Source organism: Pseudorca crassidens, chromosome 13 (assembly GCF_039906515.1).
Source record: "Pseudorca crassidens isolate mPseCra1 chromosome 13, mPseCra1.hap1, whole genome shotgun sequence".
NCBI lineage: Eukaryota > Metazoa > Chordata > Mammalia > Artiodactyla > Delphinidae > Pseudorca > Pseudorca crassidens.
In genome coordinates this window covers 72,002,727-72,107,971 of record NC_090308.1, presented here as the reverse complement: position 1 = coordinate 72,107,971, position 105,245 = coordinate 72,002,727, and the positions used below count along the sequence as shown (strand labels likewise).

General features: G+C 39.3%; 1 protein-coding gene and 1 long non-coding RNA gene across 4 annotated transcripts; one reads left to right on the top strand and one right to left on the bottom strand.

The window, feature by feature from the left end:
- Window positions 1-46,683: 46,683 nt before the first annotated feature.
- TPBG (trophoblast glycoprotein) lies at window positions 46,684-50,025 on the top strand. Of its 3 annotated transcripts, none has more exons than XM_067702693.1 (2): window positions 46,684-46,946; window positions 47,719-50,025. In XM_067702693.1, the coding sequence occupies exon 2, from the start codon at window positions 48,071-48,073 to the stop codon at window positions 49,328-49,330; it is 1,260 nt and encodes a 419-aa protein (XP_067558794.1). In that variant the 5' UTR covers window positions 46,684-46,946; window positions 47,719-48,070; the 3' UTR covers window positions 49,331-50,025. The 3 variants fall into 3 exon arrangements, with proteins under 3 accessions (XP_067558794.1, XP_067558793.1, XP_067558795.1); XM_067702692.1 differs by having other exon boundaries at window positions 46,684-46,996; XM_067702694.1 differs by lacking the exon at window positions 46,684-46,946 and adding an exon at window positions 47,045-47,069.
- A 3,055-nt stretch (window positions 50,026-53,080) lies between these two features.
- On the bottom strand, window positions 53,081-85,396 carry LOC137205057 (uncharacterized). Its single transcript, XR_010933980.1, has 4 exons — window positions 85,264-85,396; window positions 79,696-79,802; window positions 66,862-66,950; window positions 53,081-53,183 (listed from the first exon to the last, which is right to left on the bottom strand). It is a non-coding gene; the product is annotated as an uncharacterized lncRNA (long non-coding RNA).
- Between the last annotated feature and the right edge of the window lie 19,849 nt (window positions 85,397-105,245).

Here is a 105,245-nt window from a genome sequence, read left to right as displayed (position 1 = left end):
GAATCTGCCTGCCAAAGCAGGAGACATGGGTTTGAGCCCTGGTCTGGGAAGATCACACATGCCGTGGAGCAACTAAGTCTGTGTACCACAACTACTGAGCTTGTGCTCTAGAGCCCGTGAGCCACAACTACTGAGCCCCTGTGACACAACTACTGAAGCCCGTATGCCACAACTACTGAAGCCTGCGCCCCTAGAGCCTGTGCTCTGCAACAAGAGACGCCATCGCAATGAGAAGCTCTCGCACTGCAACGAAGAGTAGTCCCTGCTCGTTGCAACTAGAGAAAGCCCGTGCCCAGCAATGAAGACCCAACGCAGCCAATAAATGAATAAATTAATTAAATAAATCTATAAAAAATAAACTTAAAAGCTTTTGCACAGTAAAGGAAATCACAAACAAAATGAAAAGACAACCTACAGATTGGGAGAAAATATTTACAAACAATGCAACAGACAAGGAATTGATTTCCCAAATATACAAACAGCTCATACAGCTCAATATCAAAAAAACAAACAACCCAATCAAAAAATGGGCAGAAGACCTAAATAGACATTTCTCCAAAGAAGACATACTGCTGGACAATAGGTATAGGAAAAGGTGCTCAACATCACTAATTATTAGAAAAATGCAAAACAAAACTAAAATGAGGTATCACCTCACACTGGTCAGAATGGCCATCATCAAAAAGCCTACAAATAATAAATGCTGGAGAGGGTGTGAAGAAAAGGGGGCCTTCCTACACTGTTGGTGGGAATGTAAATTGGTGTAGCTACTATGGAGAACAGTATGGAGGTTCCTTAAAAAACTAAAAATAGAACTACCATATGACACGTTAATCCCACTCCTGAGCATATATCCAGAAAAGATGAAGACTCTAATTTGAAAAGATACATGCACCCCAATGTTCACTGTAGCACTATTTACAATAGCCAAGACATGGAAACAAGATAAATGTCCATTGACAGATGAATGGATAAAGAAATTGTGGTACATATATACAATGGAACACTACTCAGCCATAAAAAAGAATGAAATAATACCATTTGCAGCAATATAGATGGACCTAGAGATTATCATACCAAGTGAAGTTAAGTCAAAAAGAGAAAGACAAATACCGTATGATATCACTTATATGTGGAATCTTAAAAAAAATTATACAAACGAACTTATTTACAAAACAGAAATAGACTCTCAGACATAGAAAACAAACTTATAGTTACCAAAGGTGAAAGGGGAGGGAGGGATAAATTAGGAATTTGGGATTAACAGATATACCCTACTATATATAAAATAGGTAAACAACAAGGACCTGCTATTTAGCACAGGGAACTATACTCAGTATCTCATAATAAACTATAATGGAAAAGAATCTGAAAAACAATATATATATATGTATAACTGAATCACTTTACTGTATACCTGAAACATTGTAAATCAACCATACTTCAAAAAAAAAGAAATCCCCCTTGTTTTTAGAATGGTGTCTCCTGGTCCAATATCTCTACTCTCTCTAGGATGGATCTAGGTTTTGTGGGGCCTCAAGCTTATACCATTTGGAGGGCCCTCTTCTGGACAAAGAAAACATAAAATTATGAAGCCCAATTAAATACAAGGCCTTGGAAGGGACCTGTGCATGGGGAGCCCGAGGCCTAGGCTTCAGTAGCTTCATGGTTGGGCTGGGTCTTCATCTTGCTTCTTGCAGATGCTGGAGGCGTATGCCTGATGTTATTGGCTGAAGAGGGCATCTGGAGGTCTTATTGTTACTTATCATCTTTCATCGAATTCTCTACTTTTTAGCCGCATCCCACACCCTGGTTCTTTGGGAATAATCAGTATCTTACCATCCTGGAGCTTTATGGCATTTACAGTTCAGTAAGTACACTTCTTGCTCGGGCATCTCTCACTGCAGGCAGCTGGCCTTCCACTTTCTCTGCTGAGCTAAGTCTCATCACTCAGTCATCAACTTTCCACCTTCTAGAACCTTGTGGATATCTCTTAGCTGCTATTATTACCCACCTTGTTCTCTTTGTCATAGTGGATTTATTCCTTTTTTATTCCATTGAGGCCATTTATGTGGGGTTTTAGGAGAGTATAGAAATAAACAGGCTCAATTTGCCATGTTTAATTGGAAGCCTTATTCTGTCCTTAGATAATTTTATATTTGTCATTAACTTTATTGCTTTATTTTATTCATTTAAATAAGTTTATTATAAAACTAAAATTAGTCGTACTACATATCTGAAACTTAACTACCTCAATGTTCTCATAATCTGGTATTTTTTGAGCCAATATATCAACACTTGTTGGCCCAACAAGCTAGTGTGCTCTCATATTAATCAAATTGAATATTCTGTAAAGGAGAATATACCAGAAAATGTCTACATTTTTTTAAAACAAAATTACAAAATGATTCGTATTACCAAAGGAGTCTACCAAAAAATCCCTACGTTTTATGAAAAAATACTTTGTCTAGTTTATTTTTCTAGATGATGTTCAATAAATGTTTGTTAAATAAATAAATGCTCCCAGAAAGTCCTATCTCATCCACTCAGATGACTTCATTTCTATCAGAATATTTCCCTTCCCAAACTACTCTCCAAACTCTTAGCAAATGAGATGTGGAAATATTTATGGTAACGTTTTCCAAACTCTGCTCCTTGGAATCTCAGATTTCCAAGAATACTAATACATAACATCTAAGAAAACAATGCGCAGTCAAGTACATTTTATAAGCTCTGATTTCAGTAAAGTTCAATAAATTTTTTTACATCAAGGACTTCTTAGGGTCTTAACTATGATAATATGTATTTTAAGTGTGGGATAATTACAAGTATTTCTCAGATAGATTTTATTACCAATCCTGTTTAGACAGCGTATTATTTATTCCTCCCAGAGCAAATTGCATCAAAATACAGTTTAGAACATTTTTTGCCAACAGTATATTTCCTAATTCTGGACTTGTAGAAGACAGGTCCTGAGAAGGAGTTTTTTTTTCCTCCCATTAAAAGTTCTATTCTACATCTTGATTTCTCAGGATTACCCTGTCTTGAAACTCTCTGGAATATCAGGCCAACTGTCTTCTCACATGATCTAAATGATGCAGAGTCCAATAAAGCCTGTGTCAGAGAACTTTCGATGTTACAGTTGCTGGGGGAAAAGCAGAAATGAATAGCAGATAATATTGGGGTGGTACAGCCCAAGACAGGCCATCCAAGGAGTCCTGAACTGAATATCTTGCTCATACCTTAGGATCAGGGTTAATTTTAAGGAGAGTCAGGTAGAGAAAGAGAACACACCAAGGGTGATCATTAAGCACTCTCCTTTCTCTCTCTGCCCGTTAGCGTTTCCCAAACTTTCTCTCTGTATGTGTTAAACATCCACATTTCACGGCCAGAGCCTCCAATTCACTGAATCAGAGTCTCTGGAGAAGGGGGTGAAGAATCTGTATGCAGAAAAATTGATTCCCAGGACTGGCAGGTGTAGGAAATATCGCACTTAGAACCACAATGATAGGGCTTGCTGGCCACTCCTGAGCATGACCTCACTCTGCTCTCAGATCCATGATAATCCTGTCGGAGAATGGGAACTCACTCTCTGCCTCATGTATCTGCTTTGCTTGAGATGCTGATCGCAGATTTCTGAGCCCAGTCTCTCACCCTGGTTCTGTTTTCTGGCTCTCTGTTTAACATTTTGGATTGGCCTTCAACTGAAAGAATTCTCTCCTGGATTAATCTTCCCAGGGCAGCCCAGAAGAAAAGATCTGAATACCTTCTCCTAATATTTGAGGGACTGAATGTTAAATAGATTCACGGTAACTAAAGAACAGCTGTGGAAGGGGATTTAAAAAATTGGTTAACACAGGATTCAAAAGTACAAAGTAATAACTAAAAACTATGATTCTTCTATATTGTTTCTACCAGCTCTACTGTTCTTGTGCTTGGAAACTACTAGTATCTTATGAACCCTTCTGGAGATAGTCTAATGCATTTATAAACATTTATGTATATGTGTGTACACATTTCTTTTACACAACGGTGTTATATACTCTGCTCTGCACCTTGCTTTGAGAAAATTAGGGGAAAATCCAATTTGTCTTGGAGATTTTTATGGATTGAATTGGGTCCCCAAAAAGATATGTTGAATTCCTAACCCCCAGCATCTTAGAAAGTGACCTTATTTGGAAATAAAGTCATTGTGGATGTAAAGAAAGTTAAGATGAGGTCATACTGGAGTGGGTTGCGCCCTTAACCCTACGTGACTGGGGTCCTTATAAAAGGAGGACTCAGACGCACAGTGAGAATGTGATGTGATGACCGACATTGGAGGCAGATACTGGAGCGATGCAGCTGTAGGCCAAGAACGCCAGGGCTTGCTACAAGTCATCAGAAGCTAAGAACAGACAAGGAACGATCCTCTCCTATAAGTTTCAGAGGGAGCAGGGCCATGCCGACACCTTGATTTTGGACTTCTAGCATCCAGAACTGTGATGTAATACATTTCCATCGTTTCAAGTCACACAGTTTGTAGCACTATTTTCAGCAGTCCTATATCTTTCCAAATCAATAGAGAGCTGCTTCATTCTGTTTGGTGGCTGCATTAGTACTCCATTGTATGGCTGGACCATAATTTATTTTTCTTTTTAATTAATTAATTAATTTGGCCGCACCACATGGTTTGCGAGATCTTAGTTCCCAGACCAGGGGTGGAACCCGGGCCACGGCAGTGAAAGCGCCAAGTCCTAACCACTGGATCACCAGGGAATTCCCGGGACCATAATTTACTCAGTTCTCTACTGATGACCATTTTCAAACAACTTTGCCATTAAAAACAATGCAAACTGAATAACTACATATATATATGTCATTTCACACAAACGTGAGACGACCCTGAGCTAAATCCACAGGAGCAATGGATGCTTAAATTGAAATAAGATGTTTTGTACATGAACAAGTAAGAAATTATTATGACTTGAATAACCTTAAGTTTCCACAAACAGAGTATAATAAAATTGTGCTTAAGCCAGTAATGATGCTAAAGGGCAGGGCTCTGACCTCACGTCTCCCCCATCCCTCTCCCTAACTGTCCACCTGCTGTGTGACCTTTTAGACAAGCCTCCCTTCTCTCCTCTGGATCTCTGCTGCACTTGAGATTTTAGTATGTTTTTCTTTTTTTTTTTTATTCAAGTATAGTTGATTTACAATGTTGTATTAATTTCTGCTGTACAGCAAAGTGATTCAGTTATATATATGTGTATGTATACATACATATTCAGTTATATATATACGTATGTACACATGCATTTTTAAAAATATTTTATTGGAGTATATTTGCTTTACAATGTTGTGTTAGTTTCTACTGTACCGCAAACTGAATCAGCTATATGTATACATGTATCCCCGATATTTTGGATTTCCTTCCCATTTAGGTCACCACAGAGCACTGAGTAGAGTTCCCTGTGCTATCTAGTAGGTTCTCATTAGTTATCTATTTTATACATAGTATCAATAGTGTATAAATGTCAATCCCAATCTCCCAATTCATCCCACCCCTTATATACATTCTTTTTTATATTCTTTTCCACTATGGTTTATCACAGGCTATTGATACAGTTCCCTGTCCTATACAGTAGGATCTTGTTGTTTGAGTTTTTAGCATTTTAACACTAAGTTCTTAGGGTAGATATGAGAATCAAATTTTAAAAAAAACTTTGTGAAAGCAATCGCCCTACATAAAGACAGGAATTGCTATTGTTTTTGCCTGTTGCAATAACTTTATATTCCCTTCATCCATACTCTGTCCTCAATAACACACACACACACACACACACACAAACACAGTTGCACTGGGTAATATCTGTTTCTCACGTTTGTTGTCATGTATTTAGTAGTTTCTTACTGTCTCCTCCCTTATATTCGCCCACAACAGTTAGCATACTGTCTTTTCCACAAACATTACTACCTGACTAATAACTATTTACTCGGTGCTTTTATTGCTAAATTTTTCATCAATGAAAATTCTTTATTTCCTGAAGGCAGTCTGAGGATTTACTTTTACAGAGTAGGGTCTCTATGAACCTGGTTCTTCCTCTTTCTGCTTTTCTCAGATTAGAATAATGGTTGGGGATATTATCTTTCTTTTTTTCCTTTGGCTGTGTTGGGTTTTTGTTGCTGCGCGCGGGCTTTCTCTAGTTGCGGCGAGCGGGGGCTACTCTTCCTTGCGGCGTGCGGGCTTCTCATTGCAGTGGTTTCTCTTGTTGCGGAGCACAGGCTCTAGGTGCACGGGCTTCAGTAGTTGCAGCATGCAGGCTCAGTAGTTGTGGCTTGCGGGCCCTAGAGTGCGTGGGCTTCAGGAGTTGTGGTACGTGGGCTTAGCTGCTCCACGGCATGTGGGATCTTCCCGGACCAGGGATCGAACTCGTGTTCCCTGCATTGGCAGGCGGATCCTTAGCCACTGCACCACCAGGGAAGTCTGGGGATACTTTTTTTTTTTTTGCGGTACGTGGGCCTCTCACTGTTGTGGCCTCTCCCCCTGCGGAGCACAGGCTCTGGACACGCAGGCTCAGGAGCCATGGCTCACGGGCCTAGCCGCTCCGCGGCATGTGGGATCCTCCCAGACCAGGTCATGAACCCGTGTCCCCTGCATCGGCAGGCGGACTCTCAACCACTGCGCCACCAGGGAAGCCACTGGGGATACATTTTTTAACCAACGCATTTAAAAAAATCAGTACAAGAGGACTCCCCTGGTGGCTCAGTGGTTAAGAATTCGCCTGCCAATGCAGGGGACACGGGTTCGAGCCCTGGTCTGGGAAGATCCCACTTGCTGCGGAGCAACTAAACCCGTGTGCCACAACTACCGAGCCTGTGCTCTACAGCCCGCAAGCCACGACTACTGAGCCCACGTGCCACAACTGCAGAAGTCCGCACACCTAGAGCCTGTGCTCCGCAACAAGAGAAGCCACCACAATGAGAAGCCTGCGCACCGCAAGGAAGAGTAGCCCCCGCTCACTGCAACTAGAGAAAGCCCGCGCGCAGCAACGAAGACCCAATGCAGCCAAAAGAAAAAAAAAAAATCAGTACAAGATACATTTAGTTGTCACAGATAATCCATGATGAGAGCCACACAAAGGAAGGAGGTAATTTCACCTTGATTTCCTAGATCATGAAGACTTTTCTTTCTAGAAAGGGTTTCAGATCAGGACTCTGGTCACATGGTTGTTATTCTTAGTATCCTCAGCCTTGTTGCCTGCCAAGAATTGTCAGAGCTAAGAGGAGGCTGTGGTTTATAGGATATAATTGGTAAAGCGCTAGGAAGAGTCCTAAGTCTTCACATGTCTCCCCTACAGCATTCCAAAGTACTTAAAATTCCTACCTTCAGAGTTAATGCTCTCTTGCTCAAATGTAAACAGCCTGAAGGGATATCATAACAAACCAATATCAGTCATCAGCAACTCAGCCCGAATTGGTCTATTAGATTCTTTTCCTGATGACTCTACATGGCCAAGAAGAAAGTGAAAATTCAACCAAGAAGCTTTCACTGAAGCCAGCCTTGTGCTCTTGCTGTCGTCGTGAGAGAGAAAAGTCAGGCCAGATACACATCCCCCATCACTCTTTCCACTGACCAGGAGACCAGAGCTCTTTTGCAAAGAGGAACTACTGGGATTGGAGAGGTCTAGTGAATTGGTCTACAAGGATCTTCTTCACTTGCTTGCAGTCAACTGTCACGAAGAGGTAGCTGTTAAGTTTTTCTAAACTTTCAGCATGACAAGTTGATGACTCTGGCAGTCAAAATGGTCCATCACATTCTTTAACACATAATGTTGGAAGTGCCTATTTTTTGAACCAAGCTATGTAATGCGATGAACGTATTCTGTACTGTCCTCTGTTTTCCCTTTTCGCCGTTTCTTTGATCACTGTGGGTCCACTGATCTCCATCTATTGCCAGAGGCTATTTGACTTCTTTGATGAATATTTATGGCTAAAGAAGTAGTCACTACTTTCCAATGGGTCTTACCAGCGGATGCTAGTTCCCAAGCCTGAGATCTGCTTGGGGATTGACTGCCTGGTTTGTTGAGATAGTTGGTGTCTTTCTCTCTCTCTCTCATCTTTTCAAGTCTCACAAGACTAGAAAAACTGTTGGAAGGAGGTGATCTAGGTAGACCTGCCCAGATTCTTAGCCACGACTTTCAAGAATTCACATTCATTTCAAGAGCAGTAAAGGATTGCAAATTGAAAAAACTGAAAGCGCTCCATGGAAGAAATACTTACTTTGCTTGAGAACCGCCAACAAATTGCAGGTGGTTTCATAAATTAGGTTCACGCACAGATGTTTCAACTCCAATATTGCTTTCTGTTTTTGATTTATTGAACTTATCATATTATCTCTTTGTGAAATTGATCCATTATGAGAAAATTTTATCTAAATAAAGAACTCTCCACTTCTCATAACAGTATTTTTACTCAGTTACTGGCTTGTTCTCCTCTGCCTAAAAACATGAGCAAGCCTCTCTCCATCCTAAAATGTTTAAACATCCCTTCGTGGGCACTATTTCCTACTCAAGTGAATGCTTCACGTCTCTCCTTCTCTTTCCGGTAGACTTCTTGAGAAGCCTCCATGTTCTAACTTCCCATTTTCTCCTTAACTGATTGTAATAATATCATTAATAATAATAATAGTTAATATTCATTGAATGAATGATGTGTGTGTGCCAGGTACTGTGCACCTTACACGTATTATCTCATTTAAATCTTCCAAGCATCTGATGAGGTGGTATCATCAGCAGCCCTATTTACACAGATGAGAACACTGAGGCTTAGAGAGTATTTGTATGTTGCTCAGGAAATCAGACAGTGAGTGAGTGGCAACACAAAAAACTCTAGTTTCCTCCTGGAGATGCTGTCTAAATCATTGCTACGATGCACAATGTGCACTGTCTCTACCAACTCACTGCAGCCAATTATAGCCTAATCATCATATCCATGGGTTTATTTTCAATCTTCACTCTACTTAGTCTTCCCACAGCAGTTACCACTGTTGGACCTTTGGACCTTCCTACATCCTTCATTTCCACGGTAGTACACTCTGTCGTTGCTTCCACATTTCTAAATATCCTTTCTGACTTCCTGATTTGTCCTCCCATTCTCTCTTAAATGTTGGGCTTATCTGACTTTCCGTTTTCCTTTAAATGTCTCCCCTGGGTGATCGCAATGACTCCTATGTCCTCAACAATCACCTCAACTCAAATTCCACTGTCCCTTTCCCCTGAGCTCCAGGTTCATCTCTACATATGGGCACTAGAAACATACAAATCAATTTTATTATCTTTCATTTAAAGCCTGTTCCTCCCTCTGCATTTCCTCTGTCATTTAAAACATAGGTTATCTAAACATACAAACTGAAGTATGGGGGTGGGGGGAAGGTTTCTTTTTTAAAAACATTTTTTTCTTTCATGCCCACATTTAATTGGTTATTATATCTAGTGTATTCTAACTTTTTAATTTAAAAATGCATCCACTCATTTCCGTTACCATTCCTGCTGCTTTAACTCAGACTCTCACCCCAAGTATTGTGTACTGTACTTTATTGTAGTCCCTACAACAGTTAGCCCAATTTTGTATACAGATATAGACCATCAGGCATTTGTTCAGTGATAGATGAATATCTATTCAACACTTAACACTTCATGAAGATTATGCTACTGTCTAGTACTTATACAGAACTTGCTCTCGTCAGACATAATTCTAAATTAATCCTCACAAATTTTTTTGAAGTAGGTACAATTATTATTCCCATTTTATAGATGGAGAAACAGAGAAAGGAACTGACCTGCCCAAGTTTATACAGCTAATAAATGGCAGAGCTGGAATTAGATCACAGTTTGGCTTCAAATTCATGCTCATGACCATTGTATTTCCTTATGTTTCCTTTTGCTCTGCTTCTTTGTATTACACTGAGGTCCCAAATATTTTTCCATTATAGCTATGACAGACAATACTTACTAAATTCCCAAACTTAGAGATATAGATCTGGAACTAAATTCACATTCTCAGCTTCCTCCAACCTCTCATGTAATCCTAGAGCAATTCAGGACCAAAATTAGTTCAGAGTTTTGAAGGAAAACTGGATTTTAAAGTAGGGCCACTGGCCCAACAACATGCAAGATGCAAACAATCAGCATGGTTCCTGTAACTCAAAGCAAAACTAGACCTCGGGAGTAGGACCTGGACCTCTTGGTGGGTGTCAGGGCTGCCACGTTGGACCATGGGTAGCACTGAGTTGAAAAACCAAGGCTATAAGGCAGGACAAAATATAGTATGGAGCTGCCATTGGGACAAGCTGAGGAGATGGTCTAGAAGACCCAGTGAGTGAAGGTAAAAGAAAAGTCCACGTGGAGGAATGGGTTAATGTCAATAAACATAAAGGGGTCAAGAATACAAAGAAACTGAGAACCAAGTTGGGTCATGGAACTATGGGGTTGAGCCCGGAGCAGCAACGTGCTCTTTATCACACTGTGTATCTCACTACGCTACTCCTCCCTGTGCTTCCGAGAGTCAACAACGTGTAGAGGACAAGTGTGCCTTTGGAACCAGGGTAAAGTCACTTCAGATTTCTTACTCTCTGTGGTAGAGTGGAAAGGTTTTTGAACTGAGGATCAGAAGACCTGCATTATAACTTGATTCTACAATCAGCTGGAAACGTGACGCTGGAAAAGCACCTTAAACTCTCTGGAGCTCACTTTTCTCCTTTGTAAAATCAGGCTTCAACACGGTGGCCTCTGATAGTGATGCAGTTACAAAGTTTAGGATCCTTTACACAGTGGTCTTGACACTTTTTTGAACATGGACTCTCTTCAGTAAAGAAAGGTGAGCAAGTACCTCCATTTAGGAATGTGCTGCCTGGACAGATTTACTGTACGTTATTTAGAAATATATAAATTTGTACATGTACCCCTTTACTAAGATATTAAGTATGTTATGAAACACAAAAATAGAAACATAAATGCCCTAGCTGCCTACTGTTTGTTTATTGATTAAACAAACAAAATAGTTAAATGCCAAGTGCGATGTATCATATTATCATTTAGAATCTCAGGGCACAGTATACAGGTAGGGTGAGGTTTATCATTACCATGGATGCAAATGCCTATCTAAAATAGTTCTAGACAATTTTGATTTTTTTTTGTCCACTTCTTGTTAGATCTGATTAGATTGCCATTACTTTTATATTGCAATTCGGCTGACAAAGAGCTCTTCCTTGGGTTCAGAAAAGTGTCAGGAATATTAGTTTCTTGTTCACTGGCTCTTACAGGTTAGCGTTATCTTCATTATGAAGTTTCTTTGCAGCAATCTTTTCAAAACATGTATCCATTAAATAAGCATTAGTTAACTAGATCACATAGCACATACATTCACTTCACCGGATTTCTTGGGTTCCCTCAATAGCAGCCCCTGAGGGAAGGACTGAGTGCAACTCATTTTCTTGGGAGCTGACTCTTGGAAGCACAGGGAGACAGTAGCATAGTGAGATACACAGTGTGATAAAGAGCACGTTGCTGCTCTGGGCTCAACCCCAATAGTGACCTATAGGTAAAATATAAGTCCTAATATTTTCTTTCCACATTTAGAAGGTCATCTTGTATTCCTCTTGGGAGCCTGCCAGGTGTGGTAGGCCCCAGCAACCTTTATGCATCCAATGCAAAATTGTGGGTTTCTGCATGTTCTCCAAGGACAAGTGTCAGAATATCCTGGAGACCTCTGGAGGGCGCTGAAACATCAAGGAGCCCTCTTACAGGAAGTACTTCAGCGAGCTGCTGACTATTCAAGAAAATGGACTAGAGGAAGACAATGATATCCACATATAAGTTGATCTATAGGACATGTTTCATTATTATGTTATTGATGTTTATAATCATGGTGAAGCTAAAATTTTCTCTAAACACATTTTTGGCATTGTCACAGTTCTATACTTGAAGTTAGAGAAATTAATTGAACAATTTCATTCGAATGACATCTATTAGTTAACTCCTATAGGCTAAATCTCTGTAAAAAAGTGGTATGGGTTATAAAAAGATGAGTAAAGTCAGTTTCTTACTTACAATATAATAGGGGGAGTAAATATTGCAGATAAGTAACCATAAAGCAAGGTGGAAAGTGATAAGATCCATAAGAAAAATACCAAGGGCTGTGAAAATTCTAAGATAGAAAAATTATTTCTGCACCAAGAAATTTATTTTTGCTTGTGGTAATAGCTAAGCCCAGCCCAAATTCCATGCCCTGGAAATTTCATTAAACATGGCCCACTTCCTAGCCCACTAGGTGAAGTTTAATAACAAGCAGAGTTGGGCTTAGAAAAGACAGACAGGTCCCAGATGGGCTTTTAACTCAGTGATAACTGCACTGGGCTCTAAAAATGCTTTCACGAGACAAAGCAAAATACTTCTCTAATTCTTAATTATAAAAAATCTAGCATCATGTGGTCTGTCTTTAAGCCACAAACTTTTAGGAATACGAAAGGAACACTGGAAACAAAAACTGTGCAATATTTGCACTGACAATATATTGTTGCAGTTTTCTTGAGCATGAAAACATTTTTCTCAATAAAGATTTTATCATAAAATGGAACCATTATGTGTCTTTTCTTCTTAACCAAAAGTCAATTTATAATGAGATTATACACATGAAAGAATTTATAACATGTTTTAATAGGAAATCAAGTTCAGCAAAGTTACTGACAATTATAATAAATAATATTTCATGCTCAAATAACTAGAAACTCTGTACTTTTCATATTAGGTACAACTTGTGATCCAATAAGTACATTTTTTGATTCTGTCCAAAGACTAAAAAAAAAAAGTTATGATGAATTGCCTGTGATAACATCTATTTGTCACACTGGCCATACAGAACATATATTAGACAACTCTTTGAAAACATATTTCAGTCACAACTTCCAAACTAGTATTTACATGTAATTATACATAATTATATTTTAATTAAAAAATATTTTTATTTAATTAATTTTAATATAATTATGTATAATTATAATTATATATATTTTTATTTATGTGAATCTGATAAGCTTTGTTTCAATTTCAAAATTTCTCAAAAAAAAAATTTTCTCATAACACCAACTTACTAAAGTACCAAGCTAAATTCCACTGTTTGAGGCAATGAATATCCCAATATTGAATCTATATCATGAAAAGTCTATTATTATTTTTTAACTTCTTTTTCCACATAGAGTAACTAATTTTTTTCTTTAGGAAAGAGTAAGAGAAACATCAGTTTGCATTAAAAGTGCTGTGATATAATGTCTAAACCTTTTTTTTCTGAAAACTTAAAAACTTATTCTAAAATTCCTATTAGCTAGGAAGGCGTCAGATTATTTAGGTATTTCAACCTACACCAAGCTTGAAGTAGATGATTGAGAGCTTTTAATTAGTTTGTAATTTATCCATCCAACCATCCATGTAGTCCTTCAATAGGTGCTTTCCTTGACACTGAAGATACAAAGAAGAAAGGACTACAGTCTGATGTGGAAGTCAACCATGTAAACAATTATCATACATGGGGTGTCATAACTCACATGGGTAGTGAAGAGGATGGAGCAGTACATGCTATCTGAGGCCAACACGTCTCAAGAAAAAGGTGATATTAAGCCAAGTATAAGAGAATGAATCAGTTTACCAGGCAGGCAAAGAAAATGTGTGTGGAAAGTCCTCTGAGCAGAGTGTTGAATATTCAGAAAATAGAAATAAAGAAAAAATATGACAGGTTTAGGGAACCATAACCTGATTGCTATTGCAGGAGAATGGGATACAAAGAGTGAGTGCTTTGAGGCAAGTGGTAGGACGGGCTGTCAATATTACACTAACGGGTAATAACCTTATTCTGGAGGTAATGAGGTACCTTCAGGGCATTGAGCAGAGAATGAACTGTTCAGAAGTTTGCCTTTAGAAAGACCTCTCCAGTGATAGTACGAAGGATGAGTTAGGAAAAGGAGGGACTGGAAGTACCAGGTTTTGAACATGTATTTCTATTCTCCATATGGAATGTCTTCTGTCCTTCCAGATCCACCTATGTTCATATCAAGTTCTTTAATCTGTGAGATTGAAAGTTTAACACTTCAACAAAGCTCTCCCAGGACTCTCTAATTTATGGTCATTATTATGTTTGAAACTTAACAGTTTTAACTGTTAACTTTCTTAACAGTTAAATAATAACTTACTATCTCACTGTGGTTTTGTTTTTCATTTTCCTAAGAGCTAATGATATTGAGCATCTTTTCAAAGTCTTATTGATTATCCGTATTGATATATCTTCTTTGGAGAAATGTCAATTCGGATACTTTGCCCATTTAAAAAGTAGGTTTGTCTTCTTGTTATAGGGTTGTAAGAGTTCCTTGCATATTCTAGATATAAATCTGTTATCAGATATATGATTTATATATGTTTTCTTCCATTCTGGGAGTTATCTTTTCATTTTCTTGATAGTGTTCTTTGAAGCATAAAAGTTTTTAGTTTTCGTGAAATTCAATTAATATACATTTTTGTTATTGTTTGTACTTCTGGTGTCACATCTAAAAGACTTTCCCTGAGAGGGCAGACAGCAGAAGCAAGAAGAACTACAATCCTGCAGCCTGTGGAACAAAAACCACACGAAAAGGCAGAGGGCTACGTACCAGATGAAGGAACAAGATAAAACCACAGAAAAACAACTAAATGAAGTGGAGATAGGCAACCTTCCAGAAAAAGAATTCAGAATAATGATAGTGAAAATGATCCAGAACCGCAGAAAAAGAATGGAGGCAAAGATCGAGAAGATGCAAGAAATGTTTAACAAAGACCTAGAAGAATTAAAGAACAAACAAACAGAGATGAACAATACAATAACTGAAATGAAAACGACACTAGAAGGAATCAATAGCAGAATACCTGAGGCAGAAGAACGGATAAGTGACCTGGAAGACAGAATGGTGGAATTCACTGCTGCAGAACAGAATAAAGAAAATAGAATGAAAAGAAATGAAGACAGCATAAGAGACCTCTGGGACAACAATAAACGCAACAACATTCGCATTATAGGGGTCCCAGAAGGAGAAGAGAGACAGAAAGGACCCGAGAAAATATTTGAAGAGATTATAGTCAAAAACTTACCTAACATGGGAAAGAAAAGAGCCACCCAAGTCCAGGAAGTACAGAGAGTCCCTTACAGGATAAACAGAAGGAGAAACATGTGAAGACACATAGTAATCAAACTGGCAAAAATTAAAGACAAAGAAAAATTATTGAAAGCAGCAAGGGAAAAATGACAAATAACATACAAGAAAAATCCCGTAAGGTTAAGAGCTGATTTCTCAGCAGAAACTCCACAAGCCAGAAGGGAGTGGCATGATATACTTAAAGTGATGAAAGGGAAGAACCTACAACCAAGATTACTCTACCCAGCAAGGATCTCATTCAGATTCGATGGAGAAATCAAAATCTTTACAGACAAGCAAAGGCTAAGAGAATTCAGCACCACCAAACCAGCTCTACAACAAATGCTAAAGGAACTTCTCTAAGTGGGAAACCCAAGAAAAGAAAAGGACCTACAAAAACAAACCCATAAAAATTAAGAAAATGGTCATAGGAATACATATATCGATAATTACCTTAAACATGAATGGATTAAATGCTCCAACCAAAAGACACAGGCTTGCTGAATGGATACAAATACAAGACCCATATATATGCTGTCTACAAGAGACCCACACTTCAGACCTAGGGACACATACAAACTGAAAGTAAGGGGATGGAAAAAGATATTCCATGCAAAGGGAAATCAAAAGAAAGCTGGAGTAGCAATATTCATATCAGATAAAATAGACTTTAAAATAAAGAATGCTACAAAAGACAAGGAAGGACTCTACATGACGATCAAGGGATCAATCCAAGAAGAAGATATAACAATTATAAATATATATGCACCCATCACAGGAGCACATCAATACATAAGGCAACTGCTAACAGCTATAAAAGAGGAAGTTGACAGTAACACAAAAATAGTGGAGGACTTTAACACCTCACTTACACCAATGGACAGATCATCCAAAATGAAAATAAATACGGAAACAGAAGCTTTAAATGACACAATAGATCATAGATTTAATTGATATTTATAGGACATTCAATCCAAAAATAGCAGATTACACTTTCTTCTCAAGTGCCCACGGAACATTCTCCAGGATAGATTACATCTTGGGTCACAAATCAAGCCTCAGTAAATTTAAGAAAATTGAAATCATATCAAGCATCTTTTCTGACCACAACGCTATGAGATTAGAAATGAATTACAGGGAAAAAAATGTAAAAAACACTACCACATGGAGGCTAAACAACACGTTACTAAATAACTTAGAGATCACTGAAGAAATCAAAGAGGAAATCAAAAAATACCTAGAGACAAATGACAATGAAAACACGATGATCCAAAACCTATGGGAGGCAGCAAAAGCAGTTCTAAGAGGAAAGTTTATAGCTATACAAGCCTACCTCAAGAAACAAGAAAAATCTCAAATAAACAATTTAACCTTACACCTAAAGGAACTAGAGAAAGAAGAACAAACAAAACCCAAAGTTAGCAGAAGGAAAGAAATCATAAAGATCAGAGCAGAAATAAATGAAATAGAAACAAAGAAAACAGTAGCAAATATCAATAAAACTAAAGGCGGTTCTTTGAGAAGATAAATAAAATTGATAAACCATTAGCCAGACTCATCAAGAAAGAGGGAGAGGACTCAAATCAATAAAATTAGAAATGAAAAAGGAGTAGCTACAACAGAAACTTCAGAAATACAAAGCATCCTAAGAGATTACTACAAGCAGCTCTATGCCACTAAAATGGACAACCTGGAAGAAATGGACACATTCTTAGAAAGGTATAACCTTCCAAGACTAAACCAGGAAGAAAGAGAAAATATGAACAGAACAATCACAAGTAATGAAATTGAAACTGTGATTAAAAATCTGCCAAAAAACAAAAGTCCAGGACCAGATGGCTTCACAGGTGAATTCTATCAAACATTTAGAGAAGAGCTAACACCCATCCTTCTCAAACTCTTCCAAAAAATTGCAGAGGAAGGAACACTCCCAAACTCATTCTATGAGGCCACCATCACCCTGATACCAAAACCAGACAAAGATACTACAAAAAAAGAAAATCACAGACCAATATCACTGATGAATATAGATGCAAAAATCCTCAACAAAATACTAGCAAACAGAATCCAACAACACATTAAAAGGATCATACACCATGAGCCAGTGGGATTTATCCCAGGGATGCAAGGATTCTTCAATATATGCAAATCAATCAATGTGATACACCATATTAAGAAACTGAAGAATAAAACCATATGATCATCCAAATAGATGCAGAAAAAGCTTTTGACAAAATTCAACACCCATTTATGATAAAAACTCTGCAGAAAGTGGGCATAGAGGGAACCTACCTCAACATAATAAAGGCCATATACGACAAACCCACAGCAAACATCATCCTCAATGGTGAAAAACTGAAAGCATTTCCTCTAAGATAAGGAACAAGACAAGGATGTCCACTCTCACCACTATTATTCAACATAGTTTTGGAAGTCCTAACCATGACAATCAGAGAAGAAAAAGAAATAAAAGGAATACAAATTGGAAAAGAAGTAAAACTGTCACTGTTTGCAGATAACATGATACTATACATAGAGAATCCTAAAGATGTCACCAGAAAACTACTAGACCTAATCAATGTATTTGGTAAAGTTGCAGGATACAAAATTAATGCACAGAAATCTCTTGCATTCCTATACACTAATGATGAAAAATCTGAAAGTGAAATTAAGGAAACACTCCCATTTGTCATTGCATCAAAAAGAATAAAATACCTAGGAATAAACCTACCGAAGGAAGCAAAAGACCTGTACTCAGAAAACTATCAGACACTGATGAAAGAAACTACAGATGATACCAACAGATGGAGAGGTATACCATGTTCTTGGATTGGAAGAATCAATATTGTGAAAAGGACTCTACTACCCAAAGCAATCTACAGATTCAATGCAATCCCTATCAAATTACCAATGGCATTTTTTACGGAACTAGAACAAAAAATCTTAAAATTTGTATGGAGACACAAAAGACCCCGAATAGCCAAAACAGTCTTGAGGGAAAAAAAGTTGGAGTGGGAGGAATCAGACTCCCTGACTTTAGACTATACTAGAAAGCTACAGTAATCAAGACAATATGGTACTGGCACAAAAACAGAGATATAGATCAATGGAACAGGATAGAAAGCCCAGAGATAAACCCACGCACATATGGTCAACTAATCTATGACAAAGGAGGCAAGGATATACAATGGAGAAAACACAGTCTCTTCAATAAGTGGTGCTGGGAAAACTGGAGAGCTACATGTAAAAGAATGAAATTAGAACACTCTCTAACACCATACACAAAAATAAACTCAAAATGGATTAGAGACCTAAATATAAGACCGGACACTAAAAAACTGTTAGAGGAAAACATAGGAAGAACACTGACATAAATCACAGCAAGATCTTTTTTATCCACCTCTTAGAGTAATGGAAATAATAACAAAAACAAACAAATGGGACCTAATGAACTTCAAAGCTTTTGCACAGCAAAGGAAACCATAAAGAAGATGAAAAGACAACCCTCAGAATGGGAGAAAATATTTGCAAATGAATCAACAGACAAAGGATTAATCTCCAAAATATATAAATAGCTCATGCAGCTCAATATTAAAAAAACAAACAACCTAATCCAAAAATGGGCAGAAGACCTAAATGGACATCTCTCCGAAGAAGACATACAGATGGGCAAGAAGCACATGAAAAGCTGCTCAATATCACCAATCATTAGAGAAATGCAAATGAAAACTACCATGAGGTATCACCTCACACCCATCAGAATGGGCATCATCAGAATATCTACAAACAACAAATGCTGGAGAGGGTGTGGAGAAAAGGGTACCCTCTTGCACTGTTGGTGGGAATGTAAATTGATACAGCCACTATGGAGACCAGTATGGAGGTTCCTTAAAAAACTAAAAATAGAAATACCATGTGACCCAGCAATCCCACTACTGGGCATATACCCAGAGAAAAATCATAATTCAAAAAGACACATGCACCCCAATGTTCATTGCAGCACTATTTACAATAGCCAGGTCATGGAAGCAAGCTAAATGCCCATCGACAGATGAATGGATAAAGATGTGGTACGTATATACAACAGAATATTACTCACTCATAAAAAGGAACGAAATTGAGTCATTTGTTGAGACGTGGATGCATCTAGAGACTGTCATACAGGGTGAAGTAAGTCAGAAAGAGAAAAAAAAATATCGTATATTAACGCATATGTGTGGAACCTAGAAAAATGGTACAGATGAACCGGTTTGCAGGGAAGAAATTGAGACACAGACGTAGAGAACAAACGTATGGACATCAAGGGGGGAAGCAGCTGGGAGGTTGTGGGTGTGGGGGTGTGATGAACTGGGCGATTGGGATTGACATGTATAAACTGATGTGTATGAAACTGATGACTAATAAGAACCTGGTGTATAAAAAAATAAAAAAATAACAATAAAAGACTTTCCCTAACCCAACGTCATGAAGATATACTCCTATGTTTTTTCTAAGAGTTTTTTAGTTTTAGCTCTTACATTTACTTCTATGATCCACCTGGAGTTAACTTTTTGTACATATGTAAGGAAGGATACCAACTTCATGTTATTTGCATGTGGATATCTAGTTGTCCCAGCACCACTTGTTGAAAGATAATTCTTTCCCTGTTGAATGGTCTTGGTATCCTTGTCAATAACCAACCAAACTTAAAGGTGAGGGTTTATATATGGACTCTCAGTTCTATTTCACTGATCTGTAAGTCTATCCTCATGCCAGCACCACACTTTTTTTTTTTTAATTGGAGTATAGTTGACTTACAATGTTGTGTTAATTTCTCCTGTACAGCAAAGTGATTCAGTTATACATATATATACATTTTTTAATATTCTTTTCCATTATGGTTTATCACAGGATACTGAATATAGTTCCCTGTGCTATACAGTAGGACCCTGCTGTTTATCCATTCTATACATAATAGTTTTCATTTGCTAACCCCAAACTCCCACTCTGTCCCTCCCACACTCCCCTTCCCCGTTGGCAACCACAGGTCTATTCTCTATGTCTGCATCACCATATTCTCTTGATTAAAGCAGCTGTATAATATGATCTGAAGTTGTCAGGCGTGTAAGTCCTCCAACTTTGTTCTTTTTCAAGATTATTTTGGCTATTCTGGGTCCCTCACATTTCTCTAATACTTTTAGGATCAACTTGTCAATTTCTATTAAAAAAATCTCAAATGACAATTTAATAGGATTGTTTTGAATCAGTAGATCAATTTGTGGAATATTGCCATCTTAATATTAAGTCTTGTAATACTTGAACAAGGGATTTCTATTCGTTTATTTAGGTCTCCTTAAGTTCTTTCAGCAATATTTGGTAGATTTTCCCACTAGATTTACTGGGATATAATTGAGGTATAACATTATATATATTTAAAGTATACAATGTGATGATTTGATATATGTATATATTGTGAAATCATTACCACAATCAACACATCCATCACCTCCCATAATTACGTCTTTTTTTATGGTCTGTAAAATCTCCTCACATAGTCACCATGCTATACATTTGAACCTCATAACTTATTCATCTTATAACAGTAAGTCTGTACCCTTTGACCAACCCTATTTCCCCTACCCTCAGCCCCTGGAAAACACCATTCTATTCTGTGTCTATAAATTTAATTTTTTTTGATTCCATATATAAGTGATACCATATAGTATTTGTCTTTTTCTGTATGGCTTATTTCACTTAGCATAATGCCCTCCAGGTTTATCTATGCTGCCACAAATAGCAGGATTTCCTTTTATTTTATGCCTAAATAATATTCCCTTGTGTATATATACCATATTTTATTTACTTATACACTGATAAACAGTTAGGCTGTTTACATCTTGGTTACTGTGAATAAAGGTGCAATGATCATGGGAGTGTAGATATCTCTTCAAGATACTGATTTCATTTTCTTCAACTATATACCAAGAAGTGGGATACTGGGATCATATATTTTCATTTTTAATTATTTGAGGAACCTGCATATTGTTTTGCATAATGGCTGCACCAATTTACATTCCCACCAACAGTGTACAAGGGCTCTCTTTTCTCCACATCCTTACTAGGACTTGTTATCTCTTATCTTTTTGATAAAAGCTAACTAATGTGAATTGATATCTCACTGTGGTTTTGATTCGCATTTTCCTGATGATTAGTGATGCTGAGCACTGTTCACGTACCTGTGGGTCATTTGTATGTCCTCTTTGCAAAAATGTCTACTTAGGTCCTTTGCCAAGTATTTAATCAAAATTGCTATTGTTACTGTTTGATGTGTTTCCATTTTCATTTTAAGAACATATTTTTGCTTTCCCCTTTTGATCTTTTCTTTGACCCACTGATCGTTCAGGAGTGCATAATTTGCACATATTTGTAAAATTTCTAGCTTTCTTCCTGTTATTTTTTTTTTTAAATTTTATTTTTTTAAATTGAAGTATACTTCTTTACAGTGTTGTGTTAATTACTGCTGTAAAGCAAAGTGATTTAGTTATACATACATATGTACATTCTTTTTATTTATTTATTTATTTAATTTTTTGCGGTACGCAGGCCTCTCACTGCTGTGGCCTCTCCCGTTGTGGAGCACAGGCTCCGGACGCGCAGGCTCAGCGGCCATGGCTCACGGGCCCAGCCACTCCGCGGCATGTGGGATCTTCCCGGACCGGGGCACGAACCCGTGTCTCCTGCATCGGCAGGCGGACTCTCAACCACTGCGCCACCAGGGAAGCCCTCTTCCTGTTATTGATTTCTGGTTTCATACCATTGTGCTTGGAAAAAAATACTTGGCATGATTTCAGTCTTCTTAAGTTTGTTATGTCTTATTTGGTCTAACATATGATCTCTCCCAGAGATGTTCCATGTGGGCTTGAAAAGAAACTGTATTCTGTCGCTTTTGGATGGAATATTCTGTATTTATCTTTTATGTCCATTAGGTCAAAAGTGTAGTACAAGTCCAATGTTTCCCTATTACTTTTCTGCCTGGATGATTTCTCCATTGTCGGAAGTGGGGTATTGAAGTCCCTGACTATTATTGCATTGCCATCTATTTCTCCCTTCAGATCTGTTAAAATTTGCTTAATATGATTAGGTGCCCCAATGAGGGTGCATATATATTTACAAATGTTATATTCTATGGATGAATTGACCCCTTTATCATAATATAATGAACTCCTTTGTCTCTTGTTAGAGTTTTTGACTTAAAGTCTATTTTTTCTGATATACGTGTAGCTGCCTCTGCTCTCTTTTGATTTCCATTTACATGGAATGTCTTTTTTCGTCCCTTCACTGTCAGCCTGAAATGAGTCCTTAAACCTGAAATGAGTCTTCTGTAGGCATCATATAGTTGGATCTTGTTCTTATTTTATCCATTCAGTGACTCTATGTCTTTTGATTGGAAAATTTAATTTATTTACATTTAAAGTAATTGTTGATAGCTAAGGACTTACTACTGCCATCTTGTTAATGCTTTTTTGGAATGTTCTGTAGTTCCTTTGTTCCTTTCTTTCTTGCTGTCTTTCTTTGTGATTTGATTATTTTATGTACTGGTATACTTTGATTCCTTTCTCTTTCTCTTTTCTCTATCTACTATAGGTTTTTGCTTTGTGGTTACCATGAGGCTTACATAAAACCTCTTACAGTGATTAAGTGATTTAAGATGATAAGTTAACTTCAGTTGCTTAACTTCAGTTACAAGACTCTACCCTTTTACTTCCTCCTCCCATTTTATATTTTTGATGTCAAAATTTACTATTTCAATGTTGTGTATCCATTAAAATTACTGTAACTATAGTTATTTTTAATATTTTTGTCTTTTAACTTTTATACTAGAGTTAAGGGATTTACATATCATCAGCAAAATGTCAGAGTATTCTGAACTTGACCATATACTTACTTTTACCAGTGTGCTTTGCATTTTCATATGTTGTCATGTTACTAATTAGTGTCCTTTCATTTCAGTGTGAAGAAATCCCTTTAGCATTTCTTGTAAGGCAGGGGTAGTGGTAATGAACTCTCTCAGCTTTAGTTTGTCTGAGAAAGTCTTTAATTTTCCTTCATTTCTGAAGGACAGCTTTACTGTGCAAAGTGTTCCTATTGGTTTTTTTTTTTTCTTTCAGCACTTTGAATATATCATCTCACTCTCCCCTGGCCTGCAAGGTTTCTGCTGCAAGGTTTCTACAACGTTTCTGCTGTGAAATCCACTCATAGTTTGATGGAGGTTCCCTTGTATGAGAGGAGTTTCTTCCCTCTTGATGCTTTCAAATCCTCTATTTGTCTTTGACCTTTGACAGTTTTATGACAGTGTGATTCTTCTTTTTGTTGAATCTCTATGGGGATTTATGTGTCTTAGGTAGGTGGATGCCCATATCTCTGCCCAGATTTGGGAAATTTTCAGGCATTATTTATTTAAAAAGCCTTCTGATCCCTTCTCTCTCTCTTCTCCTTCTGGGACTCCCAGACTGCAAATATTGTTTCTTTGATGGTGCCCCATAACTCACGTAGGCTTTCTCCACCCTTTTTTTCTCATCTGACTGAATAATTTTAAATAAATTTTCTTTCAATTCATAGGTTCTTTCTTCTGCTTGATCAAGTCTGCTGTGATTCTCTGTATTCCATTTTTCATTTTGTTCATTGTATTCTTCAGCTCCAGAATTTATGTTTGGTTCTTTATAATGATTTCTATCTTTCTGCTTACTCTCTCACTTTGTTCATGTATTGCTTTCCTGATTTCACGGAGTTGTCTTTCTGCTCCCTGAGCGTCCTTAAAACATTTTTTTCTCGATTTTTTTTTTTTGTCAGGGAATATGTAGGTCTCCATTTCCACGCGGTCAGTTACTGAAGGATTATTGAGTTCCTTTGGTGCTGTAATGTTTCCTTGATTTTTCATGTTCCTTGAAGTCTTCTTTCTTTATTTATTCATTTTTGGCCATGTTGGGTCTTTGTTGCTGTGCGTGGGCTTTCTCTAGTTGTGGTGAGCGAGGGTTCCTCTTTGTTGCGGTGCGCGGGCTTCTCATTGCGGTGGCTTCTCTTGTTGTGGAGCATGGGCTCTAGGTGCATGGGTTTCAGTAGCTGTGGCACACGGGCTCAGTAGCTGTGGCTCACAGGCTCAGTAGCTGTGGCTCACGGGCTTAGTTGCTCCGCGGCATGTGGCATATTCCTGGATCAGGGCTTGAACCCCTGTCCCCTGCATTGGCAGGCAGATTCTTAAGCACTGCACCATCAGGGAAGTCTCTCCTTGAAGTCTTGCATTGCTATCTTCTTGATTTTCAGATGTTAAACCAACCTGCATTCTTGTGTGTAAATCCCACTTGGTCATGGTGTATGATACTTTTTCTATGTTGCTGAATTTGATTTGGTAGTATTTTTAAAAGAATTTTGAATTTATGTTTATATGAGCTATTGGTCTGTATTTTTTTTGTGTGATGTCTTTGTCTGGTTTTCATATCAAGGCAATATTGGCATCATTGAATGAATTAAGAAGTGTTCCCAAGACCTAAATAGACACTTCTCCAAAGAAGACATACAGATGGTTAACAGGCACATGAAAAGATGTGCCTATTAACATGAAAAGATGCTCAATATCACTAATTCTTAGAGATATGCAAATCAAAACTACCTCACACCAGTCAGAATGGCCATCATCAAAAAGTCTACAAATAAAAAATGATGGAGAGGGTGTGGAGAAAAGGGGACTCTCCTACACTGTTGGTGGGAATGTGAATTGGTGTAGTCACTGTGGAGAATAGTAAGGAGGTTCCTTAAAAATCTAAAAAGAGTTATCATATGATCCTGCAATCCCACTCCTGGGCATATATCTGGAGAAAACTCTAATTCGAAAAGATACATGCACCCCAGTGTTCACTGCAGCACTATTTACAATAGCCAAGACATGGAAACAACCTAAATGTCCATCGACAGATGAATGGATAACGAAGATGTGGTACATATATTCAATGGAGTATTAATCTCCCATAAAAAAGAATGAAATAATGCCATTTGCAGCAACATGGATGGACCTAGAGATTATACCAAGTGAAATAAATCACACAGAGAAAAACAAATATCATATAATATCACTTATATGTGGAATCTAAAAAAAAAGAAAAGATAAAAATGAACTTACTTACAAAACAGTAACAGACTCACAGACATAGAAAACAAACTTACTCTTACTAAAGGGGAAAGGGGAGGGAATAAATTAGGAGTTTGGGGTTAACAGATACACACTACTATATGTAAAATAGATAAACAACAAGGACCTACTGTACAGCACAGGGAACTATATTCAATATCTTGTAATAACATATACATATGTATATATATAAATTACTTTACTGAATACCTGAAACTAACGCAACATTATAAATCAACTGGGGCGAAGGGGAAGATGGCGGAAGACTAAGACACGGAGATCACCTTCCTCCCCACAGATACACCAGAAATACATCTACACGTGGAACAACTCCTACAGAACACCTATTGAATGCTGACGGAAGACCTCAGACCTCCCAAAAGGCAAGAAACTCCCCACGTACCTGGGTAGGGCAAAAGAAAAAACAGAGACAAAAGAATAGGGACGGGACCTGCACCAGTGGGAGGGAGCTGTGAAGGAGGAAAGGTTTCCACACACTAGGAAGCCCCTTCGCGGGCGGAGACTGCGGGTGGCCGAGGGGGGAGCTACGGAACCGCGGAGGAGAGCACAGCAACACGGGTGCGGAGGGCAAAGCGGGCAGATTCCCGCACAGAGGATCAGTGCCGACCTGCACTCACCAGCCCGAGAGGCTTGTCTGCTTACCCACCGGGGCGGGCGGGGCTGGGAGCTGAGGCTCGGGCTTCGGTCTGAGCGCAGGGACAGGACTGGGGTTGGCGGCGTGAACACAGCCTGAAGGGGTTAGTGCACCACGGCTGGCCGGGAGAGAGTCCGAGAAAAGGTTTGGAGCTGCCGAAGAGGCAAGAGACTTTTTCTTCCCTCTTTGTTTCCTGGTGCGCGAGGAGAGAGGATTAAGAGCGCTGCTTAAAGGAGCTCCAGAGACAGGCGCGAGCCGTGGCTAAAAGCGCGAACCCCAGAGACGGGCAAGAGACGCTAAGGCTGCTGCCGCCGCCACAAAGAAGCCTGTGTGCGAGCACAGCTCACTCTCCACACTCCTCTTCCGGGGAGCCTGTGCAGCCCGCCACTGCCAGGGTCCCGGGATCCAGGGACAACTTCCCCTGGAGAACGCACGGCGCGCCTCAGGCTGGTGCAACGTCACGCTGGCCTCTGCTGCCGCAGGCCCGCCCCTCACGCCGTGCCCCCCGGCCTGAGTGAGCCGCAGCCCCCGAATCAGCGGCTCCTTTAACCCTATCCTGTCTGAGCGAAGAACAGACGCCCTCAGGCGACCTACACGCAGAGGCGGGGCCAAATCCAAAGCTGAGCCCCTGGGAGCTGTGAGAACAAAGAAGAGGAAGGGAAATCTCTCCCAGCAGCCTCAAGAGCAGCGGATTAAAGCTCCACAATCAACTTGATGTACCTGCACCTGTGGAATATATGAATAGACAACGAATCATCCCAAATTGAGGAGGTGGGCTTTGAGAGCAAGATTTATGAATTTTTCCCCATTTCCTCTTTTTGTGAGTGTGTATGTGTATGATTCTGTGTGAGATTTTGTCTGTATAGCTTTGCTTCCACCATTTGTCCTAGGGTTCTACCCGTCTGTTTTTTTTCTTAATAATTAATTTTAATAACTTTATTTTATATTACTTTATCTTTCCTTCCTTCCTTCCTTCCCTTCCTTCCTTCCCTCCTTTAGACAACAAATCATCCCCAAAATTGAGGAGGTGGACTTTGAGAGCAAGATTTATGATTTTTCCCCCTTTTCCTCTTTTTGTGAGTGTGTATGTGAATGCTTCTGTGTGAGATTTTGTCTCTATAGCTTTGCTTCCACCATTTGTCCTAGGGTTCTATCCGTCCATTGTATTAAAAAATTTTTTTTCTTAATAATTAATTTTAATAACTATTTTATATTACTTTCTTTTCTTTCTTTCTTTCTTTCTTTCTTTCTTTCTTTCTTTCTTTCTTTCTTTCTTTCTTTTTCTCTTTCTTTCTTTCCTTCCTTCCTTCCTTCCCTCGTTTAGACAACGAATCATCCCAAAATTGAGGAGGTGGACTTTGAGAGCAAGACTTATTATTTTTTCCCCTTTTTCTCTTTTTGTGAGTGTGTATGTGTATGCCTCTGTGTGAGATTTTGTCTGTATAGCTTTGCTTCCACCATTTGTCCTAAGGTTCTATCTGTCCGTTTTTTTGTTTTTTTAATTTTTTTCTTAATAATTATTTTTAATTTAATAACTTTATATTTTATTTTACTTTATCTTCTTTCTTTCTTTCTTTTATCCTTCCTTCCCTCCTTCCCTCCTTCCTTCCCTCCTTCCTCCCTCCCACCGTCCCTCCCTCCCTCCCTCCTTTCTTTCTTTCTTTCCTTCTTTCCTTCTTTCTTTCTTCCTTCCTTCCTCTCTCCCTCCCTTTCTTTCTTTCTTTCTTCTACTAATTCTTTCTCTCTACTTTTTCTCCCTTTTATTCTGAGCCATGTGGATGAAAGGCTCTTGGTGCTGCAGCCAGGAGTCAGTGCTGTGCCTCTGAGGTGGGAGAGCCAACTTCAGGACACTGGTCCACAAGAGACCTCCCAGCTACACATAATATCAAATGGCGAAAATCTCCCAGAGATCTCCATCTCAACACCAGCACCCAGCTTCACTCAACGACCAGCAAGCTACAGTGCTGGACACCCTATGCCAAACAACTAGCAAAACAGGAACACAACCCCACCCATTAGCAGAGAGGCTGCCTAAAATCATAATAAGTCCACAGACACCCCAAAACACACCAACAGGCATGGACCTGCCCACCAGAAACACAAGATCCAGCCTCATCCACCAGAACACAGGCACTAGTCCCCCCCATAAGGAAGCCTACACAACCCAGTGAACCAATCTTCGCCACTGGGGACAGACATTAAAAACAACGGGAACTACGAACCTGCAGCCTGCAAAAAGGAGACCCCAAACACAGTAAGATAAGCAAAATGAGAAGACAGAAAAACACAGCAGATGAAGGAGCAAGGTAAAAACCCACCAGACCTAATGATAGGAAATAGGCAGTCTACCTGAAAAAGAATTCAGAATAATGATAGTAAAGATGATCCAAAATCTTGGAAATAGAATAGACAAAATGCAAGAAACATTTAACAAGGACCTAAAAGAACTAAAAATGAAAGAAACAATGATGAACAACAGAATAAATGAAATGAAAAATACTCTAGATGGGATCAATAGCAGAATAACTGAGGCAGAAGAACGGATAAGTGACCTGGAAGATAAAATAGTGGAAATAACTACTGCAGAGCAGAATAAAGAGAAAAGAATGAAAAGAACTGAGGACAGTCTCAGAGACCTCTGGGACAACATTAAACGCACCAACAATCGAATTATAGGGGTTCCAGAAGAAGAAGAGAAAAAGAAAGGGACTGAGAAAATATTTAAAGAGATTATAGTTGAAAACTTCCCTAATATGGGAAAGGAAATAGTTAATAAAGTCCAGGAGGCACAGAGAGACCGATACAGGATAAATCCAAGGAGAAATACGCCAAGATACACATTAATTAAACTGTCAAAAATTAAATACAAAGAAAGCATATTAAAAGCAGCAAGAGAAAAACAATAAATAACACACAAGGGAATCCCCATAAGGTTAACTGCTGATCTCTCAGCAGAAACTCTGCAAGCCAGAAAGGAGTGGCATGATATACTTAAAGTGATGAAGGAGAAAATCCTGCAACCAGGATTACTCTACCCAGCAAGGATCTCATTCAGATTTGATGGAGAAATTGAAACCTTTACAGACAAGCAAAAGCTGAGAGAGTTCAGCACCACCAAACCAGCTTTACAACAAATGCTAAAGGAACTTCTCTAGGCAAGAAACACAAGAGAAGGAAAAGACCTACAATAACGAACCCAAAACAATTTAGAAAATGGGAATAGGAACATACATATCAATAATTACCTTAAATGTAAATGGACTAAATGCTGCCACCAAAAGACACAGATTGGCTGAATGGGTACAAAAACAAGACCCATATATATGCTGTCTACAAGAGACCCACTTCAGACCTAGAGACATATACCTAGAGACCTAGAGACTGAAAGTAAGGGGATGGAAAAAGATATTCCATGCAAATGGAAACCAAAAGAAAGCTGGAGTAGCAATTCTCATATCAGACAAAATAGACCTTAAAATAAAGACTACTAGAAGAGACAAAGAAGGACACTACATAATGATCAAGGGATCGATCCAAGAAGAAGATGTAACAATTGTAAATATTTATGCACCCAACATAGGAGCACCTCAGTACATAAGACAAATACTAACAGCCATAAAAGGGGAAATCGACAGTAACACATTCATAGTGGGGGATGTTAACACCCCACTTTCACCAATGGACAGATCATCCAAAATGAAAATAAATAACGAAACAGAAGCTTTAAATGATACATTAAATAAGATGGACTTAATTGATATTTATAGGACACTCCATCCAAAAACAACTGAACACACATTTTTATCAAGTGCTCATGGAAAATTCTCCAGGATAGATCATATCTTGGGTCACAAATCAAGCCTTGGTAAATTTAAGAAAATTGAAATTGTATCAAGTATCTTTTCCGACCACAATGCCATGAGACTAGATATCAATTACAGGAAAAGATCTGTAAAAAATACAAACACATGGAGGCTAAACAATACATTACTTAATAATGAAGTGATCACTGAAGAAATCTAAGGGGAAATCAAAAAATACCTAGAAACAAATGACAATGGAGACACGACAATCCAAAACCTATGGGATGCAGCAAAAGCAGTTCTAAGAGGGAAGTTTATAGCAATACAAGCTCACCTTAAGAAACAGGAAACATCTCAAATAAACAACCTAACCTTGCACCTAAAGCAATTAGAGAAAGAAGAACAAAAAAAAAACAAAAACCCAAAGTTAGCAGAAGGAAAGAAATCACAAAAATCAGATCAGAAATAAATGAAAAAGAAATGAAGGAAACAATAGAAAAGATCAATAAAACTAAAAGCTGGTTCTTTGAGAAGATAAACAAAATAGATAAACCATTAGCCAGACTCATCAAAAAAAAAAAAGGGAGAAGACTCAAATCAATAGAATTAGAAATGAAAAAGGAGAAGTAACAACTGACACTGCAGAAATACAAAAGATCATAAGAGATTACTACAAGCAACTCTATGCCAATAAAATGGAAAACCTAGAAGAAATGGACAAATTCTTAGAAATGCACAACCTGCCAAGACTGAATCAGGAAGAGATAGAAAATATGAACAGACCAATCACAAGCACTGAAATTGAAACTGTGATTAAAAATCTTCCAACAAACAAAAGCCCAGGACCAGATGGCTTCACAGGCGAATTCTATCATACATTTAGAGAAGAGCTAACACCTATCCTTCTCAAACTCTTCCAAAATATAGCAGAGGGAGGAACACTCCCAAATTCATTCTACGAGGCCAACATCACCTTGATACCAAAACCAGACAAGGATGTCAAAAAGAAAGAAAACTAGAGGCCAATATCACTGACGAACACAGATGCAAAATTCCCCAACAAAATACTAGCAAACAGAATCCAACAGCACATTAAAAGGATCATACACCATGATCAAGTGGGGTTTATTCCAGGAATGCAAGGATTCTTCAATATACGGAAATTAATCAATGTGATAAACCATACTGACAAATTGAAGGAGAAAAACCATATGATCATCTCAACAGATGCACAGAAAGCTTTTGACAAAATTCAACACCCATTTATGATAAAAACCCTCCAGAAAGTAGGCATAGAGGGAACTTTCCTCAACATAATAAAGGCCATATATGACAAACCCACAGCCAACATCATCCTCAATGGTGAAAAACTGAAAGCATTTCGACTAAGATCAGGAACAAGACAAGGTTGCCCACTCTCACCACTCTTATTCAATATAGTTTTGGAAGTTTTAGCCACAGCAATCAGAGAAGAAAAGGAAATAAAAGGAATCCAAATCGGAAAAGAAGAAGTAAAGCTGTCACTGTTTGCAGATGACATGATACTATACATAGAGAATCCTAAAGATGCTACCAGAAAACTACTAGAGCTAATCAATGAATTTGGTAAAGTTGCAGGATACAAAATTAATGCACAGAAATCTCTTGCATTCCTATACACTAATGATGAAAAATCTGAAAGTGAAATCAAGAAAACACTCCCATTTATCATTGCAACAAAAAGAATAAAATATCTAGGAAAAAACCTACCTAAGGAGACAAAAGACCTGTATGCAGAAAATTATAAGACACTGATGAAAGAAATTAAAGATGATACAAATAGATGGAGAGATATACCATGTTCTTGGATTGGAAGAATCAACATTGTGAAAATGACTCTACTACCCAAAGCAATCTACAGATTCAATGCAATCCCTATCAAACTACCACTGGCATTTTTCACAGAACTAGAACAAAAAATTTCACAATTTGTATGGAAACACAAAAGACCCCGAATAGCCAAAGCAATCTTGAGAACGAAAAATGGAGCTGGAGGAATCAGGCTCCCTGACTTCAGACTATACTACAAAGCTACAGTAATCAAGACAGTATGGTACTGCCACAAAAACAGAAAGGTAGATCAATGGAACAGGATAGAAAACCCAGAGATAAACCCACGCACATATGGTCACCTTATCTTTGATAAAGGAGGCAGGAATGTACAGTGGAGAAAGAACAGCCTCTTCACTAAGTGGTGCTGGGAAAACTGGACAGGTACATGTAAAAGTATGAGATTAGATCACTCCCTAACACCATACACAAAAATAAGCTCAAAATGGATTAAAGACCTAAATGTAAGGCCAGAAACTATCAAACTCTTAGAGGAAAACATAGGCAGAATGCTCTATGACATAAATCACAGCAAGATCCTTTTTGACCCACCTCCTAGAGAAATGGAAATAAAAGCAAAAATAAACAAATGGGACCTAATGAAACTTCAAAGCTTTTGCGCAGCAAAGGAAACCATAAACAAGACGAGAAGGCAACCCTCAGAATGGGAGAAAATATTTGCAAATGAAGCAACTGACAAAGGTTTAATCTCCAAAATTTACAAGCAGCTCATGTAGCTCAATAAGAAAAAAACAAACAACCCAATCCAGAAATGGGCAGAAGATCTAAACAGATATTTCTCCAAAGAAGACATACAGACTGCCAACAAACACATGAAAGAATGCTCAACATCATTAATCATTAGAGAAATGCAAATCAAAACTACAATGAGATATCATCTCACACCAGTCAGAATGGCCATCATCAAAAAATCTAGAAACAATAAATGCTACAGAGGGTGTGGAGAAAAGGGAACACTCCTGCACTGCTGGTGGGAATATGAATTGGTACAGCCACTATGGAGAACAGTATGGAGGTTCCTTAAAAAAGTACAAATAGAACTACCATATGACCCAGCAATCCCACTACTGGGCATATACCCTGAGAAAACCATAATTCAAAAAGAGTCATGTACCAAAATATTCATTGCAGCTCTATTTACGATAGCCCGGAGATGGAGACAACCTAAGTGCCCATCATCGGACGAATGGATAAAGAAGATGTGGCACATATATACAATGGAATATTACTCAGCCATAAAAAGAAATGAAATTGAGCTATTTGTAATGAGGTGGATAGACCTAGAGTCTGTCATACAGAGTGAAGTAAGTCAGAAAGAGGAAGACAAATACCATATGCTAACACATATATATGGATTTTAAGGGAAAAAAATGTCATGAAGAACCTAGGGGTAGGACAGGAATAAATACACAGACCTACTGAAGAGAGGACTTGGGGATATGGGGAGGGGGAGGGGTGAGCTGTGACGAAGCGAGAGAGAGGCATGGACATATATACACTACCAAACATAAGGTGGATAGCTAGTGGGAAGCAGCCGCATAGCACAGGGATATCGGCTCGGTGCTTTGTGACCGTCTGGAGGGGTGGGATAGGGAGGGTGGGAGGGAGGGAGACGCAAGAGGGAAGAGATATGGGAACGTATGTATATGTACAGCTGATTCACTTTGTTGTAAAGCAGAAACTAACACACCATTGTAAAGCAATTATACCCCAATAAAGATGTTTTAAAAAAATCAACTATACTTCAATAAAAAAAGAAATATTACCTTCTTTTGTATTTTTGGAAAAATTTGTAAAATATTATATCTCTTATTTAAGTGTTTGGTAGAAATTACCTGTGATGTTGTCTAGTCATTGGCTTTCCTTTATAGGAAGTTTTTCTGATTACTAAGTCTCTTTACTTGTTAGAAGTCTATTCAGACTTTCTATTTCTTTCTGAGTCAGTTTTAGTAGCCTGTGTCTTTTTAGAAAATGTTCTATTCATCTAAATTATCTAATTTGCTGGTACACGCGTGTTCATAGCATCATTTCATAATTCTTTTTATTTTTGTAAGTTTGATAATGTATCCTCTTCCATTTCTGATTTTAGTAATTTGAGTCTTTTTTTTTAATAGATCTTTATTGTAGTATAATTGCTTCACAATACTGTGTTAGTTTCTGTTGCACAACAAAGCGAATCAGCCATATGCATATATATGTCCCCATATCCCCTCCCTCTTGAGCCTCCTCCCATCCTCCCTCTCCCACCCTCCTAGATCATCGCAAAGCACCGAGCAGATCTCCCTGTGCTATGCTGCTGCTTCCCACCAGCCAGCTACTTTACATTCAGTAGTGCATATATATCGATGCTACTCTCACTTCACCCCAGCTTCGCCCTCCCACTCCATGTCCTCAAGTCCATTTTGTATGTCTACCTCTTTATTCCTGCCCTGCAACTAGGTTCATCAGTACCATTTTTTTTTTCTTTAGATTCCATATATATGCATTAGCATACAGTATTTGTTTTTTTTTGTTTTGGTTTGGTTTTTTTTTGCAGTACGCGGGCCTCTCACTGTTGTGGCCTCTCCCGTTGTGGATCATAGGCTCCAGACATGCAGGTTCAGCAGCCATGGCTCATGGGCCCAGCCGCTCCGTGGCATGTGGGATCTTACCGGACCAGGGCATGATCCTGTGTCCCCTGCATCGGCAGGCAGACTCTCAACTACTGTGCCACCAGGGAAGCCCCGGTATTTGTTTTTCTCTTTCTGACTTACTTCACTCTGTATGACAGTGAGTCTTTTTACTTTAACTAAAGTTTTGTCAATTTTGTTGATCTTCTTGAAGAACCAACTTTAGATTTTGTTGATTTTCTTTATTATTTTTCTTTTATCTATTCCATTTATTTCAGTTCTAATCATTATTATTTCTCCCTTATCCTTGCTTTGGGTTTAATTTGCTCTTCTTTTTCCAGAGTCTTAAATGGAATGTTAAATCATTGTTTGAGATTGTTTCTTTTCTTTTTTTTTCCATGTAGGCATTTATAGCTATAAATTCCCCCCTAAGAACTGCTTTAGTTGCATCTCATAAGTTTTAATAGGTTGTATTTTCATTCATCCTAAAATTTTCTAATTTTTCTTTTGATTTCTTCTTTGACCCATTGGTTATTTAGTAGTGTACTGTTTAATTTTTTCATTATTTGTGAATATCTCAAATTTCTTTTTGCTATTAATTTTTAACCTCTCTCCACTGTGATCAGAGAAATACTTCTAAAATTACAATCCCTTTAAATTTATTGAGGATTGTTTTATAGCCTAGCATATAGTCTGTCCTGAGCATATACTCAGACAAATGTGTATTCTGCTGTTGTTGGGTGGAATATTCTAAATATGTCTGTTAGATCTATTTCGCATATAATGTTCAAGTTTTCCATTTCCTTTTTTGATACTCTACTTAGATGTTCTATCCATTATGGGGGGGTATTGAACTCTTCAACTATTTTTGTCAAATTGTCTATTTTTCCTTTCAATTCTGTTTGCTTTGCTTCATGTATTTCAGAGCTTTGATGCTACGGGCACATATGTTTATAATTATTATAACATTTTGATGGTTTGACACTTTTATTATAAAATGTCCTCTTTATCTCTAGTACCATTGTATTTTCATTTTAAAGTCTATTGTATTTGATACTATTATAGTTATTCCAGCTTTCCTTGGTTGCTGTTTGTATGATATAACTTTTTCCACTCTTTTACCATCAGTCTAATTTGTATCTTTGAATCTAAAGTGTTTCTCCTGTAGATAGTATATAGTTGGATCATGTTTGTTATCCAGTTTGACAATTTCTGCCTTGTGAATGGATTATTTAACCCATTTGCATTTAATATTATTATTGATATAACTGGATTTATGTCTGCCATTTAAATTTTTGTTTTCTATTGTCTAATGTCTTTTCTGTTTCTGTTCCCCCTACTGCTCTATTTTGAATTAAGGGAATATTTTCTAGAGTAATATTTTAATTACTTTTTCACTATTTTTAAACTTATTTTGTTAGTGATTGCTCTAGGGCTTACTATATACATATCATCAAAATCTATTGATACTTCAGATTTATACAAACTTAATTACAATATGATATAGAAACATTAACTTCTATGCAATGATATTCTCTCATTCCCCTTTCCCACTATCATTGTTATACATGATACATGTATATATGTTACTAAACCACCAATAGTACTAGCTTGTATATTTTTATGTGTATTAAACAGGATGAGAAAAGAATGAGAACAAGTTTATATTTACAGAGTTTGTTATAGTAACCTTACTGTTTACTGTTTTTGGTTCTCTAGGTATGTTCCAAGGATTCCAGTTACCATCGGGGTCATTTCCTTAGCTCAACACAGCTTTGCTCCCATCTACCTTTTTGCTGCTGTTATTGACAGATATATTACATTTTTATATGTTCTGGCCCAACAGTACAATTATATATATATAGTATTTTATACAATTGTGTTTTAAATCAGTTAAGAAAAGAAATAAGAACATTCATTTATACTATCTTTTATAGCTAAAACGAATTATTTTATTAATTGAATAAAGTAAGTTTAAAATAAATGAAATGTTATAGACTGAATGACTGTGTGGCTCCCCCACCCACCCCCAATTCCTATGCTGAAGCCCTAAAGCCCAATGTGATAGTATTAGAAGGTGAGGCCTTTGGGAGGTGATTAGGTTTAGATGAAGTCATTAGGGTGAGGCTCCCATGAGGTTAGAGTTCTTATAAGAAGAGGAAGAAACACCAGAGATTCCTCTCTCTGCCACACACAAAGAAGTGGTCATGTGAGTATATAGCAGAGATGGTGGCTGCCTGTAAGCCAGGACAGAGGCCTTAGAATGTAACCTGCCCTGCCAACATCTAGATTGTGGACTTCCCAGACTCCAGAACTGTGAGAAAGAACATTTATATTGTTTAAGTCACCCAGTTTATGGCATTTTGCTATGTCAGCCTGAGGTAAGCCATTAAGTTAACAATTAAATTCAAGTAGGAGTAGTTTCTGAAGCCATCTCTAAGATTTGTTCTGACCTCAGGACGGCTCTTCTTAGCTCTCTCTTTCAATGACTCCCTGGTGAACTGGCTGGTCTATGGTTCTGCTTGTTGTTTTTAATTATAGAAGTTTTTTTTTTTTTGCATGTGCCCTTAATTTAATAAGTGTTAGTTTCTTTAAGATATATAAATCAATTGAGAAAAAATTTTAAAAACCCATTAGAACTAAATGGGCAAAAGATATGAACAGATGGATTTAAAAAGGAAATACGAATGGTTTTTAAACATATGAAAAGATTGTCAACCTCATTTATAATTAAAAAATACAAATTAGAGCTATGCAAAAATTATATTTTCACGTGAAAGACTGGCAAAGATTAAAAAAAAATGATAACATAGTCCCTACGTTGCTGATGGGAATATACATTGTTACAATAATCTCCAAACAGTGCTTCACAATACCTATCAAAATGATAAAAGCCCATTTTTTTAACCATGAAGTTCACTTCTAAGGATTTATCCTAGAGCTATACTGGCATATGTGAAAGATGACATGTGTACTCAGTCATTGCTGCATTGCTTGTAATAGCAAAAAGCTGAAAATCTCTTAATAGGGGTTGTTGAAATAAATCGTGGTATATCAGTTTGTGGTAGATTGCACCAGCAGCTCCATTTCTTCAGCCCATCCTCTATACAAGCCCCTGGCATTTTACTTTGCGGCACTCGCTCACTGTGCACCTGAGGGGTCTAATTCCTTATTCCTTGGCTTTAGCATTTGATTTGCTTTGGCTGACAGAGTGGTGACAGATGTGATGCCAGCTGTATCTTAAAAGGGACTTATATGGATTAAGCTTGCTTGCTCTCATGCTTCTACTGCCTTGGCTATTCCACTGGTCTTGGGAGGAAGGTAATAGCCATTTGGAGCAGAACTGTCTTCGGATAAGGTGTTTCAGTCAAGCCCAACCTAGAATAGAGCCCACCAATCAAATCAATTTGCAGAAGCGTGAGCCAGCCCGGATTAGCAGAGGTTGCCAACCAAGCCCAACCCAAATGACCCAATCCTCAGCCAACCTACAGATGCATAAGCTATGCTTATAAAGAATTGTTTTAAGCCACTGAGTTTGGAGATGGTTATTTACACAGCAATAGGTAGCTAATAAACAAGTCTAGTGAACGCCATCTGCCCATTATTACCCTAAGAATGAAGAATATCTGAGTCTCATTGTTCAATTAAACATAGTGCAGAACAATGTGCAGTGTTCAATTATTTGTGAAAAGGAATTTGCATACACGTGCATAAGATCTAACTGGAAAGATACACACAGAAACCTGAAAAAAGTCGGTTGTCTGTGGAGAGGTTAACTGGATAGCTGAGGGATAGGATTGGAAGGAGATTTCCCCTTGTATTACCTTCCTGCCACTTTTGAATTTTCAACCGTTTAAATGCATTATATATTTCAAGAAAGAAATTAATTTTAAAAACTGAGGCTACTCATAGAGCACCAAATTCTTCTAGCATCTAATAAAGCAGAAAAAATTCTAAAATCAGTTAAATTTTTCTTCCCTTGCCCAGTGCCAATTTTGCTTCGATAATTGTAGGATTCTTTACTATTTCCTTAAATCAGGAGTTTCAATGATGTTGGCCTAGGTGTAGAACTCTCTTATTATTTCTTCATAGCTAGAATATATATGTAAAGAACTCTTAAAACTCAATTGTAAGAAGATAAATGGCTCAATAAAAATGGACAAATGAATTGATCAGACACTTCATGAAAGAAGATACACAGGTAGCAAATATACACATTAAAAGGTGCTCAATATCATTGCAACAACTAAAAGCAAAATTAGATACCACTACACGTTTTAGAATATCTAAAGTTAAAAAAATCTAACGATATCAAGTGTTGGAAGGATGTGGAGCAACTGGAACTCTTCTTCACTGAGGGGAGGATTGTAAAATGGTATAACTACTTTGGAAACTAGTTTGGCATTCCTCAAAAAGTTAAAAATGAATCTACCATATGACCTATCCATTCCACCTCCTGATATTTACCCAAGAGTAATGAAAGCATATGCCCAAAGACTTGAATGTGAATGTTTATCAGAGCTTCATATGTGATAGCCCCAAACTGGGAAAAGTCCAAATGTCCATCAATAGGTAAAGGGATAAACAAATTGTCCTATGTCTGTATCATAGCATATTACTTAGTAAGGAAATGAAAATCAATTATTGATACTCATAACAACATGTATAAATCCCAAATTAATTATGCTGAGTGAAAAGAAGCCAGATAAAAAAGAGCACATACTGTATGACTCCATTTATATATAATTCGAGAAAATTCAAACTAATCTATAGTGACAGAAATCAAATTAATGGTTGCCTGGGCATGGGTTGGGGTGAGGGTGACATGTGGATAGAGAGATTATAAAAGGTCATGAGAAAACTTTTGAGGGTTATATGTCAATTTTCTTGAATGATGGTTTCAAGAAAGTATGTATGTGTCAAAAGTTATCAGTTTGTTCACTTTAATTATATACAAAAGAAAACTGAAAAAGAAACCAAATATTAGGATTTGTAAAGCTGAGTAGTAGACACAAGCTTTTGTTATTACAATCCTCTATTGTTATGTGTTTTCTATATTTAATAACAGAATATTTTAATTCAAATAAAAAAGAAAACTAGGGCTTCCCTGGTGGCGCAGTGGTTGAGAGTCCGCCTGCCGATGCAGGGGATGCGGGTTCGTGCCCCGGTCCAGGAAGATCCCACATGCCGCGGAGCAGCTAGGCCCGTGAGCCATGGCCGCTGAGCCTGCGCGTCCGGAGCCTGTGCTCCGCAACGGGAGAGGCCCGCGTATCGCAAAAAAAAAGAAAACTAGATTTCCCACACTTGAGTTAATTGATTTAATAAACTGATGGAAACAATAAGTTTCCATGAAAACAAGGCTTTTGTCTGTTTAATTCACCATTGCATCCTCAGTTCTCAGGACAGTGCCTAGAAGCACTTATGCCCTCCAAAGTTATTTAATCTAACAAATAATGAATAAACTCAATTTATTCATAACTATTGATTATTTTCTTATTTTAAGGAAGATTTCCAATTCCTTAAAGTTTCGAAGTTATGAAACAATTTTAATGATTGCCTGTACTGTGGGGAGTGCCAAGAGAATAAGAAACCTTCAGTATATATATAATTGCTTGTATTCAGGCAGCTTGCAACACCAAAGCCCTACTACTTGTTGACGGGTGGCACCCTGATTATTGAACACTTACTGGTCAGTGGCTATGCCATACTAGTTGTAAACTATTTTGAATATCACGTCTTTGCAAATGTCATCACACCAATATTTTGTGGGTTCAAGTACCTCCTGACGTCACACATTCCTCCAGCAGGCTTTTGTTCAAATTCAATAGTAGGTATCCTCTGACATGCCCTTTGCACCCAACTCCTTTATTCTACCATTTTAGATGAATTAAAATATTTTGTTATTAAATATAGAAAACACATACTCAACACCCACCCACTGTTCAGGCCATATGATTTGATGCTGGCTTGATTTTGTCTCTCTAGTTAAACTCTTTAACTTCATTCTTTTTTTTCACTGCCAAGGTAATGTGATAAAATTCTCTTCCAAAATACACAATATTTTCAGCCTTCTTTTCCTGGACTTTTATATGGGGAGCTAAACCAAATCTGATAAATATTCACTTATTGGCTTTGAATATTTCAAACAGTGCTAGCAGGCAACTTATTGACCTATGTGCTTTAGCTCACTGGATGAGACTTGTAAGATAGATTAGAGACACCTGGGTCATATATCTGAGCTTTGGCCCAAGTCTATCTGCTGAACCTCTGCCATGGACATGCAATAGATTGCCTGTCAGTGTGCCAGGATTAGAAAATTTTTAAGGAAAATTTCTGGCTTTGGCGGTGGCTCTGTTTGGAAGACAAAGTGAATTCCATACAAAAAAGCCACATTAGTGAACATTTATTGAACTGTATTAAATTTAATTGAAATTAATTAAATTTGGATGGTAGCTACAATTGCAACTGTTCCCATTGCTTGGCTGAATTCCAGTTTTGGTTTAGAACCCAGTTTGGGCAAGGACTAGAGAAATGGAAAATCTTCAATGTCAACTTCAAAGTTGAATTAATTTACATTAGAAAAAGAGTATTAGGTAACACTGCTGATTTAAATATTTATCACAATTTCTTTTGAAAAGACAACAATTTCAACCAAATAAGCCAGGTCTTCTTCAAGCAAATAAATTCACTGTTCCATCCTTTACTCTAGGTATTTTTCAGCTTCCTCACAGTCAAATTTGACTCTTCAATCTAGGGTTATTAGGATTTCTCTTGGGCATCATTTAAAATAGAGAAACTTTTATGTTACATGTTTTAGAATTATAAATGCCTGTATTCTCGCCTCCATATTGAATAAATCACCAAGATTTATAGATTCTACCTCTCAAGTATCTATACAGGTTACTTTCAAACTTTTTAAAACAAGTATTTTATAAAGCCCCTTTATATAAAGCATACCTTCACACAAATTTTAAAATATATATTATACTAACTATAATATAAGAGAGAAATAAGAGGAGCATAATTAAATGTTAACATGTAGTATAACATATAAATAACTATACTAGAAGATCTAATGAAGTGGTAATTTACTTCCATCTACCTATAAACAGGCTAGGATTTAAGAGAAATTAGACTAAGATTCAAATGAATAGTGAAAAGATAATAGTTTGTCTTTACATTCGACATTTTGAAATAAGAATTACTGTAAATGCAATAACTGCAAATGCACACTGATACAGTTGGGTTGTATTAGTGTCTCACATAGCATGAGTGGCATAGCTGTCAGAGATAAAATTTTGGTAGAGTCCCAAACAATATTTTTTCTCCAATGAACATGGTAGCTGCATTCCTGGAAAATTCAGTGTATATTAAAACCATTTTATAACTATTTGCAATTTAAGTGTAGAATGGAGTTGTTTCTAGGCTGAGATGATTATAATCAGGTTTTTCACCTACAAGAATGCCTAGATGGATACTTGAAAGTCACGTGGGAAGAAGCATAATTTTTCATTGTACGATACTGTCTCTCTAATTGCAGGATAGCTAACATTCCTGTCCTCTACACACTAAAGGGCAGTAGCTCTCCCCACTTGATTGTGGCAATCAGAAAATGCCTCCACAAATATCCAAAATGCCCACTAGGGGCAGTGTCACCCTGTTGAGAACCACTGGTCTATATAATCTGTTCCTGCCTTGTCAATCTTTTAACATTGCTTTAGTTTAGTTCTTCAACATGCATCACTTGGATCTCCCAATTTCTCTCCCTGCCCTCAGTCTCCCTGCCTATAACTTACTCTTCAAACAGATTGCAGAGGTGATCTTTGTAAAATACACATCTGATCACGTCGTTCCCCTGCTAAATATCTTCGCAGGTTCCCCAGCTCTATAGGATGAAATCAAACTTCTTCCAATAGAGGGCAGTAATCTGATCCCACCGTGTTTCAAATCTGGCCTTGTACCACTCTCTCCAATGCGTGCTGTGCTCTTCCCCACGTAGTCTCTAGAACTGAACAAGTTCTCTAAGTCTTTTCACCAACTTGTCAACCTTTTGTCTAGCAAGTTCCTACTAATACTTCAAAATGCAATTCAGGCATTACTTCCCCCATGAAGTCTTCTCCAGTCTCCCCACTCCACCACGACCCTTGCAGTCACCATATGTTTTGTAACTGTTAGGTAATCTGCCTTCACCACTAGACTGTGAGTTATCTGAAGGCAGGGATTTTTATCCTATTTACCTCTGTACCCCAAGAACATCAAATAGGTGGAGGGCATACAGTAACGACTTAAAAAGTTAAATACACTTAAAGTTGAATAATCCTGTAATGTTCACTATTTGGAAAGTTCTGCAGATTGCTATATAATTGTTCTATTTACGTTTCAAGGTTTTCTCATCCTTGAAGAATCACAAATTTACATCCAGTTTAATCCTTCCAATTTTACAGCCTTTTAGCTTGTTTTCTTTAGTATTTATTTAATTTCTGATAAATCCTGAAATGTCTTTGCTATATTTTTTCTTTTACTAGCTCCAACCCCCATGGTACTGACTCATGAAACAAATATGTCCTTTCCAACCCATTCCCTAGTTAATATTTTACTTAGTTTATATATCTCAGACAAGAAGCTTGTTTCTTTCACAAATGATTTGAAATCAGCACATGAGAAGAGTTTTCTTTCTAATCATTAACAATTAAAATATATATTTTTCCCCCAGGGCTTCCCTGGTGGCGCAGTGGTTGAGAGTCCGCCTGCCGATGCAGGGGACGTGGGTTCGTGCCCCGGTCCGGGAGGATCCCACATGCCGCGGAGCGGCTGGGCCCGTGAGCCATGGCCACTGAGCCTGCGCGCCCGGAGCCTGTGCTCCGCAACGGGAGAGGCCACAGCAGTGAGAGGCCTGCGTACCTCAAAAAAAAAAAAAAAAAATATATATATATATATATATATATATCCCCCCCCCAAATTGACTGTCAAGTTGATTGTTCTGGTTTTAAGTGTTGGTTCATGGTTTTACGACATGTGGGTTTGACATTCACCAATGTTTGATTTTGTTTTAGAAATTTTTTAGACTTGAGAGTGTTCACCTTTATCAACTCCTTTGCTCATTTAAGGCAGAGACCAAAATTAACTAGTCTTAAATAATCTTGATGTTTGTCCATGCTGCACCACATGGTTTCTCTCTTCCAGTTACTATGAGGGTAGCCATAATCGCCCATCATTTAAGAAACTACATTATTCCTTGCCTTCCCAGGATTTAGCAGCAATATCTCAAAAATTTACTAATGACTTTCCTTTGGGTCATTAGAAGAAAAACGGTTCCTGCAGAAACAATGTGCTAAATAAATAATAGTGCAGAGACATTTTCCTGGAGGCTACAAAATGACCTATGAAATACACTAGATTGGTTCTTCTCCATTAGGACATTCAGATCCTTCTTTTATTTTATTTTGGAATGGAAGAATAAATGGGGGAAAATGTGCTCTGAAATTCTCTGTTCTGCTTTAGAGCATGTAAATAGCATCAGGCACAAAAAAATGTTCAAGCTGTCAGGAGTAAAGCAAGTCTGATAATTCCGGATAATTAGATGCTGAAGACAATCAAAATAGAACTGATCCTAGTAAGCTTTTCTCACTTGAAGGAAACTTCTTTAAAAAGTAGTTACTGATCTTAATGTCTTTCAATAGGGCGGTTAAAAAATGTGGTAAAACAATCCACAGAACAGAACATTTTGCAGTCTATAAAATAAAGAAGAAAGCGTACCTATATGTATGGACACAGAACGATATACGGTTATTTCAAAACTAAAACAATCATGAATAATACATATACTATGATCCCATTCATATAAAAAAAAGCAAAAACAGAAGTAAAATATATACAAAGAGAGAGACTGGAAAGATACACATACTAAACTGCATTCAATGTTCTGCATTGAGAGCTCTTGGTTCTGTGTTTCTTCCACCAGGTTATGAACTCCTTTGTCACCAGACCAAATACAGGATGCCAGGTTAAGTTAGAATTTCAGGTAAAGAACAAAATTGTTTAGTGTAAGTACATCCCAAATACTGCGTGGGACATAGTCATACTAAAAAATCATTCATCGTGTATCTGAAATTCAAGTTTAGCTGAGTGTCCTGTATTTTTATTTGCTAAATCTGGCAATTCTACTTGAAGGAGACCTTACACTATTCATCCTTGGATTCCTATCACTCACACAGTTACAGGGATATGGTGGGTGCACAATAAATGGCGAGAGGGCGAGTAATTAAGAAGAGCACAATAATAACAGGCAATTTTGCCTGTTATCTCAGTTCTCATGGAAATGCCATAACGTTTTATTAGTGGCCCTATTTTACAGATTAAGAAATGGAGGTAAACAGAAACCACACAATGAGTAAGTGGCAGAGCTAAAAATGACCCCAAATTTCTGAGTCCTGATTCAGCAGCCACAACCAACTGCTAGCTGCAGGCAAGTGGAAGAAGATCAGGAGGAAGAGAACCAGGGGAGAGGCTTCGGGTCTGCCTAAGTGATACAGACTAGGACTTTGCACAAACTCCTCAATTTTACCCAGAGGCAGAATGTGAGCTATTTAAGAAAAGCAGACAAATCCGGGCCTGGTCCCTACCTCCACCACACATTAGAACAAGTTATATAACTGATTCCTGCCTCAGTTTTTCTCCTCTTTAAAACTGCAGCGAGAGAACCTACCTGAGTACTGATAGGAAGAACAAAAGAGATAACTTCTATAAAGTGATAAGCACAGGGCTTGGCAAGTAAAAGACACTGTCAATGCTAGCTATCCTCAGTTCAGAGCCGCAATTGTTTCATTTGTGAAACAGAATAATAACACGAATAACAAGACAATAGTACTAATGGTACCTATATTGCCGAGCTGACTCTAAGATCGGATGAGAATGTTATCTTTCTAAATCCTAAAGTGCTTCTCACTCTCCTTAACAGAACAGAACCAGAATTAATATCATGCCAGAGCATTACGACAGTTTTTTCCCCATGAGTAATTAATTTTGTTTAAAAATTATCCTACAGTAAAACTGATTCTTTTCGGTGTACAAAGTTCTATGAATTTTGACACATGTATAGATTTATGTAACCACCACCACCATCGGGATACAGAACATCGCTACAGCTTTTCAGATTCTTTTGTCAAAGTGTTTCACATTCGTGTTAAAAAACACTTTTAAAAACAAGAAAAAGAGATTTAGATAAACGTGCTGAAGATACAAGTGAACAAAACTGGCTTTTTGCACAAATTGTTGCATTCTCCAACTCCTCCAGGTCTTGTCTGGGTCATTTTGGCTATTGGCTCTGCAGACTATCTCTTCCCACAAAAGTAATAAGGAATCAACTTGAGAGTTGGGGCCTTTTTTCACAGTAAAGGCACACGTCACAGGCACAAACTTCGGCATTCTTTATTCGATCCTTTTCATATTACCAGATCTTAATTTCCCCAACTGTTTTCTCTAATTGCCATTTTCTTTCTAAAATGAACAAGCCTTGAATAACCAGCCACCTTCTCATCCTTTCAGGGAAATTATTTGATGGGGAGAAAGGAGATACAGAGTCATTGAGAGAACAAGGATTGAGCCTGCAGAACCCCAAACCTCTCCGATGTAACAAATCCCCCCTATACTCAGTCATTCAGAGTCTCCTTTCCCGACTTCAGCCTCTCGGTTCCCTGCCTACCTGGCGCCTCCTGGGGCGTTAGATATTGGTACCAAACTTCTGCTCTCCCCAGGCGGCCTCCCTCCCACTCCCACCCCGTGAGCTCTCCCATCTTAAGTGACTTGCACTGACACATCGCTGCCACATCTGGTGAGCGGGGCGGGTCCGCTTTCCGGGTGACTCACGTCCTCTCTGTATGCCTTTTGTTTCTAGGACGCTTTGGCGGCCGTTTTCTTCCTTCTGCTTTTAATTTGGGGAAGGGAAAAGCTCATGAATCAAAAGTGAATCTCTTCTCCACCAATCTTTTCCCCCCCTTCTTAAAGTTAGCTCTCTCCCTTCACAAGTTCCGTAACTTATCCGGAGAAGTGCGGGGGCGGGACAGGTAGGGACGTTAATTACACCTAAATCTGAAGTTGGCAGTCTAACGTTATCACTTTGGTGGGAAGACTCGCGAAACTCCCTTGCAGGCTGCTGGGCGTTTTACCGCTGCCGCTGTGCATTTTCAGCTCCCTTCTTTACGCTGCTGCTTCGCGTTGCTCTGTGACGCCTAAATCTACCCGGTTACTGCCATAAGTGCCCGAATCAGGACGAATTCCACGAGATTCACCAGCGGTTTTGTTCCTGTCCAAGGTAAGTCCAGTATGCAAAACGAGGAACCACCATGGAATGTCGGGGAAGGGGGAGAAGAAGGGATTCCCTCACCTTTTCTGGCGCATTCCTCGTCAGTTTCCACCAGGGGGAGGTGCGCGGCGCAGACTCCCCCCTCGCCTCCTTTATTCAATCCCCCCACCGAGGTCCGCCGAGGCTGGCCGCGCGGCCGGAGCAGCCACTCCGGCAGGCCTGCCCTCCCCCGCCCCCCGGATTGGTTTTTCCCAGCTGCGGAGGTTGGGCCTGGGGCTGGGGTGCGAGGAGAGTCGGCGCGCAGCTCGGACCCGAGAAGTCCCCGCGACTCCGGTGGGACTGGGAGTTGTCTCGGGAGGTGGCGGGCGGGCGGGCGCGCGGAGGTGAGCGGTGGGGAGGTGGCGGAGAAGGCAGCTCCGGGGCCCCTCCCCGCCCTCTGGCAGGAGAGGAGTGCAGGTCCGGGTTCCGCCGTCGCTTTGTTCGAGGCCTCTCCCCTCCCTTTCGGAGATGACTGGAATGCCCTCGGATCCGAGGGGCTGGAGGGGGCGCGGGCTTGGGGGCGCCAGCTATACGCTCCTCCACTTAATCCGAGAGGGTTCTGAGAGATGAAAATACTCCTGTAGCATGAAACTTCCCTCTCATCCTCACCTGGGCCGGGAGGAGAAGTCCGGGCGGGGGGCGGAGACCCCGGAAGGCAGGTACTCTGCGGAGACGGTGGGGGGAAGGACCTGGGAGAGTGAGAAGTTTGGCCGGGAGGCGCTGGGGATTAAGCGAGAAGTTCGATGCGGGGGAGCGGGGGAGCGGGGGTGGGGGGTGGGGGACAGGACGAGTGGGATCGGGAAAGGAGGAGGGCGGGAGCTGCAAGGGTATATATAGTAGGGGCCGCAGCAAACGACAGACTTTGCGCTCCGGCATCTCGGGTCGCGCGCCCCTCTCCCGGGGTACGGATCTGCGTGGCGCGCTGGGGGAGGCGAGGCTCGGACGGGCTTAAAGGAGGGAGGTCTCGGGTACCGAGTGGGGACGACTTGGCTGGCAGAGGCCGGTTCCTGCACTCGGGGAGCTGCGGGCGCCGCTGCCCCTCACGCTTCTCTCCCGCTTGTCCCAGGTCGCGCCGCGGATCCTGCGCGAGGCGCCAACAAAAGAGGCGAGGAGGTGCCACCCGGGGGCGGCTGCTGGAAGAGGCGCGGAGGAAGAGCGAGGCGCTGAGCGTCCCGACCCGCCGTGCGTACTTTCTGGAGGGAAGGGGCGGGGGACTCGGCCCCGGGAGGGGGACGCCCGGCGGCGAGGGGGTTAGCCAAGTTCCTGCGGCAGCGGCGGCGGCAGCGGCCCTCCTCAGCTTCCACAAGACGAAAGTTTTCTCCAGACGCTTTCGTCCGGCCCGCGCCCTCCGGGCCCAACCTCCCGAACCTTCGGAGCGGGCAGCGTCCCAGCTCAGCTCCGGGGAGACCCGAGCCGCGATGCCTGGGGGGTGCTCCCGGGGCCCCGCCGCCGGGGACGGGAGGCTGCGGCTGGCACGGCTGGCGCTGGTCCTCCTGGGCTGGGTCTCGTCGTCCTCCCTCCCCTCCTCTGCGTCCTCGTCCACCTCCTCGGCGTTCCCGGTCTCCGCGGCGTCCGCCCAGCCCCAGCTGTCGGGCCGATGCCCCCCGGCGTGCGAGTGCTCCGAGGCGGCGCGCACCGTCAAGTGCGTTAACCGCAACCTGACCGAGGTGCCCGCGGACCTGCCCCCCTACGTGCGCAACCTCTTCCTCACCGGCAATCAGCTGGCAGTGCTCCCCGCCGGGGCCTTCGCCCGCCGGCCGCCGCTGGCCGAGCTGGCCGCGCTCAACCTCAGCGGCAGCCACCTGGAGGAGGTGCGCGCCGGCGCCTTCGCGCATCTGCCCAGCCTGCGCCAGCTCGACCTCAGCCACAACCCGCTGGCCGACCTCAGCCCCTTCGCCTTCTCGGGCGGCAACGCCAGCGTCGCGGCCCCCAGCCCCCTGGTGGAACTGATCCTGAACAGCATCGTGCCCCCTGCCGCCGAGCGGCAGAACCGGAGCTTTGAGGGTGCGGTGGCAGCGGCCCTGCGAGCAGGTCACGCGCTGCGCGGGCTCCGCCGCCTGGAGCTGGTCAGCAACCGCCTCCTCTACCTGCCCCGCGACGTCCTGGCCCAGCTGCCCGGCCTCAGGCACCTGGACCTGCGCAACAACTCGCTGGTGAGCCTGACCTATGTGTCCTTCCGCAACCTGACACACCTCGAAAGCCTCCACCTGGAGAACAACGCCCTCAAGGTCCTGCACAACGGCACCCTGGCAGAGCTGCAAAGCCTGCCTCACGTCAGGGTCTTCCTGGACGACAATCCCTGGGTCTGTGACTGCCACATGGCGGACATGGTGGCCTGGCTCAAGGAGACAGAGGTAGTACAGGGCAAAGCCAGGCTCACCTGTGCATTCCCGGAAAAAATGAGGAATCGGGTCCTCTTGGAACTCAACAGCTCCGACCTGGACTGTGACCCTATCCTTCCTCCATCCCTGCAGACGTCTTATGTCTTCCTGGGTATTGTTTTAGCCCTGATAGGCGCCATTTTCCTACTGGTTTTGTATTTGAACCGCAAAGGGATAAAAAAGTGGATGCATAACATCAGAGATGCCTGCAGGGATCACATGGAAGGGTATCATTACAGATATGAAATCAATGCGGACCCCAGGTTAACAAACCTCAGTTCTAATTCGGATGTCTGAGAACCGCGCGAGGACAGAACAAGGACAGCTATGCATGAGATGTAGACTTCAGCTTTTGTCCTGTCCTAGGCTTGCTGCACCACCACCCTCCACTGTAGCTGCCACTGACCTTGACTGAAAGCAGTGAAGGGAGTTTGCTCCCTTATGTAAAGTTTCTTGGTGTGTTCTGCTACTGTAAGACAATGGACAACTGTGCTTAGTGTTTTATCCTCTTCCTTTTCTGGGAAATCAACACGTCTGGAGGGATGTTTTCAAGTTTCAGCATGAACATGGCCTCCTGGCTGGCTGTTTCTCTTAGTACAGCTCAAGGTTATCAAGTGTACTCCCACAGATAGCATTCAACAAAAGCTGCCTCAACTTTTTTGAGAAAAAGACGTATTTCATAAATATCAGTTTTATTCTCATGTACCAAAATTGTGGAGAGAATGATTGCATTCCATAAACTGCCCGCAGACCTTAGCAAGCTCTTCAAAGTAACTCCATAGCACACAGGAGCGCCTGCATCTGAGAGCATGCTTACATTTTCCTGTTCTGCATATTACAAAAAATAACTTGCAACTTCAGATAACTTCTTTGACAAGTTACTTTTCTGATTGCAGTTTATATGAAACTGTGCTGACGTTTTTTTATAAACTGCATCAAGATCCAGCAAACTAAATTGTTCCAAAAAAATTAAATAAAGATTCTTAAAAGAATTACAGTTGTGTTCAAGTTTACTATTTGAAAAAAAGATTAGGGGCAGTGATATTAAATGGTCTTGGTTCTGATGATAATTAAGGTATTCGTTATTATAGCTGAGAATGAAACGGGAGCAGTGTCTTATACAGACAGACTTTGGAGATAGTTTTGAGATGGTGGATCCTTTCAGGGTTTACATAGAGAATTTGAATATTCATGTGAAAGTTAATGCTATTCATTAAACTATTTTGTAAAAGCATTATAAAGTTCGTAAGAGGGAAGAGTTCGGTATGATAAGCAGTTCACAGTGTGGGGCTTTTTCTAGACTAAGTTGTTAGGACAGAACAAAATTATTTACATAATAAAACTCTCCATATGAAATTGTTCTGTGGATTTTTAGAGCAGAGTATGAAACAAATATAATGCAAATAAATGTATGAAAATGAAGTGTCTTAAGACATAGAATATTCTAAAATAAAAGATTTAAAAGAGTAACTTTAAAGAGTTATAAGGTCATAATGTAAATTGGAACTTAGATTTTCCTGAGAATATATTTTTTTAAATGCTTAAAATGGTTCCTATAGGGTTGACAGTTTGATTATCAGAGACTGCTAATGTGTTTAAAAAATAATTGTTATGGTAGGATATGAATTTGAGGAAATAACCAGAGATAACTGTCTATGTTTACAAATGAGTGTCTCAACTAATCGTAGGTTCTTATGTTCAGTTCAGCACTTAAGAATTTGGGGACATTTTGACTTTAGCTAAACTCTATGTTAGTATATACACCTTTGTGAAGAATAAATCACACTTAGGTGTAAATAAAAGCAATTGATTAATCAAGTGATATTGTCAATAATAGACAAGATTTTTTTTCAGAGTTTATTATTTGCCAAGTAAGTTTAAAAGTAAATTCCATTAGTCTCTAAACTCTTATATAAAGTGACTTTTAATTTAGCCATTACTGCTTAATTTAAAGTGTAGGTAAACTTGTGCCAGTAAGTCTTAGGGCCGTTCTTTCCCTTTAAAATGATCATGTTCTGGTGGGCTTCCCTGGTGGCGCAGTGGTTGAGAGTCCGCCTGCCGAGGAGGCAGGCGACACGGGTTCGTGCCCCGGTCTGGGAAAATACCACATGCCGCGAAGCGGCTGGGCCCGTGAGCCATGGCCACTGAGCCTGCGCGTCCGGAGCCTGTGCTCCACAACGGGAGAGGCCACAACAGTGAGAGGCCCACGTCCAGAAAAAAAAAAAAAAAAAGATCATGTTCGGGGGTGTTTTATATTTGAAATAAAATTTAGTTTTCCATACTTTTATAAATGAAATAGGATTAGACAGTACTTTAGTTCTAGAAATCTTTTTTACAATAGAAGCATAGAAAGCTTTTTCCTCTTTGAGTTAAATTCAGAAGTTTTCAAAATAGAGCTAAAAATATCTGAATCTGTTCCTTGTTTAGATTAGATTAGACAGACAGAATATGATGTTTTAATTTTAACTATATTAAGTTCCTTAAGGCTCATTTTATGAAATAGTATGCATTATTTTGGGGTTATATGTCAGATCCTACAATTCCTAAGAAAAGGTTAAATATATGGTACTTAATATTATTCCATTAAACATTTTAAGTGTTCACCAGGAATTCATAAACTGGCTGGCTGCCATTATTTCCTAAGGGTGATGCCAAAACACAGCCAAAAAATAGTGAAAACATCTAATAAATAAAAGCACACCATCTTAGGAATACACTGCCGATGGGCTTTCATTGCTAAGTCTGCTGATATTGTAGGAAACAACAAATTGTAAAATTTATAGAGTCTCCGTTCAGAAGAATGATTTCTCCTTCATCATGTGATTATCTAACAGTTAAAAACTGAGCTCTATCTAACATCCAGGAAAGCGCTAGATTTGTCAGTCTAGCTTTTCTCATCAACTCACTGAAGCAGAATCTGTGATACAGTGAAGCCGAGTTTTTGCCCATTAGGTGATGGCGTTTTTGAAGTTTATGATTTTCTGCTTCTTTTTCACCCCCTTGCTTCTTCCTTTGTATAAACTTCCCAATTTTATATCATATCACTGCTTGCTCTTCCCCAGTACATGGAAATAGACATTCTTAAGGTAAAAAATATTACTGCTTGAAAACATTTGTTATTGTGTAGTCATAATACTCGAAGTCTATAAGCTTATAAGGCAGTCTGAGTTCCTTGGCAGACAGGTGCTATATAAATCCAATAAGGATTATAGGCAAAAAGAAAATGAAAGTATCGCTTTAAGTGTACTTGTTTTAAACACTGTTCTTTAGTACCATTATGCATTATTGATCCTAGAAACCTACAAATAGTCCATTTTTCAAAATTATTTTGGTTGGTGATACTTTTTATTACTCAGCAAATGTTTCAGCAGAAAACACCCTTCATTTTTCCTTTACAAGTTTCATTTGAAGAAAGTTAGAAAAATACTTAAAAATTTAGGTACTTGATAAATCCCTCAATTTAAAAAGCTATTAAAACATCCAATAAATTTCAATTTAAAGTGGCAAGAATTTAGGCTAATACAGCTATTTGACCCTGAATTGTAACTCACCCTTTTCAATGTAACAGTTCAGTTTGCAACATTAATATATGTATCATCAATTTTGCTGCCCCATGCGACTCAATGGTGACCCATGAGGCACATTTATACCTTATAACTGACAGATCTTTCTTATAAGGATTCTTTGAAGCACATTTGATAACATTTTTTAAAGAAAAAAGAGCTACTTAAATTGATACTGTCGATAATAGACAAGATTTTTCTTTTTTTTTTCAGAGGCGGAGGAAGGATTGGTTGAAATAAAAGGTACATTCCTTTAAAATACCTTGATTGGCAGCAAATGTGGATTATGCTCATCTCAATATTTAATCGGAAATAAGTTACAGCTTTGTTATCTGACTTTTTAATTAAAGTGGGTGGAAAAAAAGAAGGTCCCAAATGAACTATGATTGTTTCCTTAGGGATTTCGTTTGACTCTGTCCTTTTTGGACTAATGTTCCAAATAGGAGGCTTACCTTCTTTAGGACATCAGAGGCTTTGCAGCTCTAGCTTGGGAATCTTTCCTATCATTTCTGCTGGTTTGCAAGTTAAAACCAGTTTGGCCCGTGCTTTCTTTCTGCTCCAAAATCCAGCCTTCAGAGAGCAGCACCCTGCAGTGAAAACAGACATTTTTCAGATGAGATTCAAGTTTCACTTTTACACTTGTGCAAGGATCTTTCACAGTAAAGGAGAGGGAAGGAGGAAATTATATTTCTAGATCATATATGAAAAATACCTTGATGATGTATTTTTAAAATCTTTCAGTAATACTGCAGCACTGCACTAGAAAATAATTAGTTTAAGAAAATACATTCTGTATTGTCTAGGTGATCCTGTCTTTTAGGAGGAGAAAAACAGCTCCTTGAGGATGTTTTGTACAGGTATTTTTCCATCCCTAGTAATGTTTGATTAAAAATTCAGGCTGGGGCTTCCCTGGTGGCACGGTGGTTGAGAGTCCACCTGCCGATGCAGGGGACACGGATTCGTGCCCTGGTCCGGGAAGATCCCACATGGCCGTGGAGCGGCTGGGCCCGTGAGCCATGGCCGCTGAGCCTGTGCGTCTGGAGCCTGTGCTCCGCAATGGGAGGCCACAACAGTGAGAGGCCCGCGTACCGCAAAAAAAAAAAAATGCAGGCTGGTTTTATGTTTTATCTTAAAACATTTTAGCAGCTCTAATTTTGTCATGGGTTAAAAAAATCTAGATTTAAAAACATTTAATATGATTTATGTATTTTTGACAAGAAAAAGAATTCTTAGTATTTCAAAATTGGATGTGCTCTTAAATGTGTCAAGCCCAGTTTCCCATTCTACAAATGAAAACCTGATAATTGTGACATGTTAAATAGCAACAACTAGGACTAGATCTCAAGGTTCCAGACTCCCTTTCTAGTTCTTTTTTTGCCACATGGTGGTATTGCTAATTACCTACCTTGAGACCTTTGAAATTCTCTTGTCTAATTTTAAAAAAGGCAATTGATGTGAATTTATTGTTTTTGCTTTGTGCTCAAACATTCACTACATTTGTTTAAATTTCACTTTCAGTGCATTCAAAAAATTAGTGTCAGACCCCAGAATATGCTTACATAAAGTTCCTCTGAGTCCATAGTATGATAGGAAATATTTCGGAAATTTAATGGTGATATTTCTTTGGAAGAGAAAACAACTCTGGAAAGCTGTGCGAGCCTGTGTAATTCTATCTTAAAAGATGAGTTAGCTCAGCTGGTGAGAACACCAAACAAATGAGACCAAGTTCACAGGCCGTGAAGTCGGTCAGTCACCAGGTGAGCAGTCAGCTTTGCATGCTCTGCTCGGCTCTCCTGGCTGGAACCCACTCCGGGTGCAGGCTACCACCCATCCTCTGAGGACCGAGACCAAACAGGGAATCCAAATCGACAGAAATCCGTCATCACCCTGGAAAACCAGTGGACTGACGGGCCAAACCCCAGCAGCTCTGCTGCTGCTGTGCCAGTTCACTGTCTCTACATATACAGGACCAAACTCATGACAGTCCCAATGTCCTGTAGCATGCATGCCACAGATCGCAAAAGGTTTCTCATCTTACGTGAATTTTGAGAAAAATCTATCATCGGTGCCTTTTAATGTGTCACGTGAGAAATTCATGAGGTTTGCTTGGCTACTGAAAATGAAAATGTGGTATAAGATTCAGGATCATGGTTACCACGTCACAAACCTGTATGTAAGTGTTTATAAAAACAGAAATGCAGTTTAGCTGACATGTTCTGCTAATAGGATTTATTGGTGGTTCCCATTTGGACTTGGTGAATGTAAGGATACATTTGCTTTTAAGGAAGCCAAAGCTTAAAATATAACCAACTATAATATTTTTTGTGAAAAGTAAATATTTGGGAGTATGTTTTCAAGAACCTGAAGATGTTATCAAGATAGGCTTTTTTAAAGTGGAAGTTTACAGTTCTCCTGACCTCCCTTTTGCCCCGCCACAGTCCTATTTGTACAACTTTGTGTTTTCTTCCCCTAAAGAGAACCATGATACATAACATTTCAAGGTGACGACTTGCACACAGGAGAGCTGGACTGACTGAAACATCAGGTCAGTCAATTTACAAACGTTCCTTTCTATGTGCAATGCAGATTCTCTGAGTTTGACAATACAGCTAGTTAAATGCCTTCAAGGAAGACTTTAATCTTTCAATTAGACACATTCTGTAGTTATTTTTATAGATCATGGCAAACACATGGCTATCAAACATTTAAAGGACACTTTTTTGTTTTTTGTTTTTTTGCGGTACGCGGGCCTCTCACTGTTGTGGCCTCTCCCGTTGCGGAGCACAGGCTCCAGATGCGCAGGCTCAGCGGCCATGGCTCACAGGCCCAGCCGCTCCGCGGCATGTGGGATCTTCCCGGACCGGGGCACGAACCCGTGTCCCCTGCATCGGGAGGCGGACTCTCAACCACTGCGCTACGAGGGAAGCCCTAAAGGACGTATTTTTAAATTAACTCATGTTTCTCGTAGATTATTTAAAAATACAGTGGGGACAAACCCCATGAATAATCCTATCACTAAGGAAAAGTGCCTTAATGTCGAGATAAACTGCTTCCTGTTGGCATCACGCTGTACCTGCCTTTCCACTCACAATGTTGTGACCATCCCCTACTACCATTAAAAACTATTTCAGGGCTTCCCTGGTGGCGCAGTGGTTGAGAGTCCGCCTGCCGATGCAGGGGACACGGGTTCGTGCCCCGGTCTGGGAGGATCCCACATGCCGCGGAGCGGCTGGGCCAGTGAGCCATGGCCGCTGAGCCTGCGCGTCCGGAGCCTGTGCTCCGCAACGGGAGAGGCCACAACAGTGAGAGGCCCGCATACTGCGAAAAAAAAAAAAAAAGCTATTGTAATAGTTTAAAGTACTGCAGACAATCACATATTTTACAGACATAGGATGTTTCTTGCTAATGTTCTCATAAGCATCGTTATACCTACCTGTGTTTCTACGTCTCCCATATTTTTCCCTTAAAGCAGATCCTTGAATGAGAATTACTGCAGCAGAGGGCAATCTTTTTCTTCTAAACTCTAAAAATATTTTTGATGTCTATTTAAGAATATTAACTGTGGAACAACATCATTCACTATATGATTTTCTTAAAGTACTGAATGCTCTGTGGACAGGATTTTGAACAGAAAGAAACTCTAAGTGGCTAATTAACTTGTCACTGTTTTTGATCCACAAATGTCTACTCTCTGTTAAAATACCAAAATTAGAAGATAGCTAAGTCCATAACCCAGTTATAAGAGTGTGTATGTGTGTGTTGCAGGGTTGGGAGAGGTGATATGGGGTGTGGAGGAACCTCTGGGAAACTAGTTACAAGTTAGCAAGCAGTTTTTAAGACAAACCTATGTTTTCCTGAATTCTACTCTCTTTTTAGATGATTTGTGTGTGTGTTCTTAGAATTAATTTACATTCATGCACGTGACTTAACTGTGCTAATCTTACTGTTAATCTGCTTTAAAATTTCAGTGAAGTCCTATGAGCCATTTATTCAGTTCATTCAATAGATGTCTATTCAATGCTTTCTATATACCAGACACAGTTGTTGCATTGGATTAAAAAATGAGTTTCTGACATAAAATTGCTTCTGATCCAGTTGAGAGGATAAACAATGATAATAGCTAACATTTTATTGAGTTCTTAGTATGAATCAGATTCTAGGCAAAACCCTTCACGTGTAAGATCTTATTCTCATTGGAAGAGAAAATTGAGGTTTAGAGATGCTAGGTGACTTGCCCAAGCACAACCAGGTAGCAAGAATCAGATGTAGGATTTTTTTTTTTTTTTTGGTCTGTTTCCAGGACCTGTGCTGTCAACCCCTGAGCTTCAGGAGCAATAAGATGTGAATGACTTTGTTATAGGGTAGAATGTGATAAAGCACTGCCAGAGATTCAAACTGTGTGATATGGGGTTCAAAGCAGGGAGAGAGCTTGTCTAATTGGAAGATTCAGAAAATCGTTCATGGAGGATTGGCTTTTAAGATGATTTTGAAGAAGGGCCGATAGAGACAGTGGGTAGAAGAGAAAACTCAGGACAGAGCATAAGCACAGAGAATGGAGGCAATTAAAGACCAGGTGCGTTCTGGGAACAGCAGCATTTGAAGCATGATGTTTATCAAGGAGAATAGTGGAGAGGGAGACTAGAAAGATAAATCTGTAGTTACGATCAATAGTTTCTATTTAATTCAGTGGACAGTGGGGGAGTTATTGGAGGTCTATGAGTAGGGGAGTGATACGCATAGATGTGGTCATCCCCTCGTGGGTGAGATCCCCATCCTCTCCCCAAATAAGTTTGGATATCAAGCCTGATGACACTACACATGCATAAAGAGGGTAGCAAAAGGTTTATGACTCCCATACGGGATTTTCTGGGAGGGTAGAGCTTGGCTTTGTTTTTCATTGTGATTAAGGGGTGGGACCAGAGTGAGAGTTGGGGTATTTGTGGTTTTAACTACCCAGCAGGGGCCAAGGGATGAAGCTCATGGGCCTTCTTAGGAGCTTGCCCCAATGTGGGACAGAACGTGGGCGGGGGGGGGTATGGGCTTGAAAGCTGTCAGTACTCAGACATCGCAGATGGAATCAGACTCAATTATAATTCACCATTGATGTTTGATTGCTGATGTGCTATGTCTCATTTCATTGATGTTGAACTTATTTAAGTAAGCTATTATGGCTCTCTGAGGCTTACAGCATGTGGCCATTACTAAGGCGAAAGTTCCATTGACTGTCTCATTCTAGAGTCTATGGTATTTGTTCTGATAAGTGAAATGCATGCCTTGGTCACCATCAGTAATGTCTGGAACTCTGAAAGGGATAAGAAATGTCTTGAGGAGGCCTTTTATTTTGGCTCTAGTATGGGCAAACTTTATGTGGACCTTGATTTTTATCTTAGGTATCTACAGGGCAATCAACTCCTTGGATAAGGAGGTGTTGCCATTGGTCAGACTAAATGGACATTTTTTTTACAGATTCTGTAAAAACATGCACTTTGGCCATTTTTTTTTTTTTTTTTTGCCGTACGCGGGCCTCTCACTGTTGTGGCCTCTCCCGTTGCGGAGCACAGGCTCCGGATGCGCAGGCTCAGCAGCCATGGCTTATGGGCCTAGCTGCTCCACAGCAAAAACATGCACTTTGGACCAATTTTTGATCAAGCATTTTCCATCACTAAGATGACTGCATGAAGTTTGGCCAGTTGTGCTGACCCTTGAATCTCGTCCTTGATCTAGGCTGACTTGGTTAGGTGGTGGATAGCAGCAGCTTGCTAGAAGGCTCCATCACATGTTATGGTGACCTTATCACGGATAAAGTAAAGTTCATCCTGAGTAATCACACACACACGCACACACACACACTCTCCAGGTGGCCAGCAGATCTCCCCCCTCTTTCCCCTTTGGAAACCATAAATTTGTTTTCTATGTCTGTGAGTCTGTTTCTGTTTTGTAAATAAGTTAATTTGCATCATTTTTTAAGATTCCACATATAAGTGATATCATATGGTGTTTGTCTTTCTCTGACATACTTCACTTAGTATGATAATCTCCAGGTCCATCCATGTTGCTGCAAATAGCATTATTTCATTCTTTTTAATGGCTCAGTGATATTCCATTGTATATATGTACCACATCTTCATTATCCATTCATCTGTCGATGGACATTTAGGTTGCTTCCATATCTTGGCTATTGTAAATAGAGCTGCTATGAACATTTGGGTGCAGGTATCCTTTCGAATTAAACTTTTCTCTGGATATATGCCCAGGAGCAGGATTGCAGGATCATATGGTAACTCTATTTTTAGTTTTTTAAGGAACCTCCATACTGTTCTCCATAGTGGCTGCACCAATTTACATTCCCACCAACAGTGTAGGAGGGTTCCCTGTTCTCCACACCCTCTCCAGCATTTATTATTTGTAGACTTTTTTTTTTTTTTTTTTTTGCGGTACGCGGGCCTCTCACTGTTGTGGCCTCTCCCGTCGCGGAGCACAGGCTCCGGACACGCAGGCTCAGTGGTCATGGCTCACGGGCCCAGCCGCTTCGCGGCATGCGGGATCTTCCCAGACCGGGGCACTAACCCGTGTCCCCTGCATCGGCAGGCAGACTCTCAACCACTGCGCCACCAGGGAAGCCCTATTCGTAGACTTTTTGATGACGGCCATTCTAACTGGTGTGAGGTGATACCTCATCTTGGTTTTGACTTACATTTCCCTAATAATTAGCGATACTGAGCGTCTTTTCATGTGCCTCTTGGCCAACTGTATGTCTTCTTTGGAGAGATATATATTTGGTCTTCTGCCCATTTTTCAGTTGGGTTGTTTGTTGTTTTGATATTGAGCTGTATGAGCTGTTTGCATATTTTGGAAATTAATCCCTTGTCGGTCGCATTGTTTGCAAATATTTTCTCCCATTCTGTGGGTTGTTTTGTTTATGGTTTCCTTTGCTGTGCAAAAACTTTTAAGCTTAATTAGGTCCCATTTGTTTATTTTTGTTTTTGTTTCCATTACTTTACGAGATGGGTCCAAAAATATGTTGCTGCAATTTATGTCTAAGAATGTCCTGCCTATTTTTTCCTCTAGAAGTTTTATAGAATCCGGTCTTACATTTAGGTCTATAATCCATTTTGAGTTTATTCTGAATATGCTGTTAGAGAATGTTCTAATTTCATTCTGTTACATGTAGCTGTCCAGTTTTCCCAGCACCACTTATTGAAGAGACTATCTTTTATCCGTTGTATATTTTTGCTTCCTTCGTCATAGATTGACCATAAGTGCATGGGTTTATTTCTGGGCTTTCTATCCTGTTCCATTGATCTAGGTGTTTATTTTTGTACCAGTACCATACTGTTTTGATGACTGTAGTTTTGTAGTATTGTCTGCAGTCAGGGAGCATGATTCCTCCATCTCTGTTCTTCTTTCTCAAGACGGTTTGGCTACTCAGGGTCTTTTGTGTTTCCATACAAACTAAAAATTTTTTGTTCCAGTTCTGTGAAAAATACCACTGATAATTTGATAGGGATTGCATTGAATCTGTAGATTGCCTTAGGTAGTATGGTCATTTTAACAATATTGATTCTTCCAATCCAAGATCACAGTACATCTTTCCATCTGCTTATGTCATTATCAGTGTCTTTCATCAGTGTCTTATAATTTTCATAGTACAGGTTTTCTGCCTCCTTAGGTAGGTTTATTCCTACCTAAGGAGGCAAATGTATTGGGATCCCCAGCTGTAATTGTTTAAATGTACTGGGATCCCCAGCTGTAATTGTAACTTGGGCACCAGTATTGATTAAGGCCAATGGGTGCATCTTAGCTGATGTTAAAATTAATTTAGAACCAGTGTTGTAGAGGCACAAAAGCCAATCAGTGCTCTGTTGGATAAATTATTTTAGTATATTCTGGATTCACAATTGGGTCAAATTGCTGAACTCTGTTTCATTTCTGATTCCTTGCCCTACAGCAAAGTCCCCCATACCTCTACTTGGTGGTTACTGGATATACTCTGGAGGGTTCTACTGTACTCTGCTCATATTTATAAGTTTCTTCCTACAGAGAGTCCCAACTCAGTACTGTCAGGGTTAGAGGCCCCTCCATGGTGATTACTGCTTTAATGGGTTGAGAGACACTGGTCTGAAGTCAGTTTTGAAATAACTCTTTGGCCTGTTGATAAATCTCTGCACTCAACAGAACCCATAGTCTTCGTTGGTCCATTTTGCAGTTATCCAACAGAGTAATGGCATCCTTGGCCCTTAAAACAAATTTTTTTAAGTATAGTTGACATGCAATATTGTATTAGTTTCAGGTATACAGCGTGGTGGTTTGACATTTATATACATGACACACTTCTTATTGGTTTGCCCAGATGTGAGGCAACAAATGAATAGGGAGGAGTGGGGCTTGAAAGTTTCAGAGAACAAACATCAAAAATGGAGTCAGACTCTTATTGTTTTGCTCCAGGAAGATCTGTCTGGCAGTGATGTAGTGAGAGACAGGAGATACATGGCTGTTTCAATAGTTAAGGTAAGATGGTACTTTATATTGGTTTTTATCTCACAAATCAAAAAGAAAAAGTTTCCCTGATCAAGTCGAAAGATGGTGCCACTATTTAGTGTGCCAGTTCTTAGGGCCAGCTGGTTTTGACCTTTGAATGAATGAATGAATGGAGGAGACTGGCTCTAACAGCCAGGGTACTTCACACTCTGTCCTTTCTTCATCTTTTCTATCCTTCGATTTGTGTTCTAATGAGAAATGAATTCACCAGAGAGACTGCCTGAGCAAATCTGCAATCTTAATAATTTAATACTGGCTAATCAAGTTAAGTGTTGGGTGGTATTATGTTCTAATAGTCCTGAGAGTAAGTTGGTCACATATAGGTAGAGAGTTTTAAATTAGCTTTTTACTGTTAACTGCAGAGACATTTTGTGTTACTTAAGAAAGTGCTTTGGCACCAAGTGCTATATTAACATTAAATTATTTTGTCCTCTTAATGGGAGGGTGTAGTAGGGATTATTTCATAGATGAGGAAACCGAGGCACTTTGGAAGTTAAATAACCTGCCCATTGTTCACATAGCTGGTAAGCGGTAGAGCTAAGATTTGGAAGCGGGGATCCTAGAATTTGAATCTGGCTCTGAAGTCCACTTCTTAACCACTGTGCTATATTGCTTCTCTTCTCACACATACCACGATAACCACAATGCTATATTCTTAGGGAAGTTAAGACTATATATAACAGGTTTCTCTTTAACAAGTATGGTATTTGGGGTTATGGATAAGTCACCAAATAATTTAATTTCAGTTTCAAAGTCCTTAGGTTTTCATTTTTTGATGTTAAAGTATAAACACAAAATCACTACATTTCAATGGTATTTAATGTATGTGAAGAAATGGTAAATATAAGGCCCCGGATAAGATATTGTATATGGAAGAGAGCAATGTGAGAATTCCATTTGCAAATCTGAAATGGAAAAAAAAAATCACAATAGCTTAAAAAACCAGCACTTTCTTTAAGACAAATAGTATCACTATTTTACTTTCAATATCTAGATGGGTTCATAGACTTCCTTTGTGGCTTTAAATCAGTTTTATGCGATTGGCTGCATCCATTCTGGGGAAATGTTTTTCCACAAAGTGAAACTTAGTTTTGAAAATCAGTATAATAAGACCAATGTAGAGAAATCAGACAGTTCAAGCCTTCTCTTCAATGTTTGGACCTTAATTATCTGATGTGACGTCTGTGTTTATCACTTGAATCAGAGTGCTTGTAAAATTCTCCCTGTTAGAGCTAAGAATAATTTATCCTGTCTTTTCAGCTTAATCTTGGCTGGACAGTTGCCCTCTGGGTGGAGAAACTGAGAACAAGTGCTCCTGGCCTTCTTGTGTATCTTCCAGGGTGTTAATCCCACTGTTCTCAGCAAGGCCCAGCTTCACGGATTCCTCTGCTGTCTATGTAAACCCTCCCTGACGTGCGCTGTGATAAGGATATTTTTCAAGCCATCTGCATCTTCGTGTACAAACCAGCTTACTTTAACTGACTCTGTTGGTCGCATCAGCAAAATAACCTCTCCGTGCAAAGAAACAACTTTTTCAATTAAATTGACATTTAGAAAAAATACAAAATGCATTTTTACGTTGCCTCTTCTTCCCCTACACTTGACTGTTTTGCTTGCGCAGGTTGCCACAGTGTTAGCCAGATGATCTTTAATAAAAGATATAGCAACATAAATAAAAAGCAAAGAACCATTAAATCAGATTTTTCCATATGTCTCACCTACCCCCTGGAGGGAGGTAAGTTGCTTTTTCCTTGGGAAGGCCTCACTCAATCCTCTGACTTTGTGTTAGGAAAAAATGGCATTTAACTAAACACAGTCAGCAATGTTGACGCTTAGGATGTTTGACGATTTGTTACTATCCTTTGTTTTGCTTGAGAAACTCAATATGCAGCCAACATTTTGCCAAGAGAAATGAGTGCAGAGAGTTGATGGTACATGACTGGATGGAATTAGTTTGGGCCCATCTTCAAACTGAATCGAGTTCGAAGCTGGGCTGAGGCTTAACTCAAGAGGACTTGCCTAATGGCAATGGCTTCTTGGAGGCCCTGACCGGCTCCAAAGGTTCTGGCAGTACCATAGTCCGCAGGGTAGATCGAGTGCATTAATTTGGATTAGGCTTAGTTGTGAATGGCGGAAAACTCAGTAGAAGTAAATTTACTTCTTTCTCTTACAAGTTCGTAGATTTGAAGTCCAGAGGTGATATGGCAGCCCTGCTCCATGAAATCCTCAGGAACTCAGGATGCTCCTAGCTCATTGCTCTGTCCCTGGTAGGCAGCCCTGATCCTTTTGGTCTAAGTTGGCTTGAGTCTGGGATCCTTTAGGATGAGCCCTTGGGAGTCTTCCTTCATCCAGTAGCTAGTGGACCAGTCTTGAGAAAACAGCACATTTGCCAGGATGATTTTGTGCTTGTTTTTGTTTTGTCAGCAGAGAGGATAAGGTCAGCCTCTCTCTATTTTTAATTTTGTTTCTGACTGTTACCTCTGTACTTTGCTTATTGAAAAGCAGCATTTGTATTAATTGCAAATGTGGTGAAAGTTCTAAGTTTTTTTTTGGGAGGCGGATATGATGTTTCTTTTTCCCCCTGTAGCTAAAGTGAATCATCTAACTGTCGTTCAAATTAGTGAGGTTTTCAGTTCAGGAAATATTTATTCAACACTAAGGGTCAAGGACTATGCTAGAGGATATGGGAATAAAACATGAACAAGACAGGACTGATGCATTCTCATAGTGGAAATGAGGCAAGCATACAGATAACTCGAATACAAAGCAAAATGTAAATATAAAAGCTACACAGTGTTGTGCAAAACCAAAGGAGAAGTAACTTTTACTGGATGACTCAGAGAGGGCTTCATGGAGTCAACGTCATTAGATCAGGGCTTTGGAGGACTAGAGGCAACAGTTGGTCACCATTCCTATCCTCCTCCTGGATAGTACAGCCCATCTCCCATTTTAGAGGCTGAAAGTACTAGATGCTTGTATTTCTTGCCTTCTTTGAAGCTAGAGAATGAACATGGATGATTCCTTTTAATTAGCACCTTAGCAGAGGTTTGCTAAGTGCATGCTGGAAAAGCTTTTCCTTCCCTTAAAAAACTCCTTTAAGGAACTCCTTTCTTCCTCTCTGTTGACATAGGAAGGAATGCCTGGAGCAGTGGCAACTATCTTGTGACTATAAGGAAACAAGCCTCAAGACAATGGCCAACATGCTAAAGACAGCAAAGTAGAATGAAAGAAAGCACATGGCTCTTTCTCAGAACTTCTTGCTATGTAAGATAATAAATGTCTGTATTGTTTAAAGCAGTTAGTTGAGTATTCTGCTACCAGAAGCTATAAGCATCTTAACTGAGAGAGTGGGATTTTCCCCAGTCAGTTTGGGGTAGGGTGAAGTGGTGCTGGAGAGAGAATATTCTAGTCAACAGAAACAGTGTGAACAAAAGTGTGGAAAGGAAAAACCCAGGTTTTAGCAGGGAAATAGCAAGTGGTTTGTTTGGAGCCAAGAGAAGAGAGGGTGGCGAGTAATGGGAGGTAACTGGTAAGATCGTTTAGGACAAAAGCATGGAAGGCTTTGTAGGCATATTTAAGAGTTTAGAACTTATTCAAAAGAAACAGTGAGCAGTTGAAGGTTTTTGCGTAGGGAGAACTGTAATCAAAACTATGCTTTTTTGGAAGAATATCACACAACACACACGCACACACATACTTTCTCATGGTTACACTTTTTTCCTTTTGAATTTTCTCCATCCTGTCATCAAGAACATGTCACTTACAAAGACAAAAAGAGGGACAGATTTTTATGCCTTTTATACCACTGCTGGTTAACTTTGCATAACTCCTTAACAATTATAATTGCATAAGGTAGTTTCCCTTTAATTAACTGACTCTCATTTAGGCATCTTTAAAATGAAAAGATGTGATTTTTATGGACATTTGCAGATGAGAAGAACTCTTATCAGAGATGCTCATTCTATTTTAATGTGCAATTATTTTGTAGTTTTACCAGGAGTTGAAGCAATTTAATCAACATCAGTTCCTTTACCCTCATACCACTACTTACCCTTTAGGTTTTTTCCTGAAATGAATTTTTTTTTAAAAGACTGAAGATGATGCATTATAATATTTAAACAAGTACAAAATATGTAATTGGCTTATGTTAAGTGAACCAAATAAATCTGACTTCATGATTTGGCAGTAAAATGTTATATCATAGCTCTAAATTATTATTTAGATAATATGTTCTTCAGGAAACAAGCATATTATTCATTAGGAGTTTCAGTTTATTTCAGAAAGTGAAGGCAGATTATGTCAGAGTAAACAGAGCAATTACTCTTCCTCAGTAAAAACTGAGCAAACCTCAACTTGGCTTTGGACTTCTAGAAAGACAATAGCAATCCAGTAGACGTTACTCTTGTTCTGAACAAAACTTTTTAGAATTTTGCCAGACGATTTAAAGCATAATTCTGTTTTCATAAATTCTGAAAATACCGCATGTAAGGCACAAAGTATTTGATAAATGAGGGCAAAATAATAAACTTGGCCCACTAAAAAATATTATATCAGACAAAACTAGCTGTTGCTGTTTGGTTTGTCATCAAGAATTATTCTCTTATTTTGTAACATAATTTGTTTGTTACACATTGTTTGGGACCATTGTAACAAACCTCCAACTGTATGGGAGAATTTCTAGAAAAAAAATTAAAGTCATGCTAGAAGTCTGTTATACTAGTGTGAGTTGATTTAAAAATATTTTAAATGTTTAAAATTTAGAATTAAAAAAACATTTTTGACTTAACTTTAATAATTAGTTCTGAAAATTAAAAAACCCATCTCTTTATAAGAAAGATGCGTAGCTGTGTTTCAGATCAATGCTTCTCAAACTGTAGTGTGCACGTGAATCATCTAGAGGGCAGTTGTCTGGGGTGGAGCCTGAGATTCTGTATCACGAACAACCTCAATGCTGATGCTTCTGGTTCACTGACTACATTTTTAATAACTTGGTTTTAGAGGAACAGAAAAAAGAATTGCCCCTGTTACCAAGCTCCTGTTACCAAACCAGAAAAATGTATTCTGCAAACTATCTGATAGATCAATTTAATCACATGTAAACTGGTCATGAAATGCTGTGATCAGGAAAGGCCATCATTCAATACTCAGCGATTTGCAACTGCAAAAATGCATGAAATTTTAACTTAGTTACATTTTCTAAAATGTTTTTCTTTTGTGCCCTTCATCACTCTATAGCCCTGATGTTCTTCCCCAATGGGTTTAAACTAGTCTAGGCTGCAGACTCCAAACATCAAATACAAGCTCGTATTTTGGATCTGTGTGTGGAAGGAAACTTGGAATCCATCTTTTCCAAGTCTATGAACATATTTAAGTGCAGTCATTTTCATTAAATACTCTTAGCAAGTAATTAATGCTCTGTTTGGAGCTACACGTGAGCTCCTGTCTTGCAAATGCTGGATTTGTGTTCGATATCATTTTGCAGACATTCAGGCTAGTTACTGGTCTTTCATAAACACTCATGAAGTGGGAAAGGAAGGAATTTAGGCAGAACTAATTCCGTAGCTAATAACAGATGAGATATAATTATATAGAGGTTGTGTTTTTTAAAAAAAAAATACTGAACTCTGGGCATTTAGCAGAAAGCTATTTCTGCAAAGCTGATTTTTTCCCCACCCCTTGACTAAAATCATCTTGCACAAGTAAAGGGGAAGGGAAGTAAATATTTACCTCACTGGTTAGGCACAGCCAGGCATGGGTGCAGGGCACGCTGTGTAGGACTCCTTCCCCTGCACAGAACTAACCCCTCCAGGCAGCTCCTGAGGAAAGATGCAAATTAGTTTTTTTTTTTTTGAAAACTGGCAGTTTTCTCTGCCTTACCTGTGGATGTCAGCAAACTAGTCATTAAATATATTTCTGTCAAAGTTCATTTGTCATGTTTCGTCTTTTTTAAAGATCAAGTCTGAGGTCAGCGATGAGCACCACAAATCTTAACTGGAAGTGATACCTAAATTATAAGCTACAAGAATGCCAGACTCTGGTAAGTCAGTTACTGGCCTAAAGATATTTTCATTTCACTTGAAATTCTCAAATTGTTATTGTTTCCTCACTAGCATGTAGATCTCAGTTTCTATAGTAGGAAAAATTCCATTACAAATGAGAAGTAATAAGAAATAAATATCCAAGAAAGAAAGAAGGGAAATGCCATTATACAATAAGCCAAGAGATGTTATGACGGAAGATGTATGGTATCTGATACACAATTGCCTGCTCGTTAAATGCCAGACATTTAGTCATACTTTAGTGTACAGCATTTAAAAACAAATTTTACATTAATCTAAAGTGGGGGGAAAAACAGGATACAGAACCGTAAAAATTTTGTATAACTGATATGATCACTATAAACAAAAGTGCCTAGAAAAATATCTAAAATGCTGTCACTGATGATCTTTGATTGATGGGCTCATGGGTATCACTTGCTTTTCTTTTTTTTATTGAAATACGGTAAGTCCCCTAATACAAACCTTCAAGTTTCAGGCTTTCAAAGATGCGAATGTGCATTTGCATGTCCAATCACGTAAGTTCGCTCCCGTGTCTGGCGTGCATTGTCACGTGCATGCATCCTCTACAAGTGGCTGTGCTTTTGCGTACTTTACTGTACAGTACTGTATAGGGTACGGCAGTACAGTATCTTTATTTCAAGCCCAGGATGTCCAAAAGCAAGCGTCAAAGCAGCGGTGACGTAGCTGGTACTGCAAAGTTGGTACCAGCTTACAAACAAATTGGACTTACGAACATACTCTTGGAACGGAACTTGTTCCTGTTATAGTTGACTTACAATGTTGTGTTAGTTTCTGGAATACAGCAAAGTGATTCAGTCATCTATTTGTCTATCTATTCTTTTTCAGATACTTTTCCATTATAGGTTATTACAAGGTACTGAGTATAGTTCCCTGTGCTCTGCAGTAGGACCTTGTTGTTTATTTTGTTTATAGTAGTGTCCTTTGGTAAGCATAAGTTTGTTTTCTAGTGCACAGCATTTTTAACCCCAGCTACCACCCTTCTTCCTCCCCACATCAAAGCGATTTAACCTAAGCTGAGCATTCAATGAGTACCTACTCTGTAGCAGGCATTATCCAAAACAGCATCTCACCCACGCTAACCCTCCATTGTGGCATCTGCTCTGGAACAGAGCCCTGCACCTCCCCGTCCCCTTCCTAGTCTATGGCTTTGTATCATGGGAAGTCCCAAGCAAGCTTTTGGTAACCAGTGCTATACAGACATGAACAGATGGCGCCAGCCAGAGAACCTCATCACCGACATCCATTAAGATGCTCTCTTGGTCCTGACTAGGCTTCATAACAAGTATTCTCAGACTGCCAGAGGGGGAATGGAACCTAGCCAGGCGCTCCATTACACCTGTGCAGCCTGCTAAGATGAAGAACTGAGGGTAACATTTTGATTTGTTAAAAATACTTCCCTTTATAAAATTGCCTCAGGATAAAAGTACAAACCTTAAACCATTAATTATTAGGCATAAAACAACAGTGATAATTAAGATAGCATCAAAACCTCCTAGAGGAAGCCAGAGTAAACAAAAGGCAATTAGAGACGGTATTGAAATTGTGAGTATGTTTCGTCACAAGTTTTCACTTCTTTTATTAAGAAGATATGGGGGCTTGCCCTAGATTTAATTTTACATCAATTTATTCAGTGTTTACGGTGTTGGCCAAAAGATCAAGATTGTATTGAGGATGATACCGACCTATTCTCTGTCCACTGGGTTTCTGAGCTTTTAATACCACCAATAACAGCCCATATTATGGTTCCTACCTGGGCAACCCTAAAGCATTTAGAGGTGCAATCCAAGAGATGCTGTGTAAAACCAAAGTGATGGCTTGGGACTATTATTAGCCTTATTTTGAGAAGGAGTAACTGACTCCAAAGGTTTAAGAATCATGCTCTCGGGCTTCCCTGGTGGCGCAGTGGTTGAGAATCTGCCTGCCAATGCAGGGGACACAGGTTCGAGCCCTGGTCTGGGAAGATCCCACATGCCGCGAAGCAACTAGGCCCGTGAGCCACAACTACTGAGCCTGCGCGTCTGGAGCCCGTGCTCCGCAACAAGAGAGGCCCCGATAGTGAGAGGCCCGCGCACTGTGATGAAGAGTGGTCCCCGCTTGCCGCCAACTAGAGAAAGCCCTCGTACAGAAACGAAGACCCAACACAGCCAAAAATAAATAAATAAATTAAAAAAAAAAAAAGAATCATGCTCCCTTGGCAGCAGTGGGCAAGAGAACCTTCACTGATCTGATACCAGAACTGCAACAGGCTTCAGACACTGGAGCTCCTCCAGGAAAGACGTTTCTTTCTGCTTTTCTGAGCAGGTCTGATTTAGCCACATTTTGGTGTAGAATGCTATCTGTTAAAGAAGTTCCAAATAACACTAGGAGAATCTGCTTGACGGTGTATTCTGTGTACGTGTGTGCAAGGACGTCTGTGCACGTGAGTGTGTTTCCACCCGTAACTCTCCTGCTCTGAACCACCAGGCAGCGCTGGTGCAGTGACATTTCCTGCCTGTATAGTTCCCTCTTGTGCTTCCAGACTTTATCAACACTTTTCTTTATCTTGGATTACTTCTCCGGAGTCACTTAAAAAGAACTGGAAAATTATAGGATTATTTTAACATTAACAAAGTGGCATTTTCTCATGAAAGCAAACAAGAGCAAATCTTTTCATTTTCTTTGGCTGTCAGTTACAAGATGAGGTGGAATGGAGTAATAGAAATTAGCTTAATGGAAAAACAATGTATCTGTTAGAGCAGCTTTGCAGTTAGAAGATATCAAGTACAAATTTTAGTGTGTTTATAGATATACACATACATTTATTTATTGCAAATAAATAAGATGCCAACACATGAGGAACAGGAGACTTAATACAGTTGCAAACTCCTCTATATCACTACTGTTAATTTATAATAAAGGAGGAAAACACCTGGGAGGAAAACATCTGGCAGGCTGGATAATATTTCTGAAGACTAGTTTTACGTAGAGTGAAATCTTATATGGTGTATTCTTCTTTATGTTCCAGTGTTTTTGCAAAATAGTAAAATAATACAGATTGAATGCAGTTTTTTTTTTTTTCTAGGAAGAATAATTGTGCATTTTTCTGTTACTGCTTAGCATTGGGAAAATTGTACCTCCTGGGGATAAAGTGTTAATAACAATGGTAAATGTCTACATTTAGTAAAAGGGGTTCATTTACATTGCATAAAACTCCTTATTTGGATGAAGCTTTTACATAGGGTAGTTGTTTCTGAATAATTGGTTTCTTCCCTGGTGTTTAAGTAGCTCTTCATTGGATCCTCCTAACACTTCCAAAAGTGAGTTGAACTCACTGTGACACTTACTGTTTAAAATACACATATTTCAAAGAAGTGAAAACTGAGCTAGCCTGTTCTAGGAGGCTCAAACATTTAATAATATATTTTTGGAAAAAATTGTTGTTTCCTAGTTGAAAGCCATAGCAATTTATACTACAAACACGTTTTAAAAATTATTTTCTAATTATGTTCAATAAACAAATGTACCTCTTCAAGAAATCAGTATTAAAAAATAACCATTGTATATCATTTCCCCCAATATTTAGAGTATATTTGTTTCTCTTTTCTAAAAGTTAATCTAATTTATATTTCCTTTTAAAATAATTGTTTTGGAAAATTGCCAAAATTGAAGTATTTGTTTAGATAAAGTGTGTACTAGGTGAGTACATGAAGTCAGTGGGTAGCTTATTTATATTACTTAATTCCACACTGATTATTCATAATACTTATGCATCTAACGTCATTTTCCTGGACCATCATAACATTTCCCTGTGTGGAAGAGGTGAAAAAATATTTATTACTACTCCAAAGATGAAAGAAACTTCCAAGTAATGCATGGTTACATTTTTTTCCTGGCAGTGGCAAATGAATATTGGTTTAACTGTTTTATTTGAAGCTTTCATGAATAGCATGAGAAATATTTGATCGTCTCTAAAGAAAATGCATCTTATCAAACCCACATAATTAAAGCAGGAGACCCAATGTTTCCATATCTCCCACCTACTAGCTCCAGGGACAGATTCTCCTACGTTTATTTTCATTTAGATGACAAAGGGCGTGCATTTCAGTGTGAATTTTGGAAAGGGAGATCTCAGAAATTGTGTGCTGACTTCAACTACTGCAGCATTCCATTTGTATTTTGAGTATTGCAGAATCTTGGATCATGTGAACAGGGAACCAAATTTGGAGAAGCAGTCACAGTGCGATGAAGAACTTGGACTATGGCATCAAAGAGGACTAGGTTCGGGCTTCCCTGGTGGCGCAGTGGGTGGGAGTCCACCTGCCGATGTAGGGGACACGGGTTCGTGCCCCGGTCCGGGAAGATCCCACATGCCGCAGAGCGGCTGGGCCCGTGAGCCATGGCTGCTGAGCCTGCGCGTCCAGAGCCTGTGCTCTGCAACGGGAGAGGCCACAACAGTGAGAGGCCCGCGTACCGCAAAAAAAAAAAAAAAAAAAAAAAAAGAGGACTAGGTTCAAATCTTGGTCTCTCTCGCTTCCTATTGAACATAAGCAAGTGGCTTTTGTGAGTCCTGATTTTCTCGTTTATAAAGGTGGTCTTATAGTGGTATTTACCTCAAAGTGTCAACACAGTCATATGAAACAGTTCATGTAAAATGCTTGGCACACGAAAGTAGACAATAAGTGGTATATGTTGTTGTATCAGTTTCCTCCCCCGCCGACCTGACATGCTCAGTGATGACTTAGATCATACACTTACATTTCATCTAATTAGAAAATTATGCAGTTTTCTTCAGTTGTGATCACTGAAAAATTTAAGAGTACTAATACCTTTATGTAATACATTTATTACATCATACAATAGTTTACTTGTGCTCAGTTTAACTGATTTCTGTGTAGTTTGATAAAGAGGGTCGAGCTATCTCATGATCCTCATTTTTCAGTGGGGAAACCGAAGCAAAGAAAAATTAAGTGAATTGAGTAGAGTTACACAATCCATAGCAAAATAGGAAGTTGAGTATTTATATTAAAATTCCAGGGGCTTCCCTGGTGGTGCAGTGGTTAAGAGTCCACCTGCCGATGCAGGGGACATGGGTTCATGCCCCGGTCCGGGAAGGTCCCACATGCCTCAGAGGGGCTAGGCCCGTGAGCCATGGCCGCTGAGCCTGCACGTCCGTAGCCTGTGCTCCGCAACGGGAGAGGCCACAACAGTGAGAGGCCCGCGTACCGCAAAAAAAAAAAAAAAAATTCCAAAGATTTAGAACTTTTATTTGAACAGAAGAAAGCAAATTTACATCATAAATTACATAATTGTACATTATATGTGTAATTGATTCTATAAAGATATTTATTTATTTTTTATAAAGATATTTAACACATCGATTTCGAAAGCACAGAGTTTTCCTTTGCAGTTGAGTTTTCATGCTAATAGTGGAAAAGGTTTTCATACACTTTAACTGTGTTTGAATTTATTTCTAGAATACTGGCAGGAAAAAAAAAAAAACACTTACTTTTGAATGATGGAAAAGTCTTCCAAAATATGGCAAAGGAAAAAAATCTTTTCTCATGGCACTTAATGCCAAGTTAATGCTTAGTTTACCTTCTGATACACGTTTGGTGTTTCTTGAGGGCTTTGACACTGCTGTAGTCATCATGCATATTCTTATATAGACATCACATCTTTCATATTTTGTATAAAATTCTATTCTCTGGCCATATATAGTCATTTTGCTATTCACAATTTTTTTACATACAATTTCTCACTTTTGATTTCACCAAGATGCACATTTATTTGCCATTTTAGTAAAAAATGTCCTGCAAGACAAAGTATTCTTGCTGATAATAAGTACCTGACAGATTAAAACAATAATATGGTGGCCCAATTCCCTAGTCTATTATTCAAAGATCTTTTCACCTAATTAACCAACCACCATCTGCAGACCTGTGAGAAGAATTTCTCTAATTTTATTCCATCTTCCTTTGAGATAGAGAGATGAATGCCTGCTGATCTCACCATTTTAAAGAGTTCAGTGATTTTACCATAAGAGAATTCATAAATCCAGCCAACTTGATTAGTCTGTTTACCCCATAGCTCTAGGTCTCCTATATTCACATATGCCATTTCAGTCTACCATGGAGTAGAAAGATCTCGCAAAAGAAAAACTTTTACATTATTTAAACAGTGTAATATCCACGAAATAAACAGTATACTCTTCTCGGTTCACCAAGCAGGTACTTCTTTGCCCTCTCTGGGTCCCTGGTGAACTGCAACTCATTAAACGCAGATGCATTTGGACATCAGAACCCCTCTCTAATAAGGAAAGGGGTCACCTCAAGGAGAAATGCAGAACTGCCGGGCTGATCCACCTCCCACCAGAAACCCGCTTTAATGAGCATGTTCTTGCTTCGCAGGGCAATCCTCATGCTCTCACTTTGCTCTCAGGCAGAACACCTGGGATTCTTCGGCCTTGCCATGTGTGGACTACAGCCCAAAATAGGCCTGCTAAGACTTCCAAGATGGATTGCTAGACTCTGTGAGTCACCTCCGAAACCTGAAGCTCTGTGCTCTGTGATTTCTGTTTGCATCATTAGGAGGAGGAATTTCAGCAAAGCTCACCACAATTACTTGTAGCTAATCTTAGCAGATACAAAAGCAAGTGTTTTCTCTTTCCAATCCATACACATACAAAGGGCAAATAAAACCCAGGGTTGCAGAACCCTTTCACAGCTACCTTCCTCAACAAAATGCTCATCAACAAAAGCTTTTCCGTATAAATAAATACAGTGTTCCACTAAAAATGAGAAATATATTTCCCAACTTGATGTGGTTTTGAACATTTACCATTACATGCAATGCCAGAAAAGAAGGATTAGACCTGGGATATTAAGCATACAGATTTCACACTGGGTCTTCATAACAGGGAGATAGGTCAGGCTCTGGAAGGACCCATGGGTCAGCTGGCATTCTCGTGAGACTAGAGCATGAACCCAATTGGGATCAACAGACTACAGAGAACTAGAGTTACCATGCAAAGGCTGTGCTTTACCAAAGTGAACTCCAGTACCCACATCCTGTGTTTTCCCCATATTTTACGACTGAAGAGACATATTAATGCTAGAGGGCTTTGTTTTGGTATATGTACCAATAGCAAAGTGAGAGGTAGAACCTGGAAGTAACTTGGAAACAGAAAAAGAATGATGTAAGTTAATGGCTTAATAAATATGGATTCAATGATCATTCACATCTAGGTTGCCTCTTATTTAAAGAAGAAGCATATATATTGTTATGTAACTTAATACCTCAAACAGATTTAAAGGTCATAGCAGGTTGGACTGTTTGGGTATACATGTACTCCGGCAAGCAAGAAAAAAGGTAAAGTGAAAGAAAGAAGAATGGGGGGAGAAAAAAGGATGGGAAGTACCAAGTAGGAAAGGAAGAGCAGAGAAAGGAGAGGCACGGAAATGGTGATTTTTGGTGCCACAGACTGTCTATTCCAGGTCCAAAAGATACACAAAGGAAAATGTCTGAATAAATTAAGCCATCACCTCTCAATTACTTAGGACATAGGGAGAAAGGGAGAAAGGGAGAACATGGTGAAGGAAATGAAGATAAAAATTTAAAAAGCTAATTTCAGCTGGTGGTTTCAATTTGCCCTAATGATCTAAGCACATTTTTCAGCGCTTAAAGTGTTTATGTCAGGTTCATGGAATTACAATCTTTAATGCCTCACATTCACGTCCAGATGATAAATGATGACCTACATTTCCAACACCCCCTTAGCCAATGTTCTCAAATCACTTTAGCAATATTTGCCCTCACAAACTTTAAGGGTACCAAGCATTGGTTTGTAGAAAGGAGAAAACAGACTCAAATAAATAAATGAAATCAGTTGTTGTTCAAGATTACATTGTGAAGGCTGGGGCTGAGTGAAAATACAGATCAACTCATTCTGTTCACACATGCTATCTTATATCCTTCTTACTTTCTACCAAAGTTATTGGTTCCCAGACTGGGCAAAGCTGTAATTTTAGAAACTTCTAAAGAGTACAGGAATTCTTTTAGACCAAATGTGACTCACAATACAAACACATGAGCAATTGTTTGGTTCTGTAAGTTCCAAGACAGTGCAGGTTTGGTCAGAAATGTAATTACCTTAAGGGCAGACAGTCTAAATAATAACTGGAAGAGGAGGTGTTTTTATAGAACTTAGTCTTCTGACCTCTTTCAGGAGAGAACATTTTCTTAAAGTTTGAAAGGGTACAAGGAGCAGGACATTGATTGGTTCTGACTTCTCTGAGGGAACTGGCAGGAGACTGGTGTCTGGAATCAGCTGGCCAACAGGGGTTTGTGAGAGCCAGTTGTTCAATTTTCAGGAATTTTGTGAACCAGTTTTTAATTAGAGCTATTAATAAAAATTATATTAAATAAGCTTTCAATTAAATAAGTGATAGTAAAAAGATAGGTAATACATACTCAGAATTCATCACTTCCTAATTATTTTATTATATTTTACTAGTATCTGTACTGTTGAGGTTATTTATATCTATCGCATCTGTATGCTAGGAATGCTATAAATAGCATGCTTCTGTGCATCTCTTTCTGATTTCACTTTCAATAACTTCATGTTGGTAACCTGAAGTAGCCAATGGTGAGAGTATCGACACAAGGGAAACCGGCAAGCAGCAGGGCTAATGATCTGTTGTTTTGTTGATTGTCTAGATCAGGGTTCAGAAAACTAGGGCCTGCCCATCACGTATCTTTATAAATAAAGTTTTATTGGAATACAGCATTGCCCATTCACTTATGTATTGTCTATGGCTACTTTCACACTACAATGGAAGAGCTGAATTATTTTGAAAGTGACAGTGTGGCTTACAAAGTGTAAAATATTTAGTATCGGGTCCATGATATAAGTTGGCCTAGCCCTCATCTAGACTTAAAAAAGTGATGAGGAAAATGTTAATAATGCAAATTAAACTAAAAGCATGTTGTTGTTTGCAATTGTTACATTGTGAATAGCACAAAAAACTGAGGGAAGAATCTTCCAGTATTGGAAAACTATTATCTGATTCAGCAAAATAACCACTCACGTTCTTGGTAAGTGAGTGAAATTCCAACATAAATATGCTAAACTAAGACAAATTTTAGTGTAATGAATATAATCTGTATGGGACTGAGAAACAGTTAACCTAAAACAATAAATAAAACAGCAAGTTATTTTACCAGCAAAATAGGTTTACTCGGGAGCAGCAAACAATTGCAATTTGGGATGTACAAATATGGCAATCCACATGCAAGTCCAGCAAAACAAAGGAGAGGAAACTCTTCTATAGAAGAGAAGGGGAAGTTGGGAGGGGCTGTTATAAACAAAAAGTCCACTGAAGGAAACTGGAAGTTTGAAGTACAGTGGTTTTTCATTGGCTGAGCTGTTGACAGGCAAGGAGAAAAAAAATCTTTCTTCCTCCTTCTGGTGGTAGTAAAGTAGTGTCACTTCCTGCCAGAGATGCAAAGTACGTCTCTTTCTGTTGAGATCTGTAGTGGTGTTGAGTGGTATATTCATGACAGCTCCCCCTTCTGGCCTCCCATCTCCATGTTAGTGAGATTTTCCTTTATTAATTTTCACATTTCTCCCTTTTGATCAAGACCTTTCTCTGAAAGCACTGCTGATCAAGAGTCTGTTTGTTTGTTTTAACTAGCACTCAGTGGCTTTTTATCTCTCAATGCCAGGAAGGACCTTTCCTGGGTGTCATGTCCCCCATCACAGGGAAAGTACACAGACAGGAAACCTATTGTTGTCCCATTAGAGTAATAAGGAAGGGTAGGAGGGATCTGTCTCAGACATCTTTCTAAAGTCTGTATCTTATTCATCTAAGGGTTCCAAGGATGGTTCAACATAATGTAAATCAATCAGTGTAATACACCACATCAACAAAAGACAAAAACCACATGATCATCTTAATAGATGCAGAAAAAGCATTTTATAAAATTCCACATCCATTCATGATAAAACCTCTTACCAAAATGGGTAGAGAGGGAACATATATCAACATAATAAAAGCTATTTATGACAAACCCACAACCATCATAATACTCAATGGCAAAATGCTGAAAGCCTTCCCACTAAAATCTGGAACAAGAGAGAAATGCCCATTCTCACCACTTTTATTCAACATAGTATTGGAAGTCCTGGCCACAGCAATCAGACAAGAAATAAAAGGTATCCAAATTGGAAGGGAAGATGTAAAATTGTCATTATATGCAGATGATACGATACTATATATAGAAAACCTTAAAAGCTCCACACAAAAATTAGTCAAACTGATAAATGAATTCAGCGAGGTAGCAGGAAACAAGATTAATATACAGAAATTGATGGCATTTCTTTACACTAACAATGAAATATCAGAAAGGGAATGTAAAAAAAAAAAATCCCTCTTAAAATCACATCAAAAAAAAAATACTTAGGAATAAACCTGACCAAGGAGGTGAAAGACTTATATGCTGAGAACTATAAAACATTAATAAAGGAAACTGAAGATGATTCAAAGAAATGGAAAGATATCCCATGCTCTTGAAGAGTACTGTTAAAATGGCCATACTACCCAAAGCAATCTACAGGTTTAATGTGATTCCTATCAAATTACCCATGCCATTTTTCACAGAACTAGAACAAATAATCCTAAAATTTATATGGAACCATAAAAGACCCAGAATTGCCAAAGCAATCCTGAGAAGAAAGAATAAAGCAGGAGATATAAGCCTCCCAGACTTCAGACTATACTACAAAGCTACAGTAATCAAAACAGCATAGCACAAAAAGAGACATATGGATCAATGGAACAGAATAGAGAGCCTGGGGAAAAACCCACACACCTACTGTCAATTTATCTTCAACAAAGAAGGCAAGAATATACAATGGAGAAAAGAGTCTCTTCAGCAAGTGGTGTTGGGAAAGCTAGACAGCCACATGTAAATCAATGAAGTTAATTCCTCACATCCTACACAAATATAAACTCAAAATGGCTTAAAGACTTAAACGTAAGACATGACACCATATAACTCTTAGAAGAGAACATAGGCAAAACATTATCTGACATAAATTGTACTAATGTTTTCTTTGGTCAGTCTCCCAAGGCAAAAGACATAAAAGCAAAAATAAACAAACGGGACCTAATGAAACTTACAAACTTTTGTACAGCAAAGGAAACCATAAACAAAACGAAAGACAACCTATGGATTGGGAGAAAATATTCGCAAATGATGTGACCAACAAGGGCTTAATTTCCAAAATACACAAACAGCTCATACAACTCAACAACAAAAAAAACAAACAACCCAATCGAAAAATTGGCAGAAGACCTAAATAGACATTTCTCCAAAGAAGACATACAGATGGCCAACAGGCACATGAAAAGATGCTCAACATCGCTAATTATTAGAGAAATCCAAATCAAAACCACAATGAGGTACCACCTCATACCAGTCGGAATGGTCATCATCAAAAAGTCTACAAACAACAAATGCTAGAGAGGGTGTGGAGAACAGGGAACCCTCCTACACTGTTGGTGGGAATGCAAATTGGTGGAGCCACTATGGAAAACAGTATGGCGGTTCCTCAAAAAACTAAAAACAGAGTTACCACATGATCCTGCAATTTCACTCCTGGGCATATATCCACAGAAAACTTTAATTTGAAATGATACCCACACCCCAATGTTCACTGCAGCACTATTTACAATAGCCAAGGCAAGGAAGCAACCTAAATGTCCATCGACAGATGAATGGATAAAGAAGATGTGGTATATTTATACAATGGAATATTACTCAGCCATAAAAAGAATAAAATAATGCCATTTGCACCAACATGGATGGACCTAGAGATTATCGTATTCAGTGAAAGAGAAAGATAAATACCATATGATATCACTTGTATGTAGAATCTAAAATATGACACAAATGAACATAACTATGAAACAGAAACAGAATCACAGATATAGAGAACAGACTTGTGGTTATCAAGGGTTGGGGGGAGAATGGGGTAGGGACTGATTGGGAGCTTGGGGTTAGCAAATGCAAACTACTATATATGGAATGGATTAATAACAAAATCCTACTGTATAGCACAGGGAACTATATTCAATATCCTGTGATAAACCACAATGAAAAGAACATAAAAAAAGAATGTATATATGTACCTGAGTCACTTTGCTGTACAGCAGAAAATAACAACTTTGTATATCAACTATACTTCAATAAGATACAATTTAAAAGTAAAGTCTGTATCTTAGAATAGTGAATATAGCGAGGACACACTAAAAACTGAAGGAATTAAAGAAATGCTTTGGGAAGATGCATTGTAGGAATAAACATGAAGTAATTAAACAGTATTGTTACCTCAAAAGAAACGGTTTGGAAGTAAATGTTTTCTCAGTATTATATAGCCTATAGGTTGCAAAGTCAGAGACTATGAGTTCAGATAAGAATCCAGAAGGTTGGTTAGCAGTACCTGATAGGGGCCTTTCCAGCGAGGTTGAAGAGAGCCCTTCTGGAGGTGTCTTTTCCAATAGATGGAATATTCAGGTTGTAAGATGTGATGCTTAAGGTCTTCATTTCCTGAGAGCACAATGTGAAAAGATTACTCTAACCATTGTTATTTTTAGCAGAAGCAATTAGACCTGTGCAATATCGAAGTATATCTTCTTTTGTCAACGGTGGGTCAAAAGAAGCAGAAGCCAATTGCATTGGATGTCTTATGATTATCTCAAAGGGTGAGAGTTTATAAGCTCCAAAAGGAGTGGATCTGAGAGTTAGAAGGACCAATGTCAATGCTTTTCGCCAGGGTATTTGGAATTTTGCCAAGTGGGTCTTTTTTTTAAATTTATTTAAGTATAGTTGATTCACAAAGTAGTGTTAGTTTTAGGTGTATACCAAATTTATTCAGTTCATATATATATATATCTTTTTCAGATTATTTTTCCTTATAGGTTATTACAAAATATTGAGTATGGGACTCCCCTGGTGACACAATGGTTAAGAATCCGCCTGCAAATGCAGGGGATGCAGCTTCGAGCCCTGGTCTGCGAAGATCCCACATGCTACAGAGCAACTAAGCCCATGTGCCACGACTACTGAGCCTGCGCTCTAGTGCCCGCAAGCCACAACTACTGAAACCCGTGTGCCTAGAGCCCGTGCTCCACAACGAGAAGCCACTGCAATGAGAAGCCCGTGCACCACAACAAAGAGTAGCCCCCACTCGCCACAACTAGAGAAAGCCACCCACAGCAACGAAGAACCAATGCAGCCAAAAAAAAAAAAATTTGAGTATAGTTCCATGAGCTAGTATTAGAGAAATGTAAATCAATTGGGCCTTAATACTGGCCTTAGTTCATTTGACTAACCCTAAGGATTAAGGATGTAGCACAGTGAAAGTGTTGTAAAACTGGCCCAAAGCACAGATTTGTCATAATACCTGGCCAGTACAATGGGTTCCTTAATCATTTTGAAGTTCAAGAGGAGTTCCCCAGGTAGGAATAATATTTTCTAACATAAGTTTAGCCACAGAAGAAGCAGTAGCCTGTCTATAAGGGAAAGCTTTGATCCAGTGAGAATACATACCATGAGTAAAACATATTTATATTTATATCCATGAGATGGGGGCACCTGTATGAAATCCATCTGCCAACCTTGAATGGCCCATTCAGCATTTCAAAATACCCAGGAGCAGTGCAGCCAGGTTTCCCCGGACTGTATTCTGGACAGGGGGACAAGCAAGGGAGGCACTCTTTGTGTCTTTATTAGTATTTCCCAACCAGATTGGTTCATGAATACTATCATTTTGTCAGTGGCCTAATGGTTCAATGCATGTACAATTGCAAGAAGCACGAATCTTAGAATTCCTGGTGGGACCAGTTTGTTATTTAACCTGAACCGGAGTTCTTTTTATCAAACCAACGATTATTAGATCTCCAATATTGTTTTTCCTTTTCTGGGATCAAATGTTGGGCATTTCTCATCAATTTTTCTAGATTGTTATTTTGGGGAGCAGCCCTTTGGACCATAACAGAAATTTGGCCGTTAATTCCTTTGAGAGCAGCATTTTGGGCACAAGTATCCGCAAGGTGGTTTCTTTTAGCCTCTAGGGAGTCAAGCCTGCCACGCCCAGGGATCTCAATAATAGCCAAGGCTTCTGGGTAGAGTATGGCATCTAATGGATTTTGGATATAAGAGCCATTTAAAATTTCTTCCCCATTAGAGGTAGGAAACCTCGTTGTTTCCATAGCCTCCCAAAGTTGTGGGCTGCTCCAAAGGCATACTGACTATTGCTATAAATGTTTGTCATTTTGCCCTTGGCTAAACTTTAAGCCCAAGTAAGAATGTATAATGCAGAGTGAAGTAAGTCAGAGACAGAAAAACAGATACTGTATGCTAACACATGTATATGGAATCTAAAAAAAAAAAAAAGGTTCTGAGGAACCTAGGGGCAGGACAGGTATAGAGACGCAGACATAGAGGATGCACTTGCAGACGCGGGGAGGGGGAGGGGTGGTATGGGACGAGGTGAGAGAGTGGCATGGACATATATACACTACCAAATGTAAAATAGATAGCTAGTGGGAAGCAGCCACATAGCACAGGGAGATCAGCTCGGTGCTTTGTGACCACCTAGAGGGGTGGGATAGGGAGGGTGGGAGGGAGACGCTGGAGGGAGGAGATATGGGGATGTGTGTCTATGTATAGCTGATTCGCTTTGTTGTAGAGCAGAGGCTAACACACCATTGTGGAGAGGTTATGCTACAATAAGAATGTTAAAAAAAAAAAAAAAAGATTGTATAATGAAGCGAGTTGGGCCAAAGTAGCCATTGGTAAAGGTGCTGCCTCAGTGATATCAAAAGGAGTTGCAACAGCTTCCAGCACTCTATTTACCATTTTCTCCCGTTAAATAAGAATCATCTGTAAACCACGAAAAATCTGCATTGGTTAGAGGAATCTCCTGTAGATTATTACCAGGTGTCAGACTATAATACCCTTATGGGTCAATGATGGTCCCCATGTTTGCAGGTGAGTACTCCAAGGGCATTCCCTTCCTTCTCACATATAAAGGGGAAAAGGGAAGCTGACAGTTAGACTGTCCAAGGGCAGGTGGTCTCAATAAGCTTTTCTTTAAGCCTTCAGAAGCTGTGTCATCTTGACCTCCCCAACTAATGGGGTCAGGTTTGCTGGGTTTCAATAAAGCATAGAGGGGCTGAGCCATAAGAGAGAAATTTGGACTCCAATTTCAACAGTAACCAGCTAGCCTGAGAAAACCTTGTAATTGGTTCTTAGTTTAGGTTTGTAGAAGTTCAGGGTGCCATGAAGGTTCTCAGGATCCAGATGTAGCCACCGTTCTGAGATCAGGTGCTCTAAATATCGAACCTGAGTTTGAGCAGACTGCAGCTTTTCTTTGGAGACTTTATGTCCCTTTTGACCTTAAGTCAAAGTTTTAGTAAGTGGATGCTGTCTTCCTGTGAGCAGATTCAAGAAGGAGAGCATCTATATGTTGTGAATCATCTATATACTGTAACTAAGTAGAACCCACAGAAAACTTTATACCAGCTTTCAAGGTTTGTGAAAAGTAAAACGGACTTTCTGTGAAATCCTGGGGCATTCTTCTCCAGGTGTAATGTCATCTTTCCCAAGGCAAAAAGATACTGACTTGCCTTACCAGCTAGAATACTAAAGAATGCACTACATCAATCAATTACAGTGAAAATGTGCTCCCAGTGGGAATGGATGTCAGTAGGAGCAACAGGGCGTCGAGGGATAATGGCGTTGTGTATTGCTCAGGGGTCCTGGACAGACCTCCATTCTTGGCCCTTGGGTTTTCTCACAGGTAAAACAGGAGTATTACAGGGATTACTGCAAAGGATGATGATGCCCTGAGCCTTGAAATCTTCTGTTATGGGCTTTATTCTTTGAAGGGCTTCTTTACTTATAGGGTATTGTCTAATTCTGGGGAGAGATTCTGAGATCTATTTGAATCTTTTGTGCACTGTGAATTTTTCCATTATTAGAGATTTTGCCCGTAAGGGTGGTGATGGTAGCTGATTCAATAGGGAAAAATGATCAGTGTTTCCAGAACCAGCTCCTGTACTGTCAAAGGCAGAGAAAAAGATGTTAATTAATTAACATCTCTTGGTTAATTCTCTTGGTTGGCTAATTTGATGGTTTCTGTCAAATTCTAGAATTATTTCCCCCTTTGGGAAGAAAGAAATCCTGGCATGATACTTTTCCAAGAAGTCTAAACCTAATAAATGGATAGGGGCAGAGGAGCTAAGGAGAATGGGTGTGCATCTCTCAAGGGGCCTAAACAAAAGGGAATCGGTTCAGAGAGAGGAACCTCTTGAGGTTCATTGCAGACACCCCCTATTTGAACTGTTTTAGTACTACGAGGCAGGGGCTGCTTCACAGCAGTGGGGTTGAGCACCAAGTGGTGTGGCTCCAGTGTCCGTTAGGACAGAGAGAGATTCATTCCACATCTGGAGAGTTGTTTCCTCTGAGCTAAGGAGGAGCACTGGGAAACGCGACTGGAGTTGCTCAGAAGTCTGTCACTGAGAAATGGGAGGACATTGGAAAGGCCGGTTAGAAAGCTGAAGATACCTGAAACATTTACATTTGTAACAACCATTTTTCCAATGTCCTGGCTCTTTGCAATAATAGCAGAAACTGGAAGGTTTTGCTTCTGTTTAGGGAACTTCATTTGCCAGAGGTGAAGACAAAGAATTTTAGCAGTCTTTTTGGCGACTCTTCCAGGGTTTGAGTATGCTGATTTGCCAAATTAACTAAATCTGGAGTGAACATACTTTCCTATTCCATCCTGGTCCTTTCAACTAAAAGAGAAAGGTCCTGATTAAGCCCATTAATAAACATGGAGTTAAAGCCTAACCCAGTGGACTTAAACATCTGAAGACAGACAGGATTTTCTTTAAAAATAATCTGAAGTCAACTACAATAGTCACGGACAGCGTCATCGGATTTTTGTGCGCAAGCCTGAATTTTGTTCCCATCAACAGGCTTAGGAAAGGCTGCTGTAATTGCTCAATGGGGGTTTTCAGTGAGTGCTGCAGCCTCTTGACAAGTTAGGGGTTTGCCTTTCTAATCCCTTCCAGTATGTTCCCATTGGGCTAGTTTCATCCAGTGTTTGGCTTGACCCTCACCAGCAAGCATGTGGACTAACTCATATAAACCTGAGAAACCATGTTGGTAGGTTTGAATAACTATGTGAAATTCTTCAGCAGACATATGGTGGGGAGGTCCTCGGTTACTTCAGGGAACTCTTTAACTGCAGCTCACAGTTTGGCCTTAGTTCAGGGGACCTAAGTACTTGGGGGTTTATATGGCTCCTCAGAAGATTTAACACTAAAGGGGCAGTTTCTGCTAGGTTCAGAGAAGGAGGAAAATGGCACTAGAGGTGGAGCCTGAGACGGAGGAAAGCGGGGGACAAACGTGAGCCTTTGGAAGGCATTTTGTCTTTCTTTAACAGCTCACCTCAATTAATTTAATTATCGTATTCTGCACAGAGGCAATTTTTTAGACTCCTGATAATGGTTGGAAGCCTCAAAATACCAATCAAAATAAACATCCAATTGAGTTTGGCTATTTCAGAGCCGTGACGGTGTAACAGATTTTAAGAAAGGTAAGTTTGGAGAGTCCAGAAGTGCCCCATAATGGCCATCGATGTTACTTTTGGTTAAGTCATAAATCAAATAAACACGAGGAGGCACCACGGTTTTTAAACTAAAATTGGCTGGGGCCTGGGAGGGGGGTGTGTGACCTCAAAACATTTAGATAACTGGGATCCAATTTTTCAGAGGTTTTTCCCTAGAGCAAAGAATAATTTTTAATAGCCGGCAGGTCAAATACCAGCACAGTTACAGTAGGAACTGCCTGATTTCAAAAGAAACGGAAGTGTGAGTACTCACAGCCCAAACAACGCCTTAACAAATAAAGGACAAAGGCTTTAAACAGATCCTCAATAAAGGCTGAAGAGCTTCAAAATGCAAAAAGAGTGGAGCTTGGATCCAGCAAAAACACTTACCCTCAGATTTCAGGGTCAGCAAGAAAGCAGGAGTTCCGTGGGCTCCAAGGTAGCGACACCTGTTTGCTCACCAGCCTCGGAGTTGTCAGCGTTCTTCTCTGGATCTCTGTGGGACCTCCATGTAGCGTTAACTTAAAACAACAGAACAGCAAATTATTTACCAACAAAACGCGTTTATTTAGGAGCAGCACAAAATGTAACTTGGGACACGCAACTACGGCAAACCACATGCAAATCTGGTGAAGCGCAGGAGGGGAAACTCTTATAGAGAAGGGGAAGTTGGGTGGGGCTGTCATAAACAAAAAGTCCATTGGAGGAAAGTGAAAGCTCAAAGTATAGTGGCTTTTCATTGGCTGAGTTGTGACAGTCTCTCATTGGCTGGGCTGTTGTCAGGCAGGAGAAAAATCTTTCTTCCTCCTTCTGGTGGTAGTAAAGTAGTATCACTCCCTGCCAGAGAGGCAAAGTATCTCTCTTCCTGTTGGGATCTGTATTGACGTGAGAGCTTCTCCCTCTGGCCTCCTGACTCCATTTTAGTGAGGTTTTACTTTATTAATTTTCACACAGTTTAACAGTAGATCATGTCAGATTTAATGACAAATTTTATTGGGAAAGGAGTTAGTGGATCACCTTACACCCATGAGAATGGCTACTATCAAAAAACCAAAAAATAAGTGTTGGTGAGAATGTGGAGAAGCGGGAGAACACTTTTGCACTGTTGGTGGGAATGTAAAATGGTGCAGCCACTATGGAAAAAAGCAGGACAGTTCCTCAAAAATTTTTAAATAGAACTACCATATGATCCAGCAGTTTCACTTCTGGGTATATATACAGAAGAATTAAAAGCAGGATTGTAAAGAGATATTTGCCCACCCATGTTCATAGCAGCACTGTTCACAAGAGCCAAGAGGTGGAAGCAACCCAAATGTCCATCAATGGATGAATGGACAAACAAATGTGGTATGTGCACACAATGGAACATTAGCCTTAAAAAAGGAAAGAAATCTTTTCACACGTTATATCATGGATGATCTTGATGACATTATACTAAGTGAAATAAGCCAGTCACAAAATGACAAATACTGTATGATTCCACTTAAGTGAAGTATCGAGAATAGTCAGATTCACAGAAACAAAAAGTAGAAGAGTGGTTGCCAGGATTTAGGGAGAGGGAAGTATGAGGAGGTGCTGTTTAATGGGTACAGAGATTGTTTTGCAAGACGAAAAAGTTGTGGAGATTAGTTGTCCGACAATGTGAATATGCTTAACACTATTGAACTGTACACTTAAAAACGGTTCAGATGGTAACTTTTGTGTTATATGTGTGCTACCACAATTAAAAAAAGATTTAGTGGACTGAGATACAATGCCATTAGTCAAATCATCGTTGAATTGCAACCGTGGGTTGGCTATGGATAGAAGAATTGAGGAAAATCAAAACATCCACTGAGAATCAGTTGGTCATACGGCATTTACCTTATAGAGTATTGCATATGTCATTATCATTTGTAGACCATGTGTTACTTATCCTTTACATGAGTAAAGGGTTGAATACAATTACATATAAATGTATGCACAAACATTTTTGTGCCCAGAGAGCTGGCTGTTTACATTTACCAGCACACCACTGTCAGGACTGGGCTCCCAGCCATGAAGTGAAGTCTGGGCTGGTGGAAGGACGTTGGCCTGGGTCAGGTGTCTGGGCTCTACTTCAGACTTCTCCACTAACTATATGGACGACTTGCTTAGGCTCTCGAGTCTCAGTTTCTTCACCTGTTAAATGAGAGCCCGATTGGGTAACCTGATTATTTTCTGCTGTAAAAGTCTATGACCATGTCAGATTGTAAGCTCCATGAAAGTAGGGGCTGTTTTTCATCTTTGCATTTCTAAAAGCACTTAGCACGGTTCTTTGCACACTCAACTTATGTCTGTCAAATTAAGTGAGCAAGTAGAATTTTTCTCAAAATGTTGGTGATTCCTAAAGATGACAATGGCTAATATTTCCTTTATTATCATGCAGAAGCTGCTTTATCTCATTGAATCCTTTCAACTCTATGCAGTAGGAACAGTTATTAACCCCATTTACACAAACAAAGTAAAAGAGAGTCCCAATATCTCATAACTAGTAAATGACAAACTAGGATTGGAACTCGAGTCTGTCTCATTTTACAAACCCTCTTAACCACTGCCCTACGCTGCTTCATATCACGAATTAAGGTCTTCTCCACAATTCTGATCATGGGGAAGCCCTCTGCAATGCTAGAAAAGTGAACTGACAAGCAATTCTTTACATCCCTTCACTGCAACCCCAGAAGTGTTATCATCTGTGTCTGTAATTAGTGATTTAGTGAGAATCACTTGTAGTTCCTCTAAAATGCAAATTTCTGAGCCCCACCCTAGACCTATTCAATCAGAATTTCTGGGATGAGGCAAGAAAGCTGCATTTTTAGCTGAACTATTATGATTTGAGGGTCCCGAACATTTGGGAGAAGCACCAGCCTAGAGCAGGGACTTTCAAACACTTTAAACCACAATTCACTTAACAAAACATTTTACATTGTGACCCAGCACTCACATACATATTCCAACAGAAATGTGAGCATTTTGGGGACTTCCCTGGTGGCTCAGTGGTTAAGCCTCCATGCTCCCAATACAGGGGACCCGCGTTCGATCCCTGGTCAGGGAACTAGATCCCACATGCATGCTGCAACTGAGAGTTCACATGCCACAACTAAGGAGGCTGCAAGCTGCAACTAAGACCTGGCACAGCCAAATAAATTTTTTTTTAAAAAAGGGAGCATTTTGATTTTTTTTATTGTGTGCTTTTATTCTATACATGTTCAAAAGCCAACATGTACAAGGCCATTTAGCAAAATGCCACCACGGGTTTCGCAGTTTGTAATTTTAAAAAACAATGGTCAAAAGCTGCTGTAGCTCATAAATTATGCAATAAGGGGTTTTGAGTAAGATTGAAAAATAGGAGTAAACCGACATTCCCAGCAGGAAAAATACTGCTTGACATTTCAAAAAATTTGTTCTCCCCCCACAGCTTTATTGAGGTATAACTGACAAATAAGATTGTATAAAGCACACATTACGATGATTGCTACACATAAGCTTTGTAAAATGATTACCACAATCAGATTAATAAAACAACCATCACTTCAGAGCAAGTATAATGTTATAATAAAAGAGAATCTAATCAGAGTGGCGGAGTCAGGTAAGGCTGTCCTGAGGAGGTTATATTTGAGCTAAGTCTCAAAGGGTGAATAAAAGCAGAAAGAAGCCGAAGAAGGGGGAAGTAGGACATTCCTGTTAGCTTGGGTGTCCCTGAAAAGAGAGTCTGCCATAAGGACTCATGACTAGATAGTTCCGTTGAAGTATGATCCCAAGAAGCTCGAGTGAGGCAGAGAAAGTCAATAAAGGTGGTGTTTTGAGTTCATTACAACTGTGGACCACTGGGACTTTATTCCAGTGAGGACTTTTGAAGGAACATGTAAAATGTACTGAAGAATTGCCTCTCTCAAGGGCAAGTGCTAGGGCAAGGGCATCTCTCCATTGGCTCCAGTCCTTACTGGAATACGGTGTGTGTGCGTGCGCGTGCGCGCTGTGATGGAAGTGGAAAATTGACTATCTTATTTTCTAATGGGTAAATACCCTCATTCTTTGAAGCCAGTGACAAATGGGGTGGAGTTGAGGGGTTCAGAGTATCTTGTACCATTTTCCAAATGTTCTTTATTTCAAGTGAGAGTTGAGGGCAGCCAAATTTTTCATAGTCTACTCCATGCCTTACAATTTGGATAGATTCTTTCCACAGTCTCATGTAGGTAATACATCCAATCTCAGTTTTTAGTGTTGTGAATGTTCATTTCTTTCTATGTTCTCTGTTTCAGTGGCAAGTTAAAATGACCTCAACAAGGACTGGTATTTTGACATTTTGAACCCTTGTATCAGGACAGTGTGTTTACCCTACCATGCATTAGTGTCAGGAGAAATGCTAACATCATCTCCAAAAGGAACATTTGTGGAAATCAACTTTTGCTTGACATGAACATTTTTAGAACTGCTTCTTAGGTTCTGTTGTTCCTAGTTTTTATGAGTGCAAGAAACTAATCAGGAGAATTATATTAATTTATTTATATTTATTATTTATATATACATTTATTAATTGTATTATATTAATTTATTTAATTTATTAATTTATTCATGATCAGTAAGCAATAGAGACGAAACTGAATCTCATAATTGTAAAGTTAAAAAGAACACTGTGTACTAACACAGGAAAAATATGTGGATAGAAAAACGATTTACTAATTTAAAAGCAAAATATAAAATTTAGGAAATTTAACAATAAAATGTGATTTTCTCATAATTATCTCTCAAATTACATAATCAGATTAGAATAACTTTCTTTGTAATAAAGTAATTTGTAATAGAAGCTAATCTCTTGGATTAAAAAAATGAGTTTTAGTGTAAGAGAGATAAATCATTGCTGGAAATATTATTCAAATATTAACTTGTTCTTTATTCTTTATATTTTCCAGATTTTATTTTCAAAATGGCTAATTTATAGTATTTTCCCCAAACATTACACTTTGTCATTTCTTATTCTTTCAAAGTTGGCATGCTGAGATTCCTTTTTAACAGATTCAACTCGCTACTTCAAAATGAAAAAGGGTTTAGGTGCAAACAGCTTCTTCAAAGTACAGGTTTATGAGATTTAAGAGCTTTTAAAAACAGCACTGACAAGAAAAATACTCTAAATAATAATTGAAAAATATATGGGAATACTCCATCACTAGTACGTATTTTAAAGTCTAAATTTATTATTTTTTTTCTTGGAACTTTTGAGTAAATCCATTTTTTGTGGATATCATAGTCTTAAATAATTAAAGTATATTTTTCGGGGGTAAAAACCTTTGACTTCATTGGAGCTTCTATGTCTCATGGAATTAGGTTTAAGGCTGTAACTGCTCAGAAATAATCATTTACACAATTCACTGACCTCTATATCAAAAGACACCTTATAAATGCACATCATGACACTGTAGAGAATAAACATGCAAGTACTGTCAAGTCTATTCTAAAAATGGAGGCACTGAATTACAGATTATAATTAGACTGAGAGACTACATGATATTTAGTGCCATTTGCAGGGCTTACTTCTTGAAATCCATGCCTGGCAAATGATTACTGTTATACGTTTAGTATCTGTTTTTTAAAAATACATTTTTATTGGCGTATAATTGCTTCACAATGCTGTGCTAGTTTCTGCTGTACAACAAAGTGAATCAGCCATATGCACACATATATCCCCATATCCCCTCCCTCTTGCATCTCCCTCTCACCCTCCCTATCCCACCCCTCTAGGTCATGGCAAAGCACGGAGCTGATCTCCCTGTGCTATGTGGCTGCTTCCCACTAGCTATCTATTTTACATTTGGTAGTGTATATATGCCCATGCCACTCTCTCACTTCGTCCCAGCTTACCCTTCCCTCTCCCCTTGTCCTCAAGTCCATTCTCTATGTCTACGTCTTTATTCCTACCTTTTTATTTTTAGATTCCACATATATGCGTCAGCATACGGTATTTGTTTTTCTCTTTCTGACTTACTTCACTCTGTATGACAGACTCTAGGTCCATCCACCTCACTACAAATAACTCAATTTCGTTCCTTTTTATGGCTGAGCAATATTCCATTGTATATATGTGCCACATCTTCTTTATCCATTCATCTGTTGATGGACATTTAGGTTAATATCTATTTGAATACAAGGATCCAATCATTTTGCACACCCAGACTTCAGGGCCACCTTCCCCCAAGGTACATACTCAGCGTGCTATTAACTACTGATGTTGCCATGATCACTAGCAGCATCTGTTCCTCAATGTTTTCAACATGACATTGGAGAAATATTAGAACTCCAAACTTAGAATAAACTTCTAAAATTATATGTGTGGAGTGCTTTTCCATTTAAAAACCAGGTAGATATGCATAGTACTGATAAATGTTTAGCAATCAGCTCTCTAGTGGGAAAAAGCCCTGATTTAAAGCATTTGTAATTCCAAGCTTCCAATATAATGACTTCACTGAATGCGGTGTTGTTTATATAATATTTCCACCACACTGATTACCAACACACCTACATAACCTTAGGAGCATGATAATAGTAAAATACTTATGAAGTGATGAGTTTGAATATTTATTGCCTTTGTTTTTAATATAGTTTATTTAATTGTAAATTTATGTAATTTAATATTTATTATCGACTGTGTTAAAAAAAAACAGGCTTACGAAGGTCTTAAAAATTTAACAAGCAGCTCTCGTGAGCTGGTATGAGCCAGCTCCAGCATACCACTGGGCAATAAAGATATTATTATTGCTGATTTATAGATGAGGACACTGGGGCTGAAGAGAGGGAAAGAAAGTTAACATTTATTGACCACACAGTGTTGGACACAATAATCAATCATAACTCCCATAACCCTCAAAACAACTCAGTGAGGCAAGATGTATTATTCTGGTTTTACAGATGCAAAAACAGAATTTTCCTAATGTCATAATGCTGTTAAGTGACAAAATCAGAATTAGAGCCCAGTTTCTCTGACTTAGGATTCTCACTTTTTTTTATGCCCCCTATCTCTTGCCCACATAAACTATGGAAGAATACCACTGGCTATCAGATCAGGCACTGTGAGATACAGCAATGGGTCATTTGCCTTTTAAAATACTACTTTTTAGTGGTGACTGTGGCTATAGATTTCAAAAATCACAATATATAAACAGTGGAAAATTAATACTGTCTGCATTGATTTGGTTTCAGAATTAAAAGATACTGGTTTTAAAAGTTTAGTAACTAAAAAGCTTGGGTAAAAATAAGGCTAAGAAAGAATAGAGAGAAATATATCCTAGTACAGTAGTTATAATATCAAACAGTATGATGTAATGATGAGTGGAGAGTGTAACACAACCGAAACTATAAACAATTACTTTTTGAGTACTCAGGATTATGAGGAACAATGCTCAGTATGGAGATGAGACAGATATTCAATAAAACAAGATCTAAAGTGACTCATTATTCAAGATCAATAACTTACTTTTTTTATTGTATGTTGCTTTTAATTGGACATCAACAACAAAAAGAAATCAACATAAAACAAGCTGACATCCCTTGTCACTGATAGATTCTTTGCAATTGCTTTGAAGATTAATGTAACGTGATATCATCACGTAATATTAAAAATGCTCCAAAAGCCTTAGTACAAAGGCTGTAAGAAAATAAAGATTTAAAAATAACATTAAAAGATTCTAATTATGATTAAAGTACCTTGCAAGAATAATGAAAATATATTTAGAAGTGAAAGATCTACCTTTCAAGAAGTCTCATTGTAAGCACAATATTCATTCCAATTAACTATTTTTTTTGAAACCATGTAAGGTTTGTGAGAAATTTCTGTGCAAATATTATGGTATTCACAAATAAAAGTTTTAATGCATTGTATTAAAAAAAAACAGGTTTGTGTATTTCTCATAGCATGGATAAGATCAAGAAGTTTACAACCATGAAGTTCCAAATCTCTTTGTGCGATAGGAACTAAGACAGGCCTGGGACCTTGGACCCTTTGCGGCAGTGCTGCAGTGCTTGCACATGGACACACCTCTCCTTGAGCAACAAAATACAAAGAAATTGTATGGGACTAAAAATAACTGCATGCATGCTCAGCTGGGGCAAATTATGGACAAAAAGGTACAAAAGACCAAAATACTCAACTGCCGCTTCTGAAGAGCCCGGAGCAAAAACAGGGTGTCGGGAGCAAAAGCAGAGTACTGCACATGCCCACTGCACTCAACACCACCTAAGGGATGGGCAAAACACCTAAGACACCCCTCCGGCCTGACCCTTGGACACACCCCTACCCTGACCTCATATAAGGAACAAGCTCGCCCCACCCGCCTTAGCCAGCGAGCAAGGGAACCTGCTGTTTGTTCTCACTCCCCCTGCTGCAGCAGGGGCCCCAATAAAAAGCCTTGCCTGAATTTCTTGTCTGGCCTCTAGTCAATTTCTATTGATTGGGGAAGGCCAAGAACCCTGGTGGGTATCAGATTTATACTCAGTTCAGGACTGAAAAGTGCTTTGAATTCTGAATGTTGAAGGGTGTTTTGGCATGATAAACTATTGTACTTCTTTTTAATCACCTGTCTTCTGTAAGTTATTAAACTTCCATCATAATTGATTTTCTTCTTTCAAAATTATATCACCAGAAGTGACATTTGGAACAAGCACTGAATTTAAACAGAGATTTCCTTGTTTTCTGTCCCTGCCCTTTCTGGTGGTTGCTGGGAGAAGAATGGCCTTTGGGGGGATTCACAGAGTTGTTTCTAAATGGGAAGCTCCCTGCCCTTCTCCAGGGCACCAGCAGCTCTTCCTGGCGGTGCCGCCAGCATGAGTGGTCTCAGAAGGGGTTTGAAAGACTGGGCCTTATCGCTTGCCTCATCCCTCTGCCTGCTGACTTGAAGCTTGAAAAAGAAGTGAGAGGGACAAATGGCCATTACCTGCCCTCCCAGACGTGTCCCACAAGGACGATGCCTGACTGTGGAGCTGAACGTGCTTCCAATGAAACAGAAACAGAACCAAATCAAACTAAAATTGTTAAATTAATTAAATTATTTACAAGTAAATAAACTAGGAAAGCAAGGCACTCATGCCCCAAACAACATGAAAACACAGTTAGATGTTATCTTGACGTGTTTCTAGTATCTTTACACATGGCATTTTTGTTTCACTAATAATTTATGAAGTTGTATCTAATATGTAATGAGATCACTTATATGTGGAATCTAAGAAAATTATATAAATGAACTTATTTACAAAACAGAAATAGACTCACAGACTTAGAAAACAAGCTTATGGTTACCAAAGGGGTAATGTGGGAGGAGGGATAAATTAGGAGGTTGGGATTAGCATATACACACTACTGTATAAAATAGATAATCAACAAGGACCTACTGTATAACACAGGGAACTCGATATTCTGTAATGACCTATATGGGAAAAGAATCTGAAAACGAATAGATATACGTATATGTATTACTGAATCAGTTTGCTGTATACCTGAAACTAACACAACATTGTAAATCCAATGTAAAACTATACTCCAATATAAAATAAAAATTTTAGAAAACCAATTTAGATTCTTATTTTAACAGTGCTCTAATTGTTCTACACTGTAGAATTCATTATAAGGCAGACTTGGGTATTTTGTGCAAGGACAGTAAGTAATTACTGGAAGTATAAGAAAACCCAATGAAAACACTTTAACATTTAGCGTGGTCCTCCACTATGAATTTGTGACAATGCACAGATTAGATGTATACCGCAAGGTTTATGCTACTGCATCTCAATGTCACCATTACTTCTCTGTCTTTTTGGTCCATGATTCAGAAATCTAAGCGAGGATAGCCGATATCTGAGTTATGGTCTGGTGATTCAGCCAAAAAAACATCAAAGAAGTTTCCTTCCACTATTCCTTGCCTTTTCCATCATCTGTCCCCTGCCTTATTCTTTACACTATTAAAATGTAATAGAGACCCGGAGAAAATTTATCTCTTTTTAAGCATGACTCATATTATTTGTCTGAGGGCATAGGCATTATAGTGATAGGTGCTTCCAAAGAAACTAGAGATGAAAAGAGGCACCTAAATCAATGTTCAGAACACCAGAACCATTATTACCTGATAGGAGAGAGAAGCAGGTCATAGTTGGGAACATTTTTCTTAGGATTAAAAAAACAACAGAAGAAAACACTCTTGTGTTTTTGCTGATGGCAGCAAATTCTTTTGGAAAGGAGGCTAGACTATGAGAGTAGGGTGTGGGGACCAAGAATAAGACCTTGACCCAGCCCAGACTACCGGGTGTAAGCCTCCAGTTTTGCCAATTGTATCGAATAAAAGAATATATAGTTTTTCCAATCAGACCCCTATGAGGATTAGATAAATATTTCGTAGTTTAATAGAGTAGATTCCCACCTGGGTGACTGTGATATTTCATAATTGTTATTATTGATGATGTATTTGTTCATCAGGTTGTTAGATGTAATACTACGGCAGACATATTGGAAGTAGGGGACTTTTCATTAGTTGGATTTGTAACTGGTTCTCAGAGATGAATTTGTCAATATTTATTATTCCAGTTCAGTAAAAACAACCCCACAGTTATGTATATTGATATATGTGAAATATACTTTCTCCTTGAAGAAAACTATGTGGACATGTTTTACCTTGAAGAATTTCTCGTATAAATTGTTTAGAAATTTTTTATGCTCCACTGGTCCAAAATTTGAGAGTAATACATTTAAATTCCAGCAACCCCCCTCAAAAGCCACTTATTAAAACTACTCAATAAAATCTATAATGATAATAGCATTCTGTTTTCTAATTTTATATAGAGAAACATCTCTGAAAAAGATAATTACTCTCTGGACTAAAATTTCATATTTTCTAGCACAAGTAGGTATTTAGAGTAGGTATTTGATACATTTTTAAAAATAAATGAAAACATATACAAAGATCTAATTTGATCCCTGATTCCAGAATTTAATATTTGTTACTTAAACTTTAAAATGCAAATTTTAATTTAATATACAACTTTATGAGACGAAAACAGACAATACCAACAATTTATAAAATAGTTAGATCTCTCTTTTTTAAAAAATTTATTTTATTTATTTTTGGCTGCATTGGGTCTTTGTTGCTGTGCACAGGCTTTCTCTAGTTGCGGCGAGCAAGGGCTACTATTTTTTTTTTTTTTTCTTTTGCGGTACGCGGGCCTCTCACTGTCGTGGCCTCTCCCGTCGCGGAGCACAGGCTCCTGACGCGCAGGCTCAGCGGCCATGGCTCACGGGCCCAGCCGCTCCGCGGCACGTGGGATCTTCCCGGACTGGGGCACGAACCCGCGTCCCCTGCATCGGCAGGCGGACTCTCAACCACTGCGCCACCAGGGAAGCCCAGGGCTACTCTTTGCTGTGGTGCGCGGGCTTCTCATTATGGTGGCTTCTCTTGTTGCAGAGCACCGGCTCTAGGTATGCAGACTTCAGTAGTTGCAGCGTGCGGGCTCAGTAGTTGTGGCTCGCAGGCTCTAGAGCGCAGTCTTAGTAGTTGTGGTGCATAGGCTTAGTTGCTCTGCAGCATGTGTGATCTTCCCGGATCAGGGCTCAAACCTGTGTCCCCTGCATTGGCAGGCGGATTCTTAACCACTGTGCCACCAGGGAAGCCCAAGATCTCTTTTTGAAAAAACCACATTAGACTTTAGGCTACATTAGGGCAGAGGCTGTCTCTCTTGTTTGATGTGCTCACCCAAGTGTCCTGAACAATTCCAGGCACATAGTAGGTGCACAATAAGGATATTTGTTGTCACTGAAGCTCTTTAATTGGACTAAAGAAAACAATCTGTCTTCACACCTAAAAATAAAAGATAGGGTATGCTATTTTTTTATTTCTCATTTTTAAAATTTTATTTTATATTGGAGTATATCCAATTAACAATGTTGTGATAGTTTCAGGTGCACAGCTAAGTGACTCAACCATACATAGACATGTATCCATTCTACCCCAGACTAAGATGGGATATGCTTTTGCTCTACTTTCTCATCCCTTCTTGTGGCAACATGGATTTTTGTGAGGTTACTGAATGCATTTAATCTAGATAGATTTTTTATTCCTAGCAGTCTGGATTATTGACTTTTCAAAGTTATTGAGTTTTCAAAGTACTTAGACCACTCTAAGAGATGTATGTTAGGAAGTGACATTAACAAATATACAAGGCAAATAGAAATTTTTTGGTTCGAAGAAATTTTCAAAGATTTTTAAAGACTATTTTTACTTTAGATTTAACAATGGTTCATTCAGTGTTTGGATTATTTTAAGATTTTGACTTGTTTCTCTTTGCTTAGGGAAAATAATTAACATAATAACAGTAGCTATAACAATAACAACCCACCTACCATCTACTGAGTGATCGCAACGGGCCAGGCACTGTTCTGAGCACTTCACAGGTACTGACATGGTAGCCGTCAGAGCAATCATGCAACTGAGCACGGAAGTTATCTCCAGTTCATAGATGAGGAAACAGGCAGAGAGAAAGTAAGTGACTTGCTCAAGTTCGCACAGCAGGCAAGTGCCAAAGCCAAGTTGTGAACCCAGGCAGTGTGTCTTCCACCCTCATTAGCTGACGAAATCAAAGTCTTTATAAATTATATCATATGAATTATATACGAGTTATATACATGGTATAGGATTAGCACTCTGATTCAATGAATGATTATTCAAGGACTACTTAAAAACTGTTTTCCCTTGAGTAAGTATAATCACAAATAATAAAGTTGCCAAGAATTCAAAAAGAAAAAAATTCACATCCTTTGGTTCTTCTGTCGGTCACGGAAACAGAAACCCCTCCAGGTATTTTAAACAGAGGGGTCTTAATATAGTGAACTGGTTACATAAGGTGTTGGAAAGGCTGGAGATGCAAAAAGAAGGTGATGTGGTTATCCACAGGTATGTGACAACACTTCAAGGTTGCGTCTGGGAGTAAAGAGGAAATGCTGTCACCCGAACCCACACTCTCTGTAAGTAGGTTTGCCAGAGCACCTGCTGATGCCGTGGGATCACTGGGACCACAACAGTCACTACCTTGCAGAAAGCCAGGAACCCAGAAGCTGGCAGTCATCTCCCACCACAGCTTCCTCTGGAACCAGATCCAAGGCTGTTGGAGTTCATACTGCTACTGCTACCTCTGAAACCACGCTTTTAGAGCAGGGAGCACAGAGCCCACACACACTACTGCTGCTGCTACTGCCTGGGACACTGCCAGGAGCAGAAAAGGCAAAGAAAAGTGGCTGATCCCTTTCTGCCACCTCACAGCTCCTTCGAGCAACTCCCACTGATAGGAATAACTTGCAGTCACCTGGCCAGAGTGTCTGGGAAATAGAAGTGGCAGAGTTCCAACCCCAGAGATGCAGATCAGAGTTCAGAGCCATCAGGCAACTTTCGTTGTGGAATTTTGTTTGTTTAGAGGCAACAGAAAACATTTAAAAAATGAACACAGGGGCTTCCCTGGTGGCGCAGTGCTTGGGAGTCCGCCTGCCGATGCAGGGAACACGGGTTCGTGCCCCAGTCCGGGAAGATCCCACATGCCGCGGAGCGGCTGGGCCCGTGAGCCATGGCCGCTGAGCCTGCGCGTCCGGAGCCTGTGCTCCGCAACGGGAGACGCCACAACAGTGAGAGGCCCGTGTACCGCAAAAAAAAAAAAAAAAAAAAAAAAAAAAAGGCAAAGCAGCAATATAGGACTTTGTTTTACAGATTCAAAGCTTATAAGAAGCGTACAAGTCCTAGATCCTAAATAGTATTTGACACACACACACAAACATGTGCATTCATATACACAAGCTCTTTTTGAAAATACCCATTTAAAAATGAGTGTCTTTAATCTGCTATATAGTCAAACCACAAACCAAGGAGGTAGTCCTTACTGAGCACTCTTATAATTCAGAGATGTTCCTGGCTATGCTAGTTAGGATAGGCTAACTGGTGCAACATAAACTCCCCAATATCTCATGGGACAAATAAGAAAGAAGTTTATTACTTGTTCATATGAAGCCCCAAATGGGTTTTCCTTGTTGATAGACGGCTGTCTTTCAAGCAATGATAGAAGAACCCAGGTTCTTTCTGTCTGTGCCTCTACCCTCTTTAATATGTGTCTTCAAAGATCAGCTTCAAGCCAGTGAGAGGAAACAAGAGTGAAAGACTGATTGCACAGGGAAGGCTTTTCCAGGGCTGGAAGTGGCACACAGGACTTTCATTCACATTCAATGGCTAGAATGCAGTCATATGGGAAATTTAACCTGTGTGTTCAGGAAGATGAGACATGAGGTTAGTGAACAATTATCAGTATTTTCCACCATGGTGTAGCAATTGGACTGATGTGGTGAATTTACAGGAACAAAAACTGCCCTCCTGTTCCCAGCCTGGTGATGGGGGGACACAAGGGACCACTGGCCGAGGAATAGGTCAGGACTTTACATGAACAGAAAGCCAGGATTACACTTAAGGGGGATATCTCCACTACACATTCTAATAAAGTCTCTTCATTGTCTAAAACACACCAAAGGGAAGTTTTCTTAAGTGAACACACTCTTCAGTAATACAAAGTTGGCAAGTTGACAGGTAGAGATGTGGGCAGTAGCAGTTTGAAGGAATTAGGCAAGAAGCCCAGACCAAAGAAGAAAAGCCCAGGCAAAAATCCAAGAATCCCAGGGCAATGCCGGTGCGAGGAATCAGATAAGTGAAGAGATATCGAGAAGCCATAGAAACCTTGGAGCAGAGTAAAATTGGAGTCACCAACCTTGACGCTGAGACCTGGCCTTGCCATTTACTAGCTGACACAGGAGAAGCCGCTCAACCTCTCTGCGTTTGTTTTTCATTTGTCAATTTAGGGTAATAATATCTACTTCACAACGATTCATTGGAGAATCAAAGGCGATAACGTGTGTGAAAACTCATGAAGTCTGGCAAAAAGAGAAAGAGGGCTAATTTTAACTCTATTTCTATTTTCATAAGCTTAGGGTTTTGAAGAATGCTGTTTAGGAAGGAGAAGACTTGGAACCCGTTTTATGTATGTCAGTCCCTTGTCATGAATCTGAAGGAGTGAGAACTAGCTTGTGTAAAAGGCTATCCTTTGGGCTGGGGAGGCTTTACATATTCAGTTTCCTTTATAAAGTCCTGCCTTACTGCATGCCTGTCTTCCTCCCTTTCCATCTATTTTTCTTCCCTCTTTCCTTCCTTCCTTCCTTCCCTCATTTTTCTTCCTTTTCCTCCATCTAGTTTCTTTGTTAGATAAGCCTAGACATTGAGGAGGGTGAAACCAATTTCATATAAAAGGGTTCTAGACAGGAGTTTGCTAAGGTAGGGTTTGAAGGATTGAATCAATAATAGAAACAGAAAGGATGCATTGCTCGTGGATGTGTTCTTTGGTGCAAGTCTGGGAAAAAAATTTGTAGTATGTACCCTCAAGGTGAAAATTCCTTTTGACCTGCATTAACTCTTCTGGGTAAACATCCAAAGAAATAATCAGAAAAATAAAGGTCTTATGAGCAAGGATGCCCATCCATCATAGTTTTATTCACAGCAGTGAAAAATCTGAAACAGGCTAACTGCTCGACATTAGACACATGGTAAATTAAACTAGGTTATAGCCACACAATAAAATATGTAATTATTAAAACTTGTGCTTATGACGTGTTTCAGTAATATGGAGAGTATCATGATAAAAGAGCAAATGAAATAGGTAGATTACAAAGTGAGCACAGCCATGTCAAAATTGCAGGCAGGAAAAGCCTAGGAGGTAATGCATCACGGTGGCAGTAGTTGTTATCCATAGGTAGGTGAATACAAGTGCTTTTTTTCTTCTTTCTACTTTTCTGTATTGTCTCTGTATGTGTAATGAAACTGTATTATTTTTTATTTGAAAATACAAAGTCAAAAACAAACAAACAAAAACTCAAACAAGGGCTTCCCTGGTGGCGCAGTGGTTGAGAGTCCGCCTGCCGATGCAGGGGACACGGGTTCACGACCTGGTCCGGGAAGATCCCACATGCCGCGGAGCGGCTGGGCCCGTGAGCCATGGCCGCTGAGCCTGCACGTCCGGAGCCTGTGCTCCGCAGCGGGAGAAGCCACAACAGTGAGAGGCCCGCGTACCGCAAAAAAACCCCCCAAAAAACCAAAAAAAAACCTCAAACAAATAAAGAAAATACAAAGTCAACTTCAGTTTCTGGGAAAGTTGTTGATACTAACTTGCCTCATTTTAGCCTAGTGCTACTGAACAAAGAGATGGTGTAATTAACAGCAAATCAAGTTCCCTTTGTGCATCATAATGTAAATTACACTTTCAGAAGTGAATGAAATGTATCTATTTTCTCTCTATATATAGATATATAAGTACCCATACTAATATGTAATATGGGTTTTAACGTTAACCATTTCCTCTCTCATAAGTCATAGTTTTGCTTTACAGGATTTAATTGGTAAGAATAAAATGTAAATTATTGGTGCAATACTTTTAGTCCCTGTCATCATGACGGCACGGGTTCCATAGTCTGACTCACAGGGTTGGCATGTATCACAAGGATTGTGTTGGAGTCTGTCAGGGTGAGAATGAACTTCTCTTAGAGTTGACTTGATAATTATTAACTCTGGCTAGTGGTAGCCACGGTAGCCAAAGAAGTCTACCTTCTTTGTAGACTGTGGTGATGGGGGCTACAGATAATGAAAATTTGGATCATCATTATAGACATTGACAAACATCATGACCCCACAGATGTTCCTGGGAGTCTGGCTGGGTCCACTGCAACCCACAGTGGGAGATGAAAGCAACTTAACGCAGCCTTACTCAAATGTCCATTTAATTAAAAAGTATTGATTTGGAGTGAAGCTCTTGAAAGTTCCAGGGAAGATTTAAATGCATTGAGGAGTCACTGCTTGCTGAGAAGAGATGAATAGATTTTCAGGCAAATGAGTCATTAAAGGTTGGTCCAGAAAGTCAAAAAGGTTGACAGTGTTCATATGATTATATGGTATTATAAGATATTGCTAAACAGATGGGGGAGAGTTGGCCAAGGAATAGCAAAATATGATTTTCTCTATTCAACCCAATACAAAATTTTGTAAACCATAGAAAGTGGATATGGGGAGTTCCTATCTTAATATTGACGATTTTATTTGGATTCACTGAAAGGTATACTGGTAAAATTGCATTCAATATCAAAATTACAGTACCGAAAACCATAAAGTTTACCCATGAGACTGACTATGACAGATTTAGAATGGGCCAGGAAAATATACCACAGCTGACAGGGAAAAAAATACGACCTGAATCTGAATTTCCTGCCCATGCAAATAAAGGTGCAGTCCGAGTCCAGGAAACGTTATGGTCTATTTATGCTAATAGGAATCTGTAGGTGTCTGGCTTCTCTGACATTTGGCATCAATATTAGTCCAGGCACAAAGCTGTGTTTTATTTCCTTGCAGAGCTTTCCTGATGAAACTGAAAACACTGATTTGTGATCACCACACTAGAGCAATCTCAACACAGGGGTGTTGTGCTTTGTTTTATTTAAAGGACCTGCGTCAGAGATTTCTATTTTGCTTTCTGTTCAAAACCTCCAGCAATGTTTCTCAAACTTCAGAGGACATAAGAATCTCTTGGGTTTTTAGAAAAATGCAGATTCAGGAACAAGCAAGATTCATCTACATGAAGCAAGTCAGAAGAGTGGTTATCTTTGCAGGGGTAATGACGACAGGGGGCACGGGGGAACTTTCTGGGGTACGTAAAATGCAGTACATGTGTAAAATGTACTAAACACCACACTTAGGAACTGTACATGTACCAAATGTGTCTAATTCCGCAGCTGTCATTTTTAAAGCCAAAAATATAGTACAATTTAAAAATGAAGATTCTTAGTTCATGCTTCAGGGAAAAAAATGCTTTAAGGACTGGATCCATTGTAATAAGCCTGGGCCCACGGTTGGCTGGAATGAACTTGTCAACCAAACATCAGACATGAGGAACCGGAAAAGGCAGACAAATTGTAACTTTGCTTCTCACCATATTGAGTGCTACCCACACCTATTTTTAGAGCAAGCAAAATCTCAGCTGGTGCTTTCTGTGGTAATTCAGAAACTCTAAATCTCCGCAAAGCATCCAGATTTGTCACATCTTAAAGGTTTTGTCTTTGTGTGGCTAAAGAAACAATAACTGAGGTGTAATTCTTAGAATTACAGAGTTACGGTGCCTAGGAAAGATGACCTTTTTAACATGACCTTTTCTCTCTTGTCCACTTACCATGTTGAGGCCTGCTGTGCAATAGAAACAGCTCTTATTCACTATGTAAGTGAAAGAATCTATTGGTTCAAACTTAACCGCAGTAGAATGGAAGTATTTTCCCACTGTTTCTTTGCTCAACCCTGCCACGTGGTTCATGGAACTCTTCAGGAGGCCCAGGGACTCCAGGAGTTTATTACTTGCAGGCGTGAGCTTCTATTTAGTCACCAGAGGATATAGTTTGGGTATTTTTTTTAAATTAATTTATTTTTGGCTGCGTTGGGTGTTGGTTGCTGTGCACGGGCTTTCTCTAGTTGTGGTGAGCAGGGGTGGTACGTGGGCTTCTCATTGCGGTGGCTTCTCTTGTTGCGGAGAAGCTCTGGGCACGCGGGCTTCAGTAGTTGTGGAGCACAGGCTTAGCTGCTCCATGGCATGTGGGATCTTCCCGGACCAGGGCTTGAACCCGTGTCCCCTGCATTGGCAGGCGGATTCTTAACCACTGCACCACCAGGGAAGCCTAGTTTGGGTATTTCTTGCTGGCAACACTCTCCTCAAGTCTGTCATAAATCTTATTGCCCATCTGCAGAATAAGCTTCCAGAGGGAAGCCACTGAAAGTATTACAAGTGACAGATGGAACGTTCTCCTAAGCTAAATGGAAAAGTGATCAATCATCTCCCCCCCCCCACCGTTGCTGAGTTATAGACAGTGGAAATTATGTAATGTGTCAGGTCCACCTTGATAAATTCCCCTTGTTAATCAGCCAGAGAACCCCCAGTAATGAACAGGGAAGGGAAAGTACACAAAGTGACCCCAGGACTAACTTTTTAATTTCTCCCAGTTATGAACTCTTTTGCCTGCAGATGTTAAACAGTTGCTAATTTCTTCCAGTCTTTAACATGACTTGGCTCCTAGTCATAAAACAAAAAGAAAAGATGCCAGTTGAGATAAAATCCCTCTGCATACAATGAGCCAACTACAACCAGACCGGATGCCTGAGAAATAGCATGGGCTGAACTGGGTCACGAAAAAGGAATCAGTTTTTAGTTATCTAGTTGAGCACATGTTTGTCTAGTTTTCTCATACTCTGCCCAAACAGAAACATCAAAGTAACAACAAGATACCAGAAACGAGCACTGCTTCAAAAGAAGATGCTGTCTTTAATTTGCTCATTTATTCAACAAATATTTATGGGATGCCTACCATTGGCCAGATATTGTTTTAGGCTCTGGGGGTACAACAATATAAGCAAGAGACCAAAAAAGGAAGCCCTCTTCTCATACTCTATGAAATGATTTATGATTCATAATGTGAAAATTATGGTACTGATGATGAAATGGATGAAATAATACATAGTAGTTTAAATTTTTTTTTTTTTTTCTTTTTGCGGTACGGGGGCCTCTCATTGTTGTGGCCTCTCCCGTTGCAGAGCACAGGCTCCGGACGCGCAGGCTCAGCGGCCATGGCTCACGGGCCCAGCCGCTCTGCGGCATGTGGGATCTTCTCAGACTGGGGCATGAACCCGTTTCCCCTGCATCTGCAGGCGGACTCTCAACCACTGCGCCACCAGGGAAGCCCTAAATATATTTTAAAGGGAGAAGGAATATGATAAGAAAATATTTTTCTCAAGCTCTAAAATAGAGCTTTTTTCCCAAATTTTAAGTAAAATTAAAGAAATCTCAGGATTGTTAAACTATGTTATTATTATTATAATAAATATCGTACTCAGAAGAAAATAGAGGTGACTTCTAAACACATGCAAGTAGATGAATATAGGTGCAGATCTAAGGTATATAGTCACCTGTAGGTTTCCCCAGGCCTTCACCATGAGTACCTGTTGGATTTCCTCAAACCCATTAAGTAAACCAACCAAAAAATAGAAAACTGGAGGCTCATTCCTTCTTGCTCAGAGTTACCATAGGATCCTGCAATCCCACTCCTGGGCATATATCCAGAGAAAACTTTAATTCAAAAGGATATGTGCACCCCAGTGTTCATTGCAGCACTATTTACAATAGCCAAGACATGAAAACAACCAAACTTCCAACAACAGATGAATGAATAAAGAAGATATATACAACGGAATACTACTCAGCCATAAAAAAGAATGAAATAA

Bases quoted from the DNA above. Each gene is read 5' to 3' on its own strand.
- TPBG (XM_067702693.1), top strand. From the start codon at position 48,071: ATGCCTGGGGGGTGCTCCCGGGGCCCCGCCGCCGGGGACGGGAGGCTG.